General features: G+C 38.3%; 3 protein-coding genes across 5 annotated transcripts in view; 1 reads left to right on the top strand and 2 right to left on the bottom strand.

The window, feature by feature from the left end:
• Window positions 1-4,326, top strand: part of LOC121954108 (glucosamine-6-phosphate isomerase 2) — a 6,569-nt gene extending 2,243 nt beyond the window's left edge. For all 3 annotated transcript variants that reach the window (XM_042501443.1, XM_042501442.1, XM_042501444.1), the window contains exons 5-7: window positions 903-1,087; window positions 1,216-1,390; window positions 3,083-4,326. In XM_042501443.1, the coding sequence (XP_042357377.1) occupies window positions 903-1,087; window positions 1,216-1,390; window positions 3,083-3,141 (419 nt within the window). In that variant the 3' untranslated portion in view covers window positions 3,142-4,326. The remainder of the gene's footprint in view (window positions 1-902; window positions 1,088-1,215; window positions 1,391-3,082) is intronic.
• A 45,777-nt stretch (window positions 4,327-50,103) lies between these two features.
• gabrg1 (gamma-aminobutyric acid type A receptor subunit gamma1) lies at window positions 50,104-63,916 on the bottom strand. The gene is made up of 9 exons (XM_042500653.1): window positions 63,840-63,916; window positions 58,188-58,348; window positions 56,176-56,243; window positions 54,894-55,114; window positions 54,526-54,608; window positions 52,945-53,082; window positions 51,820-51,972; window positions 51,307-51,509; window positions 50,104-50,382 (listed from the first exon to the last, which is right to left on the bottom strand). Exons 1-9 carry the CDS (start codon window positions 63,914-63,916, stop codon window positions 50,104-50,106), a joined length of 1,383 nt encoding a protein of 460 aa, XP_042356587.1.
• A 22,707-nt stretch (window positions 63,917-86,623) lies between these two features.
• On the bottom strand, window positions 86,624-126,324 carry gabra2a (gamma-aminobutyric acid type A receptor subunit alpha2a). Its single transcript, XM_042500546.1, has 10 exons — window positions 126,188-126,324; window positions 125,841-125,917; window positions 122,797-122,909; window positions 112,551-112,618; window positions 101,287-101,507; window positions 99,467-99,549; window positions 98,236-98,379; window positions 94,988-95,140; window positions 88,290-88,492; window positions 86,624-86,926 (listed from the first exon to the last, which is right to left on the bottom strand). Exons 2-10 carry the CDS (start codon window positions 125,906-125,908, stop codon window positions 86,624-86,626), a joined length of 1,356 nt encoding a protein of 451 aa, XP_042356480.1. The 5' UTR covers window positions 125,909-125,917; window positions 126,188-126,324.
• Window positions 126,325-144,179: the final 17,855 nt, after the last annotated feature.

Here is a 144,179-nt window from a genome sequence, read left to right as displayed (position 1 = left end):
ATGTAGTAACACTTATATTATATTGGCTTTTTAAAAATGTTTTGTTGAATATGTGAGGTCACCAAAGAAGTCCTGATATGATACAACAGTTTTCAAATGAGGTTTGCTGAAAAGTGCATAGGATGTCTCCTAAAAATGGTCCTGACTATGACCATAACAAGTTTAACGCACAATACTGTACTGGGAAAGTCAGCTCAAATAAGCTATATTTTTCTCAGAGGAAATTGTCAGAGTTCAGGATGAACCACAGTGAGTTATTTTTCTGTTCAGTTTTTGAGAAAATTAAAGCGAATGTCAGTTAAAATTACAGGATAACACGCTGAGGATTTCTTTATATTTAACTCAGGTAAAAAAGAAAATTGCAGCGGTTGATGTTGGGGTTCTTCAAGTCTGATCCGGCTGCAGCGGAAGTGTTAAGTAAAGTAAAAATACAGCAAATGGTGCTGTAAAAATTGAAAATGGAGCAGGTTAAAAAAATGTATAAAAAATGTATATGAACCATTTTTTAAAAAAATTAGATACACCCTTTTTTTATTTGATGCACCATAAAAAAGGTGCACCAGTGTTTAAATAAAATAACATAACATTTTTTGTTTAAATTATATGCACCAATTAAAAAAAAAATAGATACACCATTTTTATAAAAAAAATTAAACACTACCTATTTAGAAAAATAGATGCATTTTTTTTATTTCGTGATCATTAAGATTACATGCACTATTTGTTGTTAATTACATTACATGTTTTTCTTTTTTTTTCTTCTTTTTTTTCATTAAGAAAAAAAGTACTTAGGTCTTGCATATTTCAATAGTGAGATGGAACCTGTTAAGCCTGCCATCTCCTGTGCAATATTAAACTCTTGCTGAGTCTGTGTCAGCTTCCCTCTCATCATCGCTCTGTAGGTATCGGCCCTGATGGTCACATAGCGTTCAATGAGCCCGGTTCCAGCCTCGTCTCCAGGACCAGGGTGAAAACCCTGGCTAAGGACACCATTGTGGCCAACGCTCGTTTCTTTGGCAACGACCTCTCCAGGGTTCCCACCATGGCTCTGACTGTGGGCGTAGGAACTGTCATGGACGCCAAGGAGGTCAGATTCATTTCTTCCTCCATTGTCCTAGATATTCTATAAGATATACACAATATCCTGCACTTAATGTTCCTTTCCTGGACCCACAGCAGCAGTGAGTGAGTGTAACACTGCTGTCCTCTGCTCAGGTGATGATTCTGATCACAGGAGCACATAAAGCCTTCGCTCTGTACAAAGCCATCGAGGAGGGAGTGAACCACATGTGGACTGTCTCAGCATTCCAGCAGCACCCGCGCACCATCTTTGTCTGTGATGAAGACGCCACCCTGGAGCTAAGAGTCAAAACAGTCAAATACTTCAAAGGTACCAACAGCAAGTGGAGAATAGTCTGTGGAAAAGAGTTCATTGAAATAGGGTGTACAAAATATGAGAAGCACTAGTGTATTGCAATATAATCTAATAACAGGAAGCAGCAAAGCACAGCCTTCACAATTAAAGAAGTATTTCACTGCTGGAAAGATGGCCTTTGATTAAAACTAGGTTTGTTTGCTCAAGAAATAGAAAATCTACAACTACCAGAATGCACTGCGCCAATCCGGACCAATAAACTCTCTAGCTGGTGGGTGACGTAATGCAAAGTCGTATGTGTGAAACAGTGGCCACCTTCAGGTAAAAAACAGCCTCTTAATACAGTTAAACAGCAAGTAAAATTATGTTTCTGGAAACACTGAGGTGAGAAATATGCAACTCAGACACAGAATCTTGGGTCATATTTGATCAGCGCTGCTTAGTTTTACTGTATGATCTCAATTTTGGGCGATTAATTGGTTTAATTGATCTCTTTAATTGCTTACCTCCCAGAGATACACAGGCACGACAATTTGACAGCAATGACAATGAGAGTATGTCCCCAAAAAAGGCACAGTTTTGTAATTTGTTTGGAACTGGTTTGGTTTTGCAGCGTCAGATCTGGAACAAACCACAGTCCGCTGCAAAGACTGTCGCAACTAAAGTCAGCAGCACAGCAGATTTATTTCAACATCTCAAACAGAAAAATGCACTCAAGTGAGACAAATGTGTCTCACTCCGAGATGCACGAGACCACATCAGCCCACAGACAGCCAGTAAAAATCCGACATTAGTGGAATCATTTTCCAGTTGCGTCCCGTATAACAGGACAGAGACCTGCTGCAAAGCTGTCACTGATCCAGTTGTGCTGCCCATATAAACAGTGGAAAAGCTGCAGGTTTATCCACATGCTGAAAACTATCCACTCCAGCTATGTGCTACCAGCCGCCCTGCCTCAGCTGTACAACTGTACATGTGAAATGATCACAGAGAGCTGGAGGGGACATCGATTTAGTCCACTACAACAGACCTATGCTCTAGTCATCTCAACACAACCAAAAACATTGTTTGTTAACATGTTTTCAGAATTGGTCATTTTCAGTACTTCAAGTGTTTCAACTGCAAAACAAAACTGACTTAAAGCCCTCTACATTTTTCAGTTTGCATTTTTTAACTTTTATTGCTAAAATCTAACAAAACTTGTTATGAGTGATTTCTTTGTCATTTGTAGTTTGTTTTTAAGTGGGAAAAAAATATAAAAATTGTTAATGGAGTTTAGTGTGAATAACATCGGAGAATATATTTTCAGGCCGTATCGTCCAGCCCTCACCTTGATTTATGTTTGATTAGCACTACCTAATTTTACAGTTTGATGAGATTTCAGTTTGAGTCAGGGAAAGATAGAGATAGAGAGAGAGATAGAGAGAGAGATAGGGACAGTATTGTCTCAATGCTCTTCTATACTGTGTTACCATGGTAGTGACATGGGTGGCAGGCGATCCGAAAATGAGGAAGTATAGCCTGTTGTTTGAGCAACAGCCCAACAACCAGTGAAACTTTTGTTTTGCATCAGTTTGCGCCTGTATTGTGATTTTAAAAAAATGATATATCACAATAGAAGATTTTGGAAAGACTATTATTACTTTTCTGCAGAACTGTATGTGCGTAACTGATATGCTTTAATTATTCCTTTGTGTTTGATTGTAGGTTTAATGCATGTTCACAATAAACTGGTGGACCCAGTGCTCAGCATTAAGGACCAGTGAAAGTGATGTGAAGATGTGAAGAGAGGACGGTCAACACGAGGGGACGGCCTCATCACTCCAGTACTGTTCTCTGGCTGAGGAACTGTTGAGCCATCGACTGTCCTCAGGTGGGCAGATTCTTCATGCATACACTTGAACTGCCTTTGGATTATGTTACAGATAAATAATGAGATGTTCATGTTAGAAAGAGATTCTTTGTTTAGTGGTTTGCATTTAAAGGGATAGTTCACTTTTTCTAATCAAAGCTGCTGGTCTTTGAAGGCTAGATTTAAAGTCATGACAGTAAACAATAAGCCTTTATTTGTCTTTTCTTTTTTTTTCGTTGTGTAAAAAGAATCCTGACCGTCTCTGAATGAAACAGTATAGTACACATAACTTGATTAAGCTTTAATTTTCATCAGTGATTCATCCCCCCCGATTAGTGATTTAACAAAAGGAAGCAAATACTTTGTGTATATTAGGGCTGGACCCAAATATTCGACTATTGGGATAGGAATACTTTGGTTAGGTATTTTGTTTTCAATTTCGGGATTCAGGTATTCACATTGTGAGTATTGACAGTAAAGGAAATATCAGCAATTACAAGCCTCAGGGTTTCCCACATTTCCCATAAATTGATTTATTTGTGGCAGCCTGCCACAGTATCAACACGACCGCCACATATTAATTTCCTTTTTTTTCCCATTATTATGTAAATACACTCAGCCCCTCTTTGTCCCACTCTCAGACTCTCTGTCACCCTGCCATCCCTCTGCCTCCCTGCTGCAGGAGTGTGAGCTCCATGGTGGCCACAGTTGGTGAGAGTCTGCTCGGCCCACATAGTGAGAGGGCTAACTGTTAACATCACACGGCTAAGGTTACCTAAAGGTTATTAACGGGTTTTATGACCGATTTCATGTCGATGTTGTGAGTCTTCGGACCTCGCTGGCATTATTCTCCTCTGTAACTATCAAATGATTCCTAAAATTACTGTCAAATTCAGCAGGATGTGGATTCATGATGTATCTCTTCAGCACTCATGGCTTGATTCATTTCCATCTATAGTGTTTGGTTACAATATTCTGTTCTCAGCTTTCTTTTATTTAAATATTCAAATATCACTCCTGTTACAGTAAGTGAATTTGAGCATATACACTGTTGTTTTAAACTCCTTATTTTCTAATGACAATAAAAACTTTGCTAGAATGTTTTGTTTTATTCTCCTCTTTCATAAAATACATATTAAAATGTGAAGGCACAACTGCATATAAGGGCCATTGTAGATTTCTGAGATTTATATTTGTGAGAAAAACTCTTAAGTTTATCAAGTCAATTTGAGAAAAAAAACCAACAAATTTCTGAGAATAAAAAGTCAGAAAAACACATTTTTTGGACATTTTTGAATCAACCTCATCACACAGAAGTTACCACCTGTTGTGTATTATGCCTGCAGTGAATGAATTTATTAAATTATTCTTTGAGACTGGATTTCGCTGTAAGATATTCCTCCTGATTTTAGCCCAGAATTATCATCAGCATCCAAACTTTGTGAATTTGGCTTGTTGAAAAAAAAAAAAAGAAACTTTAAAAATATTCACGTACATTTTACATTTATGATTTAGTTTGGACATTTTAAGTTAAATTTTATCATCTTAAGCTTGGTGTTTATCTCATTTATGATTATATTTTCTCACAAATTCTTGACTTCATAAACTCAGAGAATATCCAACTTTTGCCCACAGATTTCAGAGTTGTTTTTTTTTTTTTTTTACCAGAATACATATATTTATTTATTTTTTAAATCTACAGTGGCCCTACTATGCCATCGTAGAAGGAGATGTGTCCTTTTTTTTGACAGTAATAATTTCAGAGGTGTGATCACACTGCTGGAAACCACTTGTATTCCTCTGTGTTATGATGCAGTTCCACTGTTGTCCACAGGGAGGCAGTCAGTCCTAAGATTTGAAACCAATGGCACCCCATGTGGACTCATGAGATGTAGAATAATATCTTTGGCCAAACTTTGCAGCGTGAACACCTTGGTTTGGTGAATCTCACATTTATTGCAAACAACACGATATACATCAACAATACAACCAGTAATCGATCTCATCCGTTGTCAAAACAGCGTCACTGTACGACAAGTCAAACTTAACTGACTAAATGCATGGAAGTTGAAGGGTCACAGCAGCAGAAGGAAGTCCAAAAACAGATTGATAGTATAGATTAATAACCTATTATCCTTTTCCTTATTTTCTGTCAGTTAGATAATGTTGCAATAGGTGGGTTTCCATTACAGATTTGCACAAAACGTATGCGGTATTTTCGAAATGTCGATAAAACACAATTGCGAGGTGACTGTGTTTCCACTGAGCCATGTTCTGCAACTTCTCCTCTGATGATAACACTCCAAGAAGCATGGTGATGGATGTTCAAAACATTTGCAGCTTTATTTCTATTGCAGCCACCTCACTAGCCGACATTATTTATAGCCCACGTAGGCGTGTTATGGAGCCATAATGGAAAGGTGAGCCCCTTATATGTGGGAGCGGTCACGTGTGAGGGATTTCTGGGAGGTGATAGTCCATGATTTCAGAGGAATTGTGGATTCAAAACTTCCAGATGATCCGCTCAGCTCTTGTAGCTCCTGCTGCATCATGAGGAAGCCAGTTCCTACTGACAAGCACATAGCCATAGCATCATGTGAGCTAGAAAAGCCAAAAAACAGTTTCGATTGCAGTTTTACGAAATATGGCTTTTTCGAATTGCCTGGAATACCAAATTAGCTGCCTTTTGGCCAATTAAAATCACTGAAAAAAGTATCATATTTTTGCATCATCAGCACTGATGGCATCATGAATGCCACAGACAATTTAGTGGTGACAACAGCATTTTTGGGGCCTGAAGATGCAGACTTTTGAAACTGGGTTCCAGAGTGTAATATTTAAAAAAAAAAAAAAACGCAACCCCTTCTGTCACCATGTAAACTGGCAATGCGTGGATTCTGTGAGAACGGTGACTTAACGGCAGCATTTCGCGCATGCACACTGAAGTGTCTTTGTTTTTGCAGATCTTTTCAGTTTTTAATAGGGCCATTCTCGTCCAAATGTGTCTTAATAGCACAATGTGTTCCCCGACTGTAGTTGTATTCAGTATAATGGGGCTTTATTCAGTGATACCTTTGAGCCTGCATAATTTCCTTCACAGCATGGAGTAGCTCACCTGCAGCTCCACTGTGGCTCTTCCAGCCTTATCAGCTTCTTTTTAAAGATTGTATAATCCAGCAGCACAGATGCAACACACATTGGGTGCTGGAGTGATGGTACAGTGAGGGTAGATATGTGTGGAGTGTGGATCGTGGCGCTCTCATCTTTCATCTTCTCATGTGTAAAGTTCAAATCCTCAGCTCTGAAACAAGCACATTATGACTCAAAATGTTCCTGGAATCAGAGGTGCGCTCTTACTACTGCAGCACCTTTTCAAATATAACATCCTAGAATCCTAAAACCATTGATATTAAGACAAGTGAATATTGAGTTGTGAAAACTAGGAGAGAACTTATTCATGAAATATGATGGCCGAATGTTAAACATTCAATTAAAAGTAGAAGTCATTAACTGGAAAGGCTACAGAAGGAGCTTTCAGACGTTGAGAACAGTGTCAGACATTCAGAGCGTTAATACAGCAGCATACATATCGGTGTACAGGAGAAATGGCATCATGAGCAGAGAATTAAAACACACTACCTGTGTTTCTTGTAATCCAAGTATTTGTGTAAGTTGTGGTAGACTGTGCGGCTGCATGTGCATGCTAGTGCATGTGAGTCCAGGTGCTCCTGTTGGCGTTACAGCTGACATTGTCCCAACCCACGGTGGTAGGATGGCGTTGCAGAAGCGTTAAGGTACTGCCGGTTCCCCCACTGTCAACACTGTATATACTGTGTGCATATCTGCACATCTTTCTATTGATCTTTCTGTTGATCTAACAACCTATCAACCCATTCTCATCATCACATGTTGCTGCTATATAAGAAATTGCCCCCAAAAATTGCAAGAGATCAGTAAAAAGTTGCAAGAAAATTACCTCAAAATAAGCCCAAAAAAAGAAAGGACAAGAAAACTAAAAAACAAATCACGAATATGACTATTTAACAAGTATTATAAATGTAGTGTTAGACATTTTCACTAATTTTCTTATCATATTTCATAATCACCCCTAGCTAACTTTTAAGTTCATTTTCATGCCACCTTTTCTTTTGGAGTTTGCAAGGAATTCTTGCCAAGTTGCTCATTATGTTATTTCCTGTGTTTTGGGGAGAAATTGAACCAATTTTCCTATGTTTTAGAGGTTTAAATGATTGCAGGCATCTGAATCCGGTACAAGAAAACTGATGTTGATCCAGCTTTTTAAGAATTAAATTAGTACTGAAAATACAGCTCGCTTCCATATGTGCTGGAAAAGTCTTCATACACATATCAGGGGGAGGTTTCATTTCCTGTTCAAATTACCTCACACATCTGTTGCGATTATAACCAGCAGATGGTACCAGTGTAACATCACACCCTGCCGTCCTCTCGCTTTAATTGATTGGGGCTCTATGAAGTTGTGGCTGTAATGGAAGCTGCTGATCACTGCTTACATGTCAAAGCTGTTTGGGATCAAATGAAACTATCTGACACTTAATGGGAATAAAATCCATTAGTGTTACAATCACAGTGTCCCCCTGAGTATCATCAAGCTGTGCAGTTATACACGCTCCTCTCCTGCTGCGGGTGTGTTTTCAGCGGCCACACCATCAGCAGCACATCCTCTGCCCTGCTGCCGCCTTCAATCACATTCAGCAGTTCAGTGTTGGTTCACAGTGGCGAGCTGACACTGTAAACAGTGCTGCGTTTGCATTTCAGCACCTCTGAAATTCATGCTGCTGATTGAATATGACATATATAAATACTGAGTAATTACTTTATTATGATGCAGTGAGGCCTGATTAAACAGGCAGCGGGGTGACAGCGGCCCGTCCTCCTCTGTTTTATTTGCGTCTGTGATGGAGCAATCCGACAGTCGCTTTTTGCTCTTCTAATTTGAATGTGTGATGAAGCAAATGGATTACAGGTCCTTCTGATGGTAATGAGGAGGGAAAGACATGTTTTTTTGTTGTAAAACAATGAACTAAATAAAAGTGAGAATGATCTTTTGGTGATGTAGTATGTAAGAGCTTTATTAAAGTAATAAAAGCTTGTTTTTCAAAGACATAATTGTTGACCTATACATAAACCCAAATTACTGCTTTGTGGTCATAAGGCTCTGTGAACCACTCACTCATAGTTTACATCCATGTCTGCAAAAGCAAGGAATGCTTCACACACAGAAGATCTATAGCTTGTTTGTAGTCATGTGATCCTGAAGTCAGATGGGGGACAGGAAGTGAAGAACGCTAGTTGGCAATTGTTGGGAATGAAGGGAAGTGATACGACTAAGGATGCTGAAAGGAACCTATTGCATGTGCATGAAACGCTGGTCAGCTTAAAATGCTGTCGGTACCGTTCATAATACAAGGAGTGGGGGGGGGGGGGGGGGGATTGGTCCCTCAACAAAGGACTTTCACGTGTGTGATTCAGGGATGATTAGGTTCCCACACAGAAGCTGTTCTCTAGTGTTTCATGTGCACGTGACCGGTTCCGTTCGGTCACTCTCTTAAGTGACGCATGTGGCTTTTGGCGTCACACTCGTATATCAAAAGCCCTGACAGAGTGCACGTATTTGTGATGTTCAGAGTGAGAGCTGTCCAAACATAACCACATGCCGTGTCATCTCTCTGTTGACGTCACAGTAGCAGCAGTAACATCAACAGCAGATGCAGAAGGATACTTAAAATGTAATATATGGACATGTAAGTCCATTGTAAAGCTACTTCATGTGACGACTTGGGATGAGAACATGTTGATCTGACGTATATCTTTCAGTTATATCAGTAATCTATCTTATTTTAAGCTTCATCATTATGAGGATTTTGATCTCTAGGTTTTGTTTTTTTCAGTGTTTCTTTGTTGTTTCCTGTTTTATTCTGTTATATTCTCCTCATGTACCATATCCTAGGTTCTCTCTTTGTTTTTTCTTTATTTCATGTCTTCATCCATTTTTTAAAATCTGTTTCCTGTTTTATTTTGTAGATTTACTCCTCATGTGTCATGTCTGGTTTTACTTCTTACTGTTGTCTGTTTCCCACCTGTTTTCTGTCACAGCTGCTCTGCATAAGCCTCATTCGTCCTTCCTGCTCCTCAGTTTCTCTCAGCCAATCAGCTCTCTGCCTGTTCTTCTGCCTCATCACCTTATTTCCCTCCATCCTCTTTCTCCAACTGCATTTCATCCCCTCATCAGTCTAGTTGGTATTTAAGTCCTGCTGTTCGTTTCAGTCCTTGTTGGATCCTTGATTTGGTCGTGTGTTGTTCTGTTTGCTGTTTACCTGAATACAGATGTGTTTGAGTTTAAGTTTTCTGCAGTTGGCACTCTTTCTCTCTCTCGCTATTTTCTTGTGCTTTGAAGGTCACAAATCCAAAAATGTAACATCAAAATGTTTGATTTGTTGACCTGCATTCATGTCAAAACATCTGAAAGTCACAAACTTTTTTGATGTAACATCAATTTTAGAATATCAAAAGTAAAAAAAAGTAGTCCGTGGATGAAACGTCATAAAACTGTGTTGGATAGAAATATTGGAAAAGTGTTACCATCAGATAACAGACAGAGGACTCAGCTTCTTTTTGATGTAAGATCTGGAAGTCTATGATGAATGATGGTGGCAGAATAACATGACTTTATCATAAAATTAGATCAAATTTGAGCAGGGTTGGTTGGCACATGTGTTACTGTGCTACTGTTAGGCTACTGCTGTGGTTACTATGGTGTTTACTATTATGGGTTTTTATTAGTTTAACTAATATTAGATTTGATTTTTTTTTACACAATTAGCCTACATGGCATCATATCTTTTTAACAAAACCTATAGTTTGCAAGACCAGGATGTCACTTATGTCACTATATATATATATATATATATATATATATATATATATATATATATATATATAATATATATATATATATATATATATATATATATATAATTATATATTAATATATAATCATTTTTTTCTCAGATTTGGCAAAGCTCCTCCAGAGACACAACACATCAGACAACTGTCATCACCAGCCACCATCATGGTGGCTGGTGATGACAGTTGCATATTGAAGTGAGAAGTGTTTCTGAATGCAACAGGAAGAGGCTGATAACTTTCTTTTAAGTCAAACATCGACTTATTCACGTGTTTTGTGGGGTCAAAAATGTACTTATTTGGTTTTGAAAGGGGTTAACATATTTCAATACTCAGCAAAAATACAATTGAGCCTGCATGATGAAAATGCAGCGTTCTTTCCCAAAGCTAAAAAACTAGAGAAATGTCAATCAATCCCCAAAAAAATGAGAATAAACAATCTGCTTGTCTATCTCTCAGTACGCTCTGAATACTACATTTGTCGGGGATTATTTTCACTTTCTGATCTGGAGTAACCTGAACAGCAGGGTGGTGTTGTTAGACTGAGTCAGTCAATCAATCAAGAAAATGAAGTCATCAAGTGCAGCACAAGACCTTTTTGATATTTAAAGGCTTTAACTCCTTGGGAGGGGGGGGCATGGAAAAAGGCCATGAAAACGTAAGAAGAAATGCCTCCAAAATTTTATGAAATGTATGTATGTATGTAATTTAGTAAAAGTATATTTAATTGAGGGAATACTGTATATTGGAGTAAAAATATATATTCAATTTGGAAATGTATTTGATTAAAAGTATATATTTAATTTAGAAAAAGTATTGGAGTAAATGTATATATTTTTAATTATGGAAGTGTAGTAGAGTAAAGGTATATTTAATTAAAAAATGGAATGGAGTAAAAGTATACATTTAATTCAAGAAAAAGTATTGGAGTAAACATATATGTATATTTAATTAAGGAAATGTAGTGGAGTAAAAGTATATATTTAATTATGGAAATGTAGTAGAGTACAAAAAAAAAACCTTAAGTACTGTAATGAAGTATTATTACTTTGCTAAATTACACCACTGTGATTGTTTCAGTTTGAGGTTCAGTTATTGATGATTGTGCTGCCTGGTGGATTGTGGACAGAAAGTGTTACCATAGTAATGATCTAACTCTCAGTTTTGGTCATCATTAAGCTCTCAGTCAGCTCTACTTTCATTATCTCCAGAGGATTTGACAGAAGCAAATCACACAGCATCCAGGGCTGCACAGCGTAATGAATGTTTCAGTCAATGCTGCTGATTAAAATCACTAAAGATAAGTGTCTTTACATTCTGGCTCATCAGCATTGACGGGATCACATGTGTTGCAGCAGGTAATTTACCTGTAATAGCACAATTTGCTCCCATCAGTGGCTGTATACTGGGAGTGAGAGCATGCACAATGTCCCACACAGCATGAGATGGCTCACCTGCTGCGCCACTTTGGCTTTTCCATACATCACATCTTCTAATTAAAGGCTGCATGATACATTTACAACTAAAACAGTTTATATGCAAAACAACAGAGGTATGCATGTGCATTGTTTTTGATAAAGTTATAAAGCAGTATGTACGCCAGTTCTGTTTTCATAAATCTGAATTCCTGTGGTACCAGATGCACATGCATAGGCCTCATTCCAACTCCCATTTAGCAATAAATGTATGTAAAGACTCTTGACCCTTTAATACCTGCATCAACATTAGTTTTATTGTGCTGTAATATATATATATATACACACACACAACATTGATTGTGATAGTGCACCTAGTGGAAATAGCATGTATTTTCTTGATTTGCCAAATATGGTAAAAATTACGTCATCAGGTGGAAAATAGTTAAAATGACAAATTCCAATGTAAAAGCCCAGAATGTCACCCAGAAGTAATGCAATGCATGTTTTAATACTTGAGTGGCTGTAGGATCAAAAATGCCAGTTTGAATGGGTTTCAGTGGTGTTTTTATTGCAATTAACAGTATGAATGTAACAATTTAGTTTCCACAGTGTATTTTAGACTTATTGTAGGAGCTGAGCTAGAAATTCCAAGTACAAACATAAATACACAATCTTGCCAAAATGTATGCCGTATGCATGAACACAGCCAAAATTATCAAAACGTGAAAATGACCTAAAATGCACCAAACAGTCCCTAAGGGTTAGAAAGTTTGGTATTTGCCATTATTGAAGCTGTGTGCTCCACCGAGTGTGTTCTAGTTGTTGTTCAAGCTTTTCTCTGCCTTTCTATTCACTTGTAAGTTCCAAATACAGTACCCAACTTGTACAGTGTTGCTAATGTGATATTTCAAAAGACAAATATCCAGCTGGATAAACAGATTTGTAATGAGATGAAGAAGACATATCACATAATGCCATCCCTTTTATTAGCCAGCAGGCTGCTGATTTACATGATGAGCAGATTGATTAACATCTAGATTAATAAAGCTTCATTCATCATGGACACAATCAGAAGAATTGAGGCAAAACTAACAGCCTGCTTCATTTAATGTCTCATCAGTGCGATCAGAGTGTTACCTCCGACTAATCAAGGGTCCCATGCTCACATACAGGATTTGTGTGCCCCATCCATCAAGATAAAAACACCCTCCTCTGAACAGGCAGACCAGGATCCATTGAGGACAAATAGATATAAATCTGTTAAAAATAATGTAAGAAAGAGTTTCTTCAAACTGAAGCAATTTCTAGATTTGAGACTGCAATAATCAATTTCAGTTTTTAAAGGCTGCTGTCTGCAGGAGAATTCAACCCTATGAAACCTAGGCAAATTGGCTTAATTTCTTTCAAGAATATGTGAAGAGGGCAAGAGAAAAAAAAGAAGAAATGACCAAAAAATTCAAAAGAAATTAGAAAAAAGCCTGAAAATAAGCAAAAACAGAAAAAGGAAAAATAAAAAAGAAATATAGATTATAATTATAAACATACATTAAAAATACAAGAAAATTTCATGAAAATTTGTTTGAAAAAAAGAAAAGAAAGGAAAAAAAAGGAAATGACTTCGGGGGAAAAAATGCTTAAAAATAATAATATTCCTGTACCATAATTTCAAATATGTAATTTATGATAATGATAAATATATTTTTTTTGCTAACTATTTTACTTTTCCCGAGATATTTTCTGGCATTTAAAAAAAATTATAATTTTTTTTTGCACATTGCTTTGTCCCATGTTTTTGAATGAAATCGCACCAATTTGTTTCAGGTTCAAAGGTTTAAATACTTATGAAAGCACTGAAAGCAGCCCAGAAAAGTGATGTTGCAACTTTTTCATGGACACTTATTTCCAAAATTTTTGTGTCTAAGTGACTAATGGAGAAATTCTGACAAACTGATCTAATACTGAGTCAGAGCGCTGCTGCCGGCAGCATTGAAACAGGCTGCAATGTAACCTCTTAGGGCAATATCGCACCATCAGCGTCCGTCCACCATAAGCATTTGGTTGTTTTTGCCACTGACAGGCTTAGATTGTTATAAGAAGTATCTGGTAACTTTATGGAAAAGATCCCTACAGAGAGAGATTTTTTTTTCTTAAGGAGTAAAATAACTTTTAAAATAACTTTTGTTTAACCTGAAACAGCCCCCCAAAAAGCGGTCTTGCTCGATACTGGACCAATTTCAACTGTTGTTTCCCTTATTCACTTAGACACAAAACATGGTTGAAAAATACCAAAGTCACCATTCAACCTTTCGAAATCTGTATATATATGAAAAAATGATTTTACAGAACTGTTGTATTTTTGTTCTTTTTTATCCAGGTATTTTTTTTAAATTTATTTTTATTATTCAATTTCCCATACTTTTTTTTCCTTTAAAGTTTGTTTATTTTTGTTTGTTAATTTTCTCCTACTTTTTCTTTTGACTAATTTTTTTTTTTTTTTTTAAATTTTAGGTCATTTTTTTCTTGAGCTGCTCATCTCCTTCTTTTCCATGTTTAAAAGAAATAAAGTTAATTTACCCAGTGTTCAAATGGTTAATGCAAGTAAAAAGGCTATTGTTTCTATGCTGAGCGCAATCCCTCAACCGTATCCCAAATACAAATTAAGGACAAATTTCTGTTGTATATTTTTTCTGGTCTTGCTGTTCACTTTTTTATTTATTGGATAATGATAAATAAATGATTACATTTGGTTAAAGATAATTACATTTGTTTATTAGTCTATGTCTCCTACCTTGAAAATGAATGCATTCTAATCATTAATTACAATTACAGCTGATGTATTCATTCAGTGAGGTAGGACAGTGTAGAACAAGTTAATTTCCAGTAAAGTGCTCGCTTGACTGGACTGTAAAGATGATTATTTCCTCAGTGTGTGCGCGGGGAGTCTCAGAGGTCCGTGCTGCTGTAGAAATTGATCGGCAGCAGCAGTGGGAGGCTGCAGGTGAAGGGCGGCAGTCGGATGAGTTTTATCAGGTGTCAGAGACTGTCAGCATCCTCCCTGGTCACTGGTGCAGGACCAGACTGCTCATGTTCCACTTTTATATACATTAATAAAACCGGCCTCTGTCCATTTGCTATATGCACAAACTCAAAGGATACACAGAAGAAGATTTGAACCAGATCCCACAGGAAACATAAGGAACATAATAAGGAAAAGCAGACTTTTAAACACTGTAACTATGAATAATGAGTGGACTGAACTGAAGTCAGTATCACATTCCAAGGAACAGAGTAGCAGAAAAGTCCATATTTATGATCCATATTTCAACAGGGTGAGCTTTTTATGCAGAAGGCTGCTGTTGAATTCTGTAGGAAAGTTTTGAAATCACAAAGATCCACAAAAATACAGCTGAAAGCAGCAGTAAGGCCAGTCAGCTTCACTCCAGACGTGCAGACTTCTCATCAAACTGTAAACCTCCCTTTTCTTCTTATTTCTTAATAGAATATTGCATGAAAATGACAAGATCAGGGCATCATGTTCCTTATATAAAGATTACGATGCTGGAGACCGAAGATGTAAGTCAATACTCTTGATAACTTGACTTGAAGAAATCTAAAAAGCTGCAAGTATACTTTTAAATTCGTGGTTTGGGGGATTTCTCAAAGATTAAGTGTTTTTTTTTTCAAACGAAACTCTTTGCTGCAGAGCAGAAATACTTTGAATAAATTCAGCTGCAGCTGATCACATTGTGTAGGCAGGAGGGAACAATGTGTTCAGACAACAGATGATAGCTCAGATCATTATATTTAGATATATATAGACCAATGGTTCACAACTGGTGAGTTGCAGTCCAAATTGACTAATTTGTGAAAAAATGCATTTTTTGACCCTCCCCAAAGCAACAAATGTTTTTGTTGTGTGTGTTTTCTTTTTTTAAAGTTTCTGGCTGTGATAAATGGGGTCATTTTGATGATTTTTATTTTGGAAGACCTGCGGTTTGGAGGGCATGTTTTCTTTGTAACCCCCCCCCCCCCCATCTCCAAAAAATTTACAAAAAATTTTACAAGAAAAAATTTTACAAGAAAAAAGAAATTAAAAAAAAAATGTTTTAAAAAAATCAAAGGTTTTTTTTTTTTTTTTTTTTTTTAAGAAAACATGCCTTCCAAACCCATTAGCCTGCTGGGTTTGAAGGCATTTTCTTTTAGTGATTTTATTTTTTTTTCAACAGAGGTCTGGGCTGCCACGATTGACAGCTGTGACAGCCAATCCCTGTGCTCGCATTCAATGGCGCTGCATGCTATTGGTCGGATGGGTGTTTTGGCGGGACCTCCCCCATTACGGCTATTGCTACTGCGCAGACTCCGGCTCCGAATGACGTCACCAGCGCAAGATGGCAGCGGCCATATCTGGAATATATTCTTGCTTCACTTAAGCATAAAATGAGGGTGCATTGTCCATCTTTATATACAGTGTCTGGCTTGACCCCATGCCTGCCTGAACTAACAATATGCAAAATTTTTCTTTATACATATTTCTTTATACACATCAGCTCTGTCAAAGGGAAGTGGAGGGAGCATTTCATTGCCAATGACGGCTTCACTATATATTGTTTTGCATATGACAAAGAAGAAATCTTTTTACGCTGGCATTTTGCATGTTGGTTTACTTCAGCCTCCTTGTAACGGGATTAACTTTGTGCTACAACAGAGCAGCAGACGTAGGGTTGCCTGAAATCAGACAGAATTGTCAACTCGTTACACTCTGTTTCCATCTCCATGTCAGTCTGACATTGCGTCAGCTCTAACTGATTTCTGTCGCAACGGAGGATTGGATTTTCCCTCACCAATATCTAGAGCCAACATATTCCCCTGAATCTAATGTCATTTTAAGTCCACACTGATGCCATGCCAACTTGTTTAAAGTGTGAAGCGGATAGAAGTAAAACAAACTGTTATGTTTTAATGATATTAAGAAGACATGTCAATGTACAGCAGCCACAATAGCAGTGTCTGTCTCACTCCTCATTGGTTCCAAAATACTGCTTGCCAAGGCGTGACAACAGTTTGACAATGGTGTTAGTCCCCCCTGTGGTGCTGATTGGCTAATTGTAAGTCCCCCTGCAGCGCTCGTTGGATTGATTGCTTTTTCAACCGAGAAACCGCAAATTTATGTCACAATGCCAGACAAATCAGTCAACTCGACGGAGTGGGCAAATTCAAAGACCTGGACCTATAGGTGAGAAAAAAAAATGTGATCAGAGGTGTTAGATAAAAACAGAGCAGTGAGCCATCAGCAGCATCTTTACTCATGTCACTCACATTTTAATCCAACCTCCCTCCTCAATCTCTCTGCAACTCCATCAGTGATTGGGGGTGATTAGGATTCCCTTTGGATGGGGGTTGGACATCCCCTTGGCAGAGTGTAGGCACTGTCACCATGGCAACTGCCAGTGCAGTGGTTTCATGCGCCCTGAGGTATGTGGAATCCCTCTGTGCAGCAGCACAACATCTCATGTCAGCTGAAGTATTCAGACAGCTACCAATTATGATACTGACGTATGATTGAATACCAACATAGCAAAGCACCTCCTTAGTTTGTACTGAGGTAACAGCAGTCTGTGCACAGTATGAACCCTTTGAAACCTGGAGTGACATGGCTTTTCTTGTTTTCTTGTAAAGTATTTGTATACTCTTACTGTATACTAAAAAACATTGGGGGGGAAAAGGCAATTTGCAACAAGGTTCTAAAAAAAAGATGAGAAAATGAAAGAAAATTTAAAAGAGAGAGATAATCTTTAGAAAATTATCAAATAAATATATAAAAAAAGCATATATATATATATATATATATATATAAACTCGGTCACAGGAAAATGAAGTATTTTTTATTGTGTTATTTTTGTCCACTTTGTGCTTTATTTTGAAATGCCATCTCATTGTGTTTGGTGCTACTTTTACATCCTGAGTTTTCCCGCCTTTGTTGATGGCCTCGTGTTTCTCCTGTGTCTTGTTCCCTCACCTGTGTGAAGTCAGTAATCAGCTCTTGTGTATTTAAAGTTAAGTGTTTCCTCCATCCAGCTGCCAGATTGTCACTGGTGTGTTGATGCTCTGCAGCCTTTTTTTTTTTCATGTTTGATTCCCTGATTTCAAAGTCTGCTTTGTTTATGGACTTTGTTTCTTGTGTGATTTCCCTGAACAGGCAACAGTTTTTTTTTTTTGTCTTCTCTGACTGCTTACATGTGGCCCCTGATCACCTCAGTAAAGATCTGGATCTGATAAACTGTTCTTGGTGTTTGGTGCTTTTCTCTTTACAATTGTTTTCATTGTTTTCATCATTTCCCTTTTTCTGGTAATTTCTGTTTTTGTTTTTTTCATCTGCAAATTTCAAAGAATTTTCTTTCAGATATTTGCGAATTTCTTGCTCCTTTTTGGGTCATCACTTGTTCAGTTACTCAGTACCTTTTTTTTCTGTGTTTTGTTTTTGAGAAATCAAGCCAATTTAATCAGATTTCCAAGGTTAAAAGGGTTCACCAAAAGTCACACAATAACACTAACTCACTGATGGAAACAGCAGCTTGTGTGTTCAGCGAGCTAAAATGAAGTCTGGTGCATTCTTCTGTTAAAAGTGTTGTGTTTGTAAATGAAGCAATCTTCAGCATTTATTTATCCCACATATTACAGTCAAAACATCAGATCATTTATCTGCGACATGTCGATCTGCGCCCACTTTCTTTGAGGCCTTTCTTGTAATTTTCCTTGATGTCAAACACCAACTGTGTATTTTCAATCCTGAATGTGTCCATTGCCCGAATCGAATCTAAGACGTAGATTTCACCATACAGCAGACCCATCCCTAGTGCCTCAGGTTGATTGCTCCAACCCAAGATCCCTGCAAATCATTTCTTACCTTGCGTCACTCTGGTCATGATTCATCTCTCCCCCTGCTATGATTCATTAAAGCTGCGCTCAAAGAGCATGTGTGCAGGCTCTGACCTGATGCTCAGCACACTAGTATGCTATTCATGGTCATTGTGGCTGTCTCGTCTGCTTCCATGGAAACTGAGCATCAGTGATGAGGGATGGAGAATGAACGTGACAAGAAGTAATCCAGCACATCCAACAGGAACACGCCAGGTTTACTGCAGGACAGGCAAGAATCGCCATATCCTCAAGCGTCTGTTCACCTCACACCGTGGGGTCACTTATACCGACATGTTCAGCAGCAGGGCTCAGCAGGAGGGCTCTGCAGCAGGTGATTTAAATAACCCAGAACACGATTGTAACCTGTTTACAGGGTATCAGTAAGACTGTGGAGGTGAAGTATCGATGTTGTATCTGCTACTGTTCCACCAGAATACAAAGCAGTTTTGTTCCTCAGACTGTAACGCCTGTGCCACACTGCATCCGTGAGTGTGTATCGCCAACCCGTCATCAATTAGTGCGGCTTTTGCCGTGATTTCTGTGAAAGATCCCGATGCCAAAAGCTACCTTTTGCATCCGTATGATATGTAACTGGACATTGACAGCTGAGAACGCGGCTGGACAGAACCAGTCACAGTGTTATTATATGCCGCCAGATGCCACCTGCCACGGCAGTATGACACGCCACTGGATGGCATCATGTTGAAACGCTGCCAGTAACAATGTAATGTAGCAAGTGGACCCACCGTGTACACTTGTGCTGTCATCATGGCAACCCATCCCAGAATATCAACAGGAGATGCACAAGGACACCTAGAACGTAATATGTGGACATGGAAGTCCACTGCAAACCACATGTGACGACTTGGGATGAGAATGAATTGGCATAATGGAACCTCTTTTTTTTTTTTTTCCTTGGCGCCCATGTTAACAGGTCAGAGCGGCCACACTGCCTGTGTAAGCAGCTTCACTCAGGTGCAACTCGGCTGCTGCAGAATACTTTAAGATTTGGAGTCTTGCCTATTTTGTTCTTTGTGATTTGTGCGCTTTTCAGCAAAAGATTAACAATAAAAAATGATCTTTTGATAATCATATTGACATGGTACCACCTTTCACTAGACTTTCAGGGTCTATATCTGTCATAGACATGAAAAAATATTGATATTTATTTTTAACTCAACACTTTCTGTTTCAAAATAAAAGCCCTCTGACAATGTCTTATTGTTTATCTGTCGGTTGCATTAACATGAACAAAAAAACTAAAAAAAATATCCTCAAATTTGGCACAAACGTCCACTTGCACTCAATGATGAAATGATTGGATTTTGGTAGTCAGTTAAGTAAAAGGTCAAGGTCACTGTTGCGTCTGCAAAAACACTTTTCTGACTATCAGTCGGATTCAGCAAACTCTCTTAACTGCACAAACTTGTTTAATTGTTTGCAGTTTGATGAATGCTTCATAATTTTCAGGTCAAATTTGTTTGTTTTTACTTTTAAACTCTGTACTCTGTAGGATCAATCATGACTTTATGGGTAAGAGTGAGAAAATTGGTAAATGCCAAAATTCTCTTCAACTAAACAGGGTACATAACGTTAGGAAGACGGAGGTCCAACATCTGACTGTACTGTTCACACACAAATGAAATGGATATTGATTTTCTAATCTGAAGAATCAATCAGTCAAGCCTATTACATTCCTTACATTGCAATTTCCTTTGAGGCAAAGCTACTACTAGCAGCAAAAAAACATTGAGTGATGCTGAATCATTGTGAGAAAAAAATGTAACACTGAGATTCTTTTCTCACAGCTCCGATAGTACCTGCCATGATAACTGATTAACAGTGATAGCTTCAGTAGTAGTTTTGCAGCATGCTTATCAAAAGTGACACCTGTCCTTTTCTGATCGTTACTGTCAGTGACACTTGGAGTGGAGTGCATGCAGAGACATCAGTTAGAAGAGTCTCAGGGGTGAGGAGACACAAACCAACAGGGACGACATGATCACGCATTGAACAGAGTAAGGAAGGAAAGCACAGCTGAGGCCTTCCTGCAGAACACAGTGTACCTGACCCACTGAAGCCTGTTTACCTCCCCTGATGCCAACACGGGATCAGCCACATTACCTGACCATGCTTTAACGTGCTGTGTGGAGGATTTCAAGGAATATATTGGCAGAAAAGGAATATAATATTCCAGCCTCGTCAAATACGTCCCCTGTGTCAGTGCTTTCAGCATATGAGCGTGATGCCAAAAGCCACCTTCCAAATCCAACAGGAACACAGCTGGATGGCGTCAGATGAGAACGTGTGCAGACAAAGCGCTAGCGTTGTTAATATACTCCGGCAGACAGCCGGATGGCAACAGGGTGCGTCCACATGCAACAACAACAGCAACAGCAAATCTGACTTAATAGTGGTTACATTTTTCTGATCGCCGCAATTGGAGAAAAGGAAAGTTGATGTTCTTTCTTACATTTAGGGATCTGAAGAAACACCAGGGACATGTTTCTGTTGAAAAGCCATGAAAAAATGCATTTTGCATTATATGTCACCTTATGAACCAACAAACTGGTCTGGTTTATGCCCAGTCATACAATCACATCCAAGTAAGTACATAAATAGACAATGATTTTAAGCAGCTTGTCATCCCACATTACCCTGAAAACCAGTTGAATCTGCAAGCTCATGTTTTATTTGCTCTGGCAGATGCATCTGGTCCCCCCACTGTTCAGACAGACTTACAGCTGACCTGGACCGGGTAAGGCCAATCAGTATCTGATACAATGATTGACAACATGAGTCTTTATGCTTAAAATACATAATGATTTCATTTTCTGCTTGTGAAAGCATAAACTTAGTTTAGTAAAAAGCAGTAGTGGATGCAGTACCTGAAAGCCGTACTCGAGTAAAAGTTAAGATATCTTAAATGAAAATGACTTTGGTAGAAATTTAAATCACTTATTAGAATATGATTTTAGTAAAACTCTTAAAGTATCTGACATGTAGGCTACTGTGCTGAAGTATCAAAAGTAATTTTATGTTGTTAAATGTACTTAAATATTGAAAGTAAAATACACGTATATGCAGTTGATGAAAAACAAGAGGTCAGAATTTTGAGAATTATTAAGTTTATCTATTCATAACATACACCATCTTAAAAATGAAGTGTACATTACACTAAGGTCTTTTTTACAACTTAAAGGATTTAAAGAACTAAATGCAGTTCTCCTTCCCTCCCATTCCATTATTCATCCATTAGTTCTTTACTCCCTCATCCCTTCCTCAGTTCCTTCCCTATTTTGTGCCAAGTAACTTAAATGCTTAGGAGCAAGTCTAGTCGAGTTAAAGTATACATATTATTTAGGAAATGTAGTGGAGTAAAAGTGAAAGTTGATAAAATTATAAAAACTTCAGTACAGATACACAAGTGATGTAATGAAGTAAACAATAAAGAAAACAACCAAGATGGGTGCAGCAGATGTGGAGTAAAAATAGCAAAAACAGCACATCTCTGCATGATGTAGTCTCATGTAGTCTCTGTTCTGATTGGTTAAAGGACTGTCCAATAGTGTCCAGAGGCATTTTTTAACTGAAACCACTGATAGCGGCCTTTGGAAATTAGAAACGAACTTATAGCCCTGTTTCACCAAAATGGAACTGCTTCCATTCAGGTTCCCGACCTTACTGTGAACCATTCTGAGCACTTCAGCCCAAATTAAGTTGGTTCAGAATGTGAAAAGTTTAAATCTCAGGCTTTTCTTGATCTGAAGTGTAACCTGTGACAACATCAGTGGGCGCGTCTTGTTTTACAGGTTGGAAAGAACAAAATGGTCTCATCCCAGATCGTCAAATTTTGCTGCTTTGCAATGGCCATCTGCATCTACATATTTTGCTCTAGCAATTCTCAATTTTGTGTCTGCAATTGATGCTCTGGGATGTTGCTACTATGATGTCAACACAAGCATGTGGTGGGATGATGCTGCATGTGGTTATGTTTAGGCAACTAAAGCACATGCTGGTGTGGTTAGGATCAGGCAAAGGAGGACACACTAAGGTGTAGAAAAAAATATCACATTAAGATGGTAAAGGGAACACTGGACTCCTGAATGAAAGTCCAGGGTTTGTTGAACCAGTACACTGCCCCTCCCTCCCACCTTATATGCACTCCTTATATTATGCAATTACCGGCAGTGTTTCAACATGACGTCATGTGATGATGTATCATGCTGTCGCTGCCATCCATCTGGCTGCTGACATATAATAACACTGCGAACAGTTCTTTCCAGTCGCATGGTGTATGGACATAAAAAGTGGCTTTTGGTGTCAGAATCTTACTCTGAAAGCACGGCAATAAGCCGCAGTATTTGACAACTTTGGGATGGGGCCAGGATGGATAGAGAGGATTGAGAAGGCAACAATGGAAAAGTCAAGTGAAAAATCATCAGACAAAAAAAAAAATATTGTGCGGTGGTGTGTATGAGTGTATGAATTTGTCATTTGGGTAAAAAAAATAAATGTCTCTAATAAATGAACTAAAGTTTGCAGGTAATCAATGTATTCCATGGTTTTGCTACAAGTGTTAACTTCTATTGTACACTGTGCAATGCCCTCTGCTGATGACACATACTTGATTACAATGGTTCTGTGCAAAACTGGTGGAAATGCAGGCCGGTTCACAAGATAGCAACAAGGTTCCAGAATCCTGGAACTGGTTCAAGAACCAGAGCTAATTTGGTTGAAAATGAGTAAAAGAAGTTTGCATTTGCAAACTGGTTTGGTGATGCCTGTATGTTATGCCCTATGTTATGTACATTTGGTACTATACTGTCTATTTTGTTTTGTTGACCTGTAGTTAACCACCTCCTATACAGATCAATATCTGTTTCCTCTCTGACTTTTGTTCTGTCCTGCCTTGCTAACTAAATTTTCTCATCTTGACTGGATTGTGGAAGAAAAGTCACTGGACACCAGTTAAAGTGATCTTTCAGTCTTTCAGCATGTCCAATGCAAAATGTGAGTCAGAGAGTTCAAATTTTAGAACAATTACTAAAGCTATTTGGTGCTCCTTGGGGAGAATTTTGGCAAATATCGTTGTCTTTAAAATCAACAGAGGGTTTTGTTAACTGTGCATCTCCCTTAAGACACACCAACCCCCATCCGTCCCATGATTCAGTACAAGTGCCTCAGCCTCCATTACATCAGGAATGAGGGGGCAGCACTGCACATTGTGTTCTTTAAATTATGAACCCATATGCCTTGTTGCATTAATAAGTCATGCACCAGCTGCCTTTGAAAGTGGGGGAGTGGGGATTGATATGCCATTTGTGCAGCTGCAGGACAATGTATTAATTGATCAGTGTAACCATATATCAGCTTTTCTTTCAGTTAAACATAAATCCTAAGAGCATCTCTGGAGCCACTTTACTCTAATGAGACCATGTCTTCATTAACGTGTACATGCGCGAGCATCCATGCAGGCGTCTTAACACTGCATTTTTTGTTGAGGGTACAAATAATTAACTTTTGCTCAACCTGACTGAAATGTTAGCATTGATTACAGTGTCACAGCCTGAGGGGTCAATGGGAAGCACAGCTCACAGAGGTCAATCTCAGTCCAACGTAAACATTGTGAACAGCTGCTAGCATTTAGGTTTTTTGGTTAAGCAATTCATTTTGTGGACTCTTCAAACTAAGACGTTCTCATCCTGACTCATTCGATATCGTTGCTTGGTCAGTGCCATCCATGTCTACATATGACGACCCAGATATGCTGATGGTGACGTTCCGTGACAATGTGTAAATTTAAGCCTGTTAAATTCATTGTCTTTTCAAAATGCATCTCCATTTTCACAGGAAATGTTCACTTTTTTGATTGATCCAAAATAAAATTACAACACAAGCATTAGGTTTAGGGTTTGGTTCAGCATTCATACAGGGCCCCTGAGTGAAATTCCAGGATTTGTTGGACCCATCCACTGCCCCTCCTACCAGCATTATAGGGACTTCCCAGCTCTTTATATGACATCATTACCAGCAGCTTTTTGTCATTAAATACTGTCTCTTGGTCAGTGATTTCGTTGTCAGACACTAACCAGAGGGCATGAGTATGTAACGTGGCCAGACGACACCTTTTCCAATTGTATGATACTCTGCCAGATGGCTAGACAGCACGTGTCAGCTGTATAGTACGCCGGAGGGTGGCATCAGTTTATAAAGCAGCTGGACTGAACCTGTCGGGGCAGTATATTATTGAAACACAGCTGGTAATCACATACTATAAGGAGCTCGAAGATCCCTACAGGCCAAATGTTAAGCCAATCCATGATGTATTTTTCTAAACTGACCACATGTTGTTGTTGCCTAAATCTAACCATGTGCTTTTGTTGCCAGAACCTAACCATCAGTCAGTCTTTTGTTGTTGAAACCTATCTATGTGCTTTTTATTGCCGAAACCTAAACACATGCTTTTGTTGCACAAGGAAATCAATGTAAATACAAGGTGTTTTATTGATGTTTTAAGTTAATTTTGAAAAAGACCGTCTGCACCTAATGACCAGAAATTGTACATTTGTGTTTTTTGAAAAGACACAATGCATACAGCCGTAAACTGAAATACTTTACCGAAATGTCGATAACAGACGCAGAAGGATACCTTGGGCATCATATGTAGACATGAATGGTACTAACCAAGTGCAGATATTTGATGAGATGGGATAAGACTGTGCTGTTGATGTTGTTAGTTTTTCTTAAGCCTATCTGTGTTCTGTACTAACACTGCTGAAACATGCTTATTGCTCAGCCTTTGTACGTAGCCTCCTTCCACCCACACATTTTCATATAATCTGTTCCCTCCAAAGTGCAGGTCTTAATGTGCACAGCCTTTGGTACAAGATGAGCTAGATGGGACATTTCTCCTTCATGCTTTAAAAAAGGAAAGGGCATCTGAAAGAGTGCTTCCACTGACATATATGTGTCATACATTGTTTATGAGGCATTTCACTAAAAGAAAGGCTCGCTATACTTTTTTTCTGGGCGGCACATGGATCAGGACTGAAAGGAGGGAGATTTCTGTTGAAATCTTCAGATGGCTGCTAAGATTAGCTTTATTATTTATTAAAGCTGATAGATTCTAAATGTCTTCATGAAAATGCTCAGAATCTATCTTTATCTTCGTGTGTGTGTGTGTGTGTGTGTGTGTGTGTGTGTGTGTGAGAGCGTTCTTGTAGTACTGGACTTGAACAGCCTGAGTTCTAGACCTTGTTTTCAAAGAGAAACGATTTTAGATCCTTATGCTACAGTGGCCCTATGCTGCAAAGTTGATGAACAAACATTGGACAAAATTATTCAACAGATCATAAAATATAATGTAATAATGGGTTTTAAAAAAAACACATTATTACAGAGTAAACAACAACGCTACAGAAAACAAAACATCAATTCAGGAAAAAGAACATGAAGAAAAAAGACAACAGGCATTTCACAAACTGCAATTTATTCAAGAGAGAATCTCTCACACTGATTTTATGCCTCCACACCGGTGATAGCCTTGACCGGAGGCAGTATGTTTTTGGATTGTCAGTCGGTATTTACATCCATCATGAGTCCCATATCTCAACAAAACACTTAAAGAAAATTTCTTCAAAATTGGCACAAACGTCCACTTGGACTCAGCGATGACCTGATAAGACTTGTAAAGGTTGTAAAAGGTCCGGGTGAGTGTAACCTTGTTTTTCTCATTCTCATGAACGCAATATCTCAAGAACACCTTCAGGGTTTTTCTTCAAAGTTGGCACAAACGTCCACTTGGACTCAATAACGAACTATTTACATTTTGGAATCCAAAGGTCAAGGTCACTGTGACCTGGTCTGCCTCATTCTCATGGTTGCAATATCTCAGGAACACCGTGAGGGAATTTCTTCAAATTTAGCACATTCATTGAATGTTTCACCCAGTGGTGCTGTCTCAGGATTCACAGTGAGGGGACACTTACTGGACTAAAGCCACATATGACTGATGGACATATAGATGCTTTGAGGACACTCACTAACATTCACTTGGACGAGAGAGAGAAAAAATCTTGAATTTGGTGGTTGAAGGTCATAGGTCAAGGTCAAATTAAACTCTCAAAACATGTCTTTGGCCATACCTCAAGAAATCAAATGTAATTATGGCAAAACTTCACACAGATGTCTAACAGGATAAAATGAGCAAGTGAAGACATTTTGTACCCAAAAAGTCACAGGTCAGTATCATTGTGACATCATAAAAACACTTTCCTGGCCATTTTCAATAACTCAAGAACAGAAACAGATACTGAATTAGTGACACTAATCTTTTTTCACATGGACTCTACCAAGCAGTTCTTCATTCCAAAGTCATCAAATACAACCACTTCTGCAGTGATTTTGGTGTAATGTCCTGATGCAAAAAGTCACCTTTTGCGGCTGTATGATACAACGCTGGGTGATGACAGTGGAGGATGCAGCTGGACAGAACCAGAGCCCTTTAAGAGAGAGTCGCATCATCTCCGTTCGCTCCAGTGGACCGTCTTTTTTTTCCAAAGATGGCGGATCATGGTGAGCCTCAGTAGTTCCCGGAAGTAGCATTAATTGCTAGCGGTGCAATGGAGTTACAGCAGGAAGACCATTTGTGATGGGCTTTAACAGGGTAAGCATGATATTGGATTATCTGCCACTAAATAAGTAGATTTACGAAGCAATAACAGACATGCTAACAGAGTAAACTAACGTTAGTACACTGTACTTTATATACTGAACACATTTCGTTAGCCACTAACAGCCTGTTAATTTATAAATGTCTGGCTCTTGAGTAGTTTCATCTATGATTGGGGAGTTAAATGGGAAAAAAGGTTTGTGTGATTTATTTTACAGGTCAGTGTGAGTTACATGTCAGCTTTGTTAAAGATAGCATGGTGCTTGATAGCAGAGTGCTATTTTGTGATATATTAGTATTGATATGGATTAAGAGTGCATATTTGAGACTAATAAATAATGTAAAAACATCACTGTAAACAGAAACGTAATTTAAGGGTGAGTGTTTTTAGCTTTGGGATACCTACAGCGTAATGTGTAGACATGAAAGTCCACTGCAAAACAGCAACATGTGACAACTGCTTTGCAGCTCTGGGCTGACCACTGACCTATAAAACTGTTACTGGATACTCTATGAACAATTTATAGCTTAATAAGATGAAGAACACTGTTTACATGAGCTCTGCAGTTAAAAGCTGTTTGGCCCATGTGGTCTGGATAATTCGGCCTGCTGCACTTTGTGCTCCACTGAGTGTAGTAAAGCCGATGTGGCGTCTGATCAGTGACACATCAGTCAGGTGTGAGCAACAGTAGGGAAAAGTGGAGGACAGGCTGCTCAAAGTAGCAGTTGGATAGTTTTAGAAATCTGCTCGGTTGCTGATTGTCACTAACTGTGTTTCAGAACAGCTCTTTCAGAGTCTCTGTTGTGATTTCACACACATTTGGTCATTATGGTGCTATATATGTAACACCTCATTAATATGATAATTTCTTTTTACCTTCTTTTACCTAGCACACAGCTGACAATAACACAAGTGACTGAGTTGAGTAGACCCCCCCCCCCACTGTGCTCTTACTGCACAGTTCATGTTTATTGCTATTTCTATTTCACTGTTGGTGAACATCCATCATCCTAGTTGGTACTGTGTCTCCCGCACTGTTTGCCCACATCATCCCTTGTCGGCTTTTATAAGTCAGCATGTTGAGTTGGCATCAAAGTTGGCTTAGCCCAAAGATTGTTTTTCTTGAGCCACTGAGCTTTTTAGCAGAAATGTTTATTGATGGTTTGTGTCGTTGGTAAAATTGCTTTGTTCTTTCAACATTGGATTGTGTTGTTAATGTGCTAACTGGTTTACTAGGTTTATGATGGTCCTCAGCATTCCCTTTGAAAAAAAAAGTATTTGTATTTTTTAATTGCAAAACAATGTACGCAACATTCACAAAACAACACAAAACACACAGGAGACAACAATAACAGAGCCAGACTTTCCTTTTTTGCTCATGGTATCGATGTTGTGTGTGTGTGTGTGTGTGTGTGTGTGTGTGTGTGTGTGTGTGTGTGTGTGCGTGTGTGTTTTGTACTAGCAGTCACTGGTGAAGATAATAGTTGAGATGAGTGGGAGACAATTACATGGCCGTGCAGCTCAAGCATGTTGCAAAATAATGCAAAAATAATGGATCGAGTAGTGTGACTACTTGCTTTTTCAATGAGTAATTAATTAGAGTAATGCAATACTCTCTCGTCCAAGTGAATGTTAGTGAGTGGCCTTTAAAGCATCCATATGTCCATCAGTCATATGTGGCTTTAGTCCAGTAAGTGTCCCCTTAGTGTGAAGCCTGAGACAGCACCACTGGGTGAAAATGTTCTTTCTGTAATACATGTTGTATAAAAGCCCCAAATCAGCCCAGTGGTGTTGACTCTGTGTGGCAGATGGTGAACACATTTTGTTGGCTCTGCAAAAGCAGACAGAGAGATATTTTGCAGTGTTGCAGGGTCACTTTGCCCTCAAGATGATGACTGTTATTATTCTTTAGGCTTCTGATGACGCTGGATTCTATGAAGCTTTTTATTGAACAACATGCTCCAACCGGGCAGTCACTGGTGGAGTTACTCCAGCACTCAGGATTTAATAATAAAGAGATGTCTTAGCTGAGGTAAAAGTAGCTGTTTCTAAATCATGCTTCATATTTATCAAGCAACCCATGGAAATAACTTGACTGATGCATTTTTGGCTGGACTACAGCATGTGAGGCTGGCCTTAGTGATTTTGTGAATTTTTTTGTTATTTTTGTTTACTTTTCCCAGACACTCTTGTGTGTTTTGTCTGCACCTGTTGTGTTTTGGTTTTGTTCTCCCCCTACCTCCTCTCTGCACTCATCAATCTACACACCTGGTGGCTCTCATCAATCTGCACACCTGCCTGCAATCAAGCCAGCTGCCTACCAGAGAGTCAGCTCAACCATCATTCACTGCCAGATTGTTGCCAAACACAGTTTGTTGCGAGACAAGTCCAGCTGGATTTCAGATCTTTTCCATTTTTTGCCCGCTTGCCTGTCTATTTTCTTTTTTTTTTTTCTAAGACCTATTTTGTGATCTCTGCCATGATTCCCTACCAGCCACCCTGTCCACACCTCCAGCCAAAGAAAACCACAGGAACACAGATCACCTCAGCCAGTTATCTTGTCCATCATTCACCTGCACAGTTCAGTATTGTAATAAAAACCTCTTTTTTGTCTCTGCTTTTGGGTCCGAAGCGTGACACATGGGGCATGGTGAGGACCTGAACACAAGATGTATTCACAGAGCCTTCACTCTCTGCTAAACAGCCTTTTCCTGTCATAGAAAAGATGGCCAAGCAAAAGGAATTTCTCAGGAAAACTCATCTCTGATGCAATATTCACAGGAAATAACCTGTTCAAAATTCATTAAAATTGCTAATCTAACACAAACTTCCTGCATTTAGGCATTTGGGTTAATTGTACAGTTTATCAGTTGTTCTCTAATGTTATTGTTATGAATTTAATATAATATGAAATATCCTTAAACCAATAAGCAACTAAAAATTGCTTTGAAAATTACTGTAAAATTATTTTGTAACAAATTATTAAATAAGCAATTATTATTATAAATATAGTTTTTCAGTAGCTTTAATTGGACATTTTTCCCTAGCTTTTTTAAAATAATGTTCCAAACTCTCATAATTTCTTGCAATTTGTGGATCTTTTCTTAACAATTTGCTCATTGCCTTTCCTCAATGTTTTTTAAATGAAATTGCGCCAGTTTTCAAGCTCAAAGGTTTTGAACTTGAAAATTTGAAAGGCATCTGAAAAGAGCACAAGGAAAGTGATGAGGCTCCAGGTTTCAAAGGGTTGATAGGTTTTATCTATTCCATGTTTATTTGTTTTATTTATGATATCACATACTACAGCATTTATAGCCAATTTGCAATGCACATCCCAAGATGAGCCTTTAAAAATAAGCTAGTCTTGCTGGTCCTCCTTTTTGAGCTTGAGTTAAAGTAATTTATCAACTCTTTTAACTTTGGGAATCTCTAATTTTTTTGCCAATATTCGGAAAGCGTCCTAAGTTGTGACAAGTGAGCAGGAGATGGCGTTCAGGCAGAGAGAACAGTGGAGAGGAGAAATGTTTTAGGAAGCTGCTGTCCATGGTGCTGAACAGCTCAGCAAAACATGCAGCAGGATCATCTATTTTATCTGTAGCATTAAACATAAATCAATTCCTGAATCCCATTTAAGACTAGAGAGACCTTCATCACATAGCAACTCATTCCCATCTCATCGTCTGCCTGCCAAACAGTGCTGATGCTGCTGGTGGCACTGTGCACTGCAGAGGGAGCCAGCAGTGATTGGATGATTCATGCAGAGAGGGAGCTGCATGTTAGAATTTAAATTGAACATGGGGAAAAGGTGAGGTGTAGCTCAGCAGTAGAGAGAGTGGTGAGGAATAAGAGGAGGAATAAATGTGAAGAAAACCTTCGTTAAGCTCCATTTACTTTGTAATCATACAAGTCATTACCTAAAGCCATCATACTAATAGGTTCAATTAGTTTCTCATTTTTCCATTTACATGAGAAAACAGATGGCGTTGTGTAAGACCACAGGACAAGCTGTACATCAAATTACACTGACAATTATTTTGAAAAGAAATGCTGCAGTCAATGCACATGCACATACTGTAGTATTCATAACACAGAGGGCTGGCAAATTATAAAACAGTCTAAAGCATTGAGCCTCATGCAGCAACATTCTGACCAGGTGTGCTCAATAAGGAATTCCTCTTGATCATAAGTCTCTACTATAAGAGCAGGTTTTGTGCCGTGTGCACAGACTCTGACACAACAAGATTGGAGAGATGACACCAAAAAGGCAGTAAGAAGAAAAATAACTTTTGCATTCGTGAAACTCATGTACTGTGTTGATAAAGTTAAACAAAAAAAGTGATAATGATAAGTAATAAAAGTAAAAGTATACATGCAAAAGGGTTGAATAAATGTAATTAATTAAAATACATAATATAATTAATAAGAAAAGCAGCCAGTCCTCATACATACAGGTTATTCAAGCAGTTGGAACCTTTTAATTAGAGAAAAGGAAAAATACAAAAACATTGGTGAAAAATCAGGTGGGTACTAATAAAATAAGAACAAATTTTGGATAAAAGCAAAAAATGAGAAAAAATTTGTTTGTATATATTTTCTTGCATGAAGCCCAATGGCCCTGAAACAGCCAGGAAACACACGTCTCTTACACTTGTCCACGTAATGACTGCTGTAGTGACTTTATACTGGGGCAGAAGTTCAGGTGTGAACGGTTGAGTGAATGTGTCTTATATAAAACAGAAGATTATGGTTCATAATTTCAGCTCATACCAACAATAATAACTACAAACGTGCACACAGTGGAGGAAAGGCGAATGTATAAATATAGAACACTTCATACCCAGAGGGGCAGAATTCAGTCCGCACAGACATCGCTCCTCGGCTCTGCTTCCCCATGCTTTTTCTTACTTTCTATTTATGCCATTTCTTACCTTTCTATCCAGTTAACCTTAACCCTTTCAAACCTAGACTGACATCACATTTTTGTGTGGCGTTCAGATTCCTTTCTCAAGTATTTAGACTTTTAAACTCTGAACACAAAGGTTTCATTTCTTTCAAAAGCAACGTGAAAAGAAATATTCTCCAAACTGCGAGAAATTAGTAGATTTAAGAAATTATATATATATTTTTAAATCCAAGGAAAAGTGTCCAAAATTTTTTATAATTATCATAATTATATATATGAAAGTATGTTCCAGAATTATTGTTATTTTTTTGTCACATTTTTTCCAGATAAATTCCTTTTTTTTTTTTTTTAACTTTACCCTATTTTCTTTTTTATTTGTCTCTTTATGTCAACTTCTGATTTGATTTAGCCCACTTAATTTCATACAAAACTCTCTGCTGTTAGTTAGACCTGATCTAGCTGATGATCATGGCTATGTCATGTTAGTCTCACATCCTTTCTCAAAAACTAATGAAAAAGTGTGTGTCTGGTGTGATGACGTCTAACGTCCCCGACAAACACTGTAGTCCCATTTAGCCACTTGCTAGCAGCTGCCTTTTTTAAGACGAGTAAAACCTTAAAAGTTCAAAAATTGGGTTTGAGTGGATGTATTTTATGTTGTACAAAACGAACAAAACGAGTACATATCTTTAGCCTGTGTTTATCACAGACCTTATTTAAGCCATTTCACTGAAAACCCATTCAAAAAACCCATAGACTTTAAGACGAGGGAACCGGAAGTGCTAAACGGCTAACGGACTTCCGCGTTTTAGGAATCATTACTTCATCGCTCTATTTGGCATAAAAACACAGACTATTACAGCTCATGTTAACAGTGTAGTGACTACAAAATGTTTGTTGCTTTTAACAGGCAATTTTTCTCTGACAGATCAACAACAATAACATCTGATTCCAAGAATTTTAAGAACCATACTTGAATAAACAAATTTCATGGCGACAAAAGTAAATGGCAGAATCCAACAACTCTTCTTATTTTTAATCAGCGTGTTCAGGGGGCCCTTGGCTGCGGGGCTAAAGGAGGCCGAGTCTTTTGTTGATGCCCGGGGCCTACTATGATGGAAACCTGTACGGATGATTTTCCTTTAACATTTAAATGAATTTAAAGCTCTTATCTCCTGTCCACAGTTTTACGTGAAGACATGAACCCTCTGGAAATAAAGCACCTTCCACTTGACTAAAGATAAAAAATATGACAAATGAACAGGTGGAATCAAATTTGTATGATAATTAAGTTTACAGTTAATTAGTTCTAACACAATAGTAAGTGGTTGGCTGAGAGCAGTATGAGGAGTTAAAGTCGTCGCTGTGTAAGGAAGTTAATGCGCAGATGAAAAGGGACTAAAACAAAGTGTCAGTGACAGGCAGCCTCTTCCCTTTCATATCCATGGCGGAGACGTGGATGAGCGCCTGTCCTTTTATCTATTATTCACATGGATTGTGGCTTTTCTGCTGATTTCACTCTGTAAATGAAGACAGCGAGTGAGTGTGCCTTTGAATGTCTTACTCTGCGTTCATTTAAGCATGAACTGTCAGTACATTCAATTATTAACACTCAAACAAATCTGGAGCTGCACAGTGTGTTTGCAAACTGTGGGAAATACTCTCTGATAATCACCCACACACACATACACACACCAACATGTTAGCCAACTCAGGCTACATTTCAGAATAAAGAACAGTTAATTGGAAACTGCTTTTTCTATTGTAGACAAAGGTCATGTTGCCTTCCGGGGAATAAGGGATTTTTTGGTCAGTGGTCAAGTGTGGAAGTGAGGGTTACAGGTTAGGATTAGGGTGAGCTAAGGGGGGTTTAGGGAAGGAGGAAGTGAGGTTAGGCTTGGGGAGTAAAGAGAGTCAGGGGAATAATGTAAAGGGGAATAATTGGGAGGGGTCATACCCTTGAAACTTGAGCAAATACACTGGACTTCTTTTAAAAAACATGGGATGAAGGCAATGACCAACTTAAGGAGTAATGATCCAAGAAAAAAGTAAAAAGTACAAAAAAATACCTGGAAAGCAACAACAACAACAACAATAACAAAAAGGCCTGAAAAAGTGCTTTAAATTTAAAATAAACATTCATTCATTCATTTTCCGTAACCGCTTGTACTCGCAATGGTCACGGAGGTCTGGAGCCAATCCCAGCTGTCATCGGACAGGTCGCCAGACTATCACAGGGCTGACACACATAGACAGACAACCTCACAGTCACACCTAAGGGCAATTTAGAGTCACCAATATGACCTGCATGTCTTTGGACTGTGGGAGGAAGCCGGAGACCCTGAAGAGAACCCAAAAAAAAAATAATTCTAATATGATAAAAAATATAAAACAATTTTAAAATATGTCCCTATCTTTTTTTTAATCTAAATTGTTAATTTCCTACAAACTGCAGGACATTTCTTGTCACATTGCTCATTGCCTTTTATATTATGTCATCAAATAAATAAAAAATAAAAATGAAATAAATTAATCAGAGACTTTCCTCAAAAGGTGTCTATTATTATTATTACTATGATTATTATTTTTATTATTATTGTAAAATGTCTGTTCATGTAGCTTATTATGTCCGCTTCCTGTTTTATTTTGAAATGTGATCTCAATATGCCAATTTTACTAACTGAGTTTTCCCACCTTTGTTGATTACCTCATGTGTTTCTCCTGTGTCTTGTTCCCTCACCTGTGTGCAGTCAGTAATCAGCTCTCGTGTATTTAAAGCTCAGTGTTTCCTCCATCCAGCTGCCAGATTGTCACTGGTGTGTTGACGCTCTGCAGCTTTTTCCCTGCCCTATCATGTGATCTATGTGCTGCAAGGAGTCCTCTGTCATATGACGGAGCAAACAGTCACATATGGGCCTTCTCCATGGTTGCTTTAGGCTGCACCCAGTGAATCCATGCCATGCTGACTCGTCAGTTTTCGACATACCAAGCCGCACCAGGGATGACTTCTGCAACTATGTTTTAAGATGGAAAAAAAACACACACAAAAAAAGTACTACATCCTGACATACATATGTCAAATATTCATGAAGTTTCAGAATGTTAAGCCTTCAAATGCCAGGTTATTGTCTTGATGCCACTATATAAAATAAAATAAATAAAAATATTATTTTCAATGTACAACATGCAAAGAAGAGTTTTAAATAACAAACATGTTAATTATCACTGTCCGGGATATGTCAATGATTAGCAGCAGCATTAACTGTGACACTGCACCTTCGGGAAATAGCATGCTTTTCTCCTTTTGGCAAATACGGTAAAAATAACATCATTATGTGGAAAATACTAAAAATAACAAATTCCAAGGCAAAAGTCAAGAATGACACCCAGAAATAATACCATTCATGTTTTTTATGCTTTGATGGCTGTGGGATCAAAAAATACAGTTTGAATGGGTTTCTATGGAGCATTTCTTGCACTCAACAGAATGAATGTAACAATTTAGACTCATTGTAGAAGCTGAACTGGAAATTCCAAGATGAAACAAAAATACACAATCTTGCCAAAATGCATGCCATATGCATGAACACAGCCAAAATTATCAAAAAAAAGAAGAATGAAAAGTGCCTAAAATGTGCCAAACAGTCTCTAAGGGTTAAGTCCATAAAACAGTTATACGAGGATACGTTGCCACAGAACGTTGTTGCCAGCATGTCTGGGAAGAAGTGGCTTTCTGATCCAGGTCTTCAATGTGATTAGTCTCTTCTCGACTGTGAACTTTTCCACTAAATTACACCGTATTAAATTCAGTACCAGTGTTAGTCCTGGATAGTGAGAGCATGTGCACACAGCTCTGGCCTGAGGCTGCTTGTTACAGCTGGAACACATCAGCTCATTATTTAGTGGAGCAATAGAAAGAGGAAAAAAAGCATAACAGAGAAAGCTATTCTTAGTCTTCTATGCCTAAATCTTGTACAGTCTCTGTCACTTTTTGTCATTGTAAACTAAATTTAAAACAGAGGATGGACCACATTCTGATCTTTTTTACTGTTTCATTTTATTTGTGTCTTTATAGCTGGCTAGTTGCCTTTTCCCTGAAGGATATTCCATCATGTAGTGGGTTGAAGGCAAGGAGACACCATGGACAGGTGGCCAGTCCATCATGTTTCATATTTCTACCATTCCAGGCAAGAGGAAAGCCACACAGACATGTATAATCCACAGTGAAAGCACATGGGCCAGTCATGAGAAAGCAAACCATCGAGGCACGAGAGCAATGAGGCAGTCATGCTGTGTGGCCTGTTGGCTTCACTGCATTCCGTCAGGATGCAGCAGGCATCAGGGAAGAAGATAGAGACGTTACATGATCCTGCATCGAATTCTGTGCGGCTCAGCTAATCAGCCATGTACTGCAGCTCATCAGTGGGTTAGTGGATACACCTAATCAAGTGCTTCACCAAACACTCTCTGTGGAAAGGTTCCCATTTTAACTCTCACACATGGTGGAAAAATGCCAGAACAATGCTAAACTGAGTCACAACCAAGGAATGTATGCCAGGTGCCACTTATATCACAGAAAAACAATCCCCCTTTTAGTGGCACATCTTGTTTCTACAGCTGCTCGCACAGTGTGTTGCCCCCCTGAGCGATTTTCACAGAATTGAGATGAACAAAGGGAATAGCAACCTCCCACACACCTACACACTGTCGTCATCTCATTCAGGTAGGTGCGAAAAGAACTCCCTCCAGAGTCCAGCAGAGCCATGGTCACCTTTGACCCTCTGCAGATTAGTTAGTCATGTCTGACTCCAATGTGACTGACAGGGAGGGAGCTGTATGTAAATACGCCAACTGTGGGTGTGAATTATGTAGCAGAGAGACATCTGAGAAGCACAGATCTCTTTAACCAAGTCTGACTGCAGAGGCCTATTACCAAACAATGAAATAAACTAGATAACTGCCCTGCGGTTGTATGCCTCTGCGCAGCAGTCATACATGTCAGTAAAAACATGGATGCTTCACACACATCTTCCCCTCGATGGCACAGAAGATCTCTACAATCAGCACAGCTTCAACATAAGTGTCACCAATTCAGTATCTGACCAAATGTCGCATCTGAGATATGGTGCTGAGTAATGGCCAGAAAAGTATTTTTGCTGATCATTATGATGTCACAAGGAAGCTGACCTATTTACCTAGTTAGTTCAAACTCTGCAGTTGTAGTAAAATCTAAAAATCGAAACCAACGAGTGTAAGACGGCTCATTGCTCACACTGTAGACACAGAACACTCTCTGTAGCTCTGTGTCAAGGTAGCACACTGTTGGAGGCTAATTTGTCTTACAGTGTTTTCCTGTCAGTTGCTTTTCTGCATCAGCAGATGATGAGCTTAGCTCATCCTCAGAGGAGAATTAACAGGTGCAGGATCGTATTTTTGCTATCTCGCAAAACTTCACCTCTGTCTGAGATGCATGCAGACAGGAGTTTTAAAGGGTCAAAACTTCACTAAAACTTGTAGCATAAGGAGCAGCTTTATTTTCTGTGTACCCTTTAGCATGGACTTTGTAGATCATTGAAAACATTTTCACATAATTGGTAATTAATACTGTACCATATACATTAATACAACCTGAATAACAAAAATAGGGACGCTGTGTAAATAAAGCAGAACTACTTGATTTGCAAATCTTTTTGACATATATTGAATTAAATAAAGTACAAAGACAAGCGTTGCATTCCAAAAGTCTTTCTACATGTCCTCACTGACTTCCCTCAGGGGAATCTCTGCCGCCATCAGCTGTACCGTTCCAATTGTCTGAAAAACTGAAGTGAACATGGTAAGATCAAGCCTTGGAGGTGTAAGGGAGTGAGTGAACATTGACGGTCACTCCAGAGGTCTTTATCACCCACAATGCATTGCACTAATGCATTTCATCCAAGAAAATACATCCATGGTTAGGGGGTAGTACTGAATAAAGCTCCAGCTGCACTACAGAAGAAGGAGAGGATGAATAAAACTAGTAAATAAAAAATTAAATTAAATACCTTCTCTGTCTGACATGCTTTTCAATTTAACTTTTTCTGATGTATCTTACAGGTCTGTGTAAGCTTCCATGTGTACATATTTACTCGTCTATTAGCAGATAGTTGCTCACTGAAAGCTGTCGTATTTAACTGCAGGTAATATTTACATATTTGGTTGTTCTGTTCAGCTTGTGTGATTTCTGTATTCCCAACATTATCTGTAAATGCAGGCAAAATTACTGTTTGCAAGCTATCATAAACCTGTAAAAATAGTAGTTATGGTAATCATGATACAGATCACACTTAGAAATTATTAACCAACGGCGGGATGTCAACAAACGCACATGCTGGTTAGGATTAGGGAATGGAGGCACATGTTAAGGTGTAGAAAGTTTGGAATTTGTTGGACCATCCATTGCCACTCCTGCCCACCCTGCATGTTCTGCTGGGCACTGCTCATCTTCTATTGTTAGACATGTTGTTCAGATACTGGTATGTACAAGTACAACAGAGCATTATTTGAACTGGTATTGCTAACATTGGCTGTAAGTGGCATTGTTTACTAATAGTTTGCTAACAAGAGCAAGTACAACAAGAATATTCCTGCGGACACCATGTTTTCCCACTACTTCCCACTTGAATGCAGCCAACTCTGGTGTGACATCACTCCCAGTTCCAACCTCCGACATCAGATGCAACTGGAATGCACCAGTACCCCCTCCTCAGCCAAAGCTGACAAAACAGCGACTTTCTATAACCTGTCACAGTTTAACCATGTTCTCTGCAAGAGCAGGGACCTACTGCAGCAGCACACTGTTTCTATTCATGTATCTAATCCAGAGGTTTCACACTGTACTCTCATTTGGCAGCCAGGAGGTTGGAGCTTTTCGACTTCACACGTCTTCATACCCCATAATCATGTCTCAACAGGAGACAGTTGGCTTTATTTTCATCCCCTCGTCTGCACCAACATTCAGGCACCACTGCCTTCTCCCATTCAGCGTACATGGTAATTGGTACATTCCAGTAAAAAGAGAAAAGAGAAAGACGCCCGCCTCTATGTGGGACCAAAGCAACAAAAGAAACCTCAAAGAGTCTTTGGTGTCTCACAGCTTCGGAATAGCTTTATGTAATATTGTACCCAGCAGCAGAGATTACCTGTGTTTTCTTTTTTTTTGTTTGAATTTCCCTGGAACCCAATGTTTCATCATTAAATTTCAATTAAAAATGAATCAAGGAAAAACTGAGCAGTTATGAAATTCTAACAGGCTGCCAGGGTAATATTCTGAGAGTGTTTACAGTTTTTATTGTTCCTCCCAGAGATTTGTCAGAGATCTCATTTATCTTTAATCAAACACTTAACATTTTCAGTTTACACTACAGCATATACATAACAAAGTGGCATCCATCAGACATATTGGATAATAATGTTAAATGGCCAAGGACAGTGAGCAAAGAGGCTTATGGAAATGTGTCCTTTATTTAAAGATTTACACTGGTACTACGAAACATGGCGTGAAATGCTGTTGAGCCCACTTCAATCTATGCACGGGGAGTATAAAATAGGGCAAACAAAGCTCTGTCTTTGTTTTAAATCTGAAGTAATTTTGCCATGTTAATTGTGATTGATTAACTTTTTATTCCCCAAGGGGAAACTGAATTGCAGTGCTAGCACAAAAAAAAAAAAAAAAAACACACACACACATTAAAAACGGATTAAAAATGCAACCTGCAAACACATCAGAGAGACACAGTCTACACATAAATTCCAAAACCAGTGGGAAATAACATACAGGAACTATACATAACACTGACCTGCAGTGCTTATACAAACACTGTCAGTTTGATTAGAAAACAAATGTTAACAGAAAAGCCCACAGTGCTAATATTCCTGCATGTAGCAGGCATGTAACGAAACATGGCGGGAAAGGCTGTTGGGCCCACATATATATATATATATATATATATATATATATATATATATATATATATATGATATGAAATAACCAGTGGTACAGTATAGTGTCAGCTTTCTACCTCTGTTTAAAAATGCAAAATGTATTTGCTGAGACCAAGAAAAAAGTTTAAATCTATGACTTGAATCTAAAAAAAAAATGGGAGCAAAAACAAAAGTGTTGTTTTAATTTTTTGCTCAGTGTAGATGTATCCCCTCTCTACTGCCTTGTGTTCCCGTATAAAGTGTTTATATTTTACCAGGATTCTTTGCTTTTTTTTTCATCCAGAATTTGAAAATCTGTATCCAAATTGCCAAAATAAATTTTGGCTTTGGCTTTATGTTTACATGGATATGTTACATTTGCATGTTATAATGTCGAGAATATGTTGAACCTTAACCTTTTTGATGAAAGGTGAATGTGGGGTTAGGTTAAGGCACTGAAAACACTTGGTTATGGTTAGGAAAAGATCATGTTTTGTCATAAAATACCCTCCTTTGGTGGAATACTCCCCACTGGAAACACATGGCTGGTTCGTTCAGACATCTGTATCGGTTATGATTTTACTGATATACAACAGGGTAAGTTCTGAAAGTTATTCATTCATAGCTTGTGGTTCTTTTTCATAAAAAGACAAAACATGCTACAGGTGTGTTTTGTCTCCAGTCTGGTGTTGCTGTTATCCAAAGAATGAAATCAGTAGTTGTTAACTGTTGTTGACAGGATGTGCTCAGGGTGTGATGCATAACACTGAAACATCAACTCAGCAAAAGTGACCCCACCCCCCTCTCAGCACTGAATGAGTAATAACAAACTTCATATATACTGTATACAGCAGCACTTTTTAAAACTAAATAAGAAAGTGACTGACAATGTAAAATTAAGAAAGCACAAGAATTAAGTTTAAAAACAGATCAATTACTAACACATCAAACACAAGAATAAGGACATGTTTAAGGTAAAAAGTCCAAGCATAAAGAATATCATGGCAGAGGTAGCCTCAAAAATATGCATAGACCATTGAATAGTCGTTGCATAAACATGAGCTGTAAGGAGTGATTTAAAAGATGGCACTGATTTTGTGATGCTTATACTAAAAAGCAAGTATACCTGCAGGACACCAGAGGCTTCATTCTTGGTTGTTACTGTTTAGTGTTCACTGTTTTGGGGTTTTCTGTTTTCTAGTTATGTCCTTGTTTTGTGGCAAACCAGTGGAGTGACACAAGCCAATGCAGCACAGGGGGCAGATCCCGTGGCTCCGGTTGGGGGAGGTCATAGCTGCAATCTATTGCCCAGTGTCGGTGCTGCAGCCACTGGGCCCATGGCAGTGGACACACCTGCAGCCCATCAGGTAATAGGGGAACAATGCAGAGACAAGGCTGCAGGCTGCAGAGGGAGAGGCAGAGGAGCAAAGAAACCCGAACCACTTTTACCAGGATACACAGGCTCACCACCCTCTCTGCTCTACCCTACAGGACACTGGAGCCCCACTGACGTGAGTCACTTTAGAGGAACCAAAATACCCCAGTCGGGAGGAATCTTCTGTTGAACTTTAATCCCTACCCCTTCCCCTGAAAGTTAATTAAAGACTCTATTTGTTGGACATGGAACTGTTGTGAATCTTGCTTCTAAATCCCCTGGGTTGCCATGCATTGTAGTTACCAATGTTCTGTTTCCTGTTTTATTTTGTGTTTTTACTCCTTGAGTGTCACCTGTGCTTTTTCTCTGTCTCCCTGTCTCTCTGTGTGTCTCTGTGTGTCTTTCTCTATCTCTGTTTCCCTGATTTGTTTTACCTGTCTTATCAGTCTTGTCTGTCCTTCCCTGTCAGTCTCCCTCTCCCTCAGTCTCGTTTGCTCCAGCCTACTGTTAACCAATCCCTGTGTTTCCCTCCTGCTCCTGTTTCCACCTACCCAGCTTTGTATCATTGTCTTGATTAGTTCATTTCTGTATAAATACCTGTGTTTATTTGTACTTTGCATTTGTGGTCACCTGTTGTTTTTTTGTGAATTTTCTTCAGCATTAAAGCTCCCTTTTTGTTTGTAGTTCTGGCTCCCCTTCTGTTTTTCAGCATTTTCGGTCCTCATTCTGCCTCAAACGTGACATTGTTAGCGATAACAATTGATAATAATGCCTTACACTGTAATTTGCACAAACACTAGATGAATTTCCATTACGGGTTTGAACAAAACGTCATGCAAACATAAATACTTTGCGATAAATGGGAGGGTTATTATTATCATTTTTAAAAAACTGACGTGTTTCCATGAGGCATATTTCATACTCCCAATTTCAAGTTGTGCAATTTGAGGATCAATGGAAATCCGCCTACTGCAGCAACATGTCCACAGAGAGAAGGTGGACAATACTGTGTGCACAGCTTCAAGGGGCATTCCAGCTTAAAATTTTCATCTGGGAACTTGGAAATTCCCCAGTGCTAATGGAATGTTCTATTATTGTGTCTGAAGTAGTTCCCTACTGAAAGTATGACAACACCAGTTGAACCTTTTTCCAGGCACTGCTTTATTTTCACAGTGTATTTGAGTTAGTAGTCACGATACATTATGAGCAACATTTACAGAAAATTATATTGTACACAGGTGATTGATGTGTTTATATGGCTTGAGTTGATGCAATACATAGCATTATGCCAATCATTAATAATTAGTACAGCGAACAACTGCGCTCATGTTCACATGAGCAATGAACACGTTGAGGTTGTTTGGGCTGAAAAATACAGCATTCGATTTTGAAGTCTATGGCTACTTACAAGGAGGGGTATGCAACATAATGTTTGATGTGACCGGGAGTTACAACTGGTGAATACACTTAAATGAATCATTTGAGTTGCAACTTTACAAAGAATGGAAAGCGATATAAACATTTTTTTTTTTTTTATTAAGAACACAGATCATGAAAAACAATCATTTTTGAAGCCAAGACAAAGGAGTGTTGAAGCTGGGGGAACTTAAAGGCCTATAGAATCTACTGGACTATCCTACCATGTGTCGGTGGAACCCTAAGACACAGCTTTGCCAAAACGTGCAAAATTCTTAAAATTATACTTTGCAATCAATATAGTCAGCAATGCAGCTACAATATTTGGGCAAAGAAGCTTTGAAAAACAAATAGTGCTTGTATTTATTATGATGTAAATAATTTGTGGTATATTAAGCACATTCAGTTTGTAATTTGGATTTATATCCCCAAATATGAACTGATGCATTTAGTAAACAAAAGTATTTCTAGAAGAGCAGTATATTAGACCGGCACTTTACTTAAATCCTATCTGCTATCTTTGAAAGCATTGTCAAGATGAGATTCAGGCTAACATTTTGCAACCCATGTATCTAGAGAATTTCCTTTTGGTACAGCATTAACAGGTTTTCCAAACCTGCTTCAAGTGCTACATTTGAAGAGTATTTGTGATTTGCACATGCTCCTTGTTTGCTTTTTGCTACTAACTAGCAGTTAAAAGAATAATGTGACTGGAAGCATCGAAACCTAAAGTTTCACTGCTGCAGAGGTTGGGATGGGTAAGAGGAACTCCTCTGTGTTTTGGCTGCAGAGACTCAAAGCATAACCATACTGTGGTTGAGTAGAATACTGATGAGTAGCCTTGCAGTTTGTGAAAAGAGTTTACAATATGTATAATATTTAAATAGGCATATAATCAATACTAAATTTAAAAAGCTGGTATCTTTAGCTGGTAAAAAAAAGGCATCTCTACTAAAAGTTGGGTTACATTAAGGACAGGTAAAGTAATCTGTACTATAAGGGGTCACATAAATTCAGCACTCCAATCATAATGTACATTTCCACAGCACTAATTTCATCAGCTCAACACCAGAGTTGTGTCAAACACATTATTCTGCTGCCCACAGTTTATTTATTTTGCATAACAGAGGTACGTTTTAATGTATTAATTGTATGCTTAACACCTTGAGTTTTAATTTGTTCCCCTTTATATTTTTTTGTCAGTGCACTTCCATGTCCCATGTTAGTCCCATTTTATGTGAATATTATCCATTTGCTTCTGCTGGCATCTATCCATAGCTCATGGTCTGTAAAGTGCCAGATGCAAGTGTACCTAGGGAGGGTACATCTAACTTCATGTTTGCAGGCAAGTTGCATACTCTTGGCACAAAGGTGCAAATATGTTTCAATTAGTCCCTTACATAAAATATGTATGGTTTGACATGAATTCGACCAGTCACACCTAATACACTGCTATTAACATGACAGATTCTGCAAATTAGAGCGACAAGTGGTTTTCTGTTGAGATTAATACTGTAAAATAAATGGGACATTTAGGAGGCAAAACTAAAGACTGGAGATATTAAACTGTCAGAGGAAACAGAACTAATCTTTTAGTTTCTAAAATAATCACTGAAGTTGTGCTGTTCCTTGTGCAAAAATGTGCACAGCAATGCATTTAACGGGGGAGTCGGACTGCAGCTCTGCTCTGATCTCTGCTATCTTCACATTTTACAGAATGTTATTTATATTTTTCTTATTAATGATGTATTATTTCACCCATCTGTAACCCAGAGTGTATGTGGGTTGTGAACCCACCTATGTAGGCACATCTTACTGTCTGAACAACACGCCCTTTAAATAGCTGGAAAGTACTGCACCAGTCTGACTTAGACCAGGTTTTTGTTGGTCAATGCTGAAATTACTTTCTGCTGCCTCAAAAAAACAATATGCCAATAATGCACCAACGCGCTCAAGACTCAAGATAGGCACACGGGCAAGGGTTTAAAGATGAAATAGAGCAGTGGAGTATTAAGTGCTGGTAAAACTGGTCTGTGGAAATGTACTTTACACTGAATGTATCAAGACAACAGGTGAACAACAGGTTTTAGAGAGTTCTGCAATATTTACTATTTTAGTTGTACCAGGGGTGCACCAATATTGCAGAAAAAAGTATGTCGCCAGCCCAATATAAGACAACATCGGTGTGGTGCGTCATGTTTTTAAAAACTGGTTGAGTTATTGGGAAGGATAGAGAGTACATGAGCTGAGCAGAAAAATGCTAAAACTTGTTTCAGTTCAGACAAAAGATGTACAGACATTTTGGTCTTGTCAGATATTCTTACTGCATGACTCACATGTTTATTGGTGCACTAAATGTTCTTAACGACTATCTACCATTAATAAATGCAATTAATGGCACATCCGTTGTTCAGACCAAACAAAGTAAACTAAAAGTTATATATGAAAACAATTTCAACATGTTCATGTTTGCATAGATTAATGTGGCTTTCAGTACATTCCTTGTTTGATACTTGCATGGTTGAAAAAAACACCTTAGACACTACCAAATTACCTTGAAATTACTAAAAATGTCAGAGAGATATGGCATCTTGGCAATCTGGAGGTGCTGTTCCAAGGGTTAACACTATTCTGTAATTGATGTTTTACATATGTGGTGACTTGATGCAATCAGAGCTGATGTGCAACATGACTTTTACACAGGACATGCCACGAAATTGTATCTGACAGTTTCTTTGGTGTATATGGAAAGTTCAAGAATGTCTTTTCTGTAGTTGCAATGGGCAAATGTTGGTGTATCATTTTAGCTCTTAGTATCTGTGGTGTCTGTCTGTGTCACATTTCCATTCCTACATTTTAGAGCATAAGAAAGTAGTACTCATGTATGTTTTTTTTAATAGTACATAAAAGCCATTGATTTAGCAGTCAGTTTGGATGCAAATTACAGGTATTTTATGGCTAAAAGCTGGATCTTTTCTAAATACTATTTCCATGAAATGCACATCACCTTTAAATTAATGAAAAATGTAATGGTAAATATATTCTCCAGTAATGGCACAGGTTCATAATATCAGTTTGACACCATCTGGTTTACACAATTGTGAAAGACCAAGGAATTTGTACTTAATAGTACGTACTAAATAGTGATAAATATAGCCACAAGCAGTGATTCCAGGGTTCAGCCAGCGTAAATGTTTTAAGCTGAAACCTGTGAAAGACCTAGGCCTTTGAAGGCGTGCAATATCTGCATGAAAACAACTAGCAGGTTTTATGCCCATCAGACAGATGCTCATTGTTTTATGTCCAAATGTGTGCTGAATAACGTTCCTTTTTGGAAACATTTGGCAGGTTTCCATTACAGATTTGCGCAAAACTTTAGCAATATTTTTGAAATGGTGATAAAACACATTTGCTAGATGACTGTGTTTCCACTGAGTGATGTTCTGCGACTTCTCCTCTGGCGATAACATTCCAAAAAGCACAGTGATGGCTGGTCAAAACATTAGCAGGTTTATTTCTATTGCAGCCACCGCACTAGCCGTCATTATTTCCAATCAAAGGCGACGTAGGCGTATTATGCAAATAAATGAATGGCAAGCCCATTTATATGTGGGCGCGGCAACGTAGGAGTTTTTGGGAGGTGATAGTCCACTGTTTTTTACAGAGGAATTGAGGATTCAAAATTGCCTGATGATTTCGCTCAACTACTGAAGAGTTATGTGATGCAATAACAGCTCTTGTAGCTCCTGCTGCATCATCAGGGAGCCAGTTCCTACAGACAAGCATATAGCCATAGCATCATGTGACCTAGAAAAGCCATAAAAGTGTTTCCATTGCAGTTTTGCGAAATATGGCTTTTTCAAATCGCCTGAAATACCACCTCATGTGAGCATAATTTTTTTTGGGTGTGTTACGTGGTAGTTTTTTTCAAAATTGATGTGTTTCCATTAGGCGTAGTTTATATTTGCAATTTCAATTTGCTCAGTTTGAAGGTTAATGAAACCCGTCTGCTGTTTACCCAAACTGATCAATTGCAGCAACATTTTGGGGACATGCTTCAACAGTTAAAAAATCTATTGGGTTTGGTGATGCTTTGGATAATCTGTCATTGATGCATGGCCAAACTTTGTGCTTGGCCAATACAGTTGTTTACAATTGCTGCAGTGTTAGACAATATATACTGGTGTGTTGTTCTTTATGTTTGGTTTTGAAGTCATTGTTGTATCATTCTACTAATGACATAAAAGTCACTTTGAAATAAGACTTGCGCAACCAGAGCTTCTGGACTGAACACATTTGTAGAAATACAAATGGAATAGCTTTTCAAACCATCTCCACATGTGGTCTGGATCAGATTTGCATTAATTGCATGTCATGTTTTTTTGTTTTTGTTTTTTTTTTTACTGTCCAGAATTTTTAAAATCAACCTGGATACAAAAATGTCAAACATAAAAACTTTATGAACCTCTGCCATTTCTGAAGAAATGATGTACAATGTGTCTCTACAGATATATAGCTGAAAGTAACGGGGGGGGGTCACCTTTAAGTCTATCAATGTCAGTTCTTCCTTTCACACACTAGTGAAAATGTAATTTGCAGATGTTGCTGGAAATATTTAGAGTGAATACTAATTTCTCGAATTTTAGTTTGTTTAACAGAACTGTATAAAATAAATATTTAAGTCCCTCATGAACTATATAGTAAAGGACATTATTTTCTCAAGCCTGTTCACAGAGCAAATCTACAATTTAGAGATGAAGCTTTGAAATCCAGAGCTGACATGTTTTTGAGAGTGTATCAGTGTTTGCCTGAACAGTCCATCAATGAAAATTCTATCACTTTTTGTAACATATGATACATCTGAGTAGAAAATCTGGCTGCTTGAAAAACAACCATTGTTGTACATGACAGTTCACCGTTTGAGCAAGGTTACAAATTCATTCCATGCAGTAACTTCTGAGCAGAGGCGGGCCCAGTTTGACCTCACTTATCATAATGCTGTGAGGTGCTGCCTAGAAAAATAGAACACTATGAACAAGGGAGTTGTTCATGTATTTATGCTCTCTGGATGTGTTATAGTGACCAATAGCGCCCTGAATCCCAAAATTCCTGCAAAACTGAAAAAAAGACATTTTGGAAACTAAACAGAATATAAACCCTAAGAGCCTCTCAGAAAATCAGGGACTAACATTAAGAGAGAGAACACTACCCGTCCCTTCCAAATTACAGCAACAACGTGCAATGCGTCCCCTCTTTTCTGCTTCTCAACATATCAATAGCACGGTGGCAAAGAGTAAACAAACATTTGGGCTGTTTTTTCAGGTTTGATGGCAATATCTCCTCTGTGTAGACTGGAGTTTTACTTGTGCAAACATTTCTTGGGTCAGAGCGGCTATGGGTAGTTTTTAGGTTTGACTATGACTCTGGGTTTTGACAACCTTGATCCAAAACAGGGTTGTAGTGCTATTTCTTTAAGTACTGGAGTGTACCTCTGTGTGCATGTGGGTGGTTAAGATGTGTTAAGTTTAGAAGTTTATGTGACGATTGTTCCTATAGTGGCAAGTTTACGCACCCTTCCTTTTTCAATATGCATTTTGTCCTGGATCCTGGATCCTTCTCCATGCTTGTTAGCTAGCTAGCATAAGTAGAGGCCAAACCACTACATGTATGTATTAAGAGACCTGGATAAAATATCTGAGGCAGGCTGTGAAATTACCTGAATCCTCTGCATGGTGGGCCCATACAGCAAGTTCCCTAGAGAATTATAGCATCTGAGCATAGCCAAAGTGCAGCCAAGCAGGAAGCTTCCACTGGCTGAATGGCTACCTTCCAGTTTAGCACTGCTAACTTGAGTGGGAATAAAATGAGTCAATCTTGTGGCTCTTCTGAACTTTCCAAATGTTATTGAATCGAATGGATCAGTCATTTTGAGGGGATTTTGACACTCAAAAAAAGATTAATGTCTCTTCCCCATGTAAATGAATGGGGAAAATATTCTTTTTTGGGCCCCATGGCACATGACAGACCCGAACAGTTTAATTCCACCTTTGACCACTAAGTAAAATTTCCTTTAAAGCCTGGTGCTGTTCTTTAGGGCTTGGTTAGCTGGCCCAAGGTGGGCCTGGAACTGCATGGTTCTGTTGTTGTTTAGCTTACCTTTCATAATGGTAAACTTTTCCTTTTTAGCTGTTCCAAAAAATGAAAGGATGCTGCCTTTTTATAGTTATAAGTTAACAGTTAGCAGCTATAGACAGATAAAACATGATAAATTTACTGTGCTACACAAAGGTTTTCTTTTAAGGTGGAATGTTTTCTTGCATGTTACTCAAAGCTTGTGTCATCATTGCTAACCAATCAACGCACCTTAATTTTAACCAGAATCTCTGAACTGCGTATGTTGTATTTCCTCACTTGGAAAAAAAAGACAGCTGGGCAGCACTACACTCCTGATTCGAAATAGGGATTATTTTACCTGTAAAAGATACACTAAAGAAAAATTATGTAGGCGGGTGTATGTGGGTTAGCCAATATTATGAAGCACTTTTACTGTCAAAGGACAAACTTTGTTTAGCCATATAGAGTTATTTAGGTTACCTACAGTTGTTGGCCTTAATGTAAATATCTGTGTTTTAATGGTGCAATTACAAACACCAGCAAAATTGGCATATGCACAAGGCCAAGGACTTATTATTTACTAGACAGTCTGCTGTGCTGACTTTGCAGGAAACAGTGCATTGCCCTCTTTGGGTTGGTCAGAGCCACAAGGGAAGGACCTCAAGTATCTCAGGGTCATCTTAGAGTTAAGGGTCATAAAGAGTGGGATCACTCCCCTGGCTACCATAAATGTTCAGAAATAATTCATGGAAATTCAGCCTTTAAGCAGAGCTATTTAAAAGCTTTGTCATTTCATGTAATTTGGTTCTAGATAAAAAGGTCAACGTGTCACCGTAATCATTAGGGGTTATTGACTCGGGACAATGACTGTCCATACTATACTTGATGGCATATTAATCAGTAGTTGTTGATCTGTCTTGCTCTGGAGTGAGGTGTTGGGCAGACTGAGAAACATAGTTGCCATCACTCATTTTCCATGCCTTATTCCTAGCACAGATAAAAACAAGGCACTGTCATTTTGTCTTTAGATTTAATTTACTTTCTAAAATGCTAAGAAGCTATTATTTCCAAATGCTACAAGAGCAGATGTGCTACTATGAAATGCTTGCAGATGTCAAACTCCAGTCGTCCTTTTTTGAGGTACTTGTTTTTATAGATACAGATAACCTATCCAATAAACCAGATTAAAAAGGCCAAAAGCAGTGGGGAAGAATATTCGTGAGTAAGAATCAATCTTGGAAACCCTTACATGCATCCTGTTTTCACGCCAGGCACCTGAGCGGCAGTCATCGAAGCAGCAGAAGAAGCTGGTGCAGTCTTTTCCATCCAAACACTCGTAAGCATAGTCAGCCTCTTCGTGATAGGGCACGATGTTGTTCATCTGCAGCAGGGACGTGCCAGGTCGGATATTCACCATGCTGGATGCTTTCTGTTTTGGAAGAAAAGTATTTTACTACACTCTTCTAAGTTTTACTTCTACCTACTCCTTTTGATTCCTTCTTGTTACTTTTGCTGTTTTTTCAATATGTTGTTTTAATTTCTGGTTTAAAATGAGGTCATTCATTCTTTCATTCATAGATACAGAGGTGATAACGAAAAACATAGGATCCCTTTTTGATTCCTATTAAAACTTTTTAGAAAGGTTTCCCCTGAAACCCTTTTAGAAGGTTTTCGGTTGAATCCAATGTAAAAGGTTTTTCCTAGAACCATTTTTGAAAGATTTTATGCCTTATGAGAGGTTCTACACAGAACAATGAATAGTTCCATCAAGAACCTTTTTTTACCCCCTTTTCCACCAACATGGAACTGGTTCCATTATGGTTTCCACACCTCATTTGAACTGTTCAGAGCATTTCAACCAAAATAAATTGGTTCAGGACCCCAATACTTGGTTCTCAGCTGGAACCAAAAAATAGCAGGTTTTTCTTCACTTAAAGTGCAACCTGTGACAACATAATAAGTGACAACATACCTATCGATCTCTCTCCCACTAATCATGAATAAGTTTAACAGGTTAGCCTGGGGCCAAGGGAACCATGTTATCCCATGATGAACCATGATATTTCGGGCTTCCTAAAGTTTCTTCTGGTTCACAATCAGGTTTTTAGAGGGTGGAGATTTCATGAAATCATTACAACTAACTAGAATTGAACACAAAAAAGCCAAATACCTTCTTGCTCTAACACCCATATTGTCAATAGTCCTTGAAGACCCCGTTCTTTGAAAAAAGATTCCTCCAAAGGAAATGGATATGGGTAGAACCTTCATTCTTCCGGAAGAGCCCTTTTTAGAGCGTGTGACAATAAGTTGGTCAAACAGAAAAAAAGAAGAAATAAAATGAATGCCTATGTACCTGTGTGTTATTGTTGGCTTTAGACTTCTTGGTCTGTCTGTTGCTGGTGAAGTAATGCAGAGTGCCATACTCCATGAGGGCAGCGAAAGTGAAGATGAAGCAGACAGAGACAAACAGGTCCATGGCCGTAACATAGGAAACCTTAGGCAGGGACTTCCTGGAGATGGTGCTTAGAGTTGTCATCGTTAGCACTGTGGTGATACCTAAATAGATTGTTGAACAAAACAAATTCCTAATGGGGTGCCTCTAAAAACTTGGCTTCAAATGTTAAGTATTTCTCTACAGTGTTAATTCATGACTAAAAAAGCCTCATTCAAATTTGGATACATTCATTCAAATTCATTTAGGTGTTTTTTGGTGTTCATATAGGCAAATTAAATTTTAAGCATTTTCATAAATAGTAGCATCTAATTTCCTCATGTTGAAATATTTCAAAGATTGCTGTCCACTACAATGATTTACAGAACAAGGCATATTTGCACTTTAACTGTATGAAATAAGAACAAATCAAACCTAGAGATGTGCGGGCTGGCACAGCATCCTTGTTTATCCAGAAGGAGACCCAGGACAGGACCACGATCATACTGCAGGGGATGTAGGTCTGGATGGTGAAGTAGCCCATTCTCCGACTCAGGTCAAAAAAGATCGTCATGATAACATATTCCCCTAAAAGTTAAACAAATTGGTAGATATAGAGACATAATTAAGCCCATGGGGTAAAGTGAGATGTTCAAAGAATTTGGGAAAGGCGGGATAAAATAGAAGATATAATTTGTTTGGCCCACTTTAGTTTACTAATATGACATGATTGGGGTAGAATGCAGTTTTTATATTACGAGGTTTGTCAGCAGAATTATGGAAAAACCACAGGTCCAGTTCAAATAAAACTTGATGAAAGAGTGAAGTATGGGCTAAATTTGGGTTGGACCCACAAATTATTTTTCACTTTGCAATATGTGACATTCCTAGTCGATTCCTGGGTCGAGATTGCCTGCACATGGCCCTCATCTCTGGCATTAAAAACAAACATAGAGTGACCTGGCTGGGACCCTGGTGGATGGGCGTTATGCTTCCTGGTCAATGTTGTCCTATTACCGTGATGACAGTGAGAGTACCATATACCGTATGAGCACCAGCTACCCTGGTCTCCTCATATGCACTAACATACACTCACATCTGGCTGCCAAATCAAAAAACAGAGAAGCTCTGATTACAACACCAACAGAGGTAGCGTGACTTTATCAGTCCTCAAGATGCCATTACTCCAGTATATCCTTACATAACATATTGTTGTTTGATGCTATGTTGATGTTCTGAAGTCATGTGCACCTTGAACATTGTAAGATCAGGCATTTGGCTTTGGCAGAGGTCTGAACTTGTAGAGTAGCCTTCTACTTTCAATGTGAAGTACCTTCTTAAATATGGATTGACTGTCAAAAATAAATGTACAGACAGATCAGACTGCACAGATAAAAGGACTGGTCTAAACCATGGTAACACAAATGCAGCACAATATGACTGTATGTGATAACATTCTTTCACTAAAACTCATTGAAAGTCTTAATTTTTCTCATATCAGTGTTTTGTGTAAAAGTGGACACTCGCAATGTGTAAGAGGACATGGCCGTTATGTCTCACCTGACTGGGTGTGCGCCACATCAGAAGTGTTCCTCAATCCTACAAAGGCAAACTGGTAGAGTCTCCAGTAGCGCTGGTCTGCCACCTCCACCGCCCGTCTCTGCCATCGGTACATGATCTCATTCTTGGGATAACCATCTACAGGACCCATCCCCCAACACAGAAAAATAATAAATGAATTAGAAGGCTTACTGGTTATTCAGAGCACAGTACACCAGAAAGCAACACTGTACCATGGCAAGGCAAAGGGGAGCATTCAGGATGGAACTGACCTGCCCAGTCTCATGAAATTTCTTCAAATGAGCAAGATGTCTTCAAATACATATAATTGGCACTAGGGTTTCCCAGTAATTAGTAATAAAACCCAGAAATATCTTAGCATTTCAGCACATCTGAAAGTCAAAGCCAATGTCTTTTTTGAATGTTTTTTTAGTTAGCAGAAGTACAGTGTATTTTTAACACAAGCTTATGACACTTTCACATATTTTTATGACATAAATTATATCAGTAAATACCCCATTGTGAACCTTGAAGCTCTTATGTTTTTTTAAAAAAGATTGGTTGTTAAAAAGTGGCCAAAGTAGACTGTAGAACGTTGTCACGCCTTTACAGCCTCGTTGAAGTGGGGACGTTAAATCATGCGACTGTAGTGTTTGTTTATAGCCCAACATTTTCTTTTTACTTCTGGCAACTGTATTTAGGCCTCAAAAATCCTGAAAGTGGTGTTCATATGGGAAGATCATCATGCTAAACAAAACCTGTAATAATCCAAAGTCCAATGGAAAAGTCCCATAGGCTTTTTTGATGGGGGAACTTGAATAAAGCTAACTACAGAAAAACGCCATCCCTGGGGCACTATATATATATGGTCTGGAAGTAATTGCTCTACCTCACTAAAGTCACATTCTTTGACTTTTGATCAGACCTTGCTTGTGTAAAGATTTTGCATTGGTATTACAATGTCACGCTACTTCTGTAACTGCTAAAAAGACAGTATTTTTTCTACAATTACAAGAGGATACTTGCTTGCTTGATACATTTATGTTCTTTTAGACATTTTAACAAATGACAGCTACTTAATTTTTTTTCTGGTGTGGTCTCCTTAGTCATTTCAGTGGTTTTTGTTGATAAAATTTCCACTGTTTTGTGCTCATTTGATGAGATTTTTTGTGACTGTACTGGTTCTGACATTAGTTTTCAACTCCATGAAATGGTCTTTGCATTTTTCACTAGTGTGGAAGATTAAAATCACGACAAGACATGAGCGGCTGAAGCACAATGCAAGAGACGAATGAAGGATGACACAGACAGCATGAATCAGACTGGGAGAGGGTGTATAATTCATTAAGTCTGCCAGAGAAAATGGGGCTGGGTGACCTCCTCTCTCCGCTGGTGGAGCAGATGATAGATTGGTACAGGCTAAGAGAGGGCAGCCTCAAGCAGATGGGCCTTTTGGCAAGGAGAAGGAACAAGGGCTTAGCCACTATACTAGCCCACACAGAAGCTCCTGTCTCTGGGCATGTTACGGAAGTCGAGATGGCAGGTTCAAAAATGAGAGGGGGGAAGCGTCTGACCACCTACAGCTTGAAAACTCCAGTGGACACGAGTGCTCATCCATTGGAAAGTTATGCAGCTTAAGGTAACACTCCGCATTAATAGTCAACCTGACAAAAACAGAATTGTGACAGAGAAAAAGCAAGTCTCAGCATTGTTTTTTCCCTCTCATATGTGACTGAACACAGTAAATGTAAATTTTCTCTGTAATTACACCAACAAATGCAGAAAACAGACCATTAAATCACACCTAAAGAGACTGACACCTAAAAGAGAACTACATGATAAAAAAACAGATGCATACACTAAAGCTGCACAAACAACAAACAGTTGATAATTTAACATAAAAAATGGCTTCCAAAAATGTTACCAAACTGGCTGCATAACTGTCTTACCTCAGTGTGTACATGACTCTCCCATTGCTCCACAGTCTCAGGAGGCGGTTGGGAGTGGTGATCCAATGGGCGTCTGATTTGCGGGAATTCCTGAAGAATGTGTCGGGAATCCAAATTTTGCCTACCATGTTACTGTTAAGCATTAGCAGCTTCATTGAGCTGTTGAACTTAAGTCGGCTGTCATACCACGTCTGGGCAAAGAAGATGTCGATAGTGTATTCCTGCAACAGAGTTAGGAAAAGCATCCAAAGACAGCTATTTAAAAAACAACAACAATATACAAAAAGATATCTAAATGGTAGTATTAAGAGTTCAAGAGTAACTGGTGTTGCAGGGATGGCATTTTTGTTTTAGGCCAACCTGGAAGTTAGCAATACCCTTGTTCCTTGGACAAAAAGCCAATGAGATTTCTTCACTGGATTTTGGATTTGTGCAGAAAATATGCTCTGTGGCAGACAAATGTTTATGATACTTACACGTTTTGCTCAGCAAGATAACCACTGAAAACTGCTGTTATGATTGTTTTTAAGCCTAAATGCATTTGCCAGAATTACAGTGTTGTCACCATAAAGAGGCTATAAAGCGATGTTCAGCGTAATGACGTTCTGTAGTCCCATTTAGCCACTTGTTAACAATAGCTTATAACTAATAGGCTTAGAGACGAGGGTTTTATGTTTTATTGGATTGAATAGATTGCCATAAAAATCTGATGAATTTAGAATTCAGACATAATTCAGTGAAATATATTATGTATATTCTTGGTTCCGAAACAATGAACCCGAATGACTGGTTACTAGTGAGGACTTCTTATCTTTAGAAAAGCACTACTTTTTTTTGAGAGTGTCTCCACAACTATTGTTTGGATAGCCATGAAACTTGACACATAATAAAATCTAAAATCAAGGTCTACTGACTAGCTTTGTCTGGCACTCTTAATTGCATCTCAGTGGATAGAGGTTAAAAGCTCTGGAACAAACAAAAAAAGGACAACAAAAAACTCATTTTTGGACTTGAGTTAAGAGTCTTGTAGTAAAATACCAATGTCAAGAAACTTTAAAATAATAAACTTTTATACTCACACTTACATTTTTACACTATGGACTGAATTTTCATTAATTTTGCACATGTTCATGGTACCCAGAGGATGACTCTTGTTGACTTCCTAAGACTGTAAAAATACCATTAATTTTTGCTTGTGCCTATAGTTTACCTAACACCAGTAGGTCCATTCGCCTTATATCAACAGAAAAAAACAAAGAGAAATCAAAAGACACAGTCTCACCATATTGATGGGGTCCACTGGTCCAATGCTGTTGACATACACAGCTGTTTCAATCACCGTTGGCCTCACTGAAACATAACAGAAGACATATTGCACTGACATAAACGGCATTAACTTTTGTCCGTTTGTTAGCTAATTCCAAAAAGAAATCCAACAATCAATATCCCATCACAATATTATTGAAGTTAAGACCCATTTCTCCCTAAATAAATCTCCAGACAGTGCTTGGTGATTGAATGTACACATCCAATATTGTCAGCAAATTTAATCTATTGTTATAGTTGATTTTCCTTTTTTTTTGCTAAGTCAGGTTGTATTGATATTTGCAAGTGTGGTCAATTTCCTGAAAAACTGGTGCCAACTGATGTCACTTATCTAAGTTCGGTCTAACTTTTGAAGCCACCCTCTGAAAAGAATGTAGAGGTAAAACTCCCCATTCTCAGCAGCAGGGCAGTTTAACTCTGTTTCCATTAAGCACTTCGGTTCAGTTTAGTTTAGTTTGTTACACATGAGAGTGGTTATTTTTGCATTTTCATCATCAAAGTTGTGGATGTCACTAAGAAAAACTCCACTCTTTTCATTACCCCACTGTTGAGGTACCTTGCATGCTGATCTGATACTAAAATGTGGAGCTAGAAACACTTCGGTCCATTTATTGGTCAAGAGAGAATCACCGCTCTTGCTTGACAAGGACTCAGTGCTCAGTTGTGACAGAGACTCTAAACACTTCAGCTCTTCTCCATAGTTCTGTGGATGATTGATGATGAGCAGATGTTCTTCAAAGAGGAAATACAGTAAAAGCTGAATAGAACAGTGACGTGACTGACTATATTTATCCAGTAACAACTCAGAGTACTGTCTATGGTGGAAATGCAATCAGATCTAGAGTTAAGGTACATGTCCATACTAGTTATGTGCTGGTTTGAAGGTACTACAAACCAGCCATACTTGGTGGAAATGGAGTTGGTGGCAGAAAACAGACTGTCAACAATAATTTATCAGGGAGGTAGGACATGTACAAGGACTGCAAGGCATAAAGACTTGGACACAATTGTGCAAAAATGCCAGAATGTATATAAATATATTACTATGACAATACCTATTCGGTTGGTGAAACAATCGTGTCACTTAGAGTCAACAAATGTTTGTTTTAATGCCCAGTTCTAATCTTGATTACTTCAATACTTTAGAAGCTGTTAAATACAGTATATATCTATTATCAGAAACACATTATCTAAGACTCAGCACTCTTTGAACACTACACATTTCTGGGGATAAAGAAATATTCCAGCAACATATGACCAATTTGATCCCTTTTCACACAATTTGCCAATGCATGTTCCATCCATCCATCATCCATCCATCCATCCATCCATCCATCCATCATCTTTATACACAACACTTAATAAACATTTATTGTGTTCTGCTAGTCCAGTCTGTGTTCATGAACATCCGTACGATGGCCTTGAAACTGTAGATTCTGTTTTCTATGACTAGCTGGCAATTCACAATCAGAGCATCGAACAACAAACACAGTAGAACAGAACAAACTATCTAGGCAAAATGGTAAGAGTCTTAAAGGTGCTCTGTATCTTTGACAGTTGGATCATCTACAGTTTCATGACAACTAAGCAAAGTACATGTTTTGATGGGCAGTGTGTAAAACTGTGAAATATCTAAAGTGACAATGCACAGGCACAGAAACACAGAACCTTTAAATGTCTGTTTGAGCTAATTATGCACATTCTAAGTTCCTTACAGTCACATCTGTAACTTTTGATGAACAGCAGCCATTATGGCAAGGCTCAAAAGTTCATCACTTGAGTTTTTAATTTGTAGTACAAAGACTTTGATTCTAGTTGAACAAGGTTATATATAGCGCAGAATCAGCAGTTGACACTGTCATCTCATGAACGTTTTTAGTGCAATGCCGAGGCAATAACCCACACTGCACTGCTTTGTGGTAACAGAGTTAAAACAAAGCACATTTCCAGAGGATGAACTCGACCTGCCTCCAATGTCAGGCCGCAGTTTGTTGTCGTAGCCTTGCAGCAGTTTGTTTAGGATCAAAGTCACATCACTCTCATAGACCTTCGGGGATAAGACCCAAGTCTTGTTTATGGGCACATCCTCATAGTCCTCTTCTTCCTGTTTACTGGGCCCAAATGCTGCACTGTGAAGAGGAAAAAGAAACATTGTAAGAAACATGGCTGATGACAGTCTAATTCACGCCTTTGTATTATCAAGACTGGGTTATTATAACATTATGATGTTAGGCCTTACATGTGCTGGTACTAGTAGTCTTTAAATGGTTCAGAAAGGTGCTGCAAGAATTTTATCCAAATGGAAAAATCCATTTCAGATCAGACTGTGAGGTGCCTCTAATGACTTACAAAATTCCAAAAGGACATGCCTCTTCCTACCTGTCTGATCTCCTTAAACCTTGTATTCCAATCAGGACTGTCCTCTTTCAGAATACAAGGCTCCTGTCCGTCCCCAGATTTAAGAAGTAGTCGGGCCACAGCGCGTCCCCTGGAATAACCCTTTTTATTGTAAGGGCCATAGTTTAAACTGTAGCAGACATGTTGTGTATAGATAGCCCTACATGTTGTGTATAGATAGCCCTCTTTGCGGCTTTAACCAATATCAGGCTATGGTACTCTCCAAGGACGAAAGTCAGATTCTGCTTATAAGGCAGGCATTTGTTCTGTGCTTATTTCAGCAAACATCAAACAAAATCAGCTGTCTCTGCAAACACTGACTGTTTATTCTTGGATCAGCATGAAATTTATATAAAGCCTGTTTTTCAATCATCTTCTTTTTTTACAACTTTATCAAGTAAACCAACATATCGTCATTGTAGGAAAATCCTGAGGGCATCTCAAATGCGAGCCTTAAGCCCCATTTCCACTGCCTCTTATCGACATGGCTCCGCTCATTCGGAGGTGTTCTTTTTTGGTTTTCCATTTAGAAAAGTTGTGGATAGTACCTGGTCCTTTTTTGTACCACTTTGATCGAGGTTCCGAGCAAGCTGAGCCGATACTAGAAGGTGGAGTTAAAATAATACAGACCACTCATTGGTAAGAGAGAATTGTCAATAGTACGACATGGGACACTGCATAAACCCACCATTTTTAAATGAAACTGGGGGAACCACCTGGTCCCAAAAGTGATTTGAGTTTAGCCAAACCATGCAGTGGAAATAAGGCATATGTCACATACAGTGGATTCAAAGAAGCAGAAAGCTTAGTGAATCCAATGCAAAACATCACTTTTAGGATGTAACTTGGGAATGAAACAGAGCCTTAGGCAGTTTTATGTGTTTTCTGACGCTCTGCTCTTCTGTTTCTATTACAGGCCGTTACACATGGCTGAGCTCTCAGTCTATGCCAAAGTGTGCCGCTGCTCTCCTGTTAATGAACATGGACCTGATACTGTAAAGAGACCCGAGGACTTGGCGTTCAGCCCAGGCTGTGAGGTTACCCTTTCCTAGATGACTTCTAATGCCAAGGACATGGTATAATAACCCTGTGCAGCAGAAATAAACCTTGGTACAGAAATCATACTGTGCAAGGCTTCACTGCTAAACCATGTTCATCAGGTCAATTTCAACTGAATGGGAATCACAAATTAAAAAAAAAAAAAGCTTTTCTGCAGTTTTATTTAGTATCATTTACATTTAGGGTATTTTTTTCTCCTCCCTCACCAGCATTAGGGCTGAAGGATAGTAGAGTTGACTGCTAATCTGTCTGTGTCTGTCCAAACATCAAATGCCCTCTAACATACAACCAACAACATTCATTCTGATTTTGTTGTACAACAGAACTTCCAACACCATTTCACAAAAAATGTATGAAGTTGATTACAAATGGTCTAAGTTTCATGCAAGACACAAACATTGGTCTGCTGGTTCAAAGTCCAGATATATTTGACCCATCCACCACCCCTCCAGCCCACCTTATGTGGAATTTCTCGCTTTTTTTACTTAATTTGTGTTTTTGTGTTGCCAGCACATAGTTTGAATGTAGTTTGTGCCCACCACCAAGTAATATGTTGTTAAGAGTTGGTGTCTATTACATGTATTTCTATGAGACTGGGCTGACTTTCTACTCCACTTTATGTGTTCAACACAAGCACATGTTTAGATTAGGAAAAGAAACAAAAAATCATGGTTTGGCTCAACATTCACATGGGAAATCAACAACAGGCTCCTACATGGAAATTCTGGGTTGGTTGGACCCATCTACCAGACATCCTTCCTGCCCTATAGCGACTTTCCAGCTCTTTATATAGCAATACCGAGGGCAATTCAAACTGACGCTGTCCGGTGGCTTTATAAACTGACAATGCCCGGTGAAATATTATACCCCGACAAAAAGTATTTGCATCAGTATCCGATGCCGGAGCCATTAACCAAGGTAGTGGTATAATAGGAATGGGATGACCTGAAATGTTACCAATAGTCCCACATTGGACAAGCAAACTCTGGACACACAACTAGAGTAAATGTAACAGGTCAAAGTTGAAGCAGGAGATTTGCCTTTGAACTGGGATGGACAATCACAACAGATTCAGAATTATCCTTTTCAATATTTTTCAATTGGCATTTGCATATGAGAGATTCATGTAATTTAAAGTAGTCTCTATGACAAAAACTTGTTCTTGATTCCTTTCTACACCTGACGATAATTTGTTTTAATTCTATTTGTCAGGTTTATATAATTCAGAGTTAAAGTTTTGTACCTTTTTGCAAAACCTCAAGGTTTTGATGTACTCTGGAGCCAAAAAAATATCAAAATTTCATTAAAGGAGTTGCAGACTAGGCAGAGCGGTGGAGGCACAAGCAATCAGCAAGCCCTATATTGAAATGTGAAAGAAACTGACTTTGCATTTCGAGTTAAATGTTGGGAGTTTCGTGCACTGTTCACTCCAGAACAGTCAGAGTTTTCCTGTGGGGGCCATTAGAAGAACTCAAGCTGACTGTAACACTGTGCCACTGCCTCTAGCAATGAGCTGGTTGCTGCTTGAGTTCAGCTGAAGTTTAAAATCGCACAGCGGAAGCTGGTAAGGCAGAGTTCCACTGAATCTCCTCACTGCGACTCGTTGTGTTGATTCAACTGGAGTCCTGGAGCCTTTTAATGGTGATTCACCGATTCTGCACCAGGTCGGTCTGTCTCAGCGTGTTTTTCTTCAGGGACTTTTCTTCACTGTCATCTGTTCTAGTGGTTGCTTGGCAAGCTAAAAACCAACAAAGCCACCACTGATCACCAAGTCAGAGAGCCAAAGGTCTCCCGACACACTGTTCACATTGTATAATATTAATAACCAAATCCCGACAGGCAGCCCTTAATTATGTTTACAAAATTATTTATAAAGGAATAAAGTTTTCTGTGAAGGAAATGTTTGCATGAATTCATGTTAAATGTGCACACCTACAAAGCAGAGGAGCCTTTGTATTATCTGCCCAGACTGTGCTGCAGCTGGCAGACGTCCAGCTGTGAGTGGATCACGACACAGAGCTCTCCAGCAAATTGAAAGGTGGAGGTATCTGTTTTTACGCTAACAGTGGCTGGTGTAATGATGTGGCAGCGATCCCACAGCACTGTTCTACTGATCTGGAAACTTATTTCATAAATTATCACCCAAGGCAGATGTGTAGTAGGCATGGCACACACCACATACTGTGTGTGGAGTAAACAAACCACGATTTTTTGTTGTTCTGTGTGACTTCAAGAATGGTAATTTCAGCCATGTACTCCCAAAATACTGCCAGTTCAGGGTTTCATACACATTCATTTATTTGCAGCCCACCACTACTAAAACATCTGGTGCCACAAATAGATGTGGATATACTGCTGAGATATATTGTTCAGGTTTTCATTTCACCACACTTTCAAAGTGCAGAGTGTACTCTGGGCACAGACGGAGCAGCAGAACATCAGGCATATTAAAAGTGAAACTTTATTCTGCTGGGTCTGAAAGTTTGCTTTCACTCTGCAACTATTTTTCTCATCCATCAATCAGATCTGAAGCAGGGAAAATTTACAAAAATCATGAATACTTTTTAAAATGTGTACTTATTTCTTAAAACAACTGCAGTTAAACTAAAAAAGGTAAATCAGACACTGTAGCATATAACTTTATTAACCAGTATCACAAAAAAATGAATTTTGTTTGTTTGTGTCCTGTCTTGTTGTAAACTCATCTTATATTGGAAAGCAAGTGTTTATAACTCTGTCTTTCCAAATTTGTAAGACATTTTCTGTAAGACCATTCTTCCTTTTAAGTGATATTTTATGTTGTGACATGTTTTTTTTTTTAAGGTTAACCTTAAACTTGATTGATGTAAAACATAGGAAATCATTTGTGGCACTGTTGAACTGACTTACTTCTTAAATCTTAAGAAGTACGTAAATCTTTGCATCAAGAATTTTCAAGTCAAAAGACTCAAGTCAAAGTGCAGTCAGGTGTCATTCGCGTGTCATTGAGTCAAGTTGCGAGTCTTTTATTTTATTTTTTAAAAGTTTTTTTAAAGCTGAGTCTAAATAATCAATATTGAGACTCAAGTCTGACTCCATTTTAAGTCATGTGAATCAAGTTAATGTCTTTGACTGAAAACAAACAAACAAAACAAGAAAATGACCCAGAAGAAAGGGTTAAAAAAAATGTAATAATTCAGTAACATGATTTTAAATATGACATTTAGATAATTATATTTCCCCCGAGACATTTTTCTCAAGCTTAAAAAAAATCAAAATCTACTGATTTCTTGCATTTTGTGGAATATTTCTTCCCTTTTTGTTTTTTTTTCCTTTTTTTTTTGGGGGGGGGGGGGCTGGGGTCACACCCATTTCCTCAGATCTTATAGGTGTGAGACTTGAAAACATGAAATTGTGAAGGGTGTCTGAGGGAAGCACATAGAAATTTCCTCCTGGTTTTAAAAGGTTAAGCATCTATTGTTATTTTTATTTTATCTGACGTTCATAAGTCTCAATACCTTTCAGGCTCCAGATGTGTATTGTGCATTAGCCTACCTCACCTCAAAGAAGTGACAATCTAATATTCAGAATGATGTTTTGAATAAAGACATGTCTACTCAGCGGATCAGCAGTTCTACCTCACATTTTCACTTTTTTTTCAGCTGGAGAAGCAGGCCTGCCCTGACTGTTGGACACAATTTACACCTCTGTGACCAGCTGACACAGGTCTCCCTCCGGGGCTCAGCTAAGTGATGCCTTCCAAGGAACAAAATCATCCATCATCCGGCCATCAATAGCTCACAAAACATTCTGCTGCTGGAAGACAGATAAGGGCTGACAGTATGAATAAAAACTACAAAACTCAGCATGCAGGTGTGATAAAGCCACACTGTTTTTGTCCTCAGAATGCACTCCGATGCACTCACATTTCGGAAAACGCACACATATGGCTCAAGGTTGGTTCGTTTTCACAGCATTTCCCGACATGGCAGATGATCAAACATGTTCCTGTAAGGCCCCGGCTCACACAATGACCCGCTGTCCTGTGATCACAGGTACAACACAGCGACTCCCGTCGAGGGCAAAGACATGAGGAGGCGGCCACATCTGCAACCATTTCCCCTCACAAAGCTCCTCTCCTCATGATGGAGACAGCCCTGCTCCCTCACATCCATGCACACTTACCAGAGTCCAAGGAGAGCCAGAAGCAACCAGGGGTTCATGGCTTTGTCCTGCACAGCTCTGACAAACAGCCGCTTCATTCTGTGGGAGAAAAAAAAAACAAAAAAACAACAGTGTCCGATAGCAAAATGGGAGTTTTCGATCGCGTCTAGATGCAGCTGATGGGGTTTAATAGTAGCGACGGTCGGGTGTGTGAGATGCGTCCATGGTGTGTGTGAGGAGGGGGAGGATGTGGCAGAGTGAGCGAGGCTGCTGCCGGGGAGCTGACTCTGCTTTAGTCCATCTGCAGTGCCGCTAACAGGCTGCTGCTGGGTTCTCACACACGCTGCATGCGCTCACTGCTGTATCACACACACGGAGCTCCTCTCACGGAGCTCAGGCTCCACATTTCTATTGTTATGCGCTATTGTTCACGCTGATCTGAAGGGAAACGGTATGTAAATGAAGCGTGCTTTACATTCACATCAGCTGCAGTGTAAATCATTTACAGTGCAGGAGCCTCTGTGCAGAGCCACATCATGCAGAGTGCCGGTGACCACTGGACAGAAAACCACAGACTGTCAGCCTCACAGAGCTTCAACAGTTGGAGTTTGGATTCAGTGCCTTGCTCAAGGTCATAGCCCCTCACCAAATCCCCAACCAACGAATGTCATCTTTTTTTTTTTTTTTTTTTTGATGTTGTCATTTTTTGGCAACTGTTCATGTAGGAGTGTATTTACTAGCTTATAAACATTTTTTGAGGCTGTAAACTTTTAAATTCTATTTCACAGCCTCTCCTTTCGCCTCTACACACAGGGGAAAATAGAGAAAAACTGCACAATTTTTAACTTTATCTAGGAGAGACTGGGTATGGTTGTCACGAAAACTGTGTTGCCACCAAATACTTACTATACAGTAACCGTATGAACCAGTAATGATTTGTCACATGAAATCCCACCCCATTGTTTGTCCAAGCTGCTCCTGAGAGCTCCTGCTCTGTCAGTGGTGGAGTCACTTGACAGCGTGGCCAGATGTAACTGGTTGTGTGCATCAAATGCTAAAGGACAGCATGAGGTTATAATGCTAACAGTAATGATATAATGTGAGGTGCATAAGTGCACTTATAGAGCCAGGGTAGTGGTAGGGTTGGGAGGTGGATTGGTCCCACAAATAATGGACTGTCATGTGGGAGTTGGGAGTTCACTTCCTGTGTGGATGTGATTTTTTAATTATTTTTTTTACACCTTACCATGTGCCACTTTTGCCTAAACCCAACCATCCAGGACTTTGCTGCCAAATCTTAACCATCGTGACAGTCCGGATAGGTTGACATGTGCTGTTGTGTAAACATAAGGATCATGCTGCTTCATCCCACCATGTGCATTTGTTGATATCGTGGTAACAGCCTCCTGGAACGTAAACAGCTGACACAATTGGATTCCTAAAACGTCATAAGTAGACGCAGAGGTCACTGATATAGTAGCACTGTGTGACGTGTTGGGATCCATTTTAGAGAACAAGAGCAGGGCAGTAGAAAAGGCAAGGCTGGCAGAGAATACCTGCAATGACAGAGTTTTAAAAACGAAAAATTACTTAATTGTAGATGATTGTATGATGGCTGCTGTGAAGTGAAACCAAACAAACAAAATGTCAAAAATAAATACATGAATACTTTTTTGCTGTCCTGCGAAGTGAAATTTTCATGCAGATATTGCGTAGCTCCTAAACAAGTAGTAAAATATGTTTGATCTGAACAGTGAAAAGCTAATAATTTTGGATAAACAAGACCCATAATTGTGTGACCAAAAATTGAAATCCTGCCAAGAACAATCAGTGAATGAATAAATGACTTTTGGTGGAAAATCTGAAAATAATTTTAAGTTTGCAACACAATATTAAGAGAAAGCTTGACAAGACCGAACTTGGACAAGAACCCAAATGCACGACTTGAGAGACAAAAGTATCAAACAAAACGATTTATTAAAAATAAAAAATACTCTCACACAGAGGAATGGCGAAAACTGAAAATCAGTCGATGGAGGAAGCCAAAAAACTTTTAAACACTAACAAACAGAAAATCACTCACTCACAAAATAACAAAGAGCTAACAAAGTATCAAACAAAACATTGTATGAGACCTGACTTAGAGGCTGAGCAAACAACAAACAAAACTTGACGATGGTTCTAGGCATGGAAATGGTGCTGGTTCAATGACTCGACGGACAAGATGAACTGGCACAAGACAAAGAGAGACGCCAACTATATATACACAAGGTAAGACAACATAGACACAAGAAAAAACAAATCATGATTTCCTGGACATGACAAAGCTTCCTTTCATTGCTACATGAACTGCTACAACAATTGCATAAAATAATAGACACAAAATATTTTTTTAAGTTTAATCTGCCAGTTATCAAATGAAGTTATATTTGTGTTGCAGACAGGTGTTAAATGTGTTGGCTCAGAGTTGAACTCACTGTTACATATACGCTTGTCAGATACAGAGATGATAAAAGTGTTGGCTGACAGTACAGCATTACATTACAGTATTGACATTTTAGGATTATTACTGTCTATAATTGGTTTGAATGATCAGATTCCACCTTGCAATATAGCCTTTCCACAGCATACTTTTTGACATAGCATGAAAGTCACAAACGTATTCAACAGGTAATCAGGCATTTCTCATCTTAATGGCCTTTTGTCCAGTGAGACGACGTACCATTGGATGAACATGAAGAGCTGGCAGAGCACACCATAGCTTCATTTCATTACACTTTGTCACTTGGTTTCTCTGTCAGCAGATTGGATGAGTTGATGAGATGAATTTCAGTCATTAAGTGATCAAACTGTCCCTGCAGCGGAGCTCTCATTAGTGTCCAACCCCACATGAAAAGAGGAGGTAAACAGAACCGTAATACCTTGTAGGGTTTTCACCAGGAGGGTTTAAAAGAAAGACATTTAAATTGCCACTCTGAGAAGAAACACAATCATGTCTGATTGATCTGCTTGTGGGTGCCATGTTTGTGATGGTACCTTGAGTTTATGAAGGGATGTTTTGAAGCCTGGACATTGCCTTTATAACTACTAAGGTCAGTGGTAGCTTTAGTTGGGCTAGAAGGCAACTAGCTGCAGGGGTGTCAAGGAGGAATGTTTTCAGACACCCTGTCCACCATGCTTCATTATTATCATCATCATCATCACTGTCACTTACTGAAGGCACAAAAATCATCATGGGTGAAAGAGAGTTGACATCTACCCCACCTTTTTTTTGGCTTAATCTGGTCAGCTTAATTTAGCCCCCCCAAAAGACTTAAAAAACTGGTCTGACATGGTCCTAGTTTAGCCCAAAAATGGATGTTGACAATTGTAATGTGCAGGTCAGATCAATGGATGAAAGGAGGTATTTGCAGGTTTTTGTAAGTGAAAGAGAGTTTAAGGGTTAGCAGAATGAATGGTTTAGTTTCACTTTTAACGCTTCTCTTTAGCGCATCTCTGCCTCTACTGCGCAATAAATAACCCAACACTGTTAACAGTCCAGCTCCATGTCTTTTTTCTTAATGGTAAACACTGCATATGGACAGTCTTCGGATGACCACTATAGCTCCTTTTAGGTCAATTCCAGTGTTATGCATTTCTATCCAGATGTGTGTGTGTTTGTGTGTGTCTGTGTATCACATCACAGGGTTTCACCAGCTAAAATCTTGTAATTGTCTAAAAATCTGTTGCTTTTTTAAAAATTTGTAAGAGTAAGAGAGTAATGTGTTGAGTTTAAATCCATCCAGTAAAGATTGAAAGAGGGGTGGGAACCTAAAACATTTTGTTTATGGATAAAGAATTTCTCTATTAAAAAAAACAAAAATCAATAACATAGTTTAAATCACATATTCAAGGATAAAATTATGAGTGATATTACAGTTACTGAAAACATGAGAACTTAAGTTACCAAAAAATCATTGTTATTTTAGTCTTTAAGTCTCATCAGCCTGCCCCCAGAAAGAACATGTGTTGTCTGGTTGTAATGTAACATCGGCTGTTAACAACATGTGATGAAGTTAACATAACAAGGTGTTTTAAGTGCATGTCAGTCTCACTATATATATATTTGAATGACACAGAAATTTTCATTTTTTTAAATCAGTTATCTTGGACAAATGCTTTTTCTTCCAGTCTGCAGATGAAACCCATTATTAGCTGGCTGTAAGTACTGAAAACCTTTTATGTAAATGAGGATTCAAGCTGCATGGTCACTTAATTAGCTACACCTACAATCTAATGCTATCCAATACAACAACAGCTCTGCATAAATCCTGCCTATAAAAAAAAGAAAAAAAATATTCAGGAGGTTATTTAACATGATGGAAGAACCTTGCTCAAGAACACACAAATTGCCACGACGTGCCTGGAAGGAATAGTCTTAAAAGGCATTGCATTAATTAATCTTATTTTTTCTCAAATGTTTTAATTTGTATTAATTTTTTTAGATATATATTTATTCAGTATTCCCCCTGTTTTGTTTTAGTGTTCAGCTGACGAGGTGGGGGGGTACATAAAGTTTTGTTTTCTTTTATCATACATAGTTTTAAATAGAGACATTTTGTTTGTCAGCAAATCTGGGTAAAACACAGCCATCGCTTATCCTGTGCCAATGCGCTCCATGAAGCACAGATGTGGGGGGGTGGGGTGATTTCGACATAACATGAGGTCCCCAGGTAATAATCTCTATAACTATCCCTTATATCTGGTTTTACCTCTCCATCTCTGTCTATCTCTATTCCTCATCCCTCTTTATCTATATATTGCCGCCGTGCCCTGACTGTCTCTTTCATATCTCCTCTCTGTCTCTCTATCTGCTGTGAGATATGTGTCATTCACATTTTGCCACCTATTTTTGAGTTTTTATCTGCATTCTGAGCAGATTTGAGACATTGAGCTTCAAAATTTTGCATTCCAAATAGCAAAAATGATAAGAATCTTTTCAGTTTTCTAAATAAAAAGTAAAAAAAAGTCAAACAAAAATACATGTGACATTTATGAAACACCTCACATAATGTTACTATGTTGTAACAGAATAAGAATGATAACTTTAATGTCAGATTGAACCCCTGAGGTGGCGATTGTGTTGTGTTTCGGTGCTTTGATTATCTGTCACAGCTGCCGTGCCACGACTATCTGTTGTCTATCTGCTTGGATCTATTAGTTCAGATCTATATGATACAATAATTGTAGAAATTGAATATTTACTCTATTTTTATTATTTATCACACATGCACATCAAGTCCCTGAAGACTGAGCAACGCCGCCCAGCAAGGGTACATTTCATTATGTACATTATGTACATTTCACGGATGGTATCCTGATTCTGGATTTTTCCGTTTATGGAGATATGTCAAGATAGGATCTGTCAAAGATGCAATGGGTATTCTTGTGGATAATGTCGGCATCTCTGACATATACAAACATATCCGACCTTGGATAGCTCCGTATTTTATGGTCGTTTGTCCAGTGTTAACTTTGGAAGAGTTATACAATGCAATAACATCTCTTGTAGCGACTGTTTGACTCTCTGTTGTACTTCATGTGACCTATAAAAGCGAAAAAATTGCTTCCATTGCAGTTTTTAAAAATGTGACTTTTTTTGAATTACCTGAAGTACCACCTCATGGTAGTGTAATATTTTTTGTGATTAACAGTAGTTTTTTTAGATTGTTGTGTTCCCATTAGGCGTACTTTATAATCACAATTCAATGGTTAAAAGAAACCCACCCTGTGATAGGTAGAGACACCTGTTAATCAAGGAAATACACCAAAATGTACTTACTTTGTTTAATTGTAATATCACATATTTTAAATTGCTACTCAGAAACGCATTAAAACAAATCAAATTAAGTTATGAGAAGTACTAAAATTCCATTGGAAAAATATCACCACTGTTGCTAAGAAACTGTGTCAGCTAATTGTTCATGCCTAAACAGCGTGACGAACATGATATGAGAAAAACCAATTTCAAGAAACCCCCCTTGCTTCTATCTTTTCATCAAAGCTTCCACTTGGGAACACATCAGCACTTCTGTTAATAACAGGCCACACAGAATTTCCTTTCCAATCCCAAACACTACTCAAAAAGGAGGAAGTAGTGCATGTGTTGGGGAGGACATCAGTCCACATTGGGTGCTGTAGTGAGTATTTGTAGCAGCAGTAGGGCTTATGTGGGACTTTGTCAAAATAAGCTACAGTGTGTGTTCATTAAAATAAAGGAATATGTTACAGAGTGCAACACTGTGGCTCATTGGTGGGTCTTGAATGGTTTTTGGACGAGAAAGTAGCTCTATGGCAGTGGTTCCCGATCTTTTCAAGCAGTAGGAAGTAGGGAAGGGGCCATGGAGTGCTCTGGGGATGATGATATTCTGTGGGCCAACTCAGAAGTGTGTTGCCCTGGCTCCCTAGTCAAAAAAGTCTATGGGAGTTTTCAATCAGCTTTTGGATTATTGCAAAAAAAAAAAAGTTCTGTGATAAACAAAAGTTTATGATACTTAAACGTCTTGTTTACCTAAGTAATCTTCACAAATGAAACCACTTTCAGGATTTTTAAGATGAAAGCAATCACCAAAAGCAAAAAGATAATGCTATAAACACATGACACCACAGTTGCATGACTTTACGTAGCCACCAAAACAAGGCTGTTCTGTGTGATGACGTTTATGTCATAGAACAAAAAAAGTCTCTTTGGCAAACCACAAACCTTATTTCAGGCATCTAACCAAAAACACACACACAAAAAAAACACTGACTTCAAGATGAGGGAACCGGGAGTGCTTAAATGCTAACTCGTATCCATGTTTTAGGACTCATTCATGGGACTCCCAATCGGTCCCTAACTTTAAACCCCTAGCACACATTAATTTTAATCTGTAGACACTTGGACAAATCGTGGTATTGTAAGTGTTCTAATTCTTGATCGCAAATCCGAATTGTATTGAGATTTGAGCGGAAATAAAGCAGGTCATGCGGAGAGGTGAAACGCATTGGTTGAAAAGCAATCTCGGAACTCATCAGCTATCGTCTAATGATGGTTTACCTTTAGCTTTTTGCTGGCTACATCAGATCTCCTAAAATACTGATCTTTGCCCCCAGAGGCCCATCATTAGCAGACAAAAGTTGTAAGGATTTGTGAAACTTTTAAGGTTAATTTGGTCAAATTTGCTTTCGTACTACTGGTGGCAGAAGCTAGACATTTAGCTTTCTCAACCCATTACTTTTAGACAACTAACAGCAGAATAAGTCAATCAGGTTTATTGGCATTGTACCATACATCCTGGTGTAAGGCAGAATGATAAAGAGCTTGTCTTTGGGATCAAGCTGCAATATAAAAAAAGGGAGAGCACAAATCTTGGCACAGCACAACACAGTCCCTGAGCCTATATAGTTAAGATAAGAAAGAGTGCAAGTTAAAATTGTAAAAAATACAAAGATAGTAAGAACAATACACTGACAACAGTGGTATGAAGTGTCAAAAATATTTCCAAAGGTAATACTTGTATATGCAAGAGTCTCATATGCTATTAGTTAAAAGTGCTTTAACACTGGAAAAAGATATTTGATGACTGAGTCTCATTTCATTCCTAGGTCGTCAAATACCAATTCTTTAGGTTAGTGATTCAGTCTGACAAACATACAAAGCATCGATGTTTGACGCTTTGGGTTAAAAGATACAGTGCATTCACTGTCGGTTTTGGTTTGCATGTGGACTTTGTTGACAAAGAGGAAAAAAAGTCAGCCATATCCTTTACCATGATCATGCTAATCTTTTGCATAATACAAAATTTTACTTTGTCCTTGAAATCCATTCAATGCAGCAAGATGTTGCACTGACTGTCCTTAAGTATAAACCAAAAAAATATGCTCACTTGCTTTAAATATTTCAATTTATTCCCTTTTGTTGCCATCAGATTACATTGCGAGATAAGAGTATTTGTTTATGGGTGTGGGGCTGAGTCCCTCCTTGCTGACTGAGGCTGCAGACAGTCCAGAGGTGAGAGAGGAAGGAGAGAGGTAGATTATTCACACATGATAAAACCATTGTGAACAGCCTTGCCATCCCCCGGGCCGGTGCTGTTGCTGGATTTATATTTAAGATCTGAGTGGTGCGGTACCACTGGGCGCACAGCTCATCACAGGGCTGCTAGGTGGCATTTTGCTTTACACTGAGAAGCTGACTGTGCCAGAGATACAGGGTGTGATAAGAGCAAGCTATTAGTGCTAATGACTTTGTTGAATTGAAAAACACAAGCCAGGTAATTAATGGGTATGTAATCCATTGATGTGAATTAAAACACAGAGCAACTGAACTGATTGTTATTTTAGATTTAGTTTCACTGCATCACAGCTTGCGACATCACAGTAGCTAAAAGATCGCAGCCGATTGTGGCAGCAAAAATGTCAACACAAAGTTAAGAGCCTAAAACAACATTTGAGGCAGTTTAATTTTGGCGTAATTGAAAAATCCATGATTTTTTCGTGGTTTTTGTCCATTTGTCATAAACACCTTGAGGATAGACGTTCTCTTGCACTCAATGAGAAATGATTAGAATTCTATGGACATACGGTAGGTCAGTGTCAATGTAATCTTACATCGGTCTCATTCTCGTGAACTTAATATTTCACAAACACCATGACAAAATTACTTCAACCTTTAGTCTGTCTTATTCTCGTGAATGCGATATCTCACTGATGCCTTGAGGAAGTGTTCTAAAATTTGGCACAAATGTCCACTTGGACTCAAAAATGAATTGATTAGAACAAACAAAAGTAAAAGCAATGCATTTGTGTGTGATCCACAGCTTTAGCGTTAGCAACTGGTTGCAAAACATCTGCGTGGTGTCACCTCAAATGGTTACGTAGGCTTGTCGTATTGTTGCAGTGTTTTAACACTGATTCATAAGGCTAACACATGACATAACTACTATTGACTTTGTGTATCCAAATATTGCCTTTTAATGTTGTCGGTGCTGATTTTAACACACTGCTGCCTCGCACCACTGTTGTCATTTTAATGAATAACCTACAGACAGTGTGGGGGTCAAGCAGGGCCTCTGAACAACGTACCGTACTCATACTGCCCCCATGGGAGCTGAGCGTCATTACAAATGAAATAATCGACTTCAGGATTTCATGAATTGATACTGAATTGAAAAACATATTGCAATGCATTGATGACTTGATTTTTTTCCCAGCCCTACTTGCATCTGTCCCATTCTCGTGAACACAATATCTCAGGCAGTTTCACAAATTTGGGACATATGTCCACTTGGAGTCAAGAATGAAATTATTAGAATTTGGTGGTCAAGGGTCAACATTTTTAAGTGTAATCTTGCATCTGTCTTATTCATGTGAGCACAAAATCTCACAAACACCTTGAAGAACTTACTTACTTACTTACTTACTACTTACATTCACTTGCACTCAAAGATGAACTTATTAGAAAATGGGGATCTAAGGTTAGGGTCAACATAACCTTTTATTTGTCTGTTTCTCATGAATGTTTTATCACAGCTGGCACAAACATCCACTTCGACTCAAGAATTAAATGATTGCAATTTGGTAGTAGAAGGTCACAGATCAAGGTTAGTGTGACCAAAACAACCAAAACACAACATGTTCTTAGCTATAACTCAAGAATTCATACACTGTAAAAATAAATGGGGTGGTTAAACTTTAATATTTAGATTTAATTGCTGCCTTAAATATTTAAGTCAAACCAACTTGCATTTATCAGTTGTTTCATCTTATTCTGTTGAGTCTATATTAGTTTTGGATTGGTTGTTGTAAGTAAATTTGATTGTAACATACATGTAGTTTCAACTTAACAATACAAGTTTATATATGGATAACTTATTAACATGAATTCTACTTCTACTTCTCCCAGTAAGTGGTGTCAGCTTAATTTCTTTAGTTTAATAAGGTCTTGACTATACTTTTTGAGTTAAGATTACCTACAAGGATGGATTGTTTTAACTTAGAATTTTGAGTCACAACAACAGACCGCATTTAAGGTCTTTTATTTTCCCTTAAATCCTGACAGTAGTTAACCAGTATCATAAATGCCAACAATACTGTAACCAGTCCAACCAAATGAAACTGACATGTTTTAACCTTCTTATATTTTTCAATATGAACTGATTTAACCTTGAAAATTAAGGTTTGCCCCTAAGCGGATATCAGTTTAGATCACCTGCTTTTTACAGTAACCAGTTCAACAAGTTCAAAGTAAATGACAATTTTTTTACCTATTTTTTCCCCAAATGAAGTGCTTTAAATGCTGAGAATGACAGTTTCAGCAAGTTCATTTAAATTTGACAAAACATACAGAACATATTGAACAAGCAAGTTCATATCAGCTGCCCCAACAATTAGTTCAAAATCCATCAGTTCACATGAAAAGCCTAACCCTTTGAAACCTGGATTGTCATACCTTTTCTTGAGCTGCTTTCACATGCCTTTCACAGGTTTTAAAACCTTGAACTTTGAGCAAATTGGTTAAGAAACATGGGGCAAAGGGCAATGAGCATGTTGGCAAGACATTTTTTTTTTTAGATTTAGAATTTAATTTCCTTGCTTTTTGTTGTTTTTTTGCTTTTCAATATTTTCTTTTTGAGTGTTAGGTTATTCATTTCTATTTCTATTCTTTGTTTTACTAATTTCTTACTTAATTCTGAGTCATTTCATAACTTGCTCTATGCATTCTTCTCATGTTTTTGAAGGAACTCAAGCCAATAAGCCCAGGTTTTAGGGCCTAAAGGGTTAAAGAAAGAAAAAAAACATTTGAAAATAGAGCGAGACAGTGAGAGAGACAGAAAGAGAGAAAGAAAGAGAAAGAGACAGAGAGAGATAGAGAGAGAGAGAGAGGGAGCAGCGGTGGTGGAGCGAGCTACACAGTGAATACAGAGAGCGAGTGGTGGTCGCGCATACAAAACAGTAAATCATGACATGTAAGGCTACTTTTCGATCGAGTCACAATGGTTCTAAAGCACAAAACAGTCCAAGTGCCTTGTTGTCACATTTTGTGTGAATTTAAGTGTTGGCCCACACTTCACCCTGCCTCTGTGTGCAGCACCGACCAGCACTGTAATTGTGTACCTCCGAAGTGTAACTCAGCCACACCCCGCCATGTTGATATACCCAGACCTGCAGCTCTCTCAGTAACACAGGAGAGGCTTTAGATTTTCAGCAGGCATAAATCTACATTAGTTAAACTGACGAGAGGGCTTTCAGAAGGGATAATAGCATTTTTACTTGAAAACATATATAGGCCTTATTTGAATTTGAATTTTCAGATTTCAATCCACAAGAAACACAACTGGGAAGCTACAGAGTGAGATAAAAAACACAAAAATATCTAGCCATAATTAGAACTCATGCATTTAAATTAATTCGGCACACTGAAATTTACATCTCCTTGAAAAGATGAAAACTCACACAATGTTGAAATTCCAAAACTCATTATTTTGAGTGAGAGTAAAATGAGGACAGAAGTTGTATAAGTCATTGGTCAGATCCTTATTTACAGTCTATGCTACTGATGACAACATTTTGCACAAATGTCTGGTAGGATGAAATGATGAAGTGATGACATTTTATATCCAAAGTTAAAAGGTCCAATTCAATGTGTCATTTTACTGCTTTGCTAAAACACTTTTCTGGCCATTACTAAATATTATAACTAGGGCTGCAACAACGAATTGATTAAAATTGATTTTAATTGATTATTAAATGTGTTGGCAACAAATCAAATTATCGATTTGTTGTGTTGCGCGTTTATTACTCACCGTTTCTCTAGCAGCGCGTGTCAGCTGCAGTACATCTGGAGAAACGGTGGATGGCCAATTTTTTATACGTGTGACGCACGCGTTTGTCAGCAGAAACAGACAGTGAAGATGGTGTTTTGATGATTATATTGACTCTATACCACTTTTTACTGCAGTTTTAAAAGTTTGTCTCTGTCACAGAGATGAGGAAAGACAAAGACGGCTGTTTTATTCCAACTTCCCTACTTTCCTTTTAAAACAAAAAGCCCACTGACAGCATCTCTGTGGACAGAATTCCATCAACTGATGATACAAGGCATTTTATTTTGAAAAATTTGCAGAACCGTGTTGTTGGCTGTGCGGGAGCTCGCTTGACTTCATAAATGAGAGGAATTTGTTGTTATAAATGTCAAAAATACAGAAGTAATATCTGCGGGCCATGACACAGCAGTGATGTTGCAACGATGCTGTGTGTGTGAACACCAAAAGCATGATGCACACTGCAGTTCGGTGAGGCTGAAGTCAAACTGAACATATGTTGTTTTTTGTCGAAGTAAGGAAACGTAAAGGTATGTTGTAAATGCTGTCAACATTTAGTTTTTGAATTGTTTCATATTTGATTTTGTAGTTATTTCTTATTTATTAATTGATATTATTTTGAAAGCTCAGGGATGTTCAAGCAACCACCTGTTTATGCACTGTTGTCAATCAAAATCTTTTTTTGATCAAAGTGATGGGAGAAAAAATGCATATGTCTTTATTATTTCTTTTTTTATGTTTTTTAAAAATCTGATTAATCGATTAATCGATTATCAAAATAATCGTTAGTTGCAGCCCTAATCATAACTTAGAAACAGAAGGGGAGACATTTAGTCAGATACTGAATTGGTGAGATTAATCTTGAAACTGTCCTGATTGTAGAGATCTTCTGAGCTTTTACAGACATGGATGTACACTTTAAGTGCAACTTGACTGGTGCATGGAGGCATACAGCTTCAAGACGATAATTTGAGTTCATTTCATCTCAAAATCGTACACTTTGGCTTTCTTAATTCCATAAATGCCAGAATTGAACTCTCAATTGAACCCCTGAGTCTCACACCTCGCTTGCTTTTCTGTTGAACTTGTGTGTCAGATTTGAGGTGTAAGATCCCCTGACATGTGTTGTCAGCTGCAGCCGTGGATGCAGAGGGGTGGGATGGTGTGGATGTGGAGGAGGGAGGGGGTGGTTGTGATGAATACTGAGATGAGTGTGGACAGCTCCGGCCTCTGGCTACAGGCGGGCCCTGAGAGAACTACTCCACCTCAGAGATCAAGACTCCCCTAATGGACATGGGACTGTGTGTGTGTGTGTGTGTGTGTGTTATTAAATAATCTAAGTCATACTGACAGCAAAGTGATGTTGTATTTACATGACAATGTTTGTGCATGAACGTTAGTTGCAGCCCCAATCATAAATTGTGTGAGGGTTTCTGACTATAATGTAGATTTTATAGCCCGTTGACAGTTATATAGAATATAATTTGGGCTAAAGGTGAAGAATAATGAAGTTATGAAATGATATGATCCCATATATTTGCGAGTCAGTTTTTATTTCTGTCTTCAGCTGATATGTGCGAGGCTTGTGGGGTTTGAGTGTTGGTGTGAATGGGCAGATGACACCCATTGAAAGGCTAGCCAGCAGTGGGGATAAGGTGATGCTGGTGCAGATCAAAGGCAGGTGGAGAAGTGCAGACAGGAGGGTAAATGTGCTGATGTGCAGTGGTGGCTGTGCTAGGCCAGCAACACTCACCATTCAGCAGGACTGTGGATCTAAGCACTGTTAGGATTTGGATGCCTCATGGCCTGCTGACTTGTGTGTGTGTGTGTGTGTGTGTGTGTGTATTAAGGGTATCTGGACACTTTGTATTGTGCAACCTTATACTTGGTTTAAAGTTCCACAGTGCAAGTTTCTAGCCCCAGTAACAGCAAAGTGTAAAAGTAGGATACACCTTTTTCATCAAAATTAGAACATTTATGTAGTTTAAAAAAAAAAACAAACTTTAACACCTGCCAAATGTGCCAATTGTAGGTCGAAAAAAAGGAAGAAAAGAAAATCTACGATATCAGGTGAAAAATTCCAAGATTAAACAAAAAAAACACAATCTTGCCAAAACACATGCCTTATGCATGAACACAGCAAAAATAAAAACGTCATAGCATAGTATGTCATCCAAAAATCATCAATAACATCATAGTAGAGTTTTATGTCCAAAAATCATCAAAAACTTCATGTCATCTAAAAGTCATCAAAAACATCATAGTTTATACTGTCATCCAAAAATCCTGAAAATCGTCATGGTTTGCTATGTTGTCCAAAAATCATCAAAAATGTCAAAGTATAGTTTGTCGTCCAAAAATCATGAAAAAAGGCATGGTATGGAATGATGTCCAAAACGTATCATACACATCACACTAACGTATGATGTCCAAAAATAATCAAAAACGTCATAGTATAGTATGTCGTCCAAAAATCATCAAAAATGGCATACTATAGTATGTTGACCAAAAACCATCAAAAACATCATACTCTAGTATGACGTCAGAGCATCAAAAAAGTCATAGTATAGTATTTTGTCCAAAAATCATCAAAAACATCATGGTATGGTATGTTGTCCAAAAATCATCAAAAACATAATACTATAGTATATCATCCAAAAATCATCAAAAACTTCATAGTATAGTTTGATGTCCAAAAATCATCAAAAACGTCATGCGATAATATGATGTCCAAAAATCATCAATCATAAACATGTCAGTACTCTCTAATGGAAAAAGTTTGTTATTACATCACAGTTGCTAAATAACCTCAGATTTTACTTTGACATTTCTTCAACAATAGTCCCTGATTTTTTACAGATGCATCTGCCAATACTGGTTTTACCAGTTTTTGGGAACACTTCTCCTGATTCATCAGACAAAATGATATATCACTCAACTGTACTGTACAAACTTCAACCAAATGGTGGCATCATTACGATTCATCCTGTGGGGCTCATGTACTGTATGTATATTAAAAGTGTCCCCAGAGTCTGTATAAAGGGTGCTTATATGTTTCAGTTGTGATCAAATTGATGTACTGTATGTGTGTGAAAGAGAGAGTTCCAGTCTGTTGTCTGACATTCAATGGAATGACTTTCATGTGTTTATTTCAAAATCCTCATTGAAGGCATTTATGAGACACTGCATAAAGACAAAAATGGACAATTGGGGGATGTCAGTACGAATCAATGCTCCATTGTGTTATGGAAAGTCTGCAATCTGAAAAATCGACATAACATAGTATGTCATCCAAAAATTGTCAAAAACAACATAGAATAATATGTCATCCAATTATCGTCAAAAACGACACAGTATAGAATGTCACCCAAAAATCGTCAAAACAACATAGTACGTCACCCAAAAATTGTCAAAGACTGTAAAAAGCAATATAACAAACATCATCACCCAAACATCATTAAAAACAACATAGAATAGTATGTCGCCCAAAAATAAAAAGAAAAAAATGACATAGTATATTGTCCAAAAATCGTCAAAAATGACATATAGTATAGTTACTATAGTTAGTATGGCCCCAAAAATCGACAAATCGACTTAAAAAGTTATTAAAAAAGACATTAACTTTGTTGCCCAAAAATGGTCAAAAACAACATAGTATATTTTGTCATCCAAAAATCATAAAAACGTCATAATATAGTATGTCATCCAAAAATCATTGAAAACATCATACTATCGTATGATGACCAAAAATCATCAAAATCATCACAGCATGGTATGTTATCCAAAAGTGATCAAAAACAGCACACTATAGTTCAAAATTCATAAAAAACTGTCATACTTGAGTATGTCCAAAAAATCATCAAAAACATCATATTATAGTTTATTGTCAAAAATTCATCAAAAAGGTCTCAGTATAGTATGTTGTGGAAAAACGATCAAAAACATCACAGTACAGTATAGTATAGTATGATGTTCAAATATCATCAAAAACATCATACTATAGTATGAAAAACATTATAGTATATATTATGATGTCAATATATGTTATGGCCACGCACACAAACAATGGCTCAGAGAGCGGCCAAATACGATACGATGCGATACGATACGATACGATACCATACGATACGATATGATACGATACGATACGATACTAAGGCATACTATTCTATAACGTTTTTTAAGATTTTTGAACATCATACTAAAATGTGATGTTTTTGATGATTTTTGGACTACATACAATACTGTAACATTTTTGATAATTTTTGGAAGACATACTAGAGTATAATGGTTTTTGATAATTTTTGGAAGACATACTAGAGTATAATGTTTTTGATAATTTTTTTTTAATAATGTTTTTTGACATAATATACTATGACCTTAATGATGATTTTTGGACATCATTCTAAACTTGTATGTTTTTGATGATTTTTGGACAACATATCTATAGTATGATTTATGATAATATCTGACGTTCAGTTGATTTTTGGACAACATACTACACTATGACCTTTTTGATGATTTTTGACAGCATAGTGTACTGTAACATTTTTTGATGATTTTTTGACATCACATTATACTATGATGTCTTTGATGATATTTGGACATTCTATACTACGACGTTTTGTGATGATGTTTTGGATGACATGAGATGTTTTTGGTGATTTTTGGATGACATAATATTCTATGACATCATACTATACAACGAAGTCTTTGATGACTAGTGGACAACAAACTATACTATGACATTTTTGATAATTTTTAGACGACATAACTATGTTTGATGTTTTTGATGGTTTTTGGACAACGTACTACTATGATGTTTTTGATTATTTTTGGATGACGTACTAAACTATATGGATTTTGATATTACTTGGAAGACGTACCATATTGTGATGTACTTGATGATTTTTGGACATCATACTATACTCTGATGTTTTTGATGATTTTTGAAGGACATACTATACCATATTGTTTTTAATAATTTTTGGAGGATATACTATACTATGACTTTTTTAATGATTATTGGATTTTTTGTTACTTTTGAGAACATACTGTATGACGTCATGACGTAACAAATTGTGGACGATAAACAACAATTTTATAAAAGAAATAAAATAATAATAATTTTTGTGTTACCTACTATTCTATGTTTTTTTTTTTTTTTTTTTTTGCGGTTTTTGGACAACATACTATATTAGAAGTTTTTTTTTTTTTTTTTATCATATTTAAAGGACATACTATACTATGACTGTTTTTAATGACAATTGGACAACATACTTTACTATAATGTCTGCATAACTTTTGGGTGATATACTATGACTGTTTTTAATGATTTTTGGATGACATAATATACTATCATGTTTTCTGGGTGGGTGGTTGGAAAATATACTATTATTTATATATATATATATATATAATATATATATATATATATATATATATATATATATATATATATATATATATAATATATATATATACATATACATACACACACACACACACACACACACATATATATATATATATATTATACTATTATATTCTGAATGACATGACTTCAGGACTACATACTAGATCAAAATAAAATCCCAAAAACATACTATACTGTGATGGTTTTTATGATCTTTTGACAACATACAATTCTCTGACATTTGTCATGATTTTTGGACAGCATACTGCACTATGAAATTTTTTATGATTTTTTTGGATGACATTCTATACAATGACATTTTTTTATGACAAACTAAATCTACCTATGGGTACAAATAAAGGAAACTACACCTTAACTATGATGGTTTTATGGTTTTTGGACCACACACTATACTATGACATTTATATATATATATATATATAATGAATATTTTTATGAACATCATATAATATAATATATTATAAATATAGTGAAATCCATTGAGTCCAGTCTGTCTTTGTGCAAATGTTTTACCTGATTGGGTCAGTGTATTCTAATTTATGTGATTCTATGTGTTTTTTTTAATTTGCTGCTGATCTTGGCCAGGTCTCCCTTGTAAAAGAGATCTGTGATCTTATTGGGACCATCATGGTTAAATAAAGTTTATAATAATGACATTTTTCATGATTTTTGGATGACATACTGTACTATGACCTTTTCACGATTGTTGGACATGTGTTATAATATGACTTTTTATTATGATATCTCAACGACATACTATACTATAAAAGTGTCATATATTTTTATGTTATTTTTTTGTTGCACATTGCACACTTTGATATTTTTTAAGATTTTTGGACAACATGACATCAATGTTTATTTTATTTTCCCCAAAGATTCTATACTGTGACTACGAATTTGACCTGCTATTATGATGCTTCTCTTTTGTCATGCTATTCCTTGACTTTATTAGAAATGCTCTTTTGTGACTTTCTTTCATTTTTTCAACATATTATTTGGCAATTGTTAATTTTAACCCAAATACTGATAAATCTAAAATGTTGTGGGCAATTTTAATTAAACTCATTTGCAGGTACTTTGTCTGAATCACTCAGCAGATTTTGGGATAATCTGACACTGGAGAGCACCACAAATGCAAAAAAGTTTCTATCTCATCAGCTATAGGGATTTGCGCGAAATTCGATCAAGGGTCATGACTCAGTCAAGGTATAACATTTGGTAATGACTGCTTAAAGTGGGTGTGACTTATTGCAATAAATCTACATTTGCACTTATTTTACTTTCCAAACTTATTTCAGCACAAAGACTGAATTGTGCCAAAAGTTTGCCTCACTGCAACCTATGGCCAATTCAGAAGTTCATCACTCTATATTTTTAAGAATGTGCAAAATCATCTAACATCTGTATCTCCATAAGTCTTCATTCAAACACTATCAAAATACCAAATAACCACGAAACCCAGACCAATCCCAGACAATCTTTAGAAGTTGCAATTTTGGCCTCTAATTTGCTGATTTGCAGATTAATTTTCTGTTTGTTTTAACATATGTTGGCTCTAAAGGTAAATCTTGGTTAAAAACAGAGAGACACTGAGATTTGTTGTCAGTGAGTATCACAAGTTTATATTAGTGGTCATATGAATCCGGAGGGGCTGCTACAATCCAACATTTAAAGAAACAAACAGTCAAGTGTTAGAGATGGAAAAGATATTGAAAACAGTTATCATTTAAAATATATCTAAGTGGAAAAGTGGGTTAAACAAAGCACAAGGTTTATATACATATAAATATATATCTCAAAAACTTTCACACATAAAGACTAGACAAAATTCAATGAACACAGTATTGTTGACATAGTGTCCTCTTCTTTAGGTTGAGACTATTAAATGTGTTAAGGTCCCTTGTTCCTGCTACATTTTATATAAAAAGATTATGATAAAGCAACAATTCATTTAAATTAACACAAAGACACTTTAACAAAACATATGAATACATACATATTTCATACATCAGTATCTAATCAGAGTCATCTTCCACAGTGTGACACAGTCTGTGTAAGGAAGATAAAAGTCTAAAAAGCTGTACAAAAACTACAGAGTGAGCAGTAAAGCACCACGTAGCCCTGGGTGTGATTGTGGGGAAGCTGTGGTTTGTAATAAGTTCCCAGCGAGTCGTCTAATGTTGTAAAGATGTTACTGTTACAACCTGTTGGGTCCACAGAACCAGACTACTTCCTTAATTTTAACATGAAGCTGACCTGCTGCTTCTTGACTACCTATTGCCTCATGGATATAGTAGTTCATGACAAATCTATGTTAAGATGCAAGTGTTCAACATGGCAAAATAACATTTCGAGACATTTTCTTGTAATTATGACTTCCAAAACCCATCAGAGTTACATCTCACAATTCAGAGAAAATTATTACTAATAGTCACTCATTTATGAAAAGGATCCCTAGACAATCATTTTTATTGCTGTTGATTGTACACTGTGTCATGGGCTCTGTTGATGGAAATTACATTTTTTAAATTCCTCTGAAGTTGTGCCAGAAACCCTAACCCTCCTTCTACAGTATTAAATTTACATTCTGCCAGCTGCTGTAGTTTTGACAGCTTTGGCTTTTGCTTTATACTGATTAATATATATTATCAACTTGTTAATGGGCATTACAATATATTCCTATCCCGAAAGGAAGGAGCATTTCTTAACTGACTGCAAATAGGAACAGTGTAAATGACAAATATGATGATAAAGTGCAGCTTTCTTGAACAATATCAGTTGCTTACCTTTACAATACTTTTTTTGTCAGTATAATCCTCTTTTGACTATTTTAACCAAGTAGAGACTGACAGGTCATTTACTTTGAAGTCAACATTGACAGGGAGTCATACACAGGTTTCCTCATACAGTTTCCCAAAGATTGCCCATGTATCTATGATGGGGATGGGGGGAGGGGGGCAACAGCATAGCGGTTAGTGTCACTCTGTCTGTGGTGTCACTCTAATATCCAACTGTCTTGTGGGTTCGTAAATGCAGCGCAGCACCTGTAGTTCTTATCATCTCCTTTGCAGCTGAATGTCACTCCTGAGGTGGATAATTGATCTGTTGATACGTTCACAGCTGATCAGATCGATGGATGAGAGGAGGTATTGGCAGATTTTTGTAAGTGAAAGACAGTTTTAGGCCCAGAAGACTGAAAGGTTCAGTTTCACTTTTTTTTTTTCTTTTTTAAGATTATTTTTTGGGGCTTTTATTGCCTTTAATTGACAGGAAAATGTGAATGTGAAAGGGGGAGAGAAAGAGAGAGAGGGGGAGACATGCAGTAAGGGGCTGAGGCTGTACTTGAATTGTGGCCACTGTGGCGAGGATGCAACCCCTGCTCATGGGGCGCTGCTCTATCCACTGAGCCACCAGCCGCCCCTCAGTTTCACTTTTAATGCACCTAACGTTCTACTGTGCGTCTCTGCCGCTACTGCGCTACAAATAACTCAACGGTGTTTTAATACAGCGTTTAATTAACAGTCCAGTTCCATTGATTCTATGGTGGGACAAATAAGGACAGCCTGCCATAGTCTTTGTAATTAATGGGAAACACTGGTGGACCTGGAGGGCGGACAGTCTGTCTGCACTGTAAAATTACATCATTGATTGGAAAAAACAGTGGAATTTGAATTTTATCTTCCTGGGCGGGTCTCAATTTACCTTGGTGGGCCGCCCAGAAAGAGTATATGTATGGGAAACACTGCCTCTTATTTAAGGCAAGTTACATTAAAACTTGTGAAATATAAGACAGAGTTTATAATAACCCAGAGAAAAACCGAAAACCAAATTACAATTACTGTCTCGTGTTTGTATTCCTTCATGCACCGGTCAATTTGCACTTGGAGTTTACATCCATGTGTGAAAACATGGAGCCGTAAAACATATCTTTCCCTGGCAGCACAGAAGATTTATATCATCAGCACAGTTTCAAGGTGCAACTCAGTATCTGACCAAATGTCTCTTCTATTCCTGAGATATGACACTGAGTAATGGCCAGTAAAAGATAACTTTGCAGAACCTTATGAAGTTACAGTGAAGTTGACCACTACTTCATTGTAATATCCTATTACATATTTACATTACATTACATAATCATAATTCTTTGGCCATTCTTGAGTTATGGCCAAAAACATGTTTTATGAGGTCACAGTGACGTTGACCTTTTACCTTTGACAACTAAATTCAAATTCAATTCACTCTCAAGTCCAAGTGAACGTTTGTGCCAAATTTGAAGAGACTCCCTAATGAGATACTACGTCCAACAATCAATTAATTGTTGAATCCATGGGGACATTTGCGTCAAATGTGAAGAAATTCCCACCCTTGAGATATCTCATGCACTAAAACGAGATCAATACAAGGTCACAGTGACAATGACTTTTGAGCGCTAAATTCTAATCACTTTATTGTTATGGATATTTAGACATTTGTGGCAAATTTGAGGAAATTCCCTCAAGATGTTTGTGAGATATCACGTTAACTAGAAAGGCATGTATGCAAGGTCACAGTGAATTTGACCACTAAAATTTAATTAGTTCATATTTGAGTTCAAGTAAATGTTTGTGCCAGATTTGAGGAAAAAACCTTAAACCGTTCTGGAGATATCGTGTTCACAAGAAGAACATAAATGCAAGCTCACAGTGACCTTGACCTCTGACCACAAAATCCTTATCAATTCATAGTTGAGTCCAAGTGAATGTTTGTGTCAAATTTGAAGAAAGTCCCACACGTTGTTCATAAGATATTGCATTCACTAAATTGAGGCATATGCAGGGTCTCACTGACTTATAACATATGACCACCAAAATCTAAGCAGTTTAGTGTCCAAGTGAACATTTATGCCAAATTTTAAGAAACTCCCATGGGGTGTTCTTGAGATGTAATTTTCAGTAGAACTGGACGTCTTTTTATTGCAAACATCTGCTGTTGCTGAAAATAAAGTTGACGAGAGTGGTGAGAGGGAGTTGGTGATAATCTTTATGGACACCTTTCACATTATACATAGTCATTTAATTCACTGTTAATGTAAAAATTGGGGCATCTTTAAACAATGATCATTTAGAAGTTTTTGAAGTATTGTTTTCTAATATGACCATTTGATATTATAATCATAAAAATTGGAAGCCATAATTAGGAGAAAATATATTTTTCTTTTTGTGAAGGTAGTGGAATGTTTTTTGAAAGCTAAGAGGAATCAGCATCAGCACTGAGGTTTCCTTTTCTCTGTTTCGGCAGCTGAAACTAAAAGTAACCTTTTGGACTATAACCTGGTAAAAATGCCTGTCTTACTCCTGTGGAATGAGCTCTCAAGGTTGATTCTAACCCATTTAAAATGTTTATCTGCATCTGTCCAAAAATGTACTTGGTATGGAAAGAAAGAAGGAATTTTCTGTGCATGTAAACCGCTTTTGGCTGACAAAATTAATACCAACAGATGTTTGAAGTCCTGAATGGGCCGTGTGCTTGAATCGAGTCCTTACAGTTCATTTGGCAGGATCCAGGTCTTTAATGACTGGTTCTCTGTTCAGGTACGTGGCCCAGTAGACCAAGTTAAAGCTCCCAAACAACACAGGGAACATGATGCGGGAGATACGGTCGATCTTGCTGACGCTGTTAAAGGTTTTCTTGTTCTGCTCAGGCTTTGTCTCCGCTGTAGTCTTGTTGGAATCGCTCAGAGCACACTTGGAGATGGTGGGCAGCGTGGAGTCTTTGGTGATGTTTGGAGCGTAGTTAGCCACAGCTACAGCATAGGCATTGTTCTTCTTGATGAGTGACGCTTCCTTCTTCTGCAGGAAAAATGCCTCATGGTTAGAGACCTTTTGAAGTAAACATTACTACTATATGTGCATGCTCAATTGAGGATGTGCTGCAAGTTTTCCACTGTGTTAACATGTGTACTGTATGTTTGCAATGACAAGCATGATCATTGACTAGGAGCACGTAACATATGTTAAATACCAAAGTCAACCTAGGTCCAGGAGAGACTAATGGGTAAGACATAGGACACATGTGACAGGCACAAGGAGGAAAAAAGGAACAGTTTTCATGTCAAATTTCCTTGGGCAGGATACTGGACCCAAAATTGCTCTTGATGGCTGTGCTATTGGTGTGTAAGTGTGTGTGAATGTTTATCTGACGAGCATCTTGGATGGTAGCCTCAACCACTAGTGTATGACTGTGCGGGAGGGGCAGAGAATCCACAGCATTTGACCCAACGGCCTTATTTACTTGTTCTTGGCCCTTCATGTATGTTACCAAAGGGTTCCACTTGCAGTCCTGCAAAACAGAGTCTGGCTAGTTTTGTTTAAAGCCCAGCATAGACGTACAATTTTGGGCCATCTCAAATGAAAGATTACCATTACCATTGTAAAAGAAACATGATATTTTTGGCTGTGGCTCTTAAATGGTGGTCCTACCTTTGCACAGTGAGAGAGGTTCAAGGATGGCCGCTGTCACGGTCATGCAATCAAAGACAGTCTGAGATAAAATTCTGACAGTGTCAGGTATTTGGGATGAGAATCTCACTGTGTGACTGCTGGTACGATTTAACGAAATGCAGCATGAAATGACGCACAGATAAGCACGACTCTGGTAAATGCTAATAGATGCTCATACTTAATGGCGTGCCAAGTTGGCCTCTTTTCCCCAGCCACGACCACATCTGCATGCTCCTCTTCCTTCTCTTCTGACTTTTTTTGACACATAAATGCCACTATAGTGAGGGCTCGATTTGTTTGTTTTAATTTTGCTATTACCACTACAGCAGCATAGATGGATGATGCATGCAGACGTTGTTTTGTTCATGCATATTGATGTCGATGGATGTAAGTTGTAGCCTGTGATTCAGTAGGTGATGGCATTGTACAGTCTGCATACATCAAATCTGATGTTGTATTCAAGTTTATTAAGATCCATGTTGAGTGAGTAACTTGAGAGTGTAAGTGCACTAAACTTATAAGATTGCAAAAATACTACAGTCTGCAGGAGCCTTTATACTGGTTTTACATCCACTAACCTTCCCCCTCTACAGCCAAACATTACCCAGCTGATGAGGAAGGTTCTCTGTTAGTTAACAGAACTGTAGAACTGACGGGTCTTTATGATTGATCTTGTAAAGGAATAGCACCTCTAGGTGTGTGGCAGCTGTACCTTGTCATTGACAACACTCTTTCCATCCCAGGCCCAGCCTCGCTTGGTGAAGTAGTTGACTGTAGCAAATTCAATAAGTGCAGAGAAGACAAAAGCATAGCAGACAGCGATGAACCAGTCCATGGCTGTAGCATAGGCCACCTTGGGCAGTGAATTACGGGCGCTAATACTCAGAGTGGTCATTGTGAGAACTGTGGTTACACCTGGGAAGAGAGGACAAAAGCATAAAGAAACTTAAATTATCACCTTGCAGTTGTATGCCACTGCAAACCAGTTGAGTTTCACTTACAGTTTACATCATGTGAAAACAGTCATGCTTTACACATATCTTCCCAATAACAACACAGAAGATCTATACAGCAAGGTTTGGTCGTTTTGAGGTGTAAAAAGATTAGTGTCACCATGTCAGTATCTGACCAAATGTCTCCCCATCTGTTCCTGAGTTATGACGTTAAACATGGCCAAAGAACTGTTTTTGTAGAACATTGCAATGTCACAGACCTCTAACCTTAGGAAAATAAAATGTCACTTGATTTTATCTGATAAGACATTTGTGGAAAATTTTGTCATGGCCAAAAAAATGTTTTGTGAGGTCACCATGACCTTGACCTTTGACCTTCAACCACCAAGTTCACTTGGGAACAACAAAGGGCTGTGCATTTGTCTACCCCCAGACTAACCACCCTGCTCAAACTACAGTTACCAACTACGGGTTATATGACTCTGCTAACCAGTCAAGTAGCGCTGACAGCTAACATTACGATGTCACAGTTAAGTTGACCTTTGGATATAAAATGTCATCACTTCATCATTTCATCCTACAAGACATTTGTGTGAAATTTTTGTCATAACTACATATGGATTTTTGTGAGTTTTGTGAGGTCATGGTGAACTTGACCTTTGACCACCATATTCTTATCCCTTAATTCTTGACTCCAAGTGGACATTCGTACCAATTCTGAAAATTCCCTCATAATATTCTTGAGATATCACTTTCAGAAGAATGAGACAAATTAAGTCATGGCAACACTGACCTCTGTCCTATGACCACCAAAATCTCACCACTTCATAACTGAGGCCAAGTGGCCTATTTGTGCCAAATTTGAAGAAATTCCCTCGAGGCTTTCTTGAGATATTGCATTCAGGAGAATGGGAGGACATATGTACTGTAGGTATGCACATGGTCCAGATATATGGATGGATGAACAACTCAAGGACATAGGCGGGGGGCACAAAAACATGTTCCTGGGATTGTGTTTCATTCCTACAAATACTTGTGCTAGCAGAATAATCTGACAGGAGATCACGTGATCTTTGAATTCCACTGGAGTCAGTCGTCTCCATAAATTTTGGCTTTTGTACTTATTAGGAGCCACTATGAGTAGTTGCTACAGTATGACTATATAGACCTTTCTGTGTGTGCTAAAACTGAATTTAATGTAGCAAGATAAGAATAGACTTGTAAGACCATGTGCCACTGAGTTGATTCTGTCATCTTGATTTATTTTTAAATCTCGAATAATAGATTGGAGGTGTAACTCATTTCTTGTGTTTAATATTATTATTGTGTTTAATGAGAGACATTATTACTAAATGAGTGGGAGGACTTTTAATGCTCATTGCGGGTATACGACATGTATCTCTTGACTTAAGCACACCAATGTGCACGCGCAAGTATACTATTTGTGCTGCAGGTCATATTTAACAGCTCGCTATCATACCGTGAACCCATCACTTCCCACAGTAAGAGGATCATGAGCTTTCCTTTTGATGTTGCACTCATCGTATGTACACACCGACACACACTCACATATGTGCAAAACCATACACACATACACCTCTTACCTTTCCATATTTCATCCTGAATAATCAGCATAATGCATCTTTCTGTCAACACACATCATGTTTAACCCCTTGGTTTTGATCTCACATTTATTAAGATGTTCCAAGTTAAATTAATCAAAACAGAGGCCATGTGTGGATCTGAATTTTAATCAGCTCTAGGTCCATCATAGAGCTTCTACGTGCACAGAAAAATCTAAAAGCCAAAACGCCACAAAAGTATGACCTGACCAATGCTCAGTTCATAAGCATCCCTATTAGGAATGGGTTTAAAACCTCAATCCCACATCTGAAATGAGTCCATGGCACTTAGAGTTGAATACAAACATGTCCACCAAACAAAATATGCTTGTGTTTGCCTATAAAAACAAACATAAGACTGTCTTCTGAATTTTAGACCTACCCTTGGGATGCCAGTTGTCTCATTTGTCAGGTGATATTGACAGCCTGTTCCAACCTGTGCAAATCAAAATTTGCTTTGCTTTCTTTCTGAACACACCTCCAATTTTCTTAAAGCCTGACTTTTTCAAAACAGGTGAGAAACAGTGAGAATATTTCAACCTGTCTCCAATGCAAATCTAAAATAACACGTATAGCCCCAAGCAGCAATCTGCAGGTTCTAGCTCTTTCTTCGCCAACAGGAGGAAGCAGCACAATGGGCAAAATTAAACCTACGAACAGCAACAAGTTGGTTTAAGGCCAAGGAATTAATTGTTAAAAAATATTTTGGCGCCCCCTATGGGTCAGGCTCAAAATGTTCTGGAGCAACCAACTCTCATCCCAAGTCATCATATATCGCCACTTTGTCAGCCGTGTTTCGTATTGCTGCAACAAGAGCTGTCCAGCCAACTGTCGTGTATTGGCTGCTCGGCTACACATCATACCACTGCGAAATCTGTCCGGCTGCGTTGCAAACGGGCCAAAACTCCCAGACATTGTTTCAAGGTAACGTTTCAAAAGAAGTACAGGTAAAAGGAGACAATTATGAACTTCTTAGGATAGCTTCCATTCAAACCTGCTCATATTGCAGGGAGACGCCACTGCAGTAACGGCAACTTGATTACTTCTGTTACTACCCTAATTTGTGTATAGTGACATTTTACATTTTATTTTCCATTTTACATGCTCGGTAAACCTGCAGAGCACTGCCTCAAATACTCTAGGTTAAGCTTGCAATCACTTGGGGAAAAAAATATATGGAAGTGTACCAAATAAACACTTTTTCCTGTAATTAATTTCAAAGAGTTCTTTCTAACAACATGTAAGAAGATTTATCAAGAATTATGGATTGCCGATATTACCAAACTGGGGCTGTTGGGAGTAAAAAATAACTTGACGAATTAGACCTTGTATACAGCACCACCATCAGCGTCAAAATGTCTCTCTGCCCAACACTCAGATCTGTGACACCACAGTTTGCAAAGCACTTTCTGCTGTGCACATTTTCTCCCTTCACACAAAATTTCTCATCTCATACATGACAGACACATCGCCACAGCTTCATCCTCATGATGAAACTTTTTCCTGTCTGTTGTGCACTGGAAATAATGGTATAAGAGGAATAGCAACAACAAGATTATTGTCTTGTTTACAACAATGTAGGAGTAGTCATTGGGACTGCATTGAATGTGTTGACGATTAAAGTAATGAAGCAGCAGTTAATCAGGGCAAGGAACTGGTTCGTGCTAATGTTGATGCCCTTTCCTGTGATACTGAGAATATTAACCAAAGCATAGACAATAGACCAACTGTTTAACCTCACAATGTTTGTCAGTCCAATACAATGTCACAAGAAAGAAACAGACAGAATGGGAAATTGTAGCCTACAGCCTATAGCCTCAACGAAAACCAAACATTAGCAGTTTAATTAAGCTAGCCTGCATTGCAGGAATGATGTAATGAACTGTTAGTGCTGTGCTCTCTCTCAGCATTCTACAAACAGCACTGATAGCCCAGTCTGCCATGGATCCTGGCCGTTTGAATTAGCTGCAATACCAATTTGAACCTTGTAACAATAAGATGGCTACAGCCATGAATTTCTTTGATGTTGTAAGAAGCAGTTGGAGATTACTTTCATTGCTGAGTGGCACTTCAGCTCACACTATGAGCTGGAGACATCTCTGCCGACTGGGTCAGGAGAGTCATATTAGAAGTACCTCGGCAAGCATAAGACTAACCCTACGCAAAGATTACAAAGCAACATCAACAAAAAATGACAACTATAGAGCAGAGAGCAGAGTCATTTGTTGAGCCTGTGTGTGTTCTGTGCTCTGTAAGGTGAACCAACACAACACGATTTCTGTCTACTTCATACGCTGCAATTTCTTTGCATGGCAACCAGATGAATCAAGAAAATCCTGCAGTAGTTGCTCTGGTAGATGTGTCTGGATGCCTTCCAATTTGGACAGATCTACAGTAACTTGAGATCTGTATGGTCAATCACAATCATTTAGTTACTATTGGATGTGTTTGAGGTGATTACTGTAAAGAAGAACACAGTTTTGGCCATTTTTGAAGACCATAACAAAAAATGGTTTTGGTCATTAGGGCCAAGGATTGTGCCATTGACCACTGACCACCATGAAACTGAGTCATAGTCATTGATGGCCTGAAGGCATAAAAAGAAAGAAAGGGAAAGAAAGGTTTAAAAAAAAATAAATGAGGAGGACCTTAATTCTTAAACAGCCTTGACAGCTCCTCTTTGCCTTGGGCCTGTGCTGCACATGTCTTTTGTTGTAAGTCCTTGGCTGTGTTTGCAGCAAGGATACTATTTATTACCTAGAAATACCTGGACAGTGTTCCAGACATCAGTGTTGGGACCACTAGACACCACAGATAATTTTTTAATTTGTGCAGCTTTAAACTGACATGTAAAGACATGTCGTATAAATTCAGCAACCTAATATGGCTGCTGCTGTGTCCTTAGTTCATCAGACAAAAGACAAGCCCAACAGGCCTCCCCTTCTTCACGCCTCAGTGGGAAATTCCACCCATGGAGTCAGTCTTCAAGATTATTGCTCAGGTGGTGCATGTGAGCTGCTGGAATGTCACCAGGCCAACAAACCTGCGTTTCCTGGACTAGTCTTTTTGTTTTACTTCTGGACCTCCTGAGAGGAGAGTCGCAGGTGCTGGAGGACCTGCTCCACCCTTCTACCACCTTTTCTCACAACAGCTCCCAGCAGGAGCTGCAAGCAAAACTTTCTGAATATGACCTCCTAAAGCAGTCACACTGAACTCTCAACAACTGAAGAGACCAGAGAAGTTAATGCTCCAGACAGATATACTGTTTTAATAACATTTGGAGGCAAACTTTTTAAGCATAAAGGAGAACAAAGACATGTTAGTGCAGACCTGCTACCTCTGCAAGGACAAAGAGACCAGATTCCTTTGACCTGCAATACTTCCACAATGGACAACCGCTGACTTACAGGCAGCACCACAAGCAACTTTTCTCTCCATTTAAGGACTGGCAATGTAACAAGTGGGTATAGCATTAGCACCACAGTACAGGCTAAGCAAGACAATGAACTTCCAGCAATTTATGAGTAACGTATTGATTTAATACAATTCTTTGAGTTATTTTTGTGATCTTTTTGTAGGATACACAAAAGGATATTGATTATTTGGCTTTGCCACAGTTAAGTTGAAGTTCATTTTCAGATGACCCTCAGTCTTGCATGCAACTCTACATCCTTTTAACTAACCCAGACACCTTTTTGCAACAAAGATCAAATACTCTAATTTAGCTTTCAACATTACTACATTCAGAGGGGGATCTCAAAGTTGTCAGCACTCAAATTTGTGTAAAAGGGCTCTTTTGTGTTTGTAGAATCTCTTTTTTTCTTTTTTCTTTTTTTAACCTATGAACAAATATTAACTAAGAAAACATTGGTGAATATCAGAAACTTAGTAAAAACTGTGTAAGTGGATTTTTAGAAGACAGTTCTTCTTAAAAACAGTTGGTGAATGAAGTCAAATGTTTAGAGCTGTCAGTTTGGTGACCAAGCTTGTAATAACAACAAAATAAAGCAGATTTGTAAGGTTTACAAAATACAAAATAAATAACGTGCAAAGCATACACAGCCCACTAAGCATTGTTGATGAACTCGTCAGATGTTTTTTTTCTGATTTTAATAATAAAATGCTCTCATACCTGCAGGCCTTTTATGAATCAGAAAGCAGATGCCTCTGGTACTAAAACTTCACAAAATGCCTTTCAACACAACCTTTCCTTTCTGCCCTATTTGCCCTGTTTGTCACAACAGATAATGACTGGGTTTATTGGTGTGCATTGCACTGCAGTGGATATGTGGAAAGAGAGCATTATGTTAGCCACAGACAGGTCCCTGACATTTTACCAAATGGGAAATCAGAGTGTGGGTGTGGGCCCACTGTCCTTTGGCAGATAAGCAAGGTGAGGCCTCATTGCAGCATGACCCTCATCTGGTGGCCTGCCTGCAGTGGCCTGATAAAATGTTCACTTGTCAGCATGAGCACACAGTTTACCATCCGGACCACAAACCTGGGCAGAGAAAGCCCTGCAGGTTCAGATGAGGATAGGAAGGATTACCATTTGGGAATCCTGGCATGGGTCTTTGGCTTTATGTGCTCCTCTGTTTTACCACAATAGTGGACATAAAATATCTTACAGGAATTCCAAACTAAAGGCTTAAACACAATGAATCAAAGGTCTCCTTTACATCAAAGACGTTTGAAAGGTTCATTGTTGATTGTTTATAGATTATCGGCCTACTATATTTTTTTTTTACAATTTCTACATTTTCAGTCATATTTCAGACATATTTCAGTGCCCATCTATTTTCTTGATGTATGAAACCTTCAAATGAAAAACTCACCAAAGACGGTTCTTGCTGGCACTGATTCTCGGTTGAGCCAAAAGGAGACCTGGGAGAGGATGACTGTCATGATACAGGGCAGATATGTCTGGATCACAAAGTAGCCAATCTTCCTCTTCAGATGGAAGTGGGCAGTCATGACTGTGTATTCACCTGAAGGAGAGAAGTTCAGCTGAGTGAGGACTAGGGATGTCAACAGTTAACCGTTAATCATATCAAGGTTATTTTTTACGTTTACACACATCAGACTATAGTCTAATTTTGTTACACCTTAGTTAACAACATTGTAGAGTTACCCTTGTGTAGTGTTATTTTGGAAATGTTGATAAAACACAATTAAGAGATGACAGTGTTTTTACTGAATGATGTTCTACGATCCTCTCCTCTGGCGATGATGTTCCAAGAAGCATGGCGATGGATTTAAAAAAATTTTTTTAGCAGGTTTATTTCTATTGCAGCCATTATTTCCAATTGTAGGTGGTTAAATGAGCGATAATGGAAAGGCAAGCCCGTTATAAGTGGCCACATATGAGGGATTTCTGGGAGGTGACGGTCCATGATTTCACAGAGGAGTTGTGGATTCAAAACTTCCAGATGATCCGCTCAACTTTTGAGAGATGCAGTAACACCTCCTGTAACACCTACAGCATCATGCCCAAGGGAGCCAATTCTCCTACCAACACTCTTTGTTTGTACATCATGTGACCTATAAAAGCCAAAAAAAGTGTTTCCCTGCAGTTCTGCTAAATATGGATTTTTCAAATCGCCTGAAATACCACCTCATGTGTGCCTAAAAACTTTTTTTCCATACATAGGAGTTAGCTCCCACCTGACCTGGCTGGTGCTCAGTGCAGTTCCAGTGGTTAAAGAACCAGTGGAGACTGGAGGCTGGGCAGTGGGCATATTTTTGACATGGTTGGCCAGCTGTTCTACAGCAAAGCCAACAGAAAATTAAAATGAGTCAAGACATATGCAACACAAAATGTTAACATTTCACCACCTCTAAATAGATATCTCTTTGAAATGCAGAAGTAAAGCTGCAAACAAAAACGAAAGGCCTCCTTAATTTAGCTTCTTGTTTTTTTTTTCATTCTTATAAATAAACCAGTTAGTTACACGTTAAATGGTGTTGGCCAATCAAAAGCAAAATTAACAGACACTGACATTACTAGTGAGCATGGTCACATACAGTACACACGGGTAGTTATAGACGTGGATGGTATCAGAAGACTTATTGAAAGTTGCATTTATGACATACATTTATCATAAAAGAATATATCGGAATAATTGTTATAGCTAAATGTGGAAAATGATAGGCCGACTGACCATGCGAATGGCTCCAGATATGACAACGTAAAGACTGAAAGGTGTGTCTCTGTCAGAGTCTGCTTTGATCACTCAGTGTTTCTTGAAGCTCAGCTGTCTTAATGAGAAGTCTGATGCTGTTTGGCTTGTGAAAAATTCACATAGTTATTTATCTGGCCCTATGATGCCCTGTGATGCAGTAAAGTTTGAGAGCTGCTGCAGCTCCCATACTCCTTTCCGTCTTTTACTTCCTCCAGGCTGAGAGTAAAAAAAATGAAAAAAAAAAAACAAACTTCAAAGAGGTATGAATAGAGTGGACTTAGAACCATAAAACACAGATAAAAAGAAAGCAAATCGGTACTGTGAATAACAATTCTTACAGGACAACAGACACTGCCATTCCTGAACTGACAGAGATGTTGAAGGGTTTCATGGTCCCTTCCTCACAACTGTCAAGACCTTCAAATTTCTCGCAAACTCTCGCTGAGCTGCTGCTACCTTTATGTCAATGTCTTTTTGGACCTGTTGGTTGCCTGATCCTTGTGAAAACTCTGACATTGCTGTTTCAGTTTGTGTGTTTCCAAAGACACACCTAACCTCATCCTGATTTAGCAAATCTTCACTTTCTCCTTGTCAGGTTGGTTGCTAAAAGTCTCTTGTATGTTCTCAAGTCCTTTACTGACAAGATCACACATCTCAGCTGTCACAGTGACAGATGCATCCTGTCTCTTGACAATATCTGGAGTATGGCTGCATCAAATGGGCTCATAACGTTAGTATACTCTGCAGCCCATTCACCAGAACAAAGTGTCAGTATTGTACATTTCTGCAAATCATGAGTACCTTAAGTTTGCATATTTAATATGTATCATATCAGCGCTCCTAAAATGACCTAGTATATGTTGTACACTGATAAGCCAAAACATTAATACCCTACGGCTTGTGAGGCAAATACCACATCTTGTTATAGTGCAGTGGAACTCCCCTATGGCAGAGGCCTCTCCAGCAGCACAATGCACCATGCCACAGTACAAAAACAGCTCAGGGATGACCCTAGGAATGTAACAGAGAGCTCCAGCCATCCACCTGGCCTCCAAAGTCCCCAGATCCCAATCTGATCAAGCATCCAAGGGACGTGCTGGTACCCTACCTCATAACTCACAGATCTCAATGGATCTGTTGCCAACGCCCTGGTGCCAGACACCACAGGACACCCCCCAGGAGTCCTGTGTCCATACCTTGACATGTAAAGCCAAGTCCTACAAAAAGATAACCAATGATTATCAAGGTACCTCTGGGGTAATGGGATCCCATAAATGCTCAATGAGAAATGTTTTCATTTGTCCAGCAAGTAGTAGTCTTCTTGGTAGGGATGCAGGATAGTATTGACTAGCCATCGGTTTTGGCAGATATTTGTTTTAAAGTGAAATATTGGAATGGGCCAACACAAAGATTTCTGCTGATATCACAAACATTTATATATATATATATATATATATATATATATATATATATATATAGATGCTTTGTACATGTTCACTATGTCAATTATACATATATTTTATTCTTATTTTTTTGAAAAAGTGAACATGTACAAAATGTCAACCCTAAGTTGAAGTATTTTTCTTATTTTGCACAGTGAATACATATAACATACACTGAGTGGTGTATTTCATGCCTCCATGTGCTGGTGGGTCATCACAATAAAAGTATGCATAATATGATGTGAATTTCACCACAGAAGAGACTTGATGATCACCAAAATTGGGTGGGGTTTAAGAAGATAAATCAGTATCTATGGGGCAAATGGCTTGTTTTAACATATTGGATAAATATATATATATATAGTGCAGGGATATTTTCATATATATATATATATAGTGCAGGGATATTTTTTGGCCTTCCTCTGTTTGTCTGACATGAAATATATGCATGATGCTCACCAGTGCTGGATTTAATGGTCTCCTTTCCCACAGTCTGCCCCACCAAGTCATACTGGTTGAGTCTGGATCCATCGTCTGCAACTTCCACGGACTGGGAGGCGTTACGAGTCCAGATGTAAGTCACCTCTGTCTTAGTGTAAGCATCTGATGCAGAGGCAAAGTGACAGTGAACAGATCAGTCCCACATATCACTCCTCATCATATTCAATACACAGTTTCACACCAGAGCACCTTATTCAGGCTCGTGGCTCAAATAACAGAGATTACATGTGCACCTCCCCTGCATCCCCTGACATCCAGGGATGAATACTTACACCTACACAGAGAATTACAGCCACGATGTAGTCTTATCACTTCATGAAAAGTGTGTGGTTGGCTCAGACTGAAACACCTTTTAATAATAGGTTCACTGGCTTTCAACCCTGACCATAGCAAAATGTTATTTACCATAATTTCTATTCATGCATAACACAACATTACTCATAGACTGACACGTAAAACTACTTGACTTTCAGTTTGGATACATTTAATTGCTTTGTAGTTTGTTATTTGATAAATTATACTTTTGCCATCAGAATTGATGGAGGTGACAGAATGGATGAATCACTGCTAATAACTCAACAGGCCACTTCACAAGGACTGCGCCTAAAAACAATACTGTAGCACACAATTCACTTTAGTGTTTAACAAGGTGAAAACGACTAACGTTTCCATGTGCACTGCATCTTCATCATTTAAAGATGATATTTTATACTATTCTTTCAAAAAAATGATCAGCTTGAATAGAGTAGTTTGTCGTTGCTGTTCACGAAAGTATGAAATGAGTTTAAAGGGAATCAAGCATCCGATGCATCCGAACCTAAAGTGCATCAAACAAGACAAATTGGAAGGCCAAGAGCATTGGTGTTCTGGCTAGAAAAATCAGGTGATTATGCTTAAAAGGTGCTTTATTATATTATTCAAAAATGTGAAAGATTTTCACAGATGGATGACATGGGGCATATTTTTATATAATATTTTTATTTTAAATAGGTATTATTTTGTATTATTATTACAGATTTTTATTATTTTGTGCTCCTTTACAAACCATGTAAAATAATATATATATACAGCAGTCTGTGTTGAAAGTAGTGTACATGTGCTTTAAGTGCTTTAAGGTTAAAATTACAGCAAGGTGTCAGAAGCATGCAGACATGCACAGTGTAGATGATGTGAATCTGCTCACACTTACAGCTGCCAAACTTGAGAGGACATGAATGAGAGTCCATGGGGAAGTCTTCAAGGTGCATGGGGCACTCTGCTTGAACCGTTAGCCTGGAAGTACACACAGACACAGTTTGTGTAAATAACCCTTTGAAACCTGGATCAACATCTGGTGCTGCATTCAGATGCCTTTAACAAGTATTTAACCTTTGAAACCTGAGCAAATTAGTTTGGCAAGACTTGTTCCAGAAATTGCAAAAAAAAAAATAAAAAAATGTAGGTACCGATTTTTTTTTTTTTTAAACCAGGGGAAAATGTTCTAAGAACTATACACATAATTATCATAATTATATATTTAAAATCATTTTACAGCATTATGAGCTTTTAAAAGTACATATAAATCTCGATACCATCGTCCCCCTCTGCTAAGGCGTGACTTTTCTTCGATAGAGTGGCACTTCTCAGCATTGGGAGAAGTTGTTTGGGGCTTGGACTGAATGCAGCGGACAGCAAGAAGATCTCCACCGGTGGCTTGTGCCGAATGGCAAGACAGACCAGAGGGGAGAAACAAAACCGAAAGCACCAGACGAAGAGGGGGAGGAGAGCGAGAATCAGGGCGAAACTAACCCGACCTGGACTGAGAGCTGTTCCTCTAACAAGCCTTCTTCTGTCTTGTCCGCTGGCAGGAGATAAAAGTGGATGAGATGCGACTAAGGCTCATTCAGCAACCGTTTTTCAAAGGGGAGTTTTGCTGGTGTGAAACATGATCCCCCATGTTGTCAATTCAACCAAATTTTTTTTGTTTTTGTTTTTCTTCTCTCGATAAAATTTCCTCCTTCGAGATAATAGGCAACGACTAACTGATCATTGAGCTGGTGAGGTTTTCCTTTGGGACCCATTTCTCCACAACAAAACTTAATTACCTCACTACCATACGTAATGTCTCTAGTGTCACCAGGTGACAGTTTGATACAGCTGGGAGGTCTGGAAACATTATTGTCATAAAATGGGAGCTAACAAGCTTACTGTGCACTATTGATTTTGGTTATGAAGGCACATTCTATTTTAGGGCTCTGGAAAGGGCACTTCTGCTTTGATTGTAGGCCCACTTTATTATCCAAGCCAACTCTAAATTTCAGTTATTGTGTTGTTATTGTGGCCTCCCCACTAGTAGTTAAATGACTGCCCACATCAGGGAGTACATGTTCTTTAAAGAACTCTGTTTCTTAACAGTTTTATTTGCTCTATCATTATTATTTATTAACTAGAGGCAAGATTATGGGCTTTGCTTTGTGAAACATGGCAAAGAACACCAAGAGTCTGTGTATGCATTTCTAAGGCCTGATCTTGCTCGAACTGACTGCTATTGCCTTCCCTAGTTCTACCATCATCCGGGCAAAACTATAATGGGTCTAAAACTCTACTCCAGTATGAACTAAACATTGGCACCCCCGGGACTAATGGCGAAGTCATGTGGGACACAGTTATGGTGCAACACGTCTACTGAAACATGTCATCAGGCAGCACAATTTTAAAAAGTTGAAAATTAATCATGATTTTGGCTTCCCAATTCTATGGTTGACTGCAATATTGGCGTTTAAAATGCGTGCTCTGCTAAAGTTTCTGACACATTCATTTATTTGTGGCAGGCATTCACAATTAAAACGTCCACAGATAGATTTTTGGAGCTGGTGTGCAGAGTCCATAAAAACAATCAATCAACTAAAACTGCTAAACTGACCACAGAAACCAGACTTGCAAGTACCAAGTAACATTCAATAGGACGTTAGAGCTGTAAACTCTGGATGAATGATTTTTTTTTTTCACTTGAATGGTGAAAGCAGCTACCTCATAGTGTACAGCAAGGTTCCATCCTCCATGATCCTCAGCAGCTTGTTGGGCATGGTCATGTTGTGAGCAACGGATTTCTTGCCATTGTGAAAGAAGGTGTCAGGGGTCCAGATCTTACTGGCCATCAGGTTGTTGAGAGGCAGAATATTCATAGGTCCGTGGAACTTCAGTCGCTCATCCTTCCAACTCTGACGGAAGAAAACGTCAACGGTGTACTCCTGATGGAGAGACAAAGCGGGGAGAGGACTGTTAAGAGGTGCTACAGCCCCTAATGTTGACCTGATGTCAGCCTGAAGGAGGAGCACTGGATTAACTGATCACTTAATTTTCGTGATCAATAGCTGGGTTTTCATTATCTCTCAAATTGCGAAGATTAAAACTGAATATAAAAACGTGTCAGTTTTGAAAAAATGTTTACGTTTACACCCACCTGAGGTGGTATTTCAGGTGATTTGAAAAAGCCATATTTTGCAAAACTGAAATGGAAACACTTTTTTGGCTTTTCTAGGTCACATGATGCTATGTGCTTGTCAGTAGGAACTGGCTCCCTCATGATGCAGCAGGAGCTACATCATGCATCATATAACTCTTCAAAAGTTGAGTGCATCATACGGAAATGTTTTGATCCACTATTCCTCTGTGAAATCGTGGAAATTTTTAGCACTCTCTTGAGGTAATTTTCTTTTCTTTCTTTCTTTCTTTCTTTCTTTCCTTCTTTGTAATTCCAGGTAATTTTCTTTTAACTTTTAAAAATTTCTTTTTAGGTTGCTTGTGGCCCTCAGATTTTTGAAAGAAATCAAGCTAATTTGCTATGGCTCAACAGGATTAATGTCTACTCATGCAGATATGTTTCATTTTGTTTGCCCAGGTCTAAAAAATACTTTGTAATTTAAGCCTCTGCACCAGTACAAAAAGAGAAATGTGTGACACTTACAGCACCGGGAAATTAAATCTAAAAATTCAACAATGAACATCTCTTTTGAGAAAGTTTCCCTCCATGCTGTGCAAAAAAATAGTCCCAAACTATCTGCACCGGTAACTAGCACTTTATTTTTTAATTTAAGGTTAACTGATCCTATAATGCACTTTCTGTTACTGTTGTGATGTGTGTGTGAGTGTTGCATATAACTAAAACTAGGCTATTATTAAGTTTTGTGAAAACCACTGAGAGACTAAAATCTCTGAAATCATATATGTGTGCTACATTGTGTTTTTTAAAATCAGTCCTATCCTGTTGTCCTGCTGTGTGTTGAGCCTCAGATAGAATTTGTGGTATGATCGGTGCCTGGTCGAGCGCGACACCTGGCCGGGTTCAGACCTGTCTGTCACTCTCAGATGCAGCTGTTCCTCGAGGCAAAGTGTCAGCCACACTTTAAATCAATATCACCAAGGCCTTCGGTCCCTCCAGCCGTGTGGAAACATCTCTCCCTCACCCTCTCATTACTCCGCAGTACACGCAGAAACCACATCACACCCTCACCCATCTGGTTTTGATGGTGTGAGCAACAACTTTTAACAAATAACTGAAGAGAAATATAATCATCCTCTAAAATCAGACTGAAAATACAAACAAGGTTTACAGATAGGTAATGGTGGAGGAAGCACTCAAATCCTTTAATTACATAAAAGTGCTAATACTACACTGTGAAAGTACTCTGTTACAGATAAAAGTCCTGCTTTGAAAATGTTACTTAAGTAAAAGTAAGTAAGTATAATCAGAAACATTTACTTCAACCCTTTGAAACCTGAGTAAATTGGCTTGATTTCTTTTTAAGGCAACTCAGGGAGATTTTAACCCCTCCCTCCCGCTGCCAAATTAGCAAGACATTTGTAAAATGTACAAGAAAATTACCTGAAAATCACAAAAAAAAGAGAGTTAAAAAAAAGTTTAACAGTGCTTTAAAAATTAGAGTAATTATGTAACATAATTAAAAAAATAGTAATCTTCAAAATGTTCCTGATTTTTTTTTTTAATTTCTAAATCTACTAATTTTAAGATTAGTGGAGGGTTACGAAAACAAACAAAAACAAACAAACAAAATAAAGAAAAAAGAAAGTTATTAAGTCAACAAGGAAATGACCTGGAAAAAGAGCATAAAAAAATACAATAATTTTGTAAAATTATTTTGAATATGTAATTAAATCTACTAATTTCTTGCAATTTGTGAAAAACTTCTTACCAAGTTGCTCATTACCTTTTTCCCCATGTTTTTGAAAGAAACTGAACCAATTTGCCTAAAGCTCACAGATTCAAATACTTGAAGATGTTTGAAAAAAAAGTGAGGTCAGTCCATGTTTTAAAGGATTAAGTACTAAAAAAAGGTACCCGATGGAGACAACAGCCCCCAAAAAACTTTAAAAGTAATCACAATAAATTAGAAAATGACTTGCAAGTTTATCAGAAATAGTGTTGAAATAGAAATTGGTTTTCAGTTAGTGGGATGATTGATAAAATAAAAATACCATAGTTTAGAAACTCTTTTTCTTTCTGAATGCAAAAATCTTAATTTGTAAAGTAATCTTCCAGATAGATGTAGTGAAGTACTATATTTCCCTCTGATGTGTAGTAGAGTAGAGGTATAAAGTAGCATGACAAGAATAAATCAAGTGACCTCGAATTTGTACTTAACAAAGTTCTCACTAAGGTTGTAAACTGTGATATCCAATACCTTTTAAAAAAGCAAATATAATACTGTGGCACCTGGTGACTCAGTGGATAGAGCGGGCGCACCATGTATTGAGGCTGTGTCCTTGCCGTAGTGGCTGCGGGTTCGATTCCGGCCTTGGCCCTTTGCTGCATGTCATCCCCTCTCTCTCTCTCTCCCCCTTTCACACTTGTGCTGTCGTGTCAATTAAAGGCAAAAACGCCCTCGAGGTCTAACAGACACGTCTGGTTCATTTCCTTCCTCATTAAACATTTACAAAAGTTATAAGTACTTGAAACCAAGCACTGTTTACTTCCTTGTTTGTTCTTCCCTGCCTTTGCTGCTGCATTGTAGCATATCTTGGCATGTTACCACCACCTTTTGATTAGTGGAAAAGTGTGGCACCATTGGTATTGGAGTATTTGTACTTGAGTTGAGTTTTTATAATTTTTTCGTTAATTTACCCTTTGTTTGGATTTTGTTTAGGTAATCAAAAGACGTCAGTTTCTTCAAGTGCATTTTTAATAAAATATAAAATAAATGTATGTACTTTTTTTCATTTTCAGCACTCTTAAGGTCATTTTCTTGTTTGTTTTTGACTTTTTATTGCTAAATTTCAATTACTCTTTCGTAACATTTTCACTTATTTTTTTGCAAATTTTTGGCGATGTCTTGTTAAGTTTTGCCTTCTCCCCATGTTTTTGAAAGAAATCAAACCAATTTGCTCAGGTTTCAAAGGGTTAACCACAGAGATGAAATATTAGACATGAATTTATCATATGAATTTTATATGTTATGGGTATTTGTAACACAACTGTGAAATTTTTACAAATCAGGGTTAAAGGCAAAGAGCAGATGAAAACCTTGATTAGGAGGGAATAGTAAAGTCAATAATGATGGCAAACAGGACCAACACAAGTTAATATCTTTTGTAAAAACATAACCTATCTTTCACCATAACATGTTTTAATAAACATCATTTTTGTCATTGGAATCTCTAGGGGGTGTCGACTGGAGCTGGATCAGCACAGCTGAAAAATGCTCAGTGCAGTTATATCAATAGGAGCTCTAAATAGTCTGTACTAATTTGAGGCCTGACATAGTGCTGTGGTCAGTGAGTCAATGGATTGTTTATTTCATTGAGTTTACAGTCTCTTGGGAAGCTTCAGTGGAAGAAGCCTTTGACAGGAAGACACTGAGGTACACAGACTTACAGGCAGAAGCTGAGCAGAGAAGATGGAAAGCTAGGGTTCGCCCAGTTGAAGTGGGATGTAGGGGATTTGTACCTGGATCAGCTATCTCTCCTGGCGGAACTGGGACTAAGAGGACAGAGTTTGAGGAAGACAGCGAGGGAAATGTCAAATGAGGCTAAATCCAGTCAGTGGATTTGGATTAAGAGGAACAATGGTTTTTGGGGACCAGCAGAGGGACCCACTGAATGGACAACTCCTTGAGATCAGGTGGAGAGATCCACCAATCAGTCTTCTCAGGACAAAATCCAGGAAGTGTGAGGGTATTTAGGGGTGGGAGTGGCCTGTTTTAGTCTCTCTGTGTGAGACCGTGCTGCCATCCAAGTAAGTGTGTTGGTTGATCCAATTCACCCTTATTTCTCTTAGCTTGAGTCATTTGTGTGAGTTGTAGTATATTGGCAATTGTGATGCATGTGCTAGGGAAGGTAGCATCAGCACAGTCACTACCTGGAGTCTGCATAAATAGCTGCTTTGATAGCATCAGCACAGTCACTACCTGGAGTCTGCATAAATAGCTGCTTTGATAGCTAGCCTAGCTAGCTTAGTTAGCTCAGTTTAGCCTCCTGGGGGATAGCCATGTGTTAGCTTAGCTTAGCTTTGTATCTGTGGTAGCCTGTGGTATCTGTCTGTAGGCTGTGATAATTAGCCTAGCTAGCATGGCTAGCGTAGCTTAGCCTTAGCCTTGTATCTGTGATAGCCATGTTTTAGTGTGGCTTAGTGTTGTAACTGTGATAGCTTTGTAGTAGTTTAGCTTGTATCTATGATAACTTTGTAGTAGTTTAGCTTAGCCTTGTATCTGTGATAGCCAGGTGGTGATGCCACGACCTGGAGCTTGCATAAACGGAGCCTGGCTCTGTTGAAGGTGGCAGGGCTGTTTTTGGCTGCATAGAGCAGTGAGGGCTGGCACTAGGGGAGTGGCTTTGGGACGCCAGGGTTCACTGCCTAGCCTCCTGGAGGTGTTGTGTGACCAACAAGATGAAACACTGATGAAAGGAGGCTCCCACCTGATGACCCCAAAGATGTGTTAGTCTTCACTGCTCTCTGACTCTCTCTGACCTCTCTCTGGCATTCATATTCAAGTCATTGCTAAACAGTGACCCTAGGATCCTCATTGAGTGCTTGTGAACAGGAGTTAAGAATGATTTATAAAAATTAAATTGAGGGACCAGAATAAGACAAAACAAATGAATCAGGATTGCGTAGAACTGGAAAAAGAATCTTGCTTCTTAGTGTAGCTGGAGAGACTGTTTGGCAAACACTAAAACGACTAAATTATTCAACATTTTGTAACATCCTTGTAGACCTCCATATGCCTCTGTCCAACATCGGTGTGTTGTACTCCCCTCACTCTTTAATCTCCGTGGAGGATACCATTTTCCAAGTGTACAGTGCAAATTTATTTTTTAATTAAATTCACATTCATTTTTTTAATAGGTAAGTAATACAAGGGCTACTTGGATGCTTCAAACACAATTGGCACGGTTTTAGGGTGGGCGACTAAGATTAGTGTCACCAATTCAGTATCTGACTAAATGTCTCCCCTTCTGTTCCTGAGTTCTGAATAATGTCCAGAATAGTGTTTTGTAGAATATTATGTCACAGTGAGGTTGACCTTTGACCTTCTTCATTGACCATGAAATTCTAGTTAGTTCATTATTGAGTCAAAGTGGGCATTTATGCAAAATGTGAAGAAAATCTCTCAAGGGGTTCTTGAGACATTGAGTTCACAAGAATGCTAAGGACACAGTACCAGTGACCCTGAACTCAGAGCATCATTCATTTTTGAGTTCAAGTGGACATTTGTGCCAAACTTGAGGAAATGTCTCCAAGCCGTTCTGAGGATATTGCATTCATGGTAAAGAGATGGCCACAAGGTCACAGTGATGTTGACATTTGACCGTTAAATTCTAATCAGTTATTAGTAAGGTCCAAGTGGATGTTCGTGCCAAATTTGAGGAATTTCCTCAAGCCAATCTTGAGATATAGCATTCACAAAAATAAGACGGATGCAAAGTCACAGGGACCTTGATGTTCAAACAAGAAATGCTAATGAGGTCATCATTGAGCTGAAGTCGATGTTTGTGCCAAATTTGAAGAAACTCACTCAAGGTGTTCTTTTTATGTCACCTTAAAAATAAAGAGACATACAAGGTCCCAGTGACCTGGACCTTTGACCTTTGACCACCACAATCTTAAATGTTTGTCTTTGAGTCCAAGTGGACATTTGTGTCCAATTTGAAGAAATTATCTCAAGGAATTCCTGAGATATTGCATTCACAAGAAAGTGATGGATACAAAGTCACAGTGAGTTAATCACTGAGTCCAACTGGATGCTTGTGCCAAGATTGAAGAAACTCCCTAAAGGTGTTCTTGAAATGTGTCACAAGAATGAGACAAATTTAAGGTCACCATGATTTTGACCTCTGACCACCAAAATCTAATCAGTTCATCCTTGAGTCTACTCAAACATTTCTGCCAAATTTTTTAAAAATCCCATCAAGATGTCTTTAAAATATCACCTTTACAAGAATTAGACATACAAGGTCCGAGTCACCTTGACCTTTGACCACCACAATCTAGCATGTTCATCCTTGAGTCCAAGTGGACATATGTGCAACATTGAAATATATTATATTAAGATATATCATTTACAAGAATGGACAGATACCACAAAAACATAATGCAACCATCCACCAGTATTGATGGCACAGAAGCATAAAAATGCAATTTCCTTTCTGTTGGATGTTAATAGATATGAACATTTTTTCAAGGATTTTAGAATATCTTGGTCTGCCAATCAGAATGAAGAATCCGACATAGAAAATAAGCAGGTGTATTAGGTTTCTGGCTGTCTTTTTCCTTTCGCAGTATTTGCGTGAGAAGGACAGACAGGACATTATAATCCAGCAATGAGAAACCCTCACAAACAAGGAGGCAGAGGGCACAGCAGGGGGCCATCCAATCTATCACGGAAAGGGAAGAGGTGTGTGTGTGTGTGTGTGTGTGCGCGCGGGGGGATATGTGTGTGTATCAGAGCTGAGCTATCAAAGGCAGAGGAAAGATAGACACAGTGGTGGGGTGAAATTATCTGCTGCAAGTTTGATGGAGACATGGTATGAATTAAACATGAGACCATCTCTCTTTTTCTTTCTTTTGAAGGTGCTGTCTCGATCACGACCACTTCCATCCCTCTGCCCCTCGCTTCTGTGTCACTTAAATATTTGAGAAGAGCCAGGTGGGGGTGGAAGAGGGGTTGATGGCTGGGATTGTGATGGAAAAACTGAAGAAAGCTTTTAAGGCAGGAAGCAGTGTGTTTGTGTGTGACATATATGTGTGTGTGTGTAAGAGAGACTTAAGAGCAGTTCAGTGAGGGCTCTCCCTGACAGCACACTGGGAGTAGATATTGAAAGACATGCAAAAAAAAAAAAAAATCCCATTCCCCTTAATACATTACATGCCATATGCACAGTTACTGGTCTGGAATGGCTCCCCCTGTCCATGCTGGATATGAGGCAATCCATTTGGAGCACAGCTACACGGCAAAAAGATGATCTGTTGATGGAAATCTACAGCGCTTGTTCAATAAAAAAAGTGATGACCTGAAACAAATTCCAGCCGTCTAAGGCCCTGTTTACATCTGGTATTAACCCTCTGAAACATGGATTGACATCAGTTTTCTTATGCTGCATTCAAACGCCTTTCATAAGTATTTAAAACCTTCAAAACCTGTGCAAATGATGATGTTCAATGTCTTTTAAAAAGGCAATGATCAACTTGGCAAGAAATATGCAAATTGCATGAAATTAGTAGATTTAGAATATTATTTTTTCTAAAAGCGAGGAAAAACGTTTCCAGAGAACTATATTTATTCAATAATTGTATAATTGACTAACTAGGGACTTGAGTTGGAAACTAGAAATAGCTATGTGAAAGACAAAAAAAAAAAGACAAAGTAAATAACAGAAATATATAATAAACTATTCAGGAGAGTTCATAAATCATTCACAGTTCATGGGTTGAAAAATAGAGTGACTTCATGTTACAGGATAGTTTATTGTTATGGACAGTACTTATCAATACTGGTGAGTAAGCAGGTGAGACAAATAAAGAAGAAAAAACAACACAAAACAGAACAAACAAAAACCATTCTTCATGTTATATATTTAATCCATTTCTCCTATCTTTCTTCAAATATATGTATTTGGTTTCTAATTCTCATACTAATCTTCTCCATTTCATGTTTTTACAAGATCATTTTTTGTATGTTTTGTTTTTTGCCTAATTTTGAGGTAATTTCTTACTTATGTACTTTTAACTAATGTATTTTTGTCTGGGTCATTTCTTCTTAAATCACTCATTGCCTTCTTCCCATGTTTTTCAAAGAAAGAAAGCTACTTTTACAAGTTTTCAAAAGGTTATTATGCGTCTTGGGGGATTCAATCAGAAGTGGACGTAGGTAAACACAAGTGTAAACAACCACCAAGGTGCATCGTGATCCGGTTACTTAAACACTTTGCCACCACCAAAATCTTAAAACTTAATCATTGAGTCCATGTGGATGTTTATTGCAAAGTTGAAGAACCGGCCTTACATCCTCCTCGCGATGCGACGTTACATAAATTGATATATTTACACCTCAAAAATGAATCTGCATGGCCCGGCTCTCTATGACAGGAGAGATCATAAACGTGGTGATTGCACAGCCATATTCAGTTATGAGACATGGAAAACCCATTTTTCACTCTATATCACAAAGTAAATGTAAATTTGTACAACTTCGCCATCTGTGTGGTGGCCGTGTAAAGGTCCATATGTGTGTGATCCTGACTGTTCTTTCCTTCATCACTCCATCTTTATTTTTCTGCACAAATATTAATTAAATAATATTAGATTTATTGCAAATATTAAATTTAGCAGGTGGTCACTGGGATATGTGTTGTGATATGGTGATGAGGTGATTGATTGGACTGACCAGCTGATCCACCTCATTATGATGACTAGTGCCACTTCACTGGAGATGTATGTGCCTTGTATGATTAATAATAAATAATAATGTAAAATATTTTATTTTCTGTGCCCTCAATTTTGATTTGAGTGGGTATATTTCCTAAATAGATGCTCTGTGCTTTGTCTCATAGTGGTAATTCACATTGCTGCTTTTAATAATGGCCACAGTCTCCGTACATGTGATGATGAGACACACAGGTTGTGAGTCTAGTTGTGTGTGTGTGTGTGTCTGTGTGTGTATTTTCATATGTGCATGTGTGTGTGTGTGTGTGTGTGTGTGTGTGTGTGTGTGTTGTTATGTCGGTTGTCTCAGGCTCTGGACATGCACTGACATATCGTGCTGTTTCTATGGCGCTGACACTATTCTCTCCAAGTAGATGTTACCTTACCCTTAGGGCCTGGTTGGTGTATTTTCTGCACTTTTCATTCTTAATTTTTCTGGTAATTTTGTGTTCATGCATACAGCATAAAGTTTGGCAAGATTGTGTATTTTTTGTTTATTCTTGGAATTTCCAGCTCAGCTCCTACAGTAATTCAGTGATGCTTGTGGAGCTCGGTGCAAGTGTCTCGGTGCAAGTGTCTCAGTCCTAATGCATCACTGTCGTGCTCAAATGACGTTAAAGCACACCCTGTCATGTAATAATGCTTAATGAAACTTGTACACACAATAAACATTCAAGTTTAAAAAAATAATAATACAAAGTTCAGAACTCTAAAATGTGCCATGCATTAAAGTGCTGCATTCCAAATCCTCTCAGTATGGGGTGTAACAATGAACAGCCACTATATGATAATGATCATTAATATGTTTAATGTGATATATGAAACTGTTCCATATCACAGCTGCACGGCAGTGGATGATCAGATCTCATTTTTTAATAACACAGTCTGACCCTTGCCGTGTCATCACTCTCCTGGTTAGAGTGGCTTGGTTTCCAATAGCAACAGGACAAGCTGAGCTGACAGGTCTCTGTCTGGAAGATTTTATCTGCAGGATGTGTGTAATTACATCTGAACTAGTCCAGCAAGGCGACCCCTTAGATTTGATGAAGAATCGTGGGCTCAGAGGAGGATTTCTTTAGGTTGAAGCCTGAACTCAACGCTGTGTTTAGCTCTCTAGTTGGTTAAAACTGTCCTTCCTTAGAGACTATTAACAGTAGGCTTATAGTATTGTTCTGCATCAACGTGCTAACCGAACATTTATGTAAAGGACGACTTTTGAAACGAGCACTAGAAAAATGGTCACCAAAATAAAGGGGAATCATCAGCTGAGGGCCTTTAATATTTATGACATTAACTTTACATTTTTCTAACCAAACTTGCAGCCAACAGTGCCTGATTTACTTTACATTTCAACATTTCATCCCTGACTCATAGTCAGAGTCGTCTCTCAAAAAAATCTCGAACTTCCTGATATATATTTTTCAAGTTTCTAGTTCACACCCGAAGCAAAAACCAGGAGATGTTTAAGCTGCACATTTATGTCTTTCAAAGAGCTGCAGCTGTTTTCGTATCACACTTTGTGTGCGTTGTCCTGGGTCCTGAGTAGGGGTGGGACAAAAAAACGATATGCCGATAATCATCATCCTTCCTCGTGCGATACAAGAATCAATATGCTGGCGCCAAATATCAATATTTTAATTGATAAAATACGCCACTACAGATGTCAATGCTGGTTTGTCAGCCAGTGTCGCTACTTTATGACTACTCGCGGGGCTGCTTCACACTTTAATGAGTGAAATCTGGATGGAAGTTAACTGGTTAACTTGGCTTCTACAACACTGAAGGGACAAACAAATTCGACAAAGACTTTGCAGTATGTAAGAACTGTCTGACAAACGTGAAGTACACAGAAAATGCCACAAACATGCAGAGCCACTTGCAGCGCCGCCACCCTGATCTTCTTGCTGGGAAAGCGGCTGATGCTAATGCTAAAGTTAGCAAACATGCAACTGTGAATGCAATGTTCAGCGCAAAGCTCCTTTTCTTGTCCCCAAGGGCCACCAACATTACAAAGTCAATCGTAAAGTTTATTTGCAAGGACCTCCAACCCTACAGTGTGGTCGAAAATGAAGGGTTTCGCCAGATGCTACAAACGCTAGCAAACTTATGAAATACAGAGACGGAAATATTTAATTCTGCACTTGACTGTCTTACGACTATTTTGTATTCTCTAGTTAGACATATTTTGTGATGTATCGTTATATGATTCTCTAGCAATATATCGATCATTGCAGAATCACTGTATCGTGATAAGATCAATATCCTGGACCATGTATCGTATCATATCGTGAGGTACCCTGTGATTCCCACCCCTAGTCCTGAGCAGATGCACTGTGAGGTGAAGGGTGAGACTTACCATATCTGTGTCGGACACTGGACCAAAACTGGTGACGTAGATGTCAGTCTTAACTTCCGTTACTCGGTCTGTGACAAAAAGTGGAAGTTATTGTAGAAAGTTATAGTCTATAAGAAAATCACAAACTTTATAAATCATAAAAAACATAATTGAGTAAAAATTACTCTTTGAAAGTGGAAGAGTGAGCTGGCGTTGCTTCTATAGATTTTTCCTATTCATTGTTGTACTTCCAAAAGGTTGGAGGGCATATGAGAAACAGATGAATTAAAGAATGGTCAAAATTTAGGGAGCAAAGGCCAAAATATCCTCGTGTTTACAATTGGTGCAAATAAAATGTGTTAAAGTTGAAGAACACTAGGTCCAAAAATGCAAGGTACATGTCACTGAAGAAACTAGGGATCGGCCGATATCGGTTTTTCAGGGCTGATACTGATATTGATTATTAGTATGACACCGAAAACTGATATTTGGAACCAATATGCATTTACAATCAAGATGAAAATCTGTCAACATTTAGAATTTCAAATATAACAAACTGCAACACAAAACTTTGTTTAAACTTAGAAGAAACATTAGTTTATACTTACCAAGTCAATTAAATCATTAATAGTTGAATTAATCAAATAATGGCCAGAAATGTGCTTTTCACAGAACATTACGATGTCACAGTGAAGTTGACCTTTGACCTTTTGGATATAAAATGTCATCATTTCATTATTTTATCCTATTAAACATTTGAACTTAAGTTTGCCATAATTAGCGCATTAATTCTTGAGTTGTAGCAGGCTGAGGACACAGGTCCTTTGACCACCAAATGTGAATCACTTCATTCATGAGTCCAAGTGGACATGTGAAGGAAACTCCCTCAAGTTCTTCTAGAGATATCACTTTCACAAGAATGAGATGGAAGCAAGGTCACATTGACCTTGACCTTTGACTGCCAAAATCTTATCAAATCATTGTTGAGTTCAAGTGGAATTTTTAGCCAAATTTGTAAAAATAATCCCTCAAAGTATTCTTGAGGTACAAGAATGAGACTGAACTTAACTAAGATCAAGTTTATTTAAGTACGAAAGTTGATTTGTCTTGAATTATTGCAAAAGCACTTTTGTTTGTTTTAACCTAAAAAACAAATGTCCATGCTGCCTTAAAATTTTAGTTGACTTAAACTGAAACTAAATAACAAGTTCCTTTTTTTACTGGTAAATTGTCACTATGTTTCTTTTCCTAAACCAGTAACTTTACACTGTAAAAAAAAAAAAGAAAAAGAAAAAAGAAATAAGTGAAACATAAATAACTAGACAGATAAGTAAAAAACTGAATAATGAATAAACTGTTTTTTTCTAACTGATAAAAAGTTTGTATCCGAGCTGCCCTTAAATTTTCAGTTGACTGAATTTGAGAAGACAAGTTGAGGAAATTGAGCTGAGTAAAAAATATTTTTGATGTTTGACTTATTTTTTACAGTGTACCTGCCTAAACCCAAAGATGCCCTATCACGTTTCCAACTTTCATAACTTCACGTTATCGACGTAACTCAACGCTGAGAATGTAACGTTGTTTGTAGGGCACTAATTCATAGGTTATCATACAAACCAGAGGATGTGTTGCATAATGTTTGTCATTGTCATGGGGCAAATTTATTTTTAAAATTAATGTCACAAAAAAAGCAGTGCTAATAAAAGCCAAGCTTGTTTATTTGTATATCTGTCGTAGTTGCTCCCATATTTGCATAAATCAAGCGGCAAATGGTCACGATTCAGGCTGTTACAGACACTACGTCCATGTTTGCACAGTCTGCTGATAATACTCAACGCTTTCTGAAACAATGTTGGCAGACAGGAAAAGGAAACATCGCTTTAAAGACTCATTTGCATAGAAAAACGGCCCGACTCTTCATCCTTTCTTCATCCATGAATCAAACGCTGGTGTTGTCAGAACCTGCGGTGGAGGGGGTTAACTGTGTGATCCCTCTGCTTCTTCATGTCTCTGACGTTTTACTTACTGTCGCAAAGGTATAAATGCAAAGCGAGGCGCCGCATTTCATCTTGTGTGGAGAGACTGTCGAGCCACCACACAAAAATGAAGCTTTGAGTGATTCCCGCACATGAGGGCATATACAGCTGGAACGTTGCATTAATATGTTGGTCTTTCACCGCCTGGGGTGCTGAAGGTGGCACTGACATAATTTACTCTACAACTTGTACAAAAAAAGATGAACTCCTCAAGTATGAACATATTTCTTTTCAGGTGCGTGACTCCAAAATGTAATCTGAGCTGTAGATTGAAGAACACTCATACCACCATGTAAAGATGAGCACATTTATCAAACACACGCACCATGAACAAAAAATTAATGTGGAAACAACTCTTATGGAAGTATTCAACTGCTAGAAAGATGGACTATAGATAAAACTGAGCTGTCTCTGCAGTAGAAAGTAAAAGCACAACACAAGTACTTTTAAAATTGGTGCCACATGACCAGAGAAAAAAGAGAAAAATGACTGGGCTATTTGCTGTGTTCAAGTTGTAGAAAACCCACAACTACTACAACCCATGTGCTGCACAGCACCAATAAATGCTCTCGTTAGTGGGTGATGTAATGAGTTTCCCATCTGAAAAACAAAGCACGGCCAGCTGATAACAAACAAACAAACAAAAATTAAAGTCAGCAGTAAGCTAAAACAAGTTTCCAAAAACATTTTTGGCCAGAAATAGGCAATGCAGTAAGGAATCCCAGATTGCAAAGGCTGCTGAAGGACTGAGAGTCTTGCAAAAGTCAGCACATTCTGAATTCTACAGGTTAAAAGCAGAGTATGCACAAGTTGCTAATCAAACTGTAAACAATAAGTAACGCACAGAAGAGGAGGTTTTGGCCCACATATCTGCTGGCTACAGCAGATCTTACAAGGTCTTATTTGATGGTGGACTAGGGTCCTTTTTCCAACAGTTGTTAGAAACTATTGCAGCTACAGGAATAGGGGTAAGGATTGTTCATCTTTTTATTTGAATGAGGTTTGTCCCACATATGGAGGTAATAGATAATAGGATAATAGGTAATTAATGGGAGCATTATCTAGTGTGCAGACTTTGTGTTTTTGCAACTATTTTTATTCTGTCCGGCACCTAGTTTTTACTGCTTTCGGATGTGCGCGCTGCTAGAACTTTTTCCGTCATTATGTATTATAAAATGATTAGAGCTCATGATACAACGTTAAACAGGTTGTAATGCCATCTCGACAATACATTTTTATATTGATGGGAAAACAAGTTTCTGACCCCAAAAACTGTATTATTCAAGTTTCTCAACAAAAACTTAATTTTCTTTTTCTTGATATTACATTTTTATTTTTTGATGGGACCTGCTACAAAGGTTGGGTGTGCTTACTAACGCTGCATTGAGTGTGAAGACTGGCTGTATCCCGCCCCCTTGACCACCAGATTTCTTTTTTGCTTGCTCTAATATCTGCTGGCTGTCAATTCAATTGTATTTAAAAACTTGAATGAACAATTGACCGGTGACTGGATTTAAATGATGTGACTCCACGTGAGAGTTAATTTTACATCATAGGACCAAAGGAACTCGACAGCAGTATCAATAAGCTCAAACATTTGTGATTTCCAGGTTTTGAAAAAAGCCCAGGGTCCTCAATAGAACCAGGTTTCAATCCCCATCCCTATAAAGGACTGAAAGTCTTGTAAAAATCAGCACAATTACTATCCTACAAGTTAAAAGCAGAACACACACACAAGTTCAACATTGTTCATGTTTAAAATGCTCTTCAGCTCAGTGAATGGTGTGTGACGAACACTCATAAAAGAACACATCTGAGCAGTAATCGACCGCAGCACATTAGCAGTAAAACACTGAAGGGCTTTCTTGACAAATGTAAAAATAAACCCTGCTGTAAAGCGATGGAAACAATAGGGCTACTACCATCTCCCATGCACCATACATAAAATTAAAATTTCTCTGGTGACCTCTATTGTTCAGCCAACAGCTCCCCTTCATCACTGTTTTTTTTTCTTGTTGCCAAGGCAGCAAGCTTTAGTGTCAACTAAAAAGACTAGACATGCCTGACCAGCTCAACCAAAGCAACATCCCAGTCATCGTTATCTACCAATATAGTAAATGTCTCAGTCTTCATGCCTAACAGGGATATATGAATTAGCAATATCTATACTATGTTCCTCCAAAGGTTTCAGGCATGAGAAGAAGATGGCAAGCCTTCTCTTTAGACACCTGTGTTCATGTGAAGAGTGAGAGGAGCGTAAATACCACAGTGTACAGGAAAACACTGACACAAACCAATATCCAATTTACCCCTGAACCACCACTGACACCTTAAAGATCAGAGGTGAGGGCCCTCTTATACAGAGCATCTCTCAGGGGAAAGGAGGACAGAGAGGGAGGTGCAGCATATAGAGGGCACTCAGGGTTAACAGGGTACGAGGATAGGATGATGAGAATCCAAACCCAACTAGACACTGCTAACACTACAGGGTCCATCAGAAACACCTCAGGAGGACATCCTTACACGGCTGAAGTGTCCAAACATCTATCCAGATGCTGAGATTAGGGCTTCAGCTACCAATTATTTTAGTAATCGAGTAATCTACCCATTATTCTTGTGATTAATCAAGTAATCAGATATGCTCGCGGAAATGTTTTCACTAAAATACTTTTGCTTTATTAAAGGGTAATGGTAATATACAGTGGAGAAAATACGACAGTCTAAGGTCCCTTATAATGAACAAGCAACTAATTACCTTTCCCTTTAGAAAGATCAATATCTTTATTAGTAAAATTACTAAAGTCTGAGCACTAAAATAGTAAACTAAACCTCAAAATTAAGCAATTTAGTGCATTTATCATCTGCCATATTGCATTCTGCATTTTAATGAGACAAACGTGTTTTGAAATACAAAAGGCATTATATCTATCGAAACAAATCCCATTTAGTACATTTAAGTGTGGAATGACCTTCTGGGTTTTAAAGTGCAAAAACAAAACAAAACTAAATAAAAAATCAAATGACCTTTTTTTAAAAAAATAAGGTATATTCAAACAAAAACTTATTCATAAAGATTGCCTTTAAGTTGTGTAATATAACTACAATATTCAGGCATAATGTAAGCCTTTACTGTCTTCTTTGAAGGATTTGTGGCCTATTTAAGTTTTATTTTTTAATTGTATATCTATATCTATCTATTTATATATATATATATATATATATATATAACAGTATATATATATACATATTTACTGTTAGGACAGTAGAAGTCTTCAACATGAACATTTCTCATTAAACAGTAAACTCAATAAGTCGACCAGGTGCTCACACTGGTCTATGTCTACTCTCAAGAGAAGCGATACAGCCAGGGAGTCATCAAGTCCAAGATGGCCATGCTGTCCTTCACCACTGTGTCTCATGAGTCTATGTTCAGTGCCAATGGATAAGTCTTTATGTCACAACTTATCAAATCCATTCAACACCTCAAGAATTCTGCGGGTACACCCTTTGGTTCAGTTTGTTCCAGGTCCTGGGTGCTCTGAACCAGGTTTTCACTGGGCAGATTTCCATTAACCCTCAAACCGCCCAAACTGAAATTGCGCATATAAAATGCGCCTACTGAAAACAAGTCAATCTAGAAAAAATTCTCATTTATGGCAAAAAAGTTTCTACACTTGCCTGAGGTGGTGTTTCAGGGGATTCAAATGCCATGGAAGCACTTTTTTTCTCACTTTGTTAGGTCACATGATGCTATGGCTTTTTAATATATCCATGATGCATAGTCAATGTATTACATACAGTAGATGGCAGTCGGCATGCTCCCTGTTTGTAGAAACAGACGGGGTGTACTTCCCAAAGGGTTTGAAGAAAAAGTCCTACTGAAAATATCAATATCAGCCTAAGTGGACACGATATTAAAGTACCTTCTCGTCACACAGCCCTTTTCTTTGGCACTGCATTTCTCATCCAACGCTGGTCAGCTGTTTGGCTCAGAAAGTACTGTTAGCAGCTGTTATGCGATCCTTCTGAAACGTTGAAAACACTCTTAGTACGGCACCCATTAGACTGATACTGTATTTTTTAGATGGGCTTTCTTTTTAAGTGGCTAAAACAGGTTTTGATATCAACCCCTCTGTACGGCAGGGTAATACTGAGTTGTGGGGTGTGCACCCCATCTGTTTCTGCATTGACCGTCAGTTACTGTATGTAACATGCTGACTTTACCTAAGTATCTCATACAGCCCCATTTCAAAAATCTCAAACTATCCCTTTAAAAATGAAAATAGTTGACCAAAGTAACCAGCTCAGTCCCCAGCAACACTTGCACTACTGTCTCTTCAAAATAAATGAAAAGAAATGGATCATTATGCAGTTTTTATCCTCTGTATCAAACTTGCACCAAACTGTACTCCTGAAGTGGAGTATGATCCATCATATCTGTGTATCGTCACACCCCGAGTTATAACTTATCACTGGCCTTCGAACAAGAGATCGATGCTGTCGCTGTTTCTTTGATTCTCTTAGAGAAATACAGGATTCAGAGCAGAAAAAAGTGCAACAATGTTAAAAAAAAGACCTGACTCTTAGTACCGTCTAAGAGCAAACATCTAAAGCTTAGTAAGCTAGTGTGCAATCATCACCAACACCTGATGCTGCAGATTACATTTCCCTACAACATGTTAAAAACAACCTTTCTGACAAACACCTGCTTTCCCAAATACACTGACAGCAAGGAATTTAAAATAGCAATTACTTTATGTTCTGCAGGACTTTTCCAGTTCTGAGCCAACTGTATACAAGAAATATTAAACTGAAGCCAATGTTTTATTGAAATTGTTTGTTTCTATTTTCAAGATACACCGATTATGTTTTGGCAACGAGTCTTCAAATATTTAGATTTGTTCTTAAGCGACTCTTGTCTAGTGAGGCGGCATTAAAATTTCATGTCAGCGAATTATTTTGTACAGATAGCAGGATGTTACCACTAAAAATACAACACGTCCTGGATGCATTTCATTTGTGTGTCCAGCGTGTCCATAAAAGACAGATGATGGACAACTACTGAGTAGATTCAGTGAAACTGTCTGTTCAGCGTTCTTAATTAAAGTGCTGTCAACATAATAGCATCAGCCAGGATCTAGTATGAGTGAGAGACGCAGTGAGAGCCTCCGTTAACAATTCATTTACGACACTGGAAGTCGTCCTTCATTGCCTTGTCCTCTGAACACCACAGGATAAAGACACAGGCTGCAGGTATTACACTGTTTCTCTGACATTATAGAAGCAATCAAGATTCAAGAAGTTTATTTACCATTTGTATGTGCACAGACAGGAACACAGGAATTTTTGTGCGAGCTCAGAGTAGTGAAAAGACATCAGAGATTTAAAAAAAACAAGAACAAAAAACAAAGGTGAAAATAAATATTTAAAGTCTAAACACACACTATAACACAATAAGTTAAAAAATGTTGCAAACTATATAATTCTGTCTTACATCAAAATTTACTGCACATGTTACAGTTTCTTTTGCACTTGTAACACCCACAAACGTAATAATGGCCCACAAACGTAACACAAATCTGCAGCTTTTAATGTAATAATCTCACAATCTTCAGCTAAATTCCTCACAAACATGATAGCAGTTTACTACTACAAACGTGATACAACATTGTCTGCACATGTCCACAAAAGACATCTGTGGACATAGTATAGATGTCTTTTTTGGATGTCATATAAATGTCTTTTCTCAACATAGTATAAATGTCTTTTCTGGACATAGTATAGCTGTCTTTTCTGAACCTTTGCAGGAAATTTTGTAATGTGTTTGTAGTAGGCAAATGCTATTACAGTTTTGGGAAATGTATTATGTTTATGGGATGATTACATTACAAGGTGCAAATTTGTATTACATTTATGGTTTATTACATTTATAGGTTGTTATTACATTTGCGGGTGTTACAGCCTTTCTGTCCTGAAATGATAATTAACTGTAGCAGCTATTGGGATTTACATAGATGAGGTAAACATGTCCTCGTCTTCACATTCAATTCACTTGTTCCTGAAAATCTTGATATTGATTTGGGGATTGTAGGTGAGTTTCCTTCAAGATTTGCACAAAACTTAAGCAATACTTTCAAAATGTCAATAAAACACAACTCCTCTTGTAGCGACTGCTGGATTATGCCCAACGGAGCCGGTTCCTACTGACAAGCACATAGCCATAGCATCATGTGACCTAGAAAAGCCAAAGAAGTGTTTCCATTGCAGTTTTATGAAATATAGCTTTTTAAAATCACCTTAAATACCACCTGGTGTGAGCGCAAAAACTTCTTGGTGATAAATGGGAGTTTTTTTCAGAATTGACCCATTCTCATACTGTAAATACACTGTGTAATAGGTGGAAGTATCTTAACCAAATTAATGTTTGGGCAGTTTATAAACAGATGTTTTGATAGAGTTTTTCTTTCAATAAATGCAGAGCCTGATAACTTCAGTTCCTGTGGAACCCACTGTTTCTTCTTCCTGCTATTTTATGAGAATAGCTGATCAGATTTGAATAAGAAGCCATGTTGTTTTCTGATCTGCTTCTGTTTTCACAGTACTTACCATTGATGCAAACTCATTACTCCCTGTGTCCCTCCCCACGCTGGTAATACATTTAGTTTTCAGCAGATTTTTGCAACACTTATTTCATCAGTGTTGTCATACTCATCAGTTTGCTGCTCTGATTTTCTCTTTGTAAGAGAAATACTGCTGTGATTCACAAATTAAGTCCAAGCAATTCTACTTTGCAATAAAACATTTCCTGTGCAGATATTACATATTAAAGGACCCCCACCTTTTCCTGGAAGGCTTTTAATTTGAAACATCTGCCAGATATATTCAGTGTCACGGATAGTTTAACAGCAGTTTAAAAAAAAAGAAAAAAAAAGGAGTGGTGAGTATGGAATGACGACACCACAGCTATTGTATTATTGAAATCAAAAGATAAGAATCTTCAATGTTATGCCTTTGATCTGAGCATTTATGGTATTTAAGTTTACACTGGTCTCATGTAGAGCTGGACCAAAAATAGATTAAGAATATTAAAGATCAAGATTTTGGTGCTAACTTTTTGTTTAAGTCATTTTTTGCATATTTGGGAGGTTTAAGCTCACAAATGTAACCACCTCCGTGAAAGGCAATTTATTTTCTTTCTTTCTTTCTTTTTTTAAAATAGTCTGACATTTTATAAACCTAATGAATAATCAGAGGATTGAGAAAATAATGACCACCTTAATTAAAAATGAAGAAAATCATTAGTTGCAACAGCAATGTCCACTGACCCGCTCCAGACGATAGTGACAGAAGTTAAACTGGCTGGCTAGTGTGTATGCATGCACAGAGATTCACTGATTGTCTCTGGCACAGGAGTTTCCACTTCACATTTTAATATTGTCATTCAGCTCAGCTCAGATTTTTTTTTTTTTTTTTTAAGCTTAAAACAACATGTCTTGGGCACATCACAGCAACATTCTCAATGAATGCCTTAAGTATAAACCGCAGCAAGAAGGTCTGAAACATGTGGCGTGAAAAGGAAGAAGTAAAAAGACTTAAAGTCCATATAAGGAGGCATGTTGGGATGACCCAATGAATGATCAAACAACACAGGACTTTCCCCAGGAGACTGATTCATAACCGTTTGTTAACCAAAATAATGTAATTTTAATATCGCTGCTGTCTCCAAAACTGTGTTTTTTCAAGAATTAGAAAAAAAACACTGTTTGTTAAAGGATCCAGTGAAGATAGGTTTAATCACAAGCTTTTATTAAATAAATTTCATTGGTTGAGAAATGGTAAAACCCACTGAAAGACACAAAGGGGGGGGGGGGGGGGGAATAGAATTGATTTATGAAAAAAAACACTGAAAAAAATGAAATGTGGAGATATGAGGTTTGCGCCCGACAATTAGGATATGTATCGCCATTCCTGGGTATGAGGATACACTGCAGGATACACTGCAGGAGGCGTCTAATAAAATACTTAAATGGGATTATGGGAAATGTAGGATGCAGTATTTTAGGAGTTTGACTCATACTTGGGGATTAAAATCCAGATTCAATTTTGACCATTCTTTGCAGAATCTGTCTCTCATGAGTCCCTCAAATTCATAAGAGTGCAATAGTAAATGAAGGTTGAACCCTCTGACTGGTGCACATACACAAGTATGTGAATAGTATTGTCTGTCTTACCTCCCAGACCAGGTCTCAGTCTGTTGTCATACCCGTCCAGCAGACTGTCCAGGATCTTGGTGAAGGTTGTGATGTCTTTGAAATTACGTGTTGAATTGGAATCTGCTTGTGACCTAAATGAAAGACAAATGTGTGATTATGGACAAACAACTCTACATCAGCTAGTGACTTACACTTCATTTAAATACTACTAAGAACTGTGGTGGGTGATGATATATCTTGGTAATCTCCACCTACAATCAAATCCATTTTATCCCAGATTATTTCATACTAAACTTAGAACATATGATGTTGCACTGGATTTCTTGCATGTCAAATGATGTGACACATTTTAAATGTTATGTAAAATCACCCCAGTGGCACAAGGCTGATTCATGGCCATGCTGAATAACCTTTAAGAAACTCATCGTATAGTTGTTAATGTAAGCAAAACATGTTCATTAGAGGGCCTTTTTTTAACTAGTATCTTGGATATCTTTTGGCTGAATTTGTGAAACTTCATACATTTTGAGCCACTTAAATTACAGACTATTTTGGGGACATAACAAAAGAGAAGATCATTTTTAAAGTTTTTTTTTTCATCAAATACTAGGTTCTAGAGTGTTGCCTCTTATTCTTTCAAATGTGGAAATGTTAATGCAGCGTTGGAAAGAGAAGTCTCTCTGTCACACAGATAAGGAAATACAAAGATGTCCATTTTACTTAAACTTCTCTACTCCCGTTTCAAAATAAAAGTCCTCTGACAATGTCTCTGTGGACAGAGAATGCTTTTGTTGCCTTAATCGCTTTTCATTCCTAAGCCTAACCATGTGCTGGTGTTGACATCCTGGCGATGGTTGCAGCATCCAAGAATGTCAACAGTAGATGCAGGGGGGATACCCATCCTACATGCTGAAATCCACTGATAAAGCGGCAATATGTGACGCCTGAAAACAATGTTTGATCTGCCCTGCAATCCTGTGCACTGTCTCCAGCTATAGCACTGTCTCCAGCTTTAGCACTGTCTCCTGTTATAGCACTGTCTCCAGCGATAGCACTGTCTCCAACTTTAGCACTGTCTCCAGCTATAGCACTGTCTCCAGCTATAGCACTGTCTCCAACTTTAGCACTGTCTCCAGCTATAGCACTGTCTCCAGCGATAGCACTGTCTCCACTAATAGCACTGTCTCCAGCGATAGCACTGTCTCCACTAATAGCACTGTCTCCAGCTATAGCACTGTCTCCAGCTATAGCACTGTCTCCAGTGATAGCCCATTCTCCGGCTATAGCACAGTCTCCAGCTATAGCACTGTCTCCAGCGATAGCTCTGCCTCGCGTCTCTTCCTCACCTCCTCCACTTGCATCTCCCGTGGGTGGGACAAGGAGACGCAAGTTGAGGAAATGAGTAATGGATGCAAGGAGAAACATCACCATAATGAAATCTAATCATGCCGAGTTTGAACTTGATATTGGAATCATTTTTAGTAATGTTGGTCTTTACTGTTAATGTCCGTCACACTGTGACAGCTGCCTCAGCCATCAGATGGACACAGCAACAATGTTTGACAACACTGTCAATCCACATAAACCGCTACCACCTCAGGCTGCTGAGGTCCCCTCTGAGGACAATGGTTAACATTTACAGTAACATAGAGGCTATAGAACCACAGTACTGTCCCTGGACCTCTGTTTGTTCCAAAAGAACATAAACTCAGCCTGTAGTTATATAGAAAACACGTTATTTGCCTTTTATCCTTTTGCTGACATTTTACCCCTCCAGTGTAGGTGAGCCATAAATCCTGATTTTTACATAAATCACAGCATATTTATAAAGTGCTACAGAACTCAGTTTTCAAGGACAACTTCAAGCTTTGTTGCTCAGTCATACTGCACCCCGTAATACAAGATTTGATACCAGTTAAAAAATGCTTACAGTATGAGTATTTTTTCAGTTCCCAGATTGTTTGCCTCTTATTCCCTAACTTCACATCTTGTTGTGTTGTTGCTGCATTAAACTATATGTGTCAGTACAGAATGTACCGGCACACCATACAAACCATTACACAGTAAATGATGTATGAATTATGTTGCGGACTATATTCTAACATGTTGCTGATGCTTTAAACTGTCATAATGAGCATGGACACTCAGAGTGACATTTTATCCACTGATAAGGCAGCTTGTTACAGACTGTCTACTTTGCCACCAGAACAGGAGGAATAATGCTTGTAAACAAGAATCTAGCTCGGTAATGTATTGCTTAATCTAATATGAAAGATTAAGTATTGAGATGCACTGAAGCAGGGAATTGTGGCAAAATAAGTCAAATTGCTCTTGTTGCCTTTTTAAACACACAAGTCTCAGAATTAATTTGCTATGATATTTTTTGTAAAACAAGAAATAGGTAAATTAACTTCCCTGGAGCATTATGTATGTTCTGTTTGTGGTCGATAACCTGGCTCACTTCACTGAGCATTATCATAGCAATGCTGTTCTATTCTTGGGACAACTCATTTCTACAAGGGGGTGAAAAAACAAATGTATTCTATTTGAGAATGCTTTGCCCTTTCACAAGCGTTATCTTTTTCCGCCGGAGTGCACTTCAATGGATGATAATTAATAAAGTTCAGATTTTTCAAAATACAACAATGCGTAATTTATTATCAACGAGCCGAACTCACCAAAACGTCATAACAAGTCTTTAAGAACTGCAAAGTTGCGTGAAATGTATCTGATATGCAATAAATCCTTTAATTTACAGATGTATCAACGGGGTTCGGTGGTGCGCGTACTGGGTGGGAAGAAAAGGAGCGCTCAGAGCATCCGCGAAGAAAGGACGTGTTATTATACATCCTTATGTCGACTGTGGTTCATTGTAGTCGATACTAGCCGACTACAGTTTCTTAACAAAAACAGCCTGTTAAAAAGCCTTTGTTTCGGCAACCAGGAGCTGTGCGCGCTGCCTGTACGCGCGCCGTCCATGCGGTAGTATTTTTTACTGTTAAACTATTAATTTATAAATACATAACATCACTGACAAAAAAAAAAAAAAAAAAAAAACTTACCGTGTCTGCCACAGAACGATCAAAGCGACCAATACAGGCATGGCATGTGTGCTCCATCGTACTCGCATAGCTGAAGCCTGAGAACAAAACGGGAGACGCTTTCAGAGCGCGTAATTTCACGGCAGAGCGGCACAAAGAAAGCACCTTATTGCAATTAAATGGAGCCCACGCTGATATGGGTCTCCACAAAGACACACATCACACCGGCTTCCTCACACTGGTGCTCAATTCAGCAAAGAACTCTCCATCCAAACACCGTCTCAACAATGAGCTCTCTCCACAGCTTTTTTTTCGCGTGCGTGTGGAATCCATCCAATTAAGTGTCATTGTCGAATAATTCTGCCTACCTGAAGCGCGACAGGTGTCCCCGGGGTTTCCTGGAGAGACTGGTCGGTATATAAAACCCAGTGGAGATTAAAAGGAGAAAAAATATCAACCTAGAGAGACGAGCGCGTTTACTGTCCGTCCATTCTGTCAGCTCCTCCGACAGGGAGTCCCCACAGCTCACCCACAGACTAACCTGGGAGCACGCTGTACAAAGAGCAGCGCCTTACTGGAGCACCGCGCACTGATGGAGAAATACTGATGTGGAGTGGTCCGCCGGTGGGGAAGCGTTCATTTCCTTGTACTGGGGGATTCATTAGTGCGCACCGCTGCGCACGATGACAATCAACCGTGCAAGTTGCTTAAAAAAATGTGCGGGTGTTAATAGGTGTTATGGTTACTCTAATTAATGCACCTTTGTTAATTAAATATAAAAAGTAGACTTCTCCTTGGTACAATGTGAACTTTAGTGATCAAAACACACACACACACACACACACACACACACACACAAATCCAGACAATTTCTCTGAAGAACTTGAGCTGATTTAACATTCGTGACAAGAAACATGCAGTTCGGTTTTGTTTTTGCTAGTGCTAGTATGGCTAGTTAAGTTGCCTCTTAAAGTAAATTTGATACATTGAAGGCATGTCATTTTTCATCTTTTTTTAACATCTATTTAGTGATTTTATAGAGCAGTATAAGAATACGATAAAAAAAAAAAACACCAATGGCAAATGCACAAACATGCAAAACAACAGCAAAAATAAATAAATAAATAAATAAATAAGGACATTGGTTGTAACACAAACCAGAAAAAAGACACCTTTGACTAGAATTTAAGCCTCTGAAACCAATAAAAATTGGTTTGATTTCTTTTTTTAAAAAAACGGAAAAAAAAAACCCATAATGAGCCACTTGGAAAGAAATGTCCTGCAAACTAAACTAAAGAAGAATACTAAACTAATAATCGATTATTACATGTTATCAAAAAAATGAGTAGAAATGTCTAGAAAATTATATTTACAATTGTTATAATTATATATTTATCAATATGAAAAAAAAAAGTGTATTCATTTATTGATGACATTTTCTTGGTTCTTTTTTTGATTTTATTTTGTTATTATTATTTTCAGGTGATCTTGTATCTTTTTACTTATTTCTCATTATTATTTGGTCATTGTTTTTTTTTTAAAGTTGCTTGTTGGCCTCTTCTTGTGTTTTAGAAAGAAAGATTTCAAAGTTAGACCCTTAACCATTTAATTTAATTTTCTGATCAGATTAATAACCTGTTGCCAGATTTTTGGAAAGACTTTCTCCCTGTTTGACATAGTAAATCTTGTTTTCTCATGTATGTACAACATTTGCTAAATCCTTAAGCCTATATCAAATGTAAGGGGCTTCTCAGATTTCCAAATTCATAACAGCAATTTTCTCACTAGAAAGCGGAATACTAGACAGAGAGATGATCTGAGCTTTAAACTTATTCACTCCGCTTGACTCAACCACTGCAAATAGAGCGGTAGCAGGGGCAGGGGGAAACTCTTTCTCAAAAGCCTTGGAAAAAAAGTCAAATAGAGGACCCCAAAAATGTGCAACTTGGGGCATTGAAAGAACTGATGAGACAGAGTACCGTGATCTTTTGAGTATTTCACACAAAGGGGTGACGTATCTTTTCCATCTTCTAAAGACAGAAAAAGCTTGGCAACGACTGCCTTAGCCCAGCTCTCACCAAAGTCTGATGTACTGATGCCAGTTTGGAACATGGAATTTGTAAGACTGATGCAACCAGACTGATGGACAAAAACCAGTCCAGTTGCCAGAAGAAGATGCCGGCACTGACCGTTTCTGCAGCATATGCACGTCTCATATGTAACATATCATCGTTTCTAGAGTGACAGAATATATGCGCTGACTTTTACATATGGAGGTGACAGGGATGGTTGATAATGTCACATCTGCATGCAAGTTGCAGACCACTTTGGGACCAATAAACAACATTGGTTGTGGTGTAGCAAGTCATCACTCTTTTCTAGCAGCTTTTTAGACACCAAATGTAGTTTTTTTATTTATTTATTTAATTCATTTATTTATCTTTTAGTTTTCCAGCAGAGGCAATGCCACAAAAAGTGGTTATCTTTTACTGAAACTCCTTCTCCAGTGGGGATTGTGCCCCCAAAGCCAGGTATTTAAAGCTAAACATGGTCTTTTCTGACCATGACGAAGTGATTTTTGAACCTACACCAACCACAACCACAGTACTGTTGAAATGTCAAGTTTCATCATATCCACTACATAATAATGAGCAAATGTAATGCATCTGTAGTGTGTGGAAATATACAATGCCAACATTTTTTCTGGTGATTGAGCTGCAAAAACTTTCCCAATGTTCCATGTTGTATTGGTTGATATAAGGACCCAAAAACAGCACACAGTAGCATTGTCATCAGATGTAAACACAAAACAGACACAGTAAAAATGAATAAAAAATGCAGAAGCATGATTTGTGGTCTGGAATAAAATACTAGTGCGTATACCAGAAATCAGACCTGCATCACCACGCAGGTCAAAGGCAGGCAGGGTCAGCATCAGGAAACCAGTCTAGAATAAAGTGCTGGATAGTCTTGCATAAGAGGTAAAGAATAATCTGGCAACCAGTGACCGGAAGGCTGGGGTATATATGTTGGCTGTCAATAATAAGGACCAACTGAACTGAGCTGTCTGATGAAATGGGGATGGTTGGTGCTGAAGTGCAGGAAATCACAGTGAATGGGAAATTACTAACTGAGAGCTGGGTGACTGGGCAGGCAGAAAAGAGCAGGTGATCAGAAATGCAGGACGCTGACACAAGTTATCCAAACTGTAACTATGTTTCAACTCATTTCAAGTCAAATCTGGAGCGATTGGCCAAGAGCCAGTTTACATTAGGTCCTCCAGTGGCAGCCACTGCTAAGTGCATTCAAAACAACTAAACTACACAGAAACTGTAACCCTCAGTTTTCCCTTGAATATGTACGTTGGATAAAAAAGGAAAAAAACCTCTGTGAGCCTGATGCCGAAGGATTTATGCACAACAATGTAGTTAATAGAGTTGACACATTTTGTGTTTATGACAGGAAATGTTGCCTGACCTTAAAGGAATACCTTATCCACAAAATGATGTTTTTTAAATAAGTTAGTCATGCCTTGTTACCTTGACTTCGTGAAGAAACCCTTGTTTTTCTAGCATGCCACAATGAAAAGCTAGTTGTCCATTGGTCCTCTTTTTAAAACTAGCACTGTCTTCTCTTTTTTTTTTTTTTTAAATGAGAGCCAAAAGCCCAAAATCACAAAAGGAACAGAAAGCAACTGCTATGACCACACTTGAGAAAGGAGAAAAACAGCAGGAGATGAACTGTGGAGGCATCAAGACCTGAAAGGTCGTAAATGTCTCAAGTAATAGTCCCTGACGGCAGCAACCTTCACAAACAAGAAGGGAACAGTACTAACTGTTCAAGAACACACAGGGGAATATTTGGTTGTGCAGTCATGTCCTGCCCTGCTAGCAGCGCTTTAGTGTCAGTAGATCCTCTGAGATCTGATGCTAACATACTGTATGTCAGGGGGTGGCTGCAAGGAAAGAACAATACACGGCTATTAGATCAAAACAATGTGCCGGCAAAAGGTCAAGTGCTCAGATATTTAGAAAATCAGCCATCTTAAAGAGAACATCCTTGTATGCTTGACATTTAATACAGTACAGGGTCATAAGTTTTGCATCATTTGCAAAGAATCAAATAAGCCTTCATATAAACAAGACTAAAAGCCTATAACTGTGTTGAGGGCCCTTGAAAATGCACTGTTCAATATGAAAAAGTTGGATGGACCCAACAACTTACTTAAAATGTTGCTATTCTTATCAGTAAGTGTAACAAAAGTATACATTTGCCCTGATATCGTTTACAGCCTGTCCAGTTAGATTAGGTTTAGGCAAGGAATTGTGGTTGGGTGTCCTCACATAATGAATTTAAAATAAAGTTACATAGTTTAGGTTAGGTTAGGTTTAGGTTCAGGTTACTTTATTTGCACCTGTAGGTAGATTAGGTATGCAGTATAAAGTACAAGGCATCTATTTAACACAGTTGTCAGACACCACAGACAACATGCAGGATAAAACTTTGCAAGATGATAAAGATAAAAGATAAAAGATATAGCATTAAAAAAATGTGATATGATAATATGACTACATATCTTAAGAGTGCAGAGTTTTCGTGGCTCTACATGGACAAGAACACCAATCTCATGTAGGGAAATCCTGTGTTTGATCCATCCTACGTCTTTGCACAAATAAATGTTTTTTTTTATACTACATCTTTACCTTTGTCAGCACAATGATCATATGATACTCATGATTATGTGAGTTAAGAGGCCAAGAGTTCTTAGAAAGCCATCAAAGAGGTAGCTGGACCTTTGAGTGTGGCCATTCAGAACAGGTAGAAACACTTGATGGTCAGATGGTGCACCACAAATATACAGGAGTTTAAATGTGTTGTGTGAGGTCACCAGAAACACGAGTATCACCCTGGGACCTTGAATGATCACAGCAAAACTTAAGGCCAATAGATTAAGTGATAGACTGCTCTGGAACAAAACTTTGGATAGACTAACCGATACCCACCCATCCATTTCACTCCACTTATTCTACTACCACTGGCCCTGGATAGGCAAGGTAGTCCAGATGACCTTCTCACAAGACACATCCTCCACCTCCTCTTTGGGGATCCGAAGGCAGATGGAATATGTAGTGTGATCTGGTATGCCAGGTGGTCTCCCCTCAGATGGATGCGCCCAGAATACCTCCACAGGGAGGTGTCAAGGAAAGCAACCTTCAAACTACCTTGACTGGCTGAAGTAGAAGAGGTTCTACTCCAAACCTCTTCTACTTGTTGTAATCCTTTACCCTATTTTGTGTGTGTGAGACCAGCTACCCTGCAAAGAAAGCCTGTGACTGAAGTTGAGGATTTGAAGATAGGTCAACCAGTAAATTAAGATAATTGCCGTCGCAACCAAACAGCTGCAGCTGGAGAAATAAAATATACTGAAGATATTCAGGTTCATGCTATGTGAAGGTTAGTCACTTGCATTTGTTTCAGAGCAGGAGATGTTAATCTTAATTTGATGTTAGGTTGGTATTAGAGGAACTGGAGAAGGATACATCCTATGGGTAGCATGAAAAAACTTTGCAAATTCCATTGTAATTTGCTCATTAGTTTTGTCTTGCTTTGGACCAAAGGGCTAAAAGAGATAATTTGGTCAACTTTGCTCTGTTGTTGGTGTTACAAAGTCAATTTGTAATTTATCTTTTCTTTTAAGAGTTAAGAGTTAAGAAATGTAAGGAGTGCAGTTTAGTGACAAGTCACGACCACATCCCAAAGGATTCATGCTGTCAACACACTAACCTACATACAGTAAAATGCGTGGCGGTACAACTTGACCCGAAGAACTGCCAGGGAGTTGACTGACATGGCTTCTTGTAGCAGCATGTGCATTTTCCTGCCAGTGCTGATGACTGTAAGCACTCTGGACTGCATGTTTCCTGGCTCTGTTAGGTCAAGGCTGTACTCAAAGGGTCATGGAGGGGATCCAGGCATGAAGTGTAAATGCTTAGTCACAGGCGCAGTCAGAGTGACCTGAACATGAGCACTACAAAAGGCACAGCAGGCACATGCTCTTGTGTGTGTAAGAGAGAGAAACTGGATGATGGCAGCATTATAAAGGAGTCTAGCGACGAGTACAGCTTATTATATTTTGATGTATTTTCATTTCCTGGCAGGTGTATGTTAAAAGCATTAATATTCACTGTTCTAAAACAGTGCACAAGGGCACTGTGATAGTACCTTTGAGCAGGGCACAAAATCCCCAACAAATCAGGATGTAACCCAATTGCCAGAAAAAAATGTGTATGTTTCTGCAAACCACAGAGACATTACACTTGCACATTATTATGTAGCCGATACATTGAAACTTTATGTTTCAACAATGTTATGGTTGATGTGTGGTTATGTTTAAGCACAAAAACCTCTTGGTTATGGTTAAGAAAAGATCATGTTTCAGCTTTAAATGCCCCCTTTGTTGGCCATATTTGCACTATGAACAAACAATGTCCTGGTACAAAACAGTCACTTTACTTGTCACTATTTCTGCTGGAAAAACACATGAAGGAGACTGGAGAGGCCATACAAAACACAGCAATGATTTTCTAAAAATAACCTGTTTTGCTGATTGTTATTCTTTAATAGTCTTTGCAGTGGTCTGCAGCTCCGCGACATCTTGCCCAGGTGACATGTCATCCAGGGAGCATTGTTAGGTGTGGGCGTCTGAGACTTTAGCCCTGAATGTTTTATAAATGGCCCCAGATCTAAATATGTAGGCTATTTATGTTTCAAAACTAAAAATAAGCTTTATTATAATAAAAAGCCCATGATCTAATAACCTGTCATCCTGTTCATTTTTGTTTTTACTCTTTTTCCAACACTAGTCAATATATTTTCAATAATAGCTGTTGTAAAGTATTTTATATCTACTCAGTACAAATTATAAACATCACAATTCATCTGATCTGGAAAGTAAAAAAATGTTTTTGAGGGTAAATAACATGTTAGAGTGTATAATAAGCTCTAAAATAGAACTTGTTGATCAAAACGGACCTACCGAGGTCGGGGCAAAGCTCCCGATGTCCTCAAGTCCTAGAAATGCCCCTGACACAATCCACCATCTCTTTCATTTTCTGATGACAAGTCAGCCTATACATTATGTATTACTTTAAAAAATATGATATGACATGTGTGAAACATGCAAATGTTTCATACATATCATATCCTGATAAGAAACGTACCACATGTTCTTCTGAGAACTGGGCTGCAGGGCGCCATTCTTTGAGGTAGCTCCCTCGCGCTGACATCTCTTCATACATTATGCATATGTATAGGTCTTGTGTGTTTGTGTGTGTGAATATTTATATATATATATATATATATATATATATATATATATATATATATTATATTGAATATATATATAAAAACACTGAAAAAATAATGTTCCACTTGAATGATTAATTAAGTATCCTTTATAAGAAAGAGTCCTTTGTGCTAATAAATTTGTTTTTTTATGTGGTAAGTGGCTTTGGTATAAGCTTCATATAAAACACCACTGTCCTGATAAAGAAAAAAACAATAGCACTTAAGAGAGTAAATACATTATCTGCCATCTTTCGATCACTATTTTGTATACATGTATGAAGATACTAATCATACTTAATACTTGTTATGTATTATCATTTACAAAGACCCCATTTTCAGCATGAAAAAAATTACCTTTTCTACTTATTTGTTGTTCCCATCCCAGTTTGAGGCAATCTGATTAAACACAATCTTATTTCATGTGAAACAGGGCTTACAAAACAGGCAGGCGTCTTAGTTTATGGTGTTCTTTGGGGGGGTTCCTTAACTTCCACTGGCAGTTAGTCTGTTTTTTGCCCACCTACTCTTTTTAAGGGCAGTTTTGAGGTGCTTGTAATTTGTGATTATACCCAAGTATTTCCATTTAATGTGACTGGGATTTGGAAATTTTGTTGTCTAAGTCCCCCACATTTATTAAATAAAATGAATAATGATGGACGGATATTGAACTGTTTTTTTTTATCAAATCATAGCATGCCTGTATCAAGCCCCCAGGTAGGTGTTTCATAGATGACACCAACATCCGCCATGGTGCTCTACTTAAAGCTGAACTTGGCAGTTCGATGAATTGTGACAGGTTCAGTCCAGTATGAAGAATCCACCTTAGGCTATCTGGAGAGCTCCGTCTTGGTATCAGCCTGACCCAGGAAGCTTCTAGAATACCAGTGAGTATTTGATATATAAGACTGGTGGAGATTACTACACATTCATATTTAATCCTTACCTCGGAATTTACTACACTGGTTTGGTAAGATAGTTGAACTTCAAAATCATGGCCGGTTCCTGACTGAGGACAAGACCTGTGCATCTAGTATTTCTTATGCAGGTGTGTGGGGGAGGAGCTCAGTATCTTCATTGTGTAAAAGGAGAGTCAAGCATCCTGTGCTTTCACTGCTTTGAGTGATGCAGCTCTGTACAAGAAGAGTAACAGTAAATACACACAATTTTTGGGTCACAGACATGTTTTTGATTCCTATGATCTGGCAGGAAGGATTTGCTCAAACCGATACTTAAATCTAAATCTTTAAAAATTCCTTGAGGGAATTTCTTCAAATTTGGTCCAAACATCCACTTGCCTCAGCAATGAAGTGACTGGACTTTGATGGTCAAAGGTCAAGGTCAATGAGACCTTGCACCTGTCTCATTCTCGTGAAGGCAATATTGAAAGGGAATTTCTTCAAATTTGGCACAAATGTCCACTTAGACTTAACAATGAACAGATCAGAATTTGGAGGTCAAAGTTGAAGGTCATTGTGACCCTGTGTCCGTCTCATTTTCGTAAATGCAATTTGTGTCCACTGTGACTAAAAAATGAACTGATTAGAATTTGGTGGGCAAAGGTCCAGGTCACTGTGAGCTCTCAAAAGAAGTTTTGAACCGTAAGGTTAAGAATTATTACACTAAATATGTCAAAAAAATGTTACACAAATTTTTAATTGCCTAAAAAGATGAAGTGATGACATTGTATTTCCAAAAGGTGAAAGGTCAACACCACTGTGAGATCATAATGTTCTGCAAAAATACTTTTCTGGCCATTACGCTCCATTATAACTCAGAAACAGAAGGTGAGACGTGCAAATTCTCATTTTGCATGTTGCCAGGTGTTTTAGAGTATATTACAACAAAGGAACATAGATGTTGAGCATACAAAGCACACCTTGGGGCGTGTTTAGCATAAGTAGGAGTTGTTACATGCACATGGCTGCACGGCGTGCAGAAAGCTGGGTTGATTAAAGGAGAAGCATTTCTGTTCGTCAGTTTTGCATGAGATGGCTGGCTGAAAAATATGGCTGAAAAGTCTCCTGCTTAGACAAGCTGTAAGAGATGTTGTGTTATAATAACATTATGCAATGTGTCTGTTGCTTCTTAGAGACAGTGGCTGTTATTCACATGACCAGGGGATCATCAGATGCTGTCTGCCTTCCTTGACCACCAACCTCTTGGCTACCCTCCAGAATGGGTCTTGTCTAAGCTGGTGACCTGATGTCAGTCTTGTGAAATTTGAAATATGTTCCTCAGATATTCCATTACGAAATGTAATTGAAGGTTATTGAAGAAAATAGAAAAAAGGAACAGATGTACCAAAAAGACAAGTTGTGATGTAAGATCTGTTTGACATTTTAAATCAAGATTGGTGAAAAGTCAAGAGCTTTATGGGTGAGGACAAATCAGTATTTCTTCACTGAAAAGATTAAATTTTCAAATGTTTTTTTTATCAGACCCACCATCTGTTGAGAGACCAGTAAACATACGTATATTCATTGTCTCCACAAGTTAAAACGTAATGGATTTAGTTCTGCTTCACATTTCTTCTATTGCTCTCGGTAGACTGAAACCATCCTCAGATCAAACTGTAAACTTTGTGCATATTAATAAATTACAGCTCAACATATTCATGGCCCCCAGAGGAGGCATCCCTTCCTTACTACAAACTAATTATTCCTTTAGTACCACCACAGCAACAAAATATCAGCTTTCAACCATTTCACATAGAAATTCAGCAAAGAGCAGAAGAATGAGGGCCAGATTTAACAACATTTTACCAACACATTCTTTCCCAAGTCATTACATGTTGCCACTTTGCAGTGGAATCTCATGTCTACATATTATGCTCAGGTAATCCTCTGCGTCTGCTCTTTTCATTCCGGGATGCTGCTAATGTCAACGTAAGCACATGGTGGGATTAAGCTGCACACGGTTATGTTCAGGCAACAAGAGCACATGGCAACCAACACCAGGACATCAACAAATACACGTGCTGGCACAAATGGTTAGATTTAGGCAAAAGAGGCGCATGGTGAGGTGCAGAAAAAAACACCAACACCGTACTGCAGCATGAAAGTCTGGGGTTTGTTAGACCCAGAATTTGAACCTGAGGCCATCCTGCGGCATGTCATGCAGATGCAACAGACTCCATCTGGCTGCGCTCTCAAGTGATGCTGCCCTTCCTCATATTTCCCACCACGGCAGGCTCCATCTGGCCTTCTGCTGGCATATAATAACATCATGACAGGTCTTGGGAATTAGAAGGGGCTGGATTTACTGTGACTTTTGCACCTGTTTTTCAGGCACAGATGTAAACTGTCCTCCCCAAAACAGAATTGGTGTATTTATCACAACAGTCACAACAGACTGGAATCATTTTTGTGAGTGTTCGCAAGGTTTGTCTCTATATCTATGTCTTCCACTTTCCAAAAGTCATGTAATCTGTACTGGTTTGTTTTATGGGGAAAATTCTCTACCTCTGAAGATCAGGTGTAAACATAGCCCAGATGGGATTTACAGAAAGCAAGGAAGATTGTGTTTGGGAAATGAAACATGCATTTAATATCGGCTTGCATAGGCTCTTATTACTAAAGAACAATTATCTTATTTTTAGACATCTGAGCGTGTGTTTGCCTGCATTTAGCTCAGTATTGACATCCATACCAGCCCCATATCCACCTCCACTGCTCTCTCTCTCTCCCCTGGTTGCAGTATCTTGTATATATTTTGTGCGCCTTTAAATCTATCTTATTGTATTATTTCATCTCCTTTTCATTCTTCAGAAACATTTTCTCCTAATGTATTGATTGTAACTACATGATAAATATTATGACAAAGGTTCAGCGGGATAATGTTTCATTTTAGTACCTGCTTGATACTAATCACCTGTGCTCTCTCTCACCTCTTGTCTCCTGGGTCTTGACTGAGCCGTGGGAGGTAAATGCCACAGCTGCTGCAAACTGACATAATCAGAGGACCAGTCAGCTTCTTCTACTAAAAGACTGCCTTTGTTTCGAGTCCCAAGTTCCACAGCAAGTGACATGGAGGCTATGTGACTTTCTCCTCTGAGGGTCCTACAGCTTAAGGCATGTTAGATTTAAGACTTTTTTTAATACCATGCAGAATAACATTTAAGGCCAATTTTACAATAGCCAAAATTGTATAAATTTTAGCCATGCTGCAAAGTTTTAGTTAACTAGACATTTTTCATGCAATCTGCATTCCACATGTCTTCAAGTTAGTGTCAACTAGCATACTGTGAGTAAATCCTGTGCTCTGAGCATGCTGACCATCCTGAGAGTTTTTGGTTTTGCTGTCTCAGGGGTCTTCTACACAGTAGAACTACACAGTAGTTAATATCATGTGACTCTACACAGCAGAACAGTTCCTGCATGAAACATTAAACTTTTGTAGCAGTTTGGCCTTTCCTTCACACAATAATGGTGTTTTGGGGTCCTCAAAAATTTCTAAACTGGGTTCCAGAGTATAATTTTTTGAAAACGCCAACCCTTCTGTCACCGTGTAAAATGGCAATGCACGAATTCTGTGAGAACAATGACCTCATAGCTGCACTTCTCCTGTGTGCATTACATTTCAGTCAAAAAGCCACACACCAATGTGAGGACAACAATAACAGCAGTGGCTGACTACTGAGCTGTATGTGCTGCTGATGCTACTTAGTTTATCAACACTGTTGGTTCTTGTGTGCACTCATGGTGTGTCATTACAAAGTTATACTGCCAACTACTGGCCTGGGATTCATACTACAGCATTTTCAGTTGTTATTTTATTTAAATGTTTTTTTTTCTGATCCTGGTGTACACAAGGATCATTTTCACATTGTTATCATATGATCACAGATTTTTTTAATAAACTCATAGGACTTTGCCATTTTTAGTGGGGTGGTTCTTGACTAAACATGGCCTCAATCTGTGAGATAAAGTAAAGAGGCACACTACAAATATATAAAAAAGACACGTGTACCAGTTATTTTGAGATTTTACAACACAACTAGGGCTGTAGCAACTGGTAATTGTGTTCAAGCATCTGATCATTTAATACACTTATTAATCAAGTAATCAAATAAAAAAATTAAACATGGATCTACATTCTCAAAAGGGAAACCTTACCATTTGTGGGAAAATGGTTCAGCTTCACAATAAACACACCACCCAGAGTTACCATTTCATTTCAATTTAAAATGATCCCAAACTTTGTACACTTTCTCTAAATTTCTTTGGCCTGTCTCCTTTATTTGCATGTTGTTATTTTCTCTTCCTTCCATCAATTTGCAATCCGTGCAATCAAATCACATCAGTATGGGTGTGTGATTTTGAGGCGTCTCCTTCACGCCATGTGTCCACAGCCTAAGCACAGTGTGCCACAGTGAAGTAAGTTGTTTCAGACGCTTTACTTTTTGTAAAGAAAGCTGTGTTTGAGACAACCACCTCCACGCACTGGTCAGGTTTTGGTAATATTTTGGGGTTGAGTGTCAGCAGCTCGGATGCAGTTCATCCATGTACATGTAGGCGCTGTAGAAATGTCTGTGCAAAAAGAACCTTGACTCTCTGTCAATACAGCGTGCACTAGAAAAATTACTGTTCCAATTGACTGCATTTACCATCAACACTGACTGGATATCCTCTTGAAACATGGCAAATTTCTCACTTATTTCTCAAAGTACTTTACAAAATAATTATTTGAAAAAAAATGTAGGATTTATTATTATTACTGTACTTTCCTTGTATGTTACTTTTATTGGATGCTAGAGGTGAATGTGGATGGCAGGATGTAGACACAGCTCTTGCATTATTACTGTATGTGGCATTTGTTGACATTTATGGCTTAGAACATTTAAAGCAGACTGTAGGATGCATCTTCTGGGGACAAGTGATTGTGAAACTAAAAGATGATGACAGCCATACACAGTTGGATTATATGTATGTATTTGTGTGTGTGTATGTATGTGTTGGGTGGTTGGGGGAGGGTAATCAAGGAAAATTATGGTAGGTGGTCTTGACAGCTCCTCTTGGAATTTGCAGCATTCATGACAGTGAGCATAGAGCATGTGGCATGAAAGTGGCCTTTTGCCATCATTCAGATTGCATTTACTACATGATCGTATCCTCACAGGCCGTCTTCCTCCACTCCATAACCTGCCTTAATGCCTTAACAATTGCTCGGTCTTGACACTGAGCCTTTTAGAGTAGGATGACTTCCCTTTTCTTACCCTGTCACGGACCAGACTTTGCTTGCACAGACTATGGTTCATGGAGAGCTTTGTTTCATGGAGATGTGTCTCTGCTTCTGTCCTCTTAGGGCTGCAAAGCGAGGGTGTATTATACAAAAGACTTAGGTGTGCCCTAGTCACATGGAACTGTACACCAATTGTAACAGGTTTTAAGTACATTGTGTTTATAATGGAAAAGTGACCCAATGAAGTGTACCTAAAAGAGTCAGTATGCATGCTAAATCCACTTTACCTTTGATGTGCACTATTTTTATCCATGCAAGTGATAGTTGTGGCCAGAGGGCTTTTTTTTCTGGTTTGCTTTCTGAACATCCGTCCATCCGTCCATCTGTCCATCCTATTCTAATGAACGCAATACTCCTAGAACGCCATGAGGGAACACACACCTGGACTCAACAATAAACATATTAATTTCAAGGTCACTGTAACCTTATCTGTCTCAGTCTTGTTAATGTGATCTTTCACGTACACCTTCAAGGCATAAACTTTTACTTAGACTTGAGAATAAGTTGATTCGATTTTGATGATCAAAGGTCAAAGCCAGTGTGAACTTGAATGCAATATCTCAGGAACTTCTTGAGAAAATTTCTTCAAAATTGGCATTAATGTTAATGTTGACTCCAAGATGAACTGATTAGAATTTGGTGGTCAAAAAGTCATGTCACTGTGACCTTGTGTTCGTCTCTTACTCATGAATGTGATATATCAAAAAGGCTACAAGGGAGTATTCTCAAATTTGGCACAAATGTCCACATGGACTCAATGCTAAACTTATAAATCTGTCTTATTGTTGTGGATGCCATCTCTGAGGAACACCATGGGGGATTTTTTTCGAATTTTTGAACGAATGGTCACTTTGACTCAAGAATGAACTGATTCGATTTTGGTAGTCAAAGGTCTAGGTCAGTATAACCTTGCATCCATCTCATTTTCTTGAATGCAATATCTCAAAAACACCTTGAAAAAATGTCTTAAAATTTGGCACAAACATTAACTTGAACTAATTAGAATATGGTGGTCAAAAAGTCATGTCATTGTGACCTTTTGTCCGTCTCTTTCTCGTGAATGCAATATTTCAGGTGGGCCGTGAGGAGGTTACCTCAAATTTGGCACAAATGTCCATTTGGACTCAAGATATGAAGGTTAAAGGTCAAGTTTACTGTGACCTCACAACATCTGTTTTTAGCTATAACTCAAAAATTCATATGCTAATTATGACAAAGTTTCACACAAATGTTAAGTAGAATAAAATGATGATGTAAGGTCATAGGTCAGCTTCACTGTGACATCATCATTTTCTGCAATAATACTTATGGTCATTACCCAGTGTTATATCTCATGGACAGAAAAGGCAATATTTGTTCAGATACTGAATTTGTGATACTAATCTTGGGTGACCACTTTAAAACCATTGTGATTGTAGAGATCTTTAGTGCTGCCAGGACAAAAATGTGTAAAACATCTTTTCATAGATAGTGATGTAAACTGCATAAGTGCAACTTTACATACAAGGTGGCATACAACCACAAGGTGGTAATTTTAGTCATACAGTGCAATGAAAATTAAACTATTGCATTCTTGCACAGTGTAGTTTTTGCTTCTTAGAATTACCAATCCAGGCAAGTAACCAAAAACATCTAAAGTGTGCCTATTTTTCCAATTTTTTTAACACACATACATTACATACTTTTAAGAGAAACATGCCATGTGTAAGTTTTACTTCAGATAATTGCAGTCAATTGAGTTCATAAATGCCACTGTTAGTTTCTTTTATGGCAGAAGATGTCTTGTTCCTTTGTTTGAATTAAGCCGTGTGGTGTTTTTGTGCTGCAGAGATGAATTCCCCTTCCCCCCTGCTATACCCCAACCATTAAATTACACCACAATAATATCAAGTGGATTCTCCCATGTGAGCTAAAATGAGCTGTTGTCAGATCCCTGGGTGCGCTGAGGCTGAATAATCTAAAGGAGACTGAGCCTGGATGCTATGAAATCATATCAGAATCAGCTTTATGGCTTGTTTAATATCATGCAACTATTATGACATCCAAAATGTAGATGGAGGCCAAGAATACTTTGTGGACTGTAAAAAGAGGGATTTGACTAGATAAAAAGGTTGGATAAATCTACAGGCCACAGGTATGGTCAAAAAATTAAACTTATGTTGGATGTGATCCTAACATAGCTAAGAACAATTTGACCAATTTCCCCAGTGTGGACACAGTCATCATTAAAATCCTGTCATCACCTGGTGAGCCACTGCAAAAAAAAAAAAAAAAAAAGTCTAGTGGACTACAGTTACTTTGTGAATGCGTTGGTCCAAAACTGGAATGATTGTTGTCTTGTTTTTGGCTGGGTGAGTAAATGTGCTTGAATATACAGTCCTTCATGTAACAACTCCTTACATGGGTGCACTATATTGAGGTTTTCCCGTACAGATTTATGTAAAATTTGAACATTATTTTCAAAATGTCGATAAAACACAATTGCGAGATGACTGTGTTTCCATTGAGTGATGTTATGCATCTTCTCCTCTGGCAATAACATTTCAAGAAACTTGGCAATGGATGTTCAAAACATCAGCAGGTTTATTTCTATCGCAGCCACCGCACTAGCCATCATTACTTCCAACCCAAGGCCATGTAGGCGTGTCATGTGAGTGATAATGGAAAGGCAAGCCCCTTATACATGGGAGCGGCCAAGTATGTAGGATTTCTGGGAGGTGATAGTCCACGATTTCACAGAGGAGTTGTGGATTCAAAACTCTCAGATGATCTGCTCAACTTTTGAAGAGTTATAACATGCAATAACACCTTGTAACTCCTGCTGCATCATGAGGGAGCTGGTTTCTACTGACAAGCACACAGCCATAGCATCATGTGACCTAGAAAAGCCAAAAAAGTGTTTCCATTGCAGTTTTGTGAAATATGGCTTTTTCAAATCGCCTGAAATACCACCTCACGCAGACGTGAAAACTTTTTTGCGATAAATGGGAGTTTTTTTCAGAATGTATATGTTTCCTGAGCTAGAGGCCAGGATCAAAGACCTCTTTGATGGATCATGGTCATATTCATTTGAACCATAAGCTACCATTACAAGTATTTTATCTATCATTTCAAATCAGTGCAGAGATCCTATGGCTCATGGTTGTTCCCCTTGGAAAGTTTATGGCCCAGTTATAGTACCTCTATTTACGTGAGCTGTCCAGAGTCAGTGTGTGAAAAGGCTGCTGACATCATGGAAACTTTGCATCTGTGTCACTTGAGGAGGGCGGGGGCTGCTTGGTGGTAGCAAAGTGGGCTGTCTCAGTTTGTCTGCATCACTATACATTAGTGCTGAAGCATTTAGTAGCTTTGTCAATCAACAGAAAATAATTCTGCACCTATTTTTTTTTGTAGGGAGTCCATTGTCTTATAAGATAATAAACTGAAAGTCAGACAGAGCAAACCTGTCACTATTTGAAAAGCTGACCTTAAGGAAACAGTGGTCGATCTTTCGAAAAAGAAAAAAAAAGTTTACTGACATTTCAGAAAGTGAAAAATTAATTAAGAAAATAATCAGCAGATTAATGGCTAATGAAAATATTCTGAAAACCTTTAAAAGTGAACCCTCCTCCTTCAGCTCTCTCCTTTCTGTCCTGAACCCTGCAACCACATCCATGGGCATATGCACATGCTTCATATTGTAGTCCAGTGTTTTCCATAGACTGATTTGTTTAATCTTATTTCATTGTGGTATTATGTGGAGAACATTCACTTAGCTGTGTTTTGCCTCACCCCCCTCTGTTCATCAGATCACAAATAAGATAAGAATTAGCAAGCTAATACTTGCCAGCCCTCAGTCCATTGGCCTGGCTCACGGCTGCTGTGGACTGCTTCCCTTGGAGGATGGACCTTCAGCCTGTAAAATTTGGGTTGATGAGTTACCAGCAAACTGTCAGCAGCATTGGGTCTAACCTCTGTAAGGGCAGCAACAGAAAGTTTGCTGATCCAACGTGGAGTCAGGGCTGTTCGATTCCACATAGCTGGGGATAGCACAGGCTGGATTCAGGCTGCTGTGGCCACTGACTGGGGATCCATCTGGGGAACTGCTGCCTGCCTTCTCCCTGGAAAGGTGATCTGTGGCAGCGGGGATAGAGGATGGCCTTCAGCTTGGCTGTAGACTTTGGTCTGGACCCTGAAAAGCAAAGCTTACATTGGAGACTGTCCTTCCTCAACATAGGTTGTTTTTACAAGCATAAATTACAACACATTACATTTTTTTTTGGTAGGTGCTAATCTCCAGTGGCCGTAATGATTATTTGGGAGCCAAGGAAGAAGTCAGGTAACATAGCGAGAAGAGCAAAAAATTCAGTTTAGTGCAGCAGGGAGGGGAGGTGGACAGGTCAAACAAACATCAGACTTTCATCCAGGAGACCAGTGTTTGCGTCCTTTGAGTTATTTAAATGTTACCTTAGGTCCCATGTATTTTTAGTGCTGCTGTGACCGTTTTTCTGAACCCACATATTTAAAACTGTGACAGTTAATGGTCAAATATAAGCTATTCCGGAGTCCACCAGTAGACGTGTTCATTTAGGAAACGCGTCTGCTGGTTGTATTTAGAGGGAACATGCAGTCATATGCACATTATTTTCAGCATTAAGCTACTTAAGCTTTCAAGATGAAAATCAGCATTAACATATGAAAGCACAGAAAGTTTTCTCCTCAAATTTTCTGCCTCAGTGAAATGACCAAGCAGTGGTAGTATATTTCTTAGAAAGGTCATGTTCCATCAGCCCT

Source organism: Plectropomus leopardus, chromosome 14 (assembly GCF_008729295.1).
Source record: "Plectropomus leopardus isolate mb chromosome 14, YSFRI_Pleo_2.0, whole genome shotgun sequence".
NCBI lineage: Eukaryota > Metazoa > Chordata > Actinopteri > Perciformes > Serranidae > Plectropomus > Plectropomus leopardus.
This window is presented reverse-complemented; position numbering and strand designations above follow the sequence as displayed.

Excerpts from the sequence above, each read along its gene's own strand:
- gabra2a (XM_042500546.1), bottom strand. The coding sequence starts at position 125,908 with ATGCGAGTACGATGGAGCACACATGCCATGCCTGTATTGGTCGCTTTG. Across the intron at positions 112,619-122,796 it reads ACTGAGACCTGGTCTGGGAG|ACCGAGTAACGGAAGTTAAG; the intron begins GTAAGACAGACA and ends TTTTTGTCACAG. Across the intron at positions 98,380-99,466 it reads TCCTCTCAAGTTTGGCAGCT|ATGCTTACACTAAGACAGAG; the intron begins GTAAGTGTGAGC and ends CCTCTGCATCAG.
- gabrg1 (XM_042500653.1), bottom strand. The coding sequence starts at position 63,916 with ATGAAGCGGCTGTTTGTCAGAGCTGTGCAGGACAAAGCCATGAACCCC. Across the intron at positions 58,349-63,839 it reads CTGGCTCTCCTTGGACTCTG|TGCAGCATTTGGGCCCAGTA; the intron begins GTAAGTGTGCAT and ends TCCTCTTCACAG. Across the intron at positions 51,973-52,944 it reads TGTGGCGCACACCCAGTCAG|GGGAATATGTTATCATGACG; the intron begins GTGAGACATAAC and ends TTTAACTTTTAG.